The sequence below is a fragment of the Rhineura floridana genome, chromosome 3, assembly GCF_030035675.1.
Source record: "Rhineura floridana isolate rRhiFlo1 chromosome 3, rRhiFlo1.hap2, whole genome shotgun sequence".
In the NCBI taxonomy this organism is placed as follows: Eukaryota; Metazoa; Chordata; class Lepidosauria; order Squamata; family Rhineuridae; genus Rhineura; species Rhineura floridana.
In genome coordinates, this window is record NC_084482.1 from 204,430,108 (window position 1) to 204,558,669 (window position 128,562).

The following is a 128,562-nucleotide window of genomic DNA, read 5'->3' on the forward strand; positions in this document are numbered from 1 at the left end:
GATGGAGTAGATGGAACAAATCTCATTGAATCAAATGCTACCTCGTTTCATGTCTGCCACAGCTGTATATAGGCTGCTGGTGGAGCCTGACCATGTTAGCGTATATTTGTGAAAACAATAAAATCATGCCATGTCGCCATAAACACATCATGCTCATTTATAAGCGTTCATTTACAAACTTTTCCAATGATACTATCTGCCACACTTGCCGGTACCATGCCTCTAAACATGGCTCCTGATAGCTCTTTCTGTATCCTGGCTACAATTAGCCTAGCTGCACTGAGCAAATACCTTACTGGATCCTTATTCACATCAGCTAACCCTGAAGCAAGCACTTTGTTGGACCCCTGAGGAATATTTCAGCTAAAAGGCAGCTTTTTAAACCATGGGGGGATCCTTAGAAGTTTATTGGAGGGGACATTCTGTTAGCTCATTATGCTTAGTCATTCCCCATGTTGGGAATGGGTTAACTACTGCACAGTGATTATGTGAAGGTCACACAGCTGTACCAGATCAAAGGGGCTGACCATAAAATACAAGCCCAGGGACCCAGGCTGTGTGGGGGAAGATAGGAGTATAGCTTATGTTGGTGATTGTATTCTGTCTGCACGTTGATAAAGTTTGTTTCGCTTGCACAAAGCTTAACAGTGTCAGAGTGGTCTATTCCTAAGTGCTGGTCCAGGAACGCTGTTACTCATGCACCTCTGTGTCCTGTGCAACAAGTTCAGTCTGCATTGTTGGTTCGGGGCACAAAGGAGCTCAACACATTCTCTGTGATAACAGTATTTGACAGTTCTGTAGGTGTGAGAGGCACAGGAACCCTGAGAGAGCAATATGCTGGCAACTCCAGTAGACAGAGGGGAGGCAACCCAGATTCTTCGTCTGTGTCTCCATCTTGCCTTTTCTAGGTCCCCTGAGCCTCCTCCCGGGGCTCCCCTGTCGGTGCGTGCGTATTGGTATCATACAAGTACGAAGTTCTAGAGTCGAATAGATCAGTAAATGAGCCAGGCCAGGCAAGTTTCTTGTAAGAGTCTTTACTGACAAACATAAAACACAGTTCTCTCACTCAAACGACTTTCCCCCACACCAGAGCCTCTGCAAGTTCCCTCTTATCTACTTGCCAACCAGCTGCTGACCTTGGCAAACCTGGCGCTCTGTTCTGCTCTGCTTAACCCGTTTATTGCAGGTTTCCTTCTCTCTGCTAAAAACCCTGTCTGTGAGTCTCATAGCATGCTTCACTGAACAACAGCCCCCACCTGAGACTCACAGATTACAACACTACATGTTCATTTATAACGGTTATACAATATTACCTTTTCATTTCAATACACATCAGTACATGGTTTTGTTTCCTTACAGTATCTATTTACAGTTCCATTTTAGTTTTTTTTCTTTCTTTATTCACACAAGTTTTACAGCATTTTGTTCACTTTATTTGATAACACTCATTTATATTTCATTCTTCAATACAGAATTTCCACATTAGATCCATTGTTTCTTTGTCTATTGGCCCTTCTTTTCCCCATTCTACAGGATATTCATCTGTCATTCTTTTGTGTAACATTAAATGTGAATCTATGAGGTGGTTTTCCTTTCGTTTTCCTTTCTGACCGTCTAACAGTATCTATTTCCATTTCTTCTTCACTCTCAATTTTACTTGGTCCTGCACCTGTGTCTGCACTTGTACCTGCACTAGTACCTGGCACCTCTTTATCTTGCATTGCCATGTCTTCATTCCTCAGTCTTTTCACAGTACGCTTGCCACTTTGAATTAAGTCAGTCAATGCGGTTCTTAATGGTATTTGATGCCCAAAAGGAACATCTGCTGCTTCCTGCTTGCTTGCACCATCAAGTATTACTGTTTGACTGTCTTTCCAAGGTTTATCTATCACCTTTATGCTTCTACTTAACATTACTTGTTGTTTCTCAGGCAACCAAATTCTATAATATGAATTCTGAAATCTCAAAATACGACCTGCCTGAGCTCTTGAGGCTAATTTACCATGCCTTTTCTGCTTTGAAACATGCACCCAGCATTTTGCTCCAAAACGCTCTATGTGTTTTACCCTGGGCTTTCTTCCAGTCAGTTTCTCATATGGAGACATGCCTATTATTCTGTGCACAAGACGGTTCTGAATAGGTGAATAGGTGTTATTCATATCTGCATCGGCTAGCATGGCTCTCATTGAATCCTGCAGTGACCGGTTCCTCGTCTCTGCAGTTCCGTTGGAGGATGGGCTGAAGGGAGCAGTGAGACTTTGTATTATTCCCTTCTTTTCCAAATATGTTTTAAACGAATTACTGGTAAATTCCCCACCTTGATCTGATTTGATATTTTTGATAACAACCCCATATTGTGTCTCTGTCCTCTGTATAAATGCCTTTAATTTATCTTCTGCTTCACTTTTCTTTTTCAATAAGAATACATGTGTAAATCTGGAGAAATCATCTACAATCACTAAATAAAATCTTGCCCCACCTTTTGAGCACTGGAAAGGTCCAGCCAAATCCACATGTATGAGCTGATAGGGTTTAGTGGTAGTACTTTCACAGCTCTTATTTACAGGAGTCACAGTCATTTTTGTTTTATAGCATACCTCACATTCATCCACATGCTCACAATGTGTTAGTTCCAAATCTTGACTATGCTTTGGAGTATTTTTCACTTTCTCAAAATGTGCGTGCCCTAATTTTCTGTGCCATTCATGTATACAGTTTTCGTGTTTGTTTTTATTTACTCCTATCCAGGCACACGTGGGTTTATCAAGCTTGCTCTCTACCATAAACATTTGATTCTGTAATTTCCCTTGCATACAGATTTCACCATCTTTTCTCACAAAACATCTATTCCCTTCAAATGTAATTTTACAACCTATTTGAGCTAATTTTCTTACTGATAGAATGTTATATTTTAAACCAGAAACTAATAACACATCTGTCAATATAGTTCCCAAATTACTTAACCTGAGCGTGCCTCTTGCAATTGCGTCCTGAGTCGATCCGTCAGCCAGATAAATCTTCTCCTGCACTGGCTTTGATGTGTAAAATAAACTAGAGTCTGTGATCAGGCAATTAGACGCTCTGCTGTCGAGAAGCCACTTAGAGTTAATTAGTTTATTGTCCTCCTTAGTAATAAAGTTCACACTTGTTCTCTGACGTCCAAAGTCCCTGTTATTTCTCTTCTTACTTAAACAATGTCTCTGTATATGTCCTCGGGACCCACAAAAATAACATATTTTATTCTCTTGCCTGTTTCTTTGATATTGTTGTTGTTGTACAGCCTCAGTCTCTTTTAACTCGGTCTTCTTACTCTCTTGTCTCCTATTCCACTCTTGTTGAAGTTTCTGTTCTACAAAGTCTAAAGATAAAGTTCCGTCTGGTAAAGTTTCCAGACTCTAGACCATGACATCCCATTTTCGATCCAAAGAAGATAACAGTATAGAGACCATCTGAATGTCACTATGATGTACTTCTCTATCTTGAAGTTCAGCAAATAATCTACGAAATTCAGCCAGATGCTCTGTCATAGTCACTTCATCTGTTAAACGCATCTGATAAAGCTTCCGTGCTAAGCACAGCCGACTCCCTGCAGTTTGCTGCACATGAGCGGCCCTTAGCTTCTCCCACATTTGATTAGCTGTCGGCTCATTACTCACCAGCAACAGTTGTGAATCAGACAGCCCCAGAGTAATAAAAGCCTTCGCTTTCTCATCTTTCTTCATCCACGCTGCTGAAGGAGCTGCCGGAGGGGTTTTTTCTACAACATCATTCAAATCTTCTTTAATCAGAACTGCTCTCATTCTCCATTTCCAGCTGAAGTAGTTTACAGCATTCAGTCTCTCCATCGGCATCCCGGATGATAGGTTTACAGCCATGTTGTCCACTCTTCCTTGCCTCTTTCTTGCACTTTCTTTTCTCTGCAGCAACGTCACGTCAATGTCTCTTGAACCCCTTACTTTGTATGATAAGCTGGGCCCATAACCCCTGTCGGTGCGTGCGTATTGGTATCATACAAGTACGAAGTTCTAGAGTCGAATAGATCAGTAAATGAGCCAGGCCAGGCAAGTTTCTTGTAAGAGTCTTTACTGACAAACATAAAACACAGTTCTCTCACTCAAACGACTTTCCCCCACACCAGAGCCTCTGCAAGTTCCCTCTTATCTACTTGCCAACCAGCTGCTGACCTTGGCAAACCTGGCGCTCTGTTCTGCTCTGCTTAACCCGTTTATTGCAGGTTTCCTTCTCTCTGCTAAAAACCCTGTCTGTGAGTCTCATAGCATGCTTCACTGAACAACATCCCCCCCCCTAATAACTGGCTCTTTCCTCTCAGCCGCCATGTCCTATTATGACATCAAAGGCAGTTGGTAGCCAATGGCACCTGCTGTGAAAGTATCTGTACACACTCCCAAGGCCTGACAATTAGGGGGCCTTGTTATTCAAATATTTATAGCCCACCCTTCATATATAGCCTATCCTATACTGATATGAGGGGGGCACACTATAAAACTCTGGTGTTTGATTTCCTATTATCTGTCTTTGAAGAAAAGGAATGGACACTACAGAGGGGTGTCTTTCTATGTACATTTATTTAGAAAAATAAGCTGGCTTGTTTAAGGCCTGCAGTCCACCATATCCTTTTGTGACATCACAGGCGCTCTCTGTAGTCAATGGCAACATCTGGCAACATCTGGGGAAGCATCAGCACAACCTCCCCAGCCCTGACAGTTGTAGCGGCACCTATGCAGTCATTTATTTGTTTATTATGAAGATAATTACAGTCCACCACCCTTCACGTGTACTGAACGTACTGAATGATGCACGGGGAGAGGCACACCATAACATTCTGGGATTTGATCTTCCACTGTCTATTTTTGAAGAAAAGATACAATGGACAGAACAGCAGATGTATTTAGAAAGACATTTATTTAGAAATAAAAGCTGGCTTCTTTAAGCAGTCCTCTTCATTGCTTTCACGGCTGATCTCTCCAAACCTCGCCAGCTCCAGAGACATCCCTGGAAGGAAAAAAACAAAGAGACAATGAGGGGGATGGCTACTATCCGACAGCCTCACCCAGGCACCTCCACTGGTGTCCGCCTGGCAACTTCATCCGCTAACTTCCGCCTGCCAACTTCCACTGGTTTCATCTATTCATAAATATCCACCGGTTTTCTTTCACACGTCACATTCACACACTTACACACACCACTCCCCTCGACCGCATCCGAAACCCCACTCACACACACAAACACACGGCCAGCCAACATCCATGAAGAACGCCAGCGACAACATCCGCCCCTCTCTCTCCCCCCCCATCCATTCACATTCGTGCCCCGGCTTCAACCCACAAATATCCACCGCTTCTGTCGACGGGCTTCCGAAGGTGAATTTCAACCAGCTTCCTTCACAAACATCCGCCTGCTTCAGCCTTGCGGCATCCGCCAGCTTCCAAATGCGAAATCCACCGGCTTCCAACCACCAACATCTGCCAGCTTCTGCTAGGTCCATCGCTAGACATCAGCCAGCTTCAGATTGTGGATATCAGCCACCTTCAAGCCGCGATCCTGCTCAGCAAGTAAATTTGCCTCATTGTTGCGCCATGATGGCATCCCACAGCCAGATGATTGCCTCCTTCTATTCGCCAGTTTGCCTCCACTGAGTGAAAGAAGACCAGGCAATGCTGAATGACACAGTTGTGGCCTGCTGTCTTATGCTGGGGAAGAGAAAAAGGCTTTTCTCTCAGTCCACTGGCTTTCCCAAGGCCCACCTTTATACCCACTCAGCTGCCATGTTCTTTTGTGACATCACAGGCAGTGAGCAGCCAATGGCAACATGGGTAGGCATCATCATAACCTCTTCAGGCCTCCCAATTGTGGGGCATATCAGCAGTGATTTATCTGTGTGTTTCTTTATTAAAAGGAGTTATAGTCCAGCCTTTATGTGTCCTGATAACAGGGAAGGGAACACCATAAAACTGCGGTGGGGAACATTTTTCAACATAAGGGCCACAGTTCCCTCTGGGAAACTGGGGGGGGGCAGGGAATCCAGCTTTGGATGTAGCCAGAGGCAAAAGGAACTGGATCAATTGATGTGACTCTTTTCTTTGTACAGTAACTAAAGGTCTCCCCCACACACATACACACACCCCTATTCAATTGAGAAAGAACCATGATCACAGTTCAAGAAGTTATTCCAACCAGGCAAAAGTACTTGAGGAAAGAGTGGAGTAGGGTCAGTGAGGGACATTTCCTGGAAGCATCCTGAGAGGCAGTGGCCTGGAGGGTGGAGGCTCCCCACCTTCATTAAATAAATTCATACATAAAACAAAATCCAAAGGTGATATTCAATATTAGTCATATTCAGAACAGACCTACTGAATCAAGCAACTATGCCATACTCAGAGGAGCAGATCTGTTAAAATCAATAGATTTAAGTTACTGTTGATGTCAATGGCTCTACTCTGAGTATGGCTAAGTTGACTATCATCACAGTCCTTAAAAACACCAACACAGGATATTGATTGATTTATTTTATATCCTGCCCTTCCTCCCAAAGAAGCCCAGGGTGGCACACACAAAACAATTTAACAAAAAGAAAAAAATATACTAACAGCAGTTAGAAACATTAAAAAAGCAATTACAATTAAAAATATTCTAAAACATTTAAAATATAGTAAAACACAGTTTAAAATGTTCTAACACATAGCTTAAAAACAGTCTTTCGTCAGTAAGGTTGAGGTTGTCAGGAACAGTCCTCTTCAGCCATCAAACGCCTGGGTCAACAAGAATGTTTTCAAATTCCTCCTGAAAGTTAATAGTGATGGAGACAGATGCACCACACTGGGTAGGGCAGTCCACAAATAGGGAGCCACCAGTGAAAAGGCTCTGTCACAGGTCAGCACCAACCAGGCAATGCTAAAGATACTAAAAACAGCTGAACAGAAGATCAAAACAGTCACAGATTAAAAATCTAAAATGCCTGAATCAAACCTCCACTTGGCTCCTGACACAGCTATAAGTATTCCACACATTTAAAACATATATATGCAACTTTTTAGGCAAACATCAAAAGCAATGTATATAAAAAATTGTATGCCTTTAGATTGTACACCTTTGTAGAAGGGACGTAATAAGAACAGCAGTAGTGGTAGCAGTAGTAAATATCAAAGTAATAGGCATCGATTGAACTTCCAAGACCAACTACGAGGAGGGAAAACTTTTTCAAGACTAGGGTTGCATACACGCCACACATTTAAAGCACATTTCTCTCCCCCCCCCCAAGAATCCTGGGACCTGTAGTTTGTTAAGGGTTCTAGGAACTGGAGCTCTGTGAGGGGCAAACTACACTTCACAGGATTCTTGGGGGGAAATAATGTGCTTTAGGGCAAGATGGTCCTCAGGGAAGTATAGAAAACTTGAGGTTTTGCATAGCTGGAATGGATCCTATTGTACAATGGTAAGAGTCATATTTGTTGCTCTACCCGCACTTGGATCTGGCCACACCCACATTTTCTCTTTAACTCCAAGTGCCGCTTGTATGCGGCCCCCAGAAGGTTGCTCACAAGACAATGTGGCCCTTGGGCTGAAAAATATTTGCCACCTTGGTTTTATAGTGTGCTTAACTTTGGTATCACTATGGATGAAGGGTGGGCTATAAATCTTTTTAATTAAAAAAAAGCACACAAAGAAATCACAGCCCAGGTGTACCTGCAATTGTGAGGTGTGGTGATTATGATACCTCCCCAGTTGTTACCATTGGCTGTGTACTGGCTATGTATGTGTGATGTCACAAAAGCACATGGCAGCTGAGTGTGTTTGTGTGCGTGAGTGGGGTTTCGGATGCGGATGCGGGCCAGGTCTCCAAGAGGTCTTCTGTATCTTTAAAAGTTGTGCCAGGGGAAGGGAGAATTCCACCTTGTGGTTTTCCCATTACAGAGTTGCAAGAACACCTGCACTTAGCTGACTTTCTCTTCTCCTAAAGATACAGGATCAGTCTCAGGCCATGGACCTGGCAACCCTAAACCTGATGTGTGTGTGTAGAGGTGGGTGAGTTAAAACAATGTTTGGACAATATGGGGGAGAAATTATACAGAAGTCGGGGCGGGTGGGGTGAGGGGGGACAGGAGATCCAGAGAAGCAGTGGGCAGGAGCCAAACAGCACCAGCCATCAGGTCAGGCTTTTTATTTTCCCCCCTCTCTCATAACACTAGAACTCGTGGACATCCAATGAAGTTGAATGTTAGGAGATTCAGGACAAACAAAAGAAAGGACTTCTTCACAGTGCATAGGTAAACTGTAGAATTGTCTCCCACAAGAGGCAGTGATTGCCACCAACTTGGATGGCTTTAAGAGAGGATTAGATAAATTCAAGAGAGCCAGTGTGGTGTAGTGGGAGACCAGAGTTCGAATCCCCACATAGCCATAAAACTCCCTGGGTGACCTTGGGCCAGTCACTGCCTCTCAGCCTCATGAAAACCCTATTCAGAGGGTTGCCATAAGTTGGGATCGACTTGAAGTACATTTACATTTTAGACAAATTCATGGAAGATAAGGCTACCAACAGCTACTAGCAGGGCCAGCACCAGAGGGTGACCATGTTGGGCCCTGGCCGAGGGCCCCTGAAGGGCCCCTCTTAGGGGTGGGTAGCGCTCCCATTCCGCAATCCCAACCCTGCCGTGAATCACAGAGGGGGAGCTCCTAGGCACCCCCCTAGAACCGTGCAGGCCTGCAACACCCACCTGCCCACCCCACCTACCTCTTCTGTTGGGGTGAACGCTGGCCGCACTGTGTGCATGCCTGCCATCAACCAAGATTCCTCCTGATTGCACCTCTGGTACACCTGCTTGGAGCCATGTCGCTTCACAAATTGTGAGGTTTGCAAAAGTTTGTTCAAATTAAACAGACAGTCATAGAATCATAGAATAGTAAAGTTGGAAGGGGCCTCTAAGGCCATCGAGTTCAACCCCCTGTTCAGGGCAGGAATCTAACTTAAAGCATCCCTGACAGGAGGCTGTCCAGCTGCCTCTTGAAACCCTCCAGTGTTGGAGAGCCCACTACCTCCCTAGGTCATTGGTTCCATTGTCGTACCGCTCTGACAGTTTGGAAGGTTTTCCTGATGTTCATTTGAAACCTGGCTTCCTGCAACTTGAGCCCATTATTCCGTGTCCTGCACTCTGGGATGATCGAGAAGAGATCCTGGCCCTCCTCTGTGTGGCAACCTTTCATGTACTGGAAGAGTGCTATCATATCTCCCCTCAGTCTTATCTTCTCCAGGCTAAACATGCCCAGTTCTTTCAGTCTGTCCTCATAGGGCTTTGTTTCCAGTCCCCTTATCATCCTCGTTGTCTTCCACTGCATCCTTCTTAAAGTGCGGTGTCCAGAACTGGACGCAGTACTCGAGATGAGGCCTAACCAGTGCTGAATAGAGGGGAACTAATACTTCATGCAATTTGGAAACTATACTTCAGTTAGTGCAGCCTAAAATAGCATTTGCCTTTTTTGCAGCCACATTGCACTGTTGGGGAAGGGCTATAGCAAAGCGGAAAAACATCTGCTTTGCATGCAGAAAGTCCCAGGTTCAATCTCCAGGTAAGGCTGGAAAGGACCCCTGTTTGAAACTCCAAAGAGCTGCTGCCAATCAGTGTAGACAGTACTGAGCTTGATAGGCAATGGTCTGACTTTGTGTAAGGCACCTTCCTAGTCTGTTGGGGAAGGGCCGTAGCTCTGCAGTAGCGCATCTGTTTTGCACGCAGAAGATCCCAAGTTCAATTCCGATATCTCCAGGTAAGGCTGGGAAAAGACTCCCTGCCTGAAACTCTGGCGAGCTGCTGCCAGTCAGAGTAGACCATACTGAGGTAGATGGACTCATAATAAAGCACCTTTCTGTGTTCCTATGGCATAACGTTCACAGTCACAGTAGCAAAAGAGGATCTGCACTTCAGCAATGAGCATATATTGAAAAAGGGTGGAATGGGGAGACAGACCTGGTTAGTTACTGCTCTTTAATGAACTTTGTAGGGAGTACAGCCCTATTGTACTCCCTCCCCCCCACCGCAAAGGTACAGCCACCCTATCCCCCTGGGAAGGGTTTGTTCAGCGTTTCAGAACTCAGAATCCTTTTGACCCTTAGCGAGAACTAGGGTGACTGGTGCCCCTTGGGACTGGTAGGGCAGAAGGCAGGGAACCCAACAGTAGGTGGACCCAGAACCAATGATAGGCAGGGCCAACAAAAGCTATTTTTCTCCCCATGCACCTCCTCCGTGCTGAGTTCTACAAGGGCAGCCCTGAGACTGAGGAGGACTGGTTGTGAGAAGAAAGGCAGAGGAAGTGAGTGTCAAAGACTTGTTCCCTTGGGATTCCTTGTCCTTAGTTCTCCAAGGGGGGTCTTTTCTTCCGAGATCAGTCCCAATTCTGCTGGGTCCCTGGTTCTCAGGCAAAACTCTCCCTCCTTCAGGAGTAATTACTCACGATAGTACTGCCACCACCCTTCCTCAGGGTTCCTTTCTCTGAGGGAAGGGACCTCAGAGCCCAAATGCAAATTTGAAGGGACTAACCCTCATCAATTAACAGTAACAGTAGCATCCAGCAATCAAGGACTAGATTTAGAATCCTTAGTTCCAAGTCAATCTACACAGTTTATAAAAGGTAAGTTTATTTAAAGGTAAATAGCATGGTATATACAAAGAGAACAGTGGTTTGATTCCTTAAAGCTAATCACCCTCAAGCAGGCTACATGAGGTACATTGGCATAACAAAAGGGGAGAGGTTCAAAACAGACAAAATAATAAAACAAAGGACTTTCTAGCTAGGTCCTATACTTACTTAGATCAGCCTGGTTCCCGGAAAAGGCTTTCTCTGTCACAAATCAGGCGAGTCAAATAGATGGAAAAATGGGAACTAACTTTGAAGGATCGCCCTTCCTTTTTTATGGAGTTTAACAGCCACCAAGGAGGGGGGAAAGCAAATAGTCATATTCCGCCCCTGCTGAGGATCTACTCCTTTGAAGTCTTTGAAGATAAGGGAGCTAGGCAGCATCACCCAGGGGCCCTGATCTCCAACATCCCCTCTTCCTGACTTCTAATCCCAGGAAACTGATAATTAATAACAGCTATGTCGCAAATTGCCTGTCTGACACTGAGCTGTGGATCTCCCCCAGTTGGGAGTCCTAGGTAATCATGAGCTCCCATAATTCTCTCTGGTGACCCATTTCAGCTTGATCAAAGTTAGATATTCTTGACAGTGAGGACAAACGGAGGTTGGTAGAGCAGTGCCCCATTCACCGCAATAGACTAGCCTCTATAGGAGTAAGAATCCTATCTCTATCAACAGGGAAACACGATGTTCATAAAAAAAAGAACGAAGATTCTTGTGGCATCTTAAAAGACTAACACAATAATTGCATTAAGTCCCTCAGATGTCAGAGGTGTTGTACTTGGTTGAATCTGTGTGTGTATCACACAAAGAAGGGTGGGGTACTGAAAACAGCGAGGTCAGAGGGAAATGAAATGCAAAAAGTACAGACAGGGACCACTGACTTAGAGCTTGAATGTATGCAAAATAAGCACTCAGTGACCCTTTCAGGTCATAGGGGATGCACTCAGCTTAGCAGTGGTGAGTTTATTAGCAGGACAGGAAACCGTAGTCACAATTCACGCCCAAATGAATTGAACTTCCTCGTGAATTGTAAATTCAGCCATTTCATGCTGAAGCCTCCCTTTGAAATCCCTTTGTTCAAGGATGGGCGCTTTAAAATCAGTAGCAGATTTTATCCTGGTAGATGGAAAGGTTCATATATTTCTTATTTTTTGCGGTGGGTGGAGCAGACATGTGGATAGTTCCTTGGTAGGACACATGCAGAAAATCCCAAGTTCAGTCTGGCCAGAGCAAGTTATTAGGCACCAGAAATGGGAAAGGAACCTTGACTGGAGATCATGAAGATTGCAATTCCCAGATGGACCAATGGCCTGACTCAGTTTTCGGTAGCTTTGCATATGATTATGATGTCGCTTTCCTCACAAAAGTGACCCAAAATGAATTACAACAACATCCTATGTGCTAAGGAAGTTCAGTTCAGTTCATTTGGGCCTAAACAAGGACTACATTAGAGCGGTACAACAATGGCATTAATGACCTCGGGAGGTGGCAGGCTCTCCAACACTGGAGGCCTTCAAGAGGCAGCTAGACAGCCACCTGTCAGGGATGCTTTAAGTTGGATCCCTGGGATTGGTCAATGAAAGGGTGTATAGGCCTCTTCCAACTCTACGATTCTATGGTTCTACCTTCTCCTGTCCGGCTACAGATGTTAATAACATACTACAGCTAAGGTGATTGTATCACCCATGACCTAGAAGGCTCACTGTGTGCTTATTTTGTATACATCCAATGGAATTGTCTCCGTCTACTTTTTGCAGTTCATTTCCCTGTGATCTCACTGTTTTGCATTCCATTACCCACCCACCCCGTGTAGGGTAATTTGCATGGAATTTTTTCCAGCTTGTATCAGAACATTTTCTCATGCCCTAGAGTGGGGATGTGGAATCTATAGCCTTCCAGATGTTGTTGGAGTCCAACTCCCATCAGTCTCAGTGAGCATAGTCAATGATCAGGGATGATGAGAGCTGTAGTCCAGCAACATCTGGAGGACAACAGGAACCTCATCCCTTCACTTGAGAGTGATCTAATTTAGCATGTTTATTTCCCTTGCATTTGGTAGGCTAAGCTTAAAAAAATTGAAACTGTCAAGCTTGCCTAGTATTTTATTTGCGGTTGGCATCCATTAATTGCTACTAACAAATATATTAAAGGGATTTTTTCCCGCAGACAAAGAAAGCACTGGAAAACACAAATGCTAATAATAATATGAGCCACTGGGCCACACTTAATTAACTCACTGCACTAGCAGAAGCCAGTGCAAGGATTTCCACTAGCGCAACTGGACTCCTCCACCATGCACCCTCCGCGCCCTCACCTAATCTGCTCCAAGGGGCCGGGGGAACCCCCAGAACAGCGGGCACAGGGGAGGAGAGGGGAGATAATTCCATCCGGCAAGCAGAAATACTTGCACTGACAGAATGATCTCCTTAGCACTCTTTCATGTCTGCCCAAGGGATGTGTGGGCAAAAACATTTTTGCACTGAATGCCTTTCCTGCACAATATCCCAATTTGGGTGGCATCTTTTTGTCTGATGGGCTCTTACTGGCCTTTGCTCTTGATTCCTGCAGGGGATCAGTGGCAGAGCGAGGAGAAGGGGGAGCCACGTGGTGGGTCACTGGAAGGAGCCAAGCATGACATATCGGAAGAAAATGACAGGCAACTGGATGCGACAGGCTGGCAAGAGGGAAGCAAAGCAGAGGAATGTTGCACTCTTGGTGGTGGCCCCCACAATGCCTCAATCCAGGAAACAACACATAAAGGAACCACAAGGAGTAAGTGTCCGTTGGGTGTCTCATCTCCTTATGCCAGGGTGGGGAACATTTTTCACCCCAAAGGCAGCATTCCTTTGTGGTCAACCTTATTTATTTATTAAATGTAAATCCTGCAGTTCCACACAAAGGGAGTCCAGGGCAGGAAACAACACGGATAACATTTTAAAGAGTCTTTTTAAAAAATATTAGAAACAAAACATCTTTTAAAACAATTCCATTAGAGAGGCGAATGGTAATAAAGGTCTCTTCTTAAAAGGCTTGTTGAAAGGGGAAGGTCTTCAGCAGGCACTGAAAAGATAACAGAGATGACACCTGTCTAATATTTAAAGGGAGGGAATTCCAAAGGGTAGGTACCGCAACACTAAAGGTCTGCTTCCTGTTTTCTGCGGAACGGACCTCCTGATGCGATGGTATCCGCAGGAGGCCCTCACCTGCAGAGCGCAGTGAGCGACTGGGTATATAAGGGAGGGTTGAGATTATCATTACTCTTTTTCTGGGGAGCCACATGCCAGTGGTAAGTGCAGCAAAAGTGGGTGTGGACAGAGACACATGACTCTCCATCCTCCAAGAGGTATTATAACAGTTCAAGGACAGGTCAAATGACTCGAAGAGAGTGCAGAGCAGGCTGTGGCCTGTGCAGAGTCACAGGGGTTGGGCAAGGGATGTCTCTTGGGCCACAATTGGCCCTGCAGAGCTTACATTCCTCATGCCTGCCTTATACCAAGAATGGGAACATGGTGCCCTCTAGGTGTTTGTTTATTTATTTGAATATTTTTAAACACACTTTCATGTTAAATATCTCAGGGCAGTATACACCCTAAAAACACAATACTGCAATAGAAACAAGAAGAGTTGTTAGACACATCAGTTAAAGCTAGCTGGCAAATAATATGTTGTTGGACTGCAGTACCCTCACCCCGATCTCGAGGACAAGGGTATTGATTGCTGGAAGACAAGGCTTTCAGTGGTACCAGCTATGTTCCATCTCCACTGTTGGGGGCAGTACATTCTTCTGAAGAGCAGTTGCTGCGAATCATAAGTAGAGGAGAGTGTTGCTGTTGCGCTCAGATCCTGTTTGTGGGCTTTCCTTTGGGGCATCTGCTTAGCCACTGTCCAGGATCCTAGACTGGATGGGCTTTCGGCTCTTCCTGTGTGTGTGGCTGCAGTGTGCACACGTGCCCATGTTTTCCAGCATCTTATTTTGAAAGAGGCCCACTAGAAGCCTCTGGGAAGCCAACAATCTGAACCTAACTGCAACAGCACTCCCCTGAAGTTTGCCCCCGAGCAACTGGTATTCAGAGATATGCTTCGTCTGAACATGGAGGTTCTCTTGAGGCATCATGGCCAACAGCTGTTCAGACCTATCTTCTTTGATTTTTGTGTAATGCCTTCTTTGTTTTCTATTGCAAAAAGTTGACGGACAGCAGAACGAGGAGGAACTATGTGGGGTTTTACCGGAAGAAGCCACACTGCTCAGGGGGGAAGAAAATGGCATGGATCCAGATGAACCAAGATGACGGGAAGGAAATGGAATGGAGGGGTGGGCAAAGAAATCCTCTGGTTGTCATGCTGACAATTCCCATGAGACTTCCAACCCAGAAAGAATCCACGAAGATAAAAGATGGAATAAATGCATCATGTGTGGGAAAACGTTCAGATATTACTCCAGTCTTAGTAAACATTGGACAATCCACACAAGAGAGAAGCCATTTGAATGCTCAGTATGTGGGAAAAGCCTCTATCAGAAGCAGCATCTTAAAAGTCATCAAGGAACCCACACAGGAGAGAAACCTTACGAATGCTGCATAAGTGGGAAGAACTTCTATCAGAGGCAGCACATGAAGAACCATCAGGGAATCCGCACAGGAGAAAAACCATACGAATGTTCTGATTGTGGGGAAAGATTCTGTAGGCAGTCGGAATGCCTGCGCTGCAGGAAGAACTTCAATCGGAACACCAACCTCATTTCACATCAAAGAATCCAGACAGGAGAGAAGCTGTATAAATACACAGTCTGTGGCAAAAAGCTTTTGTGTCAAATCGGGCCTCAATATGCATCGAAAGATTCATATGGGAGAAAAACCATGTAAATGCTCCGTCTGTGGGAAAAGCTTCTGCCAGAGACTAAATCTTATTAAACACCAGAGAACCCACAAGAGCAAAAGTGAATAGTGCTTGGAGAATACTCCTATTGCACCACATAATATAGTGAATGTTAGGGAATAAGTACTCAGAGGGTGGCAAAAGCTTTTGTCACACAGGAGGGAACTCAGACTGTGGGAGAAAAACCTCACTCAGGGCCCATAACAGAGAGAGATATCCAACATCCATTGCAGAGCTTGGAAAAGTTACTTTTTTAAACTACAACTCCCATCAGCCCCAGCCAGCATAGCCACTGGATTGGGCTGATGGGAGTTGTAGTTCAAAAAAGTAACTTTTCCAAGCTTTGATCCATTGTGGAATGAACAGAGAGATGCATTCACACTTGAGGAAAATTTCATTTGCTTTCACACTGGAAGACAAACCAATTAATAAACTGTGAATATGCTAGAACCAGAGGAGCAGCATCATGCCTCTTTAAACAGTCATGGCTTCTCCCAAAGAATCCTGGGAAGTGTAGTTTGTTAAGGGTGCTGAGAGGGTGTTAGGAGAGCTGTATTCCCATCACAGAGCTGCAATTCTCAGAGTGGTTTAACAGTCAGTTCCTTCTCATGGAACTCTGGAAATTGTAGCTCTGTGAGGGGAATTGGGGGGGGGGTCTCTCCTAACAACAAACTACTGTTCCCAGGATTCTTAGGGGGAACCATGATTTTTAAAGTGGTATGATACTGCTTTAATTGTATAGTGTAGATGGGACCAAAGGTTTTTTAGACATAAAGGGTGTGTGTTCAGAAGCAATTTTACACAAGTGTGGGGTGGACTGAATGAACAGCATACGTTGGCAAACCACGCTGCTGTTCTCAGTACACTATCTCTCAAGACATTGCGATCTGACCAGTGGAAAAACAGGATGTGGTTAACTTTATGGCTGTAAACGATACTGACATCTGTAGTGGTTAAATAACTGCCTGCATATTGCCACGTAGATAATGCTGTTGTACTATGTATGTACGTGATGTTATACAATAGTTAAAGGTCATAGGCTGTTTATGGAGAAAAAATAATCCACGCCTCCAGGCGGAGGTAAAATAAAAGCGGAGACCAGAATTACGAGGGGGGCTCCGAAATTGAACTCTGGTCTCACCGTGTCTCACTGTGTCGTGATATCTACATCTGGTGACCCCGACGTGATTCAGAACAAACACCCTCGTACCCACTGGCAGGATCAGCCAACGGTGCACCTCAGCGTACAGCTCCCATTCGTGAGTATGGGGGGGGAATTGTCAGCTCAGCAGAAGGTTCATGCACAAGAGCTACAAAAAATTTTAAAACAGGATACCTCAGCTTTTGTAAGTCGTTCTCACATTGAATCATTGTTAAAAACAATTCAATGTCAATGTCCATGGTATCCAGAGCAAGGATCGCTACGTCAGTCAGATTGGATAAAGATAGGGAGAAAATTACATGAAGAACCAAGAGCACCTATTCACCATCTCTTATTATGGCAAAAGTGTGCTGAGGCCATTAGTCATTTAGGGATAAAAGAGACATCGCTGTTTGCCAATTCTGACCAGAAAACTCCTCTTTATCCCCAACTTTCTTTACCTACACCTGAAAAGGATATTGAGAAATTTGTAAATGCTCCTCCATATAGCCCTCCAGTCCAACAAGAACAGGTTACTGGGAAGGTTAAAGCAGCCATAGCTCAGGCTGCAGCCTCAGGATTATTATCTATGGAAGAAATGGGAGACTGGGAGGGTACAATTTCAGCTTTTCCCGTTACATATCAGCCAGATCCTAATAATGCTAATAATCGCATAGCAACTTGGACAGCTCTTCCGTTTTCTGTTATTAGAGAAATAAATAAGGCAGTAAGAGAATATGGGATTACGGCTAATTATGTACAAGGGATGTTGGAAGGAGTAGCTACTGGATATAACATGATCCCTCAAGATTGGAAGGATCTCTTTAGGATGATTTTGACTCCTTCGCAATATGTAGTTTGGGACCAAGAATTTAGACATGCTGCTATAGCAGCTGGGGATGCTAATATCATTCCCGAGCAAATTTATGGGTCAGGTAATTTTGCTACCATAGCACAACAAGGGGTATTGCCTGAAGCCGCATTTCATCGAACTGCTGAGTGTATACAGAAAGCATTTAAAAAGGTGCCTGCTGGGAAAGAACCCTTACGTTCTTTTACGAATGTACGGCAGCAAGCAACAGAGCCCTATTTTCAGTTTGTTGACCGTTTGAAAGAGGCTCTGACACGGCAGGTTGATAACCCTCAGGCACAAGGGGAATTATTGTTAAAATTAGCTTACGAGAATTCTAACACAGACTGTAAAAAGATTTTGAAAAACATTATTCATAGACCGCAATATGAATTGGGAGACATGATTCAAGCTTGTGCAGAGGTAGGTACACATGTTCATGCCATGACATTGTTAGCTGGGGCATTAAGACAGGGTAACAAACCTACAGGCAATTGTTTTAATTGTCAAAAGCCTGGTCATTTCAGAAGGGAATGTCGGGCTCCTGGCGGAGGAGCATTTAAAGGTGGGGGCACTGTTACAAACCGGCCAAAGAAAATCTGTCCGAAATGTAAAAAGGGTTATCATTGGGCTAATCAGTGTCGTTCAGCTCCCATTACCAATACCAATGTGTCTTCCCGTCCTATTGAGGGAAACTGAACTTGGGGCAGGCTTCCAGCCCCGAATCTCAAGGAAGTGTACCCACCCCTGCTACTCAAGGAAGCGCTGGAATTGATTTAATACATGCAGAGTCAAAAGATGTTCCTTTGCCTGGAGCAGTTCTTTTAATGCCTACCACACTCACTGGCCCTTTACCAGAAGGCACCGTAGGCCTTGTACTACCGCGATCCTCTGCTTCCAAGAATAATATAATGGTGGTACCTGGTGTTATTGATTCTGATTATCAGGGAATTATTTATATTCAGTATTGGAGTCACCTTCCCCTTCAGTTGAAGAAGGGAGATTCTTTTGCGCAACTATTGTTATTGCCATATCGTCTTTTCACATCGAACACTTCCTCCCAAAAACGTACTGGTGGATTCGGATCTACAAGGACGAAATCGCCGAGTGTGAGTATTTCAGGTAATCCTTTCCATCCACAGGTAGCTGCAGTACTGGCAGAAGTGACCAGGGAGAAACCGGTTCGTAAGTATTGTTTAAACAATGTTATTTTTGAAGGTATTATAGATTCTGGGGCAGATGTCACAGTAATTGCTGAACATAACTGGCCATCCTCTTGGCCAGTAGAAGTGGCCCCTTCTGTGTGGGGAGTGGGCGGAGCTCAGGATTCAAAACGGAGTAAGGATTGGATACAAGTTGTTGCTCTTGATGGTGATCGTATAGCCCACATTCGCCCTTGTATTTTGGACATTTCAGTAAATCTGTGGGGAAGGGATTTACTGGAGCAATTCCAGACCACCATTGTTATTAATGATTAGCCAACAAAAGGCAGCTCTTCCTTTACAATGGAAGACAGACATACCCATTTGGGTAGAACAATGGCCCTTACCCAAAGAAAAATTAGAAGCTCTGCACCAACTGGTAAAGGAGCAACTGGAAGCTGATCATATAGCAGAAAGTAATAGCCCTTATAACACCCCAGTGTTTGTGATTAAAAAGAAATCTGGAAAGTGGAGGCTCTTACATGATTTACGAGAAATAAATAAATTAATTGTGCCCATGGGTCCGCTACAATGTGGGACGCCTAATCCAAATTTAATTCCATATGACTATTCCTTAGCTATTATAGACCTGAAAGATTGCTTTTTCACAATACCGTTACAAGCGCAAGACGCACCGAAATTTGCGTTTACTGTTCCCGTATATAATAACTCTGGCCCTGCGCAACGATATCAATGGAAAGTGCTACCTCAGGGCATGTTAAATAGTCCAACCCTATGTCAACAGTTTGTAGACATGGCCCTGCGACCCTTTCGGGCTCAATACCCTACATTATTGGTCTACCATTATATGGATGACATCTTGGTGGCTGGGAGAACCCTCCCATCTATGTGGCAACAACACCTTACTGATCATTTGTCACAGTCAGGGTTGCAGATTGCCCCTGAAAAGGTACAACTCAAAGAACCATTTCTGTATTTAGGACATAAATTAATGCAATCCTACTCCACTCCTGTATTGCCCTGTCTTACTTTGTCAATGAAGCCAACTTATGTAGAACTACAACAATTCTTGGGTTCTATTAATTGGATTCGACCATATTGTAAACTTACCACTCAAGACATGGGGCCTTTATTTGAATGTTTAAAACAAGGACGTCAACCTGCAGATATTATTACTTTAACGGAACAGGCAAGGCAATCCCTAGAATTAGTTTCTACAACGTTAAAAGCTATTTGGGTGGATCGACAAATATTGAATAAACCACTGATTTTATTTGTTTTATTTGATGGAAGCCAACTTTTTGCTGCACTCACTCAGGAGTCAGGCTCCAATGCTACACATATAATAGAGTGGCTTTACTTAGCCCATACACCAAAGTCATCTATCACAACTTTGCCAATGCAAGCCGCAGAAATAATCCAAAAAGCACGATTACGATCAAGGCAATTATTAGGTATCGATCCGGTTGAAATTTCGTTGCCTCTTAAACTTTACACATGGGAAAATGCTGTTGCACTTTCTGATGACCTTCAATGGGCTTTAGTCTCTTATTTGGGCACAATTTCATGTCGTTCCTCATCAGATCCACGGCTTCAAATTACACAAAAAATTCCTATCCAGTTTCAATCTGTAATCAGTTTACAACCCTTACCTGCGGTCACGGTCTATACTGATGGCAGTCCAACTAGAGGGGTTGTTGCATGGCACGAGCAGGGGGTTTGGAAGACAATTTTCACCTTACCCCAAACTTCCGCTCAGAGATCTGAGTTGGCCGCTGTTAGTATGGCGCTGTTGACTTTTGCAAATCAGGAGGTTAACATTATTACCGATAGTCTTTATGTTAAGAATGTTGTACTTGCATTACCCGGTAGTTATGTCTCTCCCATGCTGGACACTAATCTACTTGCTCTTATGCTTACACTTCAAAAACTCATACATACTCGGTCTTGTCGATTTGCTATATTTCATATTCGCAGTCATCAACCTTTCCCAGGATTGTTAACAGAAGGTAATCAATATGCTGATCAGGCTCTTCGTGCCCTCCTTTGCACACCCATAGAAAGTCATGCCCTTCATCATCAAAATGCTAAAGCACTCCAGAAGCAATTCCATCTTACTGCCCAGGAAGCCTCTGCCATTATTCAACAATGTCCCCAATGCACACAGTTAACTCTATCCCCAGAACCAGGAGTGAACCCACGAGGTCTCATAGTTAACCAGTTGTGGCAAATGGATGTTACACATTTTCCTACTTTCTCCCCATGGAAGTATTTGCATGTTACAGTAGATACATATTCCGGATACATATGGGTAACTCCTCAGAAAGGGGAAAAAACTAAGAATGTTATTAATCATGTCATTCGTTCTATTGCCATCATGGGCCAACCTCAGACGATAAAAACTGATAATGGCCCTGCATATGTTTCACAGCAATTTGCACAGTTTTGCACTAAGTGGTCCATTACACATTTGTTTGGTATTCCTTATAATTCTACAGGTCAAGCTGTCGTCGAACGTACCAATCGTACCCTTAAAGAGCATTTGCTTAAACAAAAACAAAAAGGAGGAGTACCACTGGGATTGGCCACCAAAGAGGAGTGGCTGGCACAAGTGTTGTTTACCATTAATCATTTAAATTTGTCTCAATCTCCCAATACTCATTTTTCCTTTTCTACTCGAGCGCAGCGGCATTTTCAGCAGTCGGAGTCTCTACCTGCCCCGCGGGTGCAGTTTCGGCAACTACCAAATCCAGAGTGGAAAGGCCCAGTTCCGCTTATAACGTGGGGTCGAGGTTACGCGGCTGTGTCTACGCCTGACGGTCCTGTGTGGGTACCTGCTAGGTGTATCCGGCCCTGGAAAGACGATGTCCTGGCACGATAATCTTAAGAATCCCATCCCTAATTTTTCTCTGCAACTTCAGGATACTGGGATGTCTTCCAGGAAGCGTGGTCGGAATGTTCCGCAACCTCCCGTGACTTGGGGCCAAATAAAGAACTTAGCAACACAAGCAGAAAAAGCAATGGAACAAGCCGGGGTGGACAAGACAACTGAGAATACCATTCTTGCTTTAATTGCGTCTTTAAATACAAATTCTATTTTTGTACTTTGCATTTGTTGGATTTTAGGAAGCGCCGGGGCTGACAGGTTGGGGCAGGAGTTGGGGATGCGGTTTCAACACAATATCTGGGTTCAGTTAGCAAGAATGACAAATGTGAGTGACTTTTGCATGACTGAACATGTACAGGAAATGGGTATGTTGGGAACATGTTTAATACCCGTATGCAAAGCACCTGGGGATATTGGGAACATTACAGGACTTGGGCGGTTCATGAATACTTCAGAGATTAAATATCATACTGTTTCGAATTGGGGAACTCCAACCTTCCAGCTGCCTGTTAATGCTTTTCAATTATTTACATCACATGTTGCAAATTCCATTAATAATACGTGTGCTCGGATGGTTAATTGTAGTCGACATAAGGTGCAGAAGGGATGTCTAAAGGTTGGGAGACCCACATGGAATTGTACACAGCACATTAACATATCCAGTATGTACGGACACATTCCTTTACCAGGTGGATGGTTTTGGACATGTGGAGAAACCACTTTTAATTATGTTCCCGCTAATATTTCTGATACCATCTGTTGCCTGAGTCGACTGGTTCCCATTTTCCTTCATAAAAGGGAGTTGCTAGCCCAACGTAGGAAAAGAGAAGCTGTTGCCATGCCGGCTGATTGTAATGACAAGGTGGAATTGCTTAATAAAGCAGAAAGTGTATCACTAGCCATCTCCCTTGTTGGACTTCCTGCATTGGCAGTAAGTAACAGCAATCAATTACATAAATTAGCCTGTAATTATGTTAAGATGATAAATGCCACCTCTCGAGCCATTGCTTTGTTAAATGAAGAGCAGGGTATATTAAGACAAGCTATCTTGGATAATCGTGCAGCTATAGATTACCTGCTATTACAACATCAGTTGGGGTGCGAAACTATAAAGAATATGTGCTGTTTTAATTTAACTGACAACAGTTTTGAAATCAGAGCACAGGTAAAAAACTTGAAGGATCTAGCTAATAACATTTTGCAGGACGCCCCTACAACTTGGTGGCAGTGGCTTTGGAGTTGGCTGCCCACTGGATGGCTAAGTCAGATTCTTAGATATGCTATTCTTTTACTCATTTTAAGTATAGGCTTATGCTGTTTTTTACAATACCTTTTCCAAACGTGTACACCTGTTGCTCCGCGACCATTACGTAGTAATTACTTTTTGCTAAAAAATAAAAAAGGGGGAGATGTGGGGTGGACTGAATGAACAGCATACGTTGGCAAACCACGCTGCTGTTCTCAGTACACTATCTCTCAAGACATTGCGATCTGACCAGTGGAAAAACAGGATGTGGTTAACTTTATGGCTGTAAACGATACTGACATCTGTAGTGGTTAAATAACTGCCTGCATATTGCCACGTAGATAATGCTGTTGTACTATGTATGTACGTGATGTTATACAATAGTTAAAGGTCATAGGCTGTTTATGGAGAAAAAATAATCCACGCCTCCAGGCGGAGGTAAAATAAAAGCGGAGACCAGAATTACGAGGGGGGCTCCGAAATTGAACTCTGGTCTCACCGTGTCTCACTGTGTCGTGATATCTACACACAAGAATGAAGCCATATAAATCAATCTATAGACTTCAGGTAGCATGAGAAAAATTATGTGTTATTTTCATATCTGGGGTTTGTGTTGGGGGCTTTGGGGGGTTGTATTTGGCAAGAGCAAAAGAGTGAAGTCATTTTCACACTAGGGGTAGAGAAGAAATTTGATTCAGTTTGCATTTAAAGACTAACCTACTCAATTTGCAGTTTCTGAAGCAATACACAAACTGAAATGGAGCCATCCTTTGAAATTCACACTTTTTGGAATTTTGCAATGCAGTTCCTCAGCCAAGTAATGTGTACAAAAATGCATTTGCTGGGGTAAAGTGTGCATCAAATGCCTGTAGTAGTGAAAATAACATGCAAAAATGCATTATATTATGGGAAACGGCTTTGCAAAAATTTGTATATTATTTATTTATTATTTGATTTATATCCCGCCCTTCCTCCCAGCAGGAGCCCAGGGCGGCAAACAGAAGCGCTAAAAAAAACTTTAAAACATCATAAAAACAGACCTTAAAATACATGAAAACAAAACAACATTAGAAACATTTTTTTAAAAAAGCTTTAAAAACATATTTTAAAAAAGGGTTAAAAACATTACCAAAAAAACATATTAACAAGCAATTCTAACACACAGACTGGGATAGGTCTCAACTTAAAAGGCTTGTTGAAAGAGGAAATTACAGCATGCAAAATTGCGTAGAAAGACTAGTATATTAACAGAAATTTGCACTAAAATGCTGATGAATGTTCATGAGGACTTTTTATAAAATCATTTGCAAACTGATGTGGAAATGTGGGGGACTGAATTTAAGATTAGAAAAACAAGAAACAGAGAGAAGCCCAAATTGACAGATTCTCCCACGTTCTGTCTCATGCTGTTGGAGTGCCTGTTACATGTTAAATGTAAATGTACTGCCTTGAAGTCGATTCCGACTTATGGCGACACTTTCATGGTAAGCGGTATTCAGAGGGGATTTACCATTGTCTGAGGCTGAGGCAGTGACTGGCCCAAGGTCACCCTGTGGGCTTCATGGCTGTGTGGGGATTCGAACCCTGGTCTCCCAGGTCACAGTCCAACACTCCAACCACTATGCCACACTGGCTCTCTCTGTTGCATATGATGCTACTTTTTATATTTTTATTCGATTTTAAAGGAGTTCAAATTTGCTTACCGAGGCTGAGCCATGGAATGCACAGAAGTCTACCAGATTATACTCTCTAGGGACCGTGAGAACATCAGAAGAGGCCTGCAGGATCAGGCCAGTGGCTCATCTAGTCCAACATCCTGTTCTCACAAGGGCCAAACCAGCTGCCCCAATGGAAAGCCCGCAAGCAGCAACTGGTATCCAGAGGCAGGCTTGGTTGGCTTTCAGAGAGGATGAGACAAATTCATGGAGGATAAGGCTATCAGTGCTATGGCTGTGTTCTCCCTCCACAGTTGGAGGCAGTATGATTCTGGATACCAGTTGCTGGAGGGGAGAGTGCTCTTGTGCTCGGGTCCTGCTTGCTGCTTTCCATTGGGGCATCTGGCTGGCTGCTGTGAGAACAGGATGCTGGACTAGATGGGCCACTGGCTTGATCTAGTAGGCACTTCTTATACTGCCTCGCTCCGCCTGGGGAGATAGGAACATAGTTATTGTGGCTAGTAGTCATTGACAGCCTTATCCCCCTGGAATTGATACCCTTTATCCCCTTTTAAAGCCATCCAAGTTGTTGGCCATCGCTGCCTCTTGTGGGAGGGAGTTCCATAGTTTAACCATGTGCTGTGTGATGAAGTACTGTCTTGAATCTCCCAACTTCAACTTAATCAAATGTCCACAAGTTCTAGTGTAGAAAAACTGTTCGCCTATTTTCTCCACACCCTTCTCTTGAGAGGAGACATTGTTTGATCTCCAGAAATGAATAACAATACAGAATTGGGTTTGTATGTCTAAGTCTAGAAAATATAAATAGAAAAAGAATATGCAACTTTAATCTCCTCAGACAAATAGTATGTATATAAAAATACAGAAAACAACAATATATATATATATGTGAATAAAATGTTGCAACCGGCACACATTTGTTCGGGAGTCCACCCTACTGGACACTAAGTAAACATGCCTAAGAATTGGGCCGGCATTTAGAATGGGGATGGGCTGCAGCTCAGCCTTAGTGTATGTGCTTTGCATGCAGAAGGTCCGAAGTTCAATCCGTGGCATTTTCAGGTAGGGCTTGGAATATCACCCACCTTAAACCCTGAAGAGCAGCTGCCAGTCCGTGTAGGCAGTACTGAGCTAGACAGACCGATAGTCAGACTCAGTATAAGGCAGCTTCCTGTGTTGCAATGTCTGACAACTGCAAGTATGAATCAAAGCCTCCTCTTTTGAATACCCAAATAGCAGCAACCATGAATTGTTTTTGACTCCTTCCAACCCCCCGCTTTCCTTTTTTGAATAAAAAAAATCCAAAATCCACAGTCGATAAATACCTTTTATTAGGCTCACCCAACACATCACAAAACGGCGAGCAAGCTTTCGAGTGCTCCAGAATCCTTCATCACGTTAGATGAGCCAATGATGAAGAGTCCTGGAGAACTCTGAAACTTTGTTGCTTTATTTTATTTTGTGATATTTTGGAATCTTTCTCCCTAAGAATCAGTTCGGCTACCTGTACCTTTCTAACGAGTCACTCATAAGGATAAATCTGACAATTCACAATTCCTAGAGAGACCCATTTTTTAAAAAAAGAGGGGGACGATAAACAGGGACGGCCGCTTCCTGTTCCTTTCTCTCCTGCCCCCTTCCTCTGATGCTGTCTTTTTAATTGCTGAAGCAAAACCTTGCCCTTCGGTAATTTGCAATTGCTGCAGATCTCCAGCTAAGAAGCTTTCTTTGTTGCAGCATCTTTCAGGTGGCGGTGAGTCGGGGGAGTCCTTTCTTAAAATTTGCTTATTTCTTTTCTAGTGGGAAAGGAGGGGAAGACAAAAGGAATACGAGAGGCAGGACAAGGAGGGACAATGTCGGGGGAGGGAGACAGGAGAAAACTCCCGTCTGGCATCTGTGGATGGAGAGCCCGAACTGCAATTTTCTTTTTCTTTTCCCTTTAGCTCTCTTTCGATCAAGGGAAAAGGTGGGGAAAGAGGAGCTTTTACTCCCGACCCATCCTTTATAACGCAAAATTGTTGCAAATGGGGCCTTTAAGGTTGCTACTGGACGTGTGTGTGTGTGTGTGTGTGTATTGCTCATTTTGATCTTCCGATCCGAACAGCACAGACCAAACATCATCAGCTGCCTTATGTCTGCAGACTGGGTTGCTTTCAAAAGGCACAGTTGCAGACTGTTGTTGAAAAGTTGGCAACCCCCCTGTCATACCCCCCCCCTTTTAAAGGGTATTCTCAGTCAGATCTTGCTAGATTGTGTGAAGGCGTGTAGGACTGGTGAAAGCATCTCTTTTCTCCTTCATACACTGTTGTTGCCCTCCAAAGGTTGCCACATGACCAGAACAAAGGCTCTTGTGCCTTTAATAACGGCTTGATGTTAAGGCAGGGATGGGGAACCTGTGGCTTTCTAGATGTTGTTGGATTCCAGCTCCTATCAGGTGCAGCCAGTGGGCAGGGATGATGGGAGTTGTAGTCTAGGAACATGTAAACAGCAAAATATTAGGTGTTTCTGGGGGGGGGGGATCACGTGCTAATTCCCTGTGTAACAGGCGGCTGTCAAAAGGCACAGGAGCAAAAGGAGCAAGAGCAGGTTTTTAATTTTATTTTAAAGGAGCATCTCTAATTTACATCGGATTAGAACTAGGGTGGAACCAATTGGATAATCTGCTCCTTCATCTACTTTCTACAGCAGGGCTGGGGAACCTGTGGGGCCCTCCAAATGTTGTTAGACTACAACTCCCATCATCCCTGACCTCATTGGCCATGCTAGCTGGGGCTGATGGGAGTTGCAGTCCACAGCATCTGGAGGGCCACAGCCTCCCTATCCCTGTTCTAATGGTTTTGTATATGCAACACTGAAATTGCCATGACATTGTGATGACAAAGGCCCATAAGAACATAAGAACATAAGAAGAGCCTGCTGGATCAGGCCAGTGGCCCATCTAGTCCAGCATCCTGTTCTCACAGTGGCCAACCAGGTGCCTGGGGGAAGCCCGCAAGCAGGACCCGAGTGCAAGAACACTCTCCCCTCCTGAGGCTTCCGGCAACTGGTTTTCAGAAGCATGCTGCCTCTGACTAGGGTGGCAGAGCACAGCCATCATGGCTAGTAGCCATTGATAGCCCTGTCCTCCATGAATTTGTCTAATCTTCTTTTAAAGCCATCCAAGCTGGTGGCCATTACTGCATCTTGTGGGAGCAGATTCCATAGTTTAACTATGCGCTGAGTAAAGAAGTACTTCCTTTTGTCTGTCCTGAATCTTCCAACATTCAGCTTCTTTGAATGTCCACGAGTTCTAGTATTATGAGAGAGGGAGAAGAACTTTTCTCTATCCACTTTCTCAATGCCATGCATAATTTTATACACTTCTATCATGTCTCCTCTGACCCGCCTTTTCTCTAAACTAAAAAGCCCCAAATGCTGCAACCTTTCCTCGTAAGGGAGTCGCTCCATCCCCTTGATCATTCTGGTTGCCCTCTTCTGAACCTTTTCCAACTCTATAATATCCTTTTTGAGATGAGGCGACCAGAACTGTACACAGTATTCCAAATGCGGCTGCACCATAGATTTATACAATGGCATTATGATATCGGCTGTTTTATTTTCAATACCTTTCCTAATTATCGCTAGCATGGAATTTGCCTTTTTCACAGCTGCCGCACACTGGGTCGACATTTTCATCGTGCTGTCCACTACAACCCCGAGGTCTCTCTCCTGGTTGGTCACCGCCAGTTCAGACCCCATGAGCGTATATGTGAAATTAAGATTTTTTGCTCCAATATGCATAATTTTACACTTGTTTATATTGAATTGCATTTGCCATTTTTCTGCCCATTCACTCAGTTTGGAGAGGTCTTTTTGGAGCTCTTCGCAATCCCTTTTTGTTTTAACAACCCTGAACAATTTAGTGTCATCAGCAAACTTGGCCACTTCACTGCTCACTCCTAATTCTAGGTCATTAATGAACAAGTTGAAAAGTACAGGTCCCAATACCGATCCTTGAGGGACTCCACTTTCTACAGCCCTCCATTGGGAGAACTGTCCGTTTATTCCTACTCTCTGCTTTCTGCTTCTTAACCAATTTCTTATCCACAAGAGGACCTCTCCTCTTATTCCATGACTGCTAAGCTTCCTCAGAAGCCTTTGGTGAGGTACCTTGTCAAACGCTTTTTGAAAGTCTAAGTACACTATGTCCACTGGATCACCTCTATCTATATGCTTGTTGACACTCTCAAAGAATTCTAATAGGTTACTGAGACAGGACTTTCCTTTGCAGAAGCCATGCTGGCTCTGCTTCAGCAAGGCTTGTTCTTCTATGTGCTTAGTTAATCTAGCTTTAATCATACTTTCTACCAGTTTTCCAGGGACAGAAGTTAAGCTAACTGGCCTGTAATTTCCGGGATCCCCTCTGGATCCCTTTTTGAAGATTGGCGTTACATTTGCCACTTTCCAGTCCTCAGGCACGGAGGAGGACCCAAGGGACAAGTTACATATTTTAGTTAGCAGATCAGCAATTTCACATTTGAGTTGTTTGAGAACTCTCGGGTGGATGCCATCCGGGCCCGGTGATTTGTCAGTTTTTATATTGTCCATTAAGCTTAGAACTTCCTCTCTCGTTACCACTATTTGTCTCAGTTCCTCAGAATCCCTTCCTGCAAATGTTAGTTCAGGTTCAGGGATCTGCCCTATATCTTCCACTGTGAAGACAGATGCAAAGAATTCATTTAGCTTCTCTGCAATCTCCTTATCGTTCTTTAGTACACCTTTGACTCCCTTATCATCCAAGGGTCCAATCGTCTCCCTAGATGGTCTCCTGCTTTGAATGTATTTATAGAATTTTTTGTTGTTGGTTTTTATGTTCTTAGCAATGTGCTCCTCAAATTCTTTTTTAGCATCCCTTATTGTCTTCTTGCATTTCTTTTGCCAGAGTTTGTGTTCTTTTTTATTTTCTTCATTTGGACAAGACTTCCATTTTTTGAAGGAAGACTTTTTGCCTCTAAGAGCTTCCTTGACTTTGCTCGTTAACCATGCTGGCATCTTCTTGGCCCTGGTGGTACCTTTTCTGGTCTGCGGTATGCACTCCAGTTGAGCTTCTAATATAGTGTTTTTAAACAACTTCCAAGCATTTTCGAGTGATGTGACCCTCTGGACTTTGTTTTTCAGCTTTCTTTTTACCAATCCCCTCATTTTTGTGAAGTTTCCTCTTTTGAAGTCAAATGTGACCGTGTTGGATTTTCTTGGCAATTGGCCAGTTACATGTATGTTTAATTTAATAGCACTGTGGTCACTGCTCCCAATCGGTTCAACAACACTTACATCTCGCACCAGGTCCCGTTCCCCACTGAGGATTAAGTCCAGGGTTGCTGTCCCTCTGGTCGGTTCCATGACCAACTGGTCTAGGGAATAGTCATTTAGAATATCTAGAAACTTTGCTTCTTTGTCATGACTGGAACACATATGCAGCCAGTCTATGTCCGGGTAGTTGAAGTCACCCATTACTACCACATTTCCTAGTTTGGATGCTTCCTCAATTTCATATCTCATCTCCAGGTCTCCCTGAGCATTTTGATCAGGGGGACGATAGATCGTTCCCAGTATTAAGTCCCTCCTGGGGCATGGTATCACCACCCACAACGATTCTGTGGAGGAGTCTGCCTCTTTTGGGGTTTCGAGCTTGCTGGATTCAATGCCTTCTTTCACGTATAGAGCGACTCCGCCACCAATATGTCCTTCCCTGTCCTTCCGATATAGTTTATATCCAGGGATAACCGTATCCCACTGGTTTTCTCCATTCCACCAGGTCTCCGTTATGCTCACTATATCAATGCTCTCTTCTAAGACCAAGCGCTCCAGTTCTCCCATCTTGGTTCGCAGGCTGCTAGCATTAGCGTACAGGCACTTGTAAGCAGTGTCTCTCTTCAAGTGTCTTTGGCACTTATGGTTAGGCCTGTGGTAATTTTGCTCTTCTGAATTTATATCCTGTGCCCCTGCTCTCACAATGCCTACTTCTAGGCCTACCCCTTTTAAAATTTCATCATTTCTTTGGTTTTTATCCCAGGGGGGAGGTTTATTCCGAACCGGACCTTTCTCAGCTCCTGTCGGGTTTCCCCCCTCAGTCAGTTTAAAAGCTGCTCTGCCACCTTTTTAATTTTAAGTGCCAGCAGTCTGGTTCCATTCTGGTTCAAGTGGAGCCCGTCCCTTTTGTACAGGCCCGGCTTGTCCCAAAAAGTTCCCCAGTGCCTAACAAATCCAAACCCTTCCACCCGACACCATCGTCTCATCCACGCATTGAGACTGCGAAGCTGGGCCTGTCTGTCTGGTCCTGCGCGTGGAACCGGTAGCATTTCAGAGAAAGCCACCTTGGAGGTCCTGGCTTTCAGCATCCTACCTAGCAACCTAAATTTTGCTTCCAGGACCTCACGGCTGCATTTCCCCATGTCGTTGGTGCCAACGTGCACCACGACCGCTGACTCCTTCCCAGCACTGTCTACCAAACTATCTAAACGACGGGCGATATCCGCAACCTTCGCACCAGGCAGGCAAAACACCTTGCGGTCTACACGCCCATCACACACCCCACTGTCTATGTTCCTAATGATCGAATCACCCACTACAAGGATCCCTCCAGCCCCTGGAGATATATCCTCGGCACGAGAGGATAGCTGCTCATCCCCCAAGGAATGGGTCCCTTCTAAGGGATCGTTTCCCTCTTCCTCAGCTGGATGCTCTCCTTCCCCGAGACCATCGTTCTCCATGATAGCAGGAGAGTTATCATCGTTGGAGTGGGACACAGCTATAACGTCCCTGAAGGCCTCCTCCACACACCTCTCTGCCTCTCTCAGCTTTTCCAGGTCCGCCACCTTGGCCTCAAGGAAATGAAGTCGTTCCCGGAGAGCCAGGAGCTCATTGCACCGAGAGCACACCCACGACTTCTGTCCAACAGGCAGATAGTCGTACATGCTGCAGGCGGTGCAAAACACTGGAAAGCCCCCACACCCCTGCTGGCTTCTTACCTGCATAGTTTTGTTTAAGGTTTATTACGTCAATGGGTTGGAGACTGCGGTTTAGTTGAGGTCAGGGAACAGACGGGCAGAGTGGGGGGCCCTGGCCTCCTCGCCCTGCTGCCGAACTCGCTCTGCTGCTTAACTCGCCTTGACGCTTTGTCAGCTGGGGCTCCCTCTAGCTCATGGAGCAACCTGGCTCCAGAAGGCTTCCTCTCTTTCCCCACCCCTTAACAAAGCCTCCCCATACATTGACTACCCAAGGGAAGAGCCATAGCTCAATGGTAGAGCCCTGCTGTGCATGCCAAGGATCCCAGGTGCAAACCCTGGTGGCATCTCCAAGTAGCACTGGGAGAGACCCGTCTGAAATCCTGGAGAAGCTGCCGCTGGTCAGTGTGGAGAACTTGCGGCAAACTCCCATCATTCTTGACCATTGGCCATCCTGGCTGTGGCTGAGTCCAACAACATCTAGAGGGTGACATGTCCACCACCCTGGTGTAGACAATACTGAGCTAGATGGACCAGTTGCAGCTTGCAGCCCAACCACCTTCTCCTGTTGTGACAAAGAAATAAGATAGGAAGCTGCCTTATTTTGAGTCAGATGATTGGTCCATCTAGCTTAATATTGTCTGCCCTGACTGGTAGCATCTCTCCAGGGTTTCTGGGAGGAGGTTTTCCCAACCCTACCTAGAGACATCTGGGACATTCTACATGCAAGGCAGATGCTATGTCACTGAGCTAAAGCCCTTCCTCAAAACATTAGCTACTCCCGGTTTAAAGAGCCCTTTGCAAGCGTCACAACTTGGGAGAAGCTTGCACAGATGAACTGGATGTATGGGGAGGCTTTGATGTTGGGGGCCTAACTGTGCAGAGGTGTTGTGAGGATCAGACCAAAAGCACAGCTAGTATGAAATAAAGGTAGGTTAGAGGTGGAGCCAAGACAGAATCTGGCAGGGATTACTAGCTGTGATGGCTGTGCTCTGCCACTTTAGTCAGAGGCAGCATGCTTCTGAAAACCAGTTGCTGGAAGCCTCAGGAGGGGAGAGTGTTCTTGCACTCGGGTCCTGCTTGCGGGCTTCCCCCAGGCACCTGGTTTGCCACTGTGAGAACAGGATGCTGGACTAGATGGGCCACTGGCCTGATCCAGCAGGCTCTTCTTATGTTCTTATGTTCAGGGAAGGGGTGGAGCCAGTAGGAATATGGTGATTAGGGGTGGAGTCAGGGCAGGGTGTGTCAGGCAAGGGTTGGAGCCAGTATGAATATGGTAATTGGAGTGGAGCCAGGGCAGGAAAGGGGCGGAGCCAGTATGGAACTTCTACTCTGCCATGAAGCTCACTTCATTATTTAAGGACAGTCATGCTCTCTCTGTCCATCCTACCTTGCAGGGTTGTTGTGTGGTGATAAAATAGTTGGGGTGAGCCCTCTACGCCACCTTATGGAGGAAGAAGCAGACTATTAGTGTAATAAACAAATTTTTAAGTTGAAATAAGACTGCAGATGAAAGATTATGTGTTGATCCCATACATACATGTTTTGCCCTGGGTTCTTCCAGGGATGTGTGTGTGTGTATTTGTTCATTTATATTCATTTACATACCACGTTTCCTCCAAGAAGCTCAAGGTGGTGTACACAGGTCTTTCCCTCCCCGTTTTATCCTCACAACAACTGTGTGAGGTAGGTTAGGCTGAGAGACAGTGACTGGCCCAAAGTCAACCCCAGCGAGCTTCACGGCTCAGTGAGGATTTGAACCTTGGTTTCTCCCAGGTCCTAGTCCGACGCTCTTAACCACTAGACCACACTGGCTACTATGGCTGCAGTCCAAAACCCTGGCCAGCAACAGCAGGGCTGGATGGAGAGACATAGTCACCATCACATCTACACCTCTGCCACTTGTAGTGCCGCTAGCCATGATGGCTGTGCTCTGCCACCATAGTCAGAGGCAGTAGGCTTCTGAAAACCAGTCACCAGTAGCCACTCAGGTCCTGCTTGCAGGCTCCCCATTGGGGCATCTGGTTGGCCACTCTGAGAAGGGGATGCTGGACTAGATGGGCCACTGGCCTGACCCAGCAGGCTCTTCTTACGTTCTTACATAGGGGACCGGGGGAGGGGAGCAGGGAAAAAAACTATTCTGCACCATTTCCCACACTGATGCAGCAAAGAGACTTGCATTAGGCCCACTGGCATCATGTGACAGCAGCAGGACTCATTCGGGATCCAGCGGACCCTGTGCTACCCCCACAATGCCTTGTTTCAGGGTCTTCTGCTGATTACCTCAGGGAATCCAGAGGCAGGGCATCTCCAAGAGATGGCTGTCCAGCCCCAGAGTAATTGTTCCATTCCTGAATGGCCCTATAAGGCAGTGGTTCTCAAACTTTTTTGGTTCGCGGCGCATTGTAAAATATATACAAATTTTCTGGCACATTAAAAATATATTAATATATTTTAAACTATGAATAAAAATAAACTATAGAAAACTGTTACTTACCGTATACAAATGGGTTTCTTCTCATTTTCAAAATATACTTTCATAATATTTGAGGCACACCTAGCCACCTCTTAGGGCACACCAGTGTGCCTGGGCGCACCGTTTGAGAATCACTGCTATAAGGAATGGCTACGGCAGGAGGGGCAGGATAGTTTAGAGAAAAGGTGAGTAAAGGGGACGTGAGACATGATAGACGTGTAAAAGATTAGGCATGGTGTGGAGAAAGTGGATAAGCCTCTCGTAACACTAGAGGTTGTGGACATCTAATGAAGCTGAATATTGGAGGATTCAGGGCATACCAAAGAAGGGACTCCTTCACACAGCGCAGACTTGCACTGTGGCATTCCCTCCCACAAGGGGCAGTGATGGCCGCCAGCATGGATGGCTTTAAAAAAGAATTAGATGAATTCATGGAGGATAAAGGCTCCCAGTGGCTACTAGCCATCGTGGCCACGTTCTCCCTCTGCTGCTGGAGGCAGCATGTCTCTGACCGCCGGTTACTGGGAATCACAAGTGGGGAGAGGACAGTTGCACTCCGGCCCTGCTTGGGGCTTTCACATGGAGGCATCTGGTTGGCCGCTGTGGTGTGTATCCAAAGTAGCGTTTAACGAGTCCTCTCAGCACAAAAAGTTCTGCTTGTGCAACAGGACTTCCCCCCTCTTTCATCCCCCCAAATCTTTTCTAAGATTTCTCCTAACCTTCCGGAACAGATCTGGGGAGGGTGGGGGGCACGCATGAGTGGAGAAGAGGGGGAAGGAGGCCTACTGCACAAGCGAAAATGCTTATGCTGACAAGATGTGTTTGTTGGATACCATCCTGTGAGGACAGGATGCTGGCCTATACAGCAGCTAGGCTCTACTTACGAACTGTTCTTACCGTCAAGGTTCACGTTCATTCAAAATCTACCCTTCTGTAACTCCTGCCCTGCCTTTTGGAGATAATCTGTTGAGGGCCACATGCCAGCAGTGGGTGGTGCCAGAACCCAAAGTGGGCAGGGCCAGAACAAAAAGTGGGAGGGCCACCTCTTTTTCATTACCCTCTGTTGCGCTCCCCACTTCTGTCTGCCACCCCTCTCCCTCTCGATTCCCCCCTCCCCTAAATTAGGTCGAGGGACACATGTAGCCCGTGAGTCCTTAGCATAGATGTTGATTCATATTTAGGTTCTTGCTCTCATATTTTTTCTTTCTTGGCTTTTAAAATGACTTTTATACAGCTGTTGGTAGACTAATGAGCGAAAACGAGGATATAACCGAACTAAAGAAGGAACCATGTGGGTCCTTGTTGGAAACGCCCGAAGGCCTTTCCGGGTTTCATGAAGTGGAAGGAATCTGTGAGATTAAGCACAGACTGGACGGCCCTCCGAGCATCATTCCAGGCTTAGATGAAGGCAGCTCTGTTGAAGGGACGTCCTATATATGCTCCGAATGCGGCAAGAGCTTCTGCAGCATATCGAGCCTCATTGGCCATCAGAAAAGAAACCATTCAGGAGAGAAGCCGTATAAATGCTCCGACTGTGGAAGGAGCTTCCACCAGAGCTCTGATCTTGTTAAACATGAGCGGATACATACAGGGGAGAAGCCGTATCAGTGCTCTGTTTGCGAGAAGCGGTTCAATCAACGGTCTTACCTGATCGTACATGAACGGTTTCACACAAAAGAGAAGCCATATAAATGCTTCTTGTGTGGGAAGAGCTTCTGTTCCAACGCGCATCTCATGACACACCAAAGAACCCACACTGGAGAGAGACCTTATCAATGTCCTGACTGCGGGAAAAGATTCACGACCAGTTCAAACTTCGTGAACCATAAGAAAACTCACACAGAGGAAAAACCTTTCAACTGCTCCCTCTGTGAGAAAAGTTTCAAGCGGAGCTCAAATCTGATCCAACATGAGAGAACTCACACAGGCGAGAAGCCCTACACCTGTCTAACCTGTGGGGAAAGCTTTGCTTCTAACTCGGGTCTCGTAAAACATCAGAGAAGCCACACGGGAGAGAGACCTTACAAATGCTCCTACTGTGGCAAAAGCTTCAGTCAGAGCATGATACTCACTCAGCATGAGAGAACCCACACAGGAGAGAAACCGTGCAAATGCCTCGTCTGTGGGAAAAGTTTCCGTTCCAGCTCAGACCTTGTAAAACACAAGAGAATCCACACAGGAGAGAAACCGTATAAATGCTCGCTGTGCGGGAAAAGCTTCACGACCAGTTCGGATGTGGTGAAGCACGAACGAACCCACACAGGTGAGAAGCCGTACAAGTGTGGCACCTGTGGGAAAAGTTTCAGCCAGAGTGCACACCTTATGCAACACCAGAGAATCCACACAGGAGAGAAACCGTACATGTGCCTCACCTGTGGGAGATGCTTCACTTGCAGCGCACACCTCGTGGTGCATAAAAGAACCCACAAAGAGGGGGAGGCCTTACAAACATAAATTGTTCTGGTGGGTGTTTTTTGATGGGAGGAATGGAAACAACTTTACTACCAGGTCTGATGTAGTTAAGCATCAAATATTCCATGCAAAAAGGAACCTTAAGAGTGAACTTTGCAGTGGTTAAAGCAGACCTTTATGAAACAATTTAGAACCTGATTTAGAGAGGTGTGTAAAAAATAAAAAAAAGTAACCGTTTTAATCTTACAATGCATGAAAAAAACAATGCCCAGCTAGGAGAGAAGCCATAACATTTTCAGACTGTGAGAATACAGGCATGTTCCTATACCTCACTGAGTAACACAGGTGGTAAAGCCAAAGTGACCCTAACCAGCGTTCCTAATTATTTCGTTACAGCGGTGCATTTGTGTAAGAGATCAGACCATCATTTTTGCAAAGGCACTGCAGGCCATAGGAATTTTGGGTGTGAAGGAGAGAAGCCACTTCAAAGGCAAATGCAGGCAGGAAACAAGTAGAAAATAACAATCATTGGTGCAAAAATAAACGGGCTATTCATGCATTGCTGTATGTATGTAGTTCCTTGGTAATAAATAGATGGCTGTTTTCTGTGCATTGTTGTACAGGCCTTCTTAGTCAAGAACACAAACCGATGGATCAATCCCTTGGGTCTTGTGGATTTTGTAGTGTCCTGGCTCAGAGTGCTGAACTTCCAAAAATTAGGACTGCACTTACATTTTTGCTCATTGACATTTTCAGCAAGGTGGGTGGGGAGGAAATTTCATGTCCTTTACAGTGGTGACTGGTGCCCATTGGGACTGGTAGGGCAGAAAGCAGGGAGCCCAACAGCTGGAGCCAGAGCCAATCACGAGCAAAGCCAGCTTCTTGTCATTTCGTCTTCATTTTCTTCCCTGCTGAGTTCTATAAAGGCATAACTTGATATTAAAGAGGATAAGGCCAGCGGGGGGTGGGGGGGCTGACTAAGGACAGGCTGCAGTTGGTGGGGCAGAGCCCCATTTGCCCTACTGGACCAGCTTCCACCACCCCTTTGCTTCTTTCCTACACACAGATAATATTCACTGTCAGTGGAGTCTGGTCCACTGGGGCACAGTCCTGCCAGTGAGAATGTCAAGCACTCCGCTATGCTCTGGCCAATCAGATTCTTGTTCTCTGGCCAATCAGCTCTTTGTACCTAATCCAGAAGTTTTTTTGGATTTTTTTTTATTTTGCTATGTCCTTCCCCTTGGGCTTTCTGCTTGTCAGCCCTTAAACGGCCACTATGGCAAATTAGAGAGGAATCTCAGCTACTTCAGGAACAGCCCCGTTCTTACATCCTTGCTTCATTGCTTCGGCTATGGGGCGGTATACAAACGCAATAAATAAATAGCTGGTAATTTCTAATGATGCTTTGCAATGTTATCATACCATGAATGTTCCCATCCCTATAATGGGCAGCCAATCAAGGTGGGTTAGGGAAATGCAGATTGCAATTATAACACTATGTGGATTTGATTTTCAGATGTCAGCAGATGAGGGGAGGGGAAGAGGAGGAGATTTGGGAGATGTTTGCTGATATTCATGCAAGCTGTAAAAAAGGGAAAGGTGTCCCCGGACTTGTAGTGCGAGTCGTTTCCGACTCTTAGAGTGACGTCTTGTGATGTTTACAAGGCAGACCGTATATATGGGGTGGGCTTGCCAGTTCCTTCCCCGGCCTTTCTTTACCCCCCAGCATATGCCGGGTACTCGTTTTACCGACCACGGATGGATGGAAGGCTGAGTGGACCTCGACCCTTTTTACCGGAGATTCGACTTCCTCCTTCTGTTGGAATCGAACTCCGGCCGTGAGCAGAGCTTCGGCTGCATTACCGCCGCTTTACCACTCTGCACCACGGAGGGTCTTATGCAAGCTGTACTCCTGTTTATAACAATTAGTTTCAGCCTTGGAAATCCTTGGCCTGTAAGACCTGCCTGTGACTCCTCTCTAGTGAAGGGAAGGAGCTCTGTACAGGTTCAGAGGTACCCTTTGCTTCTTTATTTTAACAAAATGTATATAGGCCTTGGCAAACGTTAAGCCATACTGCCCCATACACAAATCTAAGGTTTTAGTTCTGATTCAAATGCTTCTTTCGCCTGCCATTACTCCAAAACCTGCCTGAAAAGCTGAGTGGAACGGCAGTTGCACGACTGTTTCAAATGGACTAACAGCGCTTTAAATGTATGGTGTGAATCTGACCCTGGTGTACCTAGGCCTTGCCACTGCTCAGTCAGCAGACATACCAGAAATGGTGGCCCTCTTTTTGTTGGACCTTGGTTGCAGTGAAGTGCGAAATAAATAGTCTGGTAAGACTGTTGGTTGAAAGAATAAAGAAACGTAAGGTTTATTACTACTGGGAAATAATGTCGTTCTGACTGCAGACGTACATGTGGCCATCTGAATGACTAGAAAGGAAGAAGGAAGTCAAACCTGAGGGAAAGGAAACAAGTAGGTACTGTAGAAGGAATCAGCAAGGGAAGAATGAGTTGTCTTTCTATCACTCCCCCCGCCCCTGGTGATTATACCTGTAATAATTTTTACAAGTATTGGTGCTTTACTCCCACAGTTTGCTGATGCTTAAATATGGTCATTCTGTATTTATGTGGAGCATTTAGTTGGCTCCCCTTGAGAAAAATTCCAGTGGATGCCCCTGGGTGGACAATGCTCACACATACCCTTGAAGAGTAATCTGGAGAACATAGGACAACTTTGGTCTATCTAGGTCATTATTGTCCGCACTGACTGGCAGTGGCTCTCCAGGGCTTCAGGCAGGAATCTGCCCCAGCCCTACCTGGAGATGGTGGGGATTGAACCTGGGACCTTCTGCATGCAAAGCAGATGCTGTACCCTTGAGCTGCGGCCCGTCCCACAACATTTACTTACTTAGCAAACAGGAATCCTCTTTGTCCTCTGGCTTGATCTCAGCACAAACCTTCACCTCTGTGGCTTCCAGTGGAGCTACCTCTTTGCCTGGAAAATTCACGGCCCCATCCTGGAGGAGCCACCCCAGCACCTGGAAGAGTGACAAGCATTTTCAGTCAAGGCAGGATGAAACAGTGAGAGGGTGAACTCTACGCAAGGAAGACCTTCACCTCCCGAGATAAAAGTCATGTTCATTCATCATTATTCACTCTTGCCAAAGTTCAGAGGTGAGTGCCGACCCTTAGGGTGCCAAACCAGCACTAACACCACAAGAGGAAGGTAACAAATAGCAGGTTTGGGGGAACCCCAGTGTTTGCATGATTCCCAAAAAAGGGACTCCCGAAGGCACCCCAATGAGGACTGAGCATGCTCAGTGGGCACAGAATGCTGGCTGATTGTTGGGGGGGAAATAAGAGAAAGTAAAGGGGGTATGGAATATCCTGAAAAAGGTCACGGCTGGCTGATATCCTGAGTGGCAGTCCTCCATACTGCAACATTTTGTTACAGGTCCCACATGTTTATTCCAAATATGCATCTCCTAGGATAGGACATCCAAGGCAGTTGAGGACCAAAACAAATTCGTAAAAGAAAACAGCTGGCAGATTAAACAATTCACACACACACAAAAAGTCCAGAGCTGGGTAAGTATCAGATATGATATACAGTAGGGCCCCAGTCATACAGCAGGTTATGTTCTGGACCCCCGCTGTAAAGCGAAAACCGCTGTAAAGTGGAACACATTGACTAACATTGACCAAAACGGCGCCGAACGGCCAAAAAACGCCATAAAAGCAGAACGAGCGCCGTAGGAGTGAGGCCTTTCTGCAATTGACAACCGCTGTATTTGTGGAACACTGTAAAGCGAAGCGCTGTAAAGCGGGGCCCTACTGTACCATAAGCCTGCCAGATAAGAAGAGGCTCAGTTTAGATGTTATGCCAAATCATGATTTAACCATAGCTTACATATTTATTGATTACATTTAAGGTGCTCAAGGTGGTTCTCCCGCTCCCTCTTTTATCCACACAACAACCCTGTGAGGTAGGTTAGGCTAAGAGACAGTGACTGGCTCAAAGTCACCCAGCGAACTTCATGGCTGAGTAGGGACTGGAACCTTGGGCTCCCAAGTCCTAGTCCGACACTCTCACCACTACACCATACTGGCTCACCTGTGGTTTATTTGTTTATTAGATTTATATTCCACCCTTCCAGTAGGAGCCCAGGGCGGCAAACAAACAAAAGCACTAAAAACACTCTAAAACAATAAAAACAGACTTTAAAATATATTAAAATAAAACATCCTTAAAAACATATTAAAATAAAATATCTTTAAAAACATCTTAACAAAAAAAAGCTTATTTAAAAAGCTTTAAAAATGCATTAAAAAGCAATTTCAACACAGATGCAGACTGGGATAAGATCTCTGCTTAAAAGGCCTGTTGAAAGAGGAAGGTCTTCAGTGCCAAAAAGATTACAGAGATGGTTCCTGTTTAGTATTTAAAGGGGAGGGAATTCCACAGGGTAGGTGCCACCACACTAAAGGCCCATTTCCTATGTTGTGTGGAACAGACCTCCTGATGAGATGGTATCTGCAGGAGGCCCTCACCTGCAGGGCACAGTGATCGACTGGGTATATAAGGGATAAGACCGTCTTTCAGGTATCCTGGTCCCAAGCTGTATAGGGCTTTGTATACCAGAACCAGCACCTTGAACGTAGCCCGGTTGCTAATAGGTAGGCAGGTGGTTTGCATATCCAAATATGTCATCATGGCTAAGAGATGCTTGCCTGCTTTCAGTTTCCATCTGCTCAATGCTCAGCTTCGTATGCTCACTCCTGTCTCCCTTTGGGTTTGTGAATTCAGACATAACAGCAGGCCACTTGGCACTGCAGTTTATAAGCTGCCACAGGTTTAAACCATGGTTTGGTGTGATGTCCAAATGGAGCTGCAGATCTCAGACAGAAGTCGGCATGTAATCAGGAAAGGGGTCTAATGAACTCTTCCTAGGCCTCCAGAGTCTTGGTACCAGCTCTGGCACACTCACCAACCGCATGGCTGATGCCAGGACACAGAGCAGGGTCTCCACTGATCACCAGAGAGTGGGCAGGAGGGGATGGGCCTTTTCGCATCCAGGCTGCAAACCATGCAGGGATTTAAAGGGAACAACATGGCTTTGAACTGGACCCAGAAGCAGAGTGAACGCCTGTGCTCAGGGGTAGAGAAAGCCAGTTTTGTCATCTGGCAGAAGGATGCCCCTCTCTCACAAGCGGACAAGGAAAGCTTGGTATCGCCATCCACTAGTGGCAGGTTCATGTTGTCGTCAGTGGAAGCCTCCACAAGAGGGGGATGATGGGGCTGTCCCAGTGACTTCATATCGTCTGAGGCTCTGGAGAAATGCAGGGCTGTGGAGGAAGAGACAGTCGACCAAGAAGTGGCCTCTCCAGCTCTCTTTTTCTGTCCATTGGAAAGAGGCATCAATTGTGTATCGGGGAAAATGCGCAGAACTAAAACCCTCCTGCTAGCCGGGTAACGGCACATAATTGGGGGCCACAGCACAAGACTGGATGACCCTAATATGGCAAATAGCTTTATTAGGAGCCACTGCCGGTCAGTGCAGACAACACTGAGCCAGACGGACCAAACGTCTCGACTCAGTATTAGGCAGCTTCCTGCGTTGTATATAGGAAGGGCCATAGATCAGGGGTAGAACATCTGTTTTGCATGTGGAAGGACCCAGGCTCAATCCCTGGCCTCTCCAGGTGGGGCTGAGAATATCCCCTGCCTGAAACCCTGGAGAGCCACTGCCAGTCAGAGTGGACTGTATGGGGCAAGAATGGAACAGGAGCGGTCCCATCCCTGGCATCTCCAGGTAGGGCTTCTTTTCATTTCCCTCTTTCTCTGCTCCAACCACCGTTGACATTCACAGGAGTTTGGCAGACTCACAACTCCTGTTCCATTCTCGCCCCTTGCAAACCAGGCCTTTTGAGTGCAAGAGGGATCATCCCTTGCAAGAGCTGCGCTGTTTGGACAGGCCCTCTGCAGCTGCAGTGTTGCGCTGCAGCCAACTCAGAAGGGACAGGAAGGGGGGAGGCATGAGTTTCGGGCGCCTCCGCAGCCAGAAGAAGCAGAGTTGGGGATTGTTGTGTCTGAGCAGGATCGTGCGGGAGGGGGGCAGCCTGCTCTCCAGCCAGTTCCCACGAGTAACGCCCTTTCCGAGGAGCCGAGCACACCGCCCCCAGTTGAGGCAGAGGACTTGTGGGGGGAAGCTTCAGAGTCAGTGCCAGCTCCTCCTTTACCAAGCAGTTCCCAGGAGGATTCCAGTGTGGCACCACCCCCTGACCTCGAGCCCGTTGCTCGGGAGCAGGTGTCTTCAGATGAGCTGTTGGATGCGCGTCCCCTGTCTCCTCCTTCCCACCACTGCGAGAAACGGACAGGGCAAAGACAGGAATTATGAAGGAGTCAGAGATTACGTTCGAAAACATTTCCTATATAAGCCTGCCGCTCCCAGTGGGGGGTCATTGAGTCAGCTTCCTTCACATGCTGCAGAGCATGTCTAGAGTATTGTTAGGGACTCTAGTGAGTTAGCATAGGGTTTCCTATGAAGCGCAATGCCTTTGATGTATCCATTACTCTAATAAAACGAGATTTACTTGCACACACACTCCAGCCTCATTCTTTCGGCTCTGGACGGGACATGCAGAGAGAAAGCACATTTCTCTCTCTCTCTCTTTTGGGGCAAGACCTTGAAATAAGCGGTTCTGCAGGGATTTGGAACAATTCTGCTTGAACCAGGAGGGGGCCAGCTGTGTAGGGCGCTCCCGGATACACTGGCCTCCTTGCAGTCTCTGGGGGAATTCCGCAACCGATTTCTTTTAGTGCTTGTTAATCACACACACACACTTTGGAAAGATGAAGAACAAATAGAGGAAGCTGCTTTATACCCTATCAGTTCACTGGTCCATCTACCTTAGTACTGTCCACACTGACTGGCAGCAGCTGTACAGGGTTTCAGACGGAGGATGTTCCCAGGGCTGTAACTCACTGGAAGAGCACTTGCTTTGCATGCTGAAAGTCCAAGGGTCAAACCCAGACATCTCCAGGAAAGGCTGGGAGAGAATCCTGCCTGAAACCTGCATATGCTTCTGGAACACCCGCAAGCAGACATGAGGTCAACAGCCCTCTCTGTTGTTTGCCCCACGGCAACTGCTGTTCCGAGATACACTGCCTCTGAATCTGGAGGTTCTATTTAAGTCTCATGACTTCTAACCATCATCCAAGAGTTTTATCACATCCCCTTTGAAAAGCATCTGCAAACGTAAGAAGAGCTGGCTCAAATGATGAAACCCCCATCTAGCTTATGGTAGTTGTGAGGACAGTTCTCATATAATATATATATTTTAAAAATTATAAATCGCCTTTTACACACATCAAGACAATTTTCAAGCATATGAAACCCCCTGCTAAAAATAGTTTTAGAAACAGCACAAAACATATCTGAAGACAGGTTTTAAAAACAATACTCCTGCTGGGAGGAAGGGTGGGATATAAATCAAATAATAAATAAATACAAAATTTCCAAAATGCTCACATTTCCATTGCTCAAAAACGGAAGACATTACATGATTTACAGTAGTCTTTGCGGTATAATAAAGTCTGGAATATGGTGATATCTGAGAAAATAACACACAATTTGGACGTCTCAAAAGGATCGGAAGACCTGGAGCATTTCTACACCATTTGGTGAGAATTTATAGCTTCTGCTGCTGCAAAAGATCGGCAAAGTTCTTTGTCTGTATCAACATGCGAAATCTGGACCTCATAACCGGGATTTATAAAAATTGTTCTATATTGATCTCATTCAACTGTTAATATTAGATGAGCGGCTCTGCAATGTGACAGGGAAAACAATTATTCTTTGATGTACATCCCCTAATTGTATTTCTATGTTCTTTTATCTAAAGTGGGGGGGGGAACAATGTGAAATGAACATCTAAGCCAGAGACCTTTGCATCCAACTGGAAAAGGTGAAGGGCTGTCCAGTCCAAGTCTAGTATAAAGATTAAAAAAAAAAACTATGAAGAAACAGCAGGGACTTTGAAGGTGCCCGTCAAACAGTATCTGGGCAGCCGAGTGAACGGGCACACAGGTCATCTGGTCACTATGGTGCACTTTTATTAAAATTATTTAAAATCTTCTAAATTGGCATCTATACATATGCATTAGCGTATGCAGATTTTATCCAAGTCCTCTTTTTTTCAGGGACACACACACATACACACACACCTCTCACTCCCAGCATATAACAACCTGTCCCTCATAAATCTGCATTAAGGCTTTCTTAATTTATTGCCCTTGGATCCCACTAAAGGGGTCTGAAAATACTCTTGCATGACCACAACAATTTTGCAAAGACACTCAGATTCAACCATGTGGAGAAGTGGGAGGCGGAGAAGCTTCCTCCTCCCACCTCCCTAATCTCTATTTCTCCTTTTCATTTCCCCCCCCTCCACTGAAATCTTGCAAAAGTTAAGAAATAAACCTTTTTTTTAAAAAAGGCACCTTTCCACCTGAGAGCTGCAACAGGATGCCTCTGTCCTGCAGTCCCCCCCTCCCGAAAAAACAAGGCCACAAATTATTCCCACGGCTGGGCAGAAACCTGCATGGGAAATTCAAAAGGCAGGTTTCGGCATTGGGCAGGGAAGAGAAGCAGGAAGGGACTTTTTCACATGCTGTGGAACAGGAACCGCTTTGGGAATCCGCCCTCCATCACTTTAACTCCTTTCAAGAGTGCTTTCAAGGTCACGCAACACAAAGTAGCAAGCCATCTTTCATTTCTGCTGCCTTTGGGGCCAACAGGCAGAAATTCAAAAGGTGCAGCTGTCCCACGGCTGCCAGGAATTTTAAACAATTTGTAATAGCACATTAATACTAAATATGAATAGTAATATAATATTAATACTACTACTGATTGATAAATGTATGTCTAAATTGTATGATTTTTAAAAACGGAAATAAATTTTAATCATTTAAATGTGTAATACAATTATTGTTACAGGGGCCATGCAGTGAAGACTGGTGGCTCTGATGTCGGTGGGGCGGTGAATCTGCTCTGGGTTTCAGTCCAAACTTTCAAGGAGCTGCCTGAGGTGCTGAAGCACCTTGCACAGCTCCTTCAAGTTCGGACTAAAACCTGGAGCAGATTCACCGCCACACCGACATCAGAGCCACCAGTCTCCACTGGGCCCACAGGAAGCCCACAAGCAGAACCAGAGCGCAACAGCAATTCTCCCCTCCTATATCGTCGGAATCCTTTGCCCTCCAGCCCGTAATCAAGGCCGCCTTCTAACAAACCTGGCTTTGATTTCCTAGGGAGCCCCAGAAGTACCTCTTCTTAGGCTGCATACATACCATGTATTTAAAGTACATGGTTCCCCCCCCAAGGATCCTGGGAAGTGTAGTTTGTTAAAGATGCTGGGAATTGAAGCTCTATGAGGAGTAAACTACAATTCTCATGATTATTTGGGGGAAGTCATGGTCTTTCAGTGTAAGGTGTGTATGCGGCCTTAGTCTCATCATCCTGGAATCATAGGGTTGGAGAGAATCCCTTGCAGGCCACCTAGGCCACGTTCTGTTCAAAGCAGGAAATCTAGAGCTGGAGCATCCCTGACAGATGGCTGGCCATCCTCTGCTGGAAGACCTCCGGCAAGAGAGAGCCCACCAGTCCTCTAGGGGACTGGTTCCATTAGGACTGGTTCCATTAAACTGCACCTACTGAAAAGCTTTTCCTGCTATTCAGCCAAAATCTACCCTCTGTAGATTGGTCAGAAATGATGGAAGATGGCGTCCATTCTTGTCCTCGGGGTGGGGAGCAAAAATCAAAGTCACAACCACACCAGTGCAGTATTATATCACTTTTAACAGTCATGGCTTCCCTCAAAGAATCCTGGGGGAAATTCCCAGAGTTCCCTGGGACATCAGATTGATTGTTCAACCACTCTGAGAATTGTAGCTCTGCGAGGTGAAGTCAGGGGAGGCATTTATTTATTTATTTTGTATCCCGCCCTTCCTCCCAGCAGGAGCCCAGGGCGGCAAACTAAACTAAAAACACTTTAAAACATCATAAAAACAAATCTTAAAATACATTAAGAAAAAACAGCATTAAAAACATTTAAAAAACTTTTTAAAAAGGTTAAAAACATTATTAAAAGCATCTCCCAAGAGCCCTCAACAACCCTTAACAAATTCCAGTTCCCAAGATTCTTTGGAGGAAACCATGACTGTTAAAGTGGTATAAGAGTGCTCTAAATGTATGGTGTGGGTGTGGCCCAGGTCTTTCCCTCTTCTATGTCACAGCCTTTCAGGTATTGGGAGACTGCTGTCATGCCCCCATTTTTTTCTCTAGGAGAAACATACCCCCCAACCTTTCCTTATAGGGCTTGTTTTCCATTTCCCTGAGCATCTTCCTTGCCTACCTCTGAGCTTTTTCCAAGCTTCATCATCCTTAAAGTGTGGTAGCCAAAACTGGACATAGGACTGACTCCAGATGAGATCTGGGTACTGCAGAAGAAGGTCCTCTAGAGCTACATTGGCATTATACATTTAAATCAGTATTATATTACTTTAACAGCCATGGCTCCCTCCCACAAAGAATCCTGGGAACTATAGTTTTAAAAGGGTGGTGAGCAGAGACCCCTATTCCCCTCATAGAGTGACAATTCCCAGAAATTACTTGGGAAAGAGGGACTGACTGTTAAATCCCTCTGGTTATTGTAGCTCCTGGAGCGGAATAGAGATCTTCCCTCAGCACCCTTAACAAACTACAGTTCCCAGGATTCTTTGGGGGAAGCCATGACTCTTTAAAAGTGGTATGACACTGCTTTAAGTGTATAGCGTGGATGTGCCTTTGGTTGTGGTTGTTGCTATGTGGCTCCAAGTCGACTGCGACTTATGGCAACCCAATGAATCAGTGACCTCTAAGAGTATCTCTCATGAACCACCGTGTTCAGATCTTGTAAGTTCAGGTCTGTGGCTTCTGTTATGGAATCAATCCATCTCTTGTTTGGCCTTCCTCTTTTTCTACTCCCTTCTGTTTCTCCCAGCATTATTACCTTTTCTAATGAATCATGTCTTCTTGTTATGTATCCAAAGTATGATAACCTCAGTTTCATAATTTGAACTTCTAGTGATAGTTCAGGTTTAATTTGTTCTAACACCCAATTATTGGTCTTTCTCGCAGTCCATGGTATGCGCAAAGCTCTCCTCCAACACCACATTTCAAATGAGTTTATTTTTCTCTTACCCGCTTTTTTCACTGTCCAACTTTCACATCCATGCATAGAGATCGGGAATACCATGGTCTGAATGATCCTGACATTGGTGTTCAGTTATACATCTTTGCATTTGAGGACCTTTTCTAGTTCTCTCATAGCTGCCCTCCCCAGTCCTAGCCTCTGCCCTGTTCCAAAACTGGCCAATTTACCTTTATTCCCCCAACCCTTTAAACTACACAAGTGTGTTTCTGAATGAGGACGTTTATTTAAGTGAGAAGTCACAGTTGTACACCCTGAAGACAAATCAAAAGCTTCTAGACAGTACAAAGTTGTTTCTAGTTGACAGCAAAGGATGGCTAACCTGTGGCCCTCTAGATGTCGTTCGGACTCCAGCACCCATCAGCCCTGCCCAGCATGGCCAATGGTCAGGGATGATAGGAGTTGGAGTCCAGCAGCATTGGGGTGGGGGAGGGACACCCTGGTCTACACTGTAGACTCTACAGGAGCAGTGGTTATCTCAAAGTGCCAGGCCATTGTCTGAGGGAGGCAGACCAGAAGATATCATCTTTGCACAAACTGTGCACCAGTCCAGATGGAAAACAAAATACTCAAACCTGATACATCTGACTCTCTTTCTCTCTCTCTGTGAGACGTGGACTGTTGTCCCCATTTATTTTATTTATTATTTCTTACATTTATATCCTGCCTTTCCTCCAAGGAGCTCAAGGTAGTGTACATAGTTCTCCCTTTCCACATTTTATCCTCACAACAACACTGTGAGGCAGGTTAGGCTGAGAGACAGTGACTGGTCCAAGGTCACCCCCCAGTAAATTTCATGGCTGAGTGGGGATTCGAAGCCTGGTCTCCTAGGGCATAGTCCAGAAACCCTAACCATTACACCACACTGGCTCTCTTCCTGGATATACCAAGTTGATGCATGGAACGGATGGAGCAAGCCCCGATTCCATCTCCCAGTTCCAAAAATTCATTTAAAATGGATTAGCATGTGTTTTATACTGTTTAAATTTTTAAATTGTGTTTTAAATTGTTTTTATAAGATCTGTTTTAAATTGTATTTGTTTTAATGTTTTTAGTTACTGTAAACCGCCCAGAGAGCTTCGGCTATGGGGCAGTATACAAGTATAATTAAATAAATAAATAAATAAAATCCCTGTATGTTTCTGCTGCCAAGATGGCTAATTCAGCATTGAAGTGTCCCATTTCTTTCCCACCTGCACTCAAGTGGAGGACTGGGGAAGCTGTGACCCGCGGACCACATACTGCCTTCAGCCTAATTTCATGTTGGTGGAGGGAGAGGAAAAGGATGAAACTGGCAGAAGGGGAACTGAAACAGATGGAGTGATGGGAGGAGGGCGGAACCCATGCAAGTGATCAGCTCAGACACCTGATGAGAGTGGTGTTCTCCTCCCCATAGCTTACTGGGGTGGGAGGGAGAAAGAGAAAAAGGGTGGCACCGAGAGAGAGAGAGAGAGAGAGAGAGAGTGAGGGAATGGGCCGACCCAGTTTTGGATCCAGCCCCATCCACAGCTGGCATGTGGCCTCTGACAAAAAGTAAATACATTTCTCCACCCTGGCTTAGTGGATAGTTTTTGCCAATCTACCTTTTAGTCCTTAGCTCTTTCCGTAGGCATTTGGTTGGGAAACAGGGTGCTGGACTAGACAGGCCTTCTGGAAAAAACTCCATATACAACAGAAAGGGCCCTGCATCTAGTGAGTATTGGCCTGAACTTCAGTTGGTGCAGGGGTGTGGTGCCAGGCCTCCAAGGCTGATCTTAATGACCAGGCAGGATTGAGCAGGAGCAGGCGGTCCTTTGGGTACCTATTTAGGTAAGTCATTAAGGGCTTGACAAGTTAAGATCAGCAACCGGTGTTGTGAGAGCAGCTCACCTATGGAGCATAGGAAGCTGCCCTCTATTGAGTCAAACCCTTGATCTATTCAGCGCAATATTGTTCACACTGACTGGCAGTGGCTGTCCAGGGTTTCAAGCAGAAGACAGTCCCATCCCTACCTGGAGGTACCCGGGACCTTCTGCATGCAAAGCAGATGCTCTGCCGCTGAGCTATGGCCCTTCCAAGCCACTCAGGCTAGCTAAATTCCTGTAGAAGGAGCCACAACACCTTAAGGACCAGGGTCAGCTCTAGGTTTGAGGGCGCCCCAGGCAAAGCACCCTCTTATGGCCCCCCTCTCCCATCAGTGGATCCTGGCAGGCTTATATGGAAATGGGAGCAGGCGGCAGCAAGTGGCAAGGCCACTCCAAGCAACACTAGAGTGATGCTACATCAGGGGCACTTGAGGAAATTAAAAATGATGGCTAGACCAGCTGATAAGGGTACTGGGGAAGGGAAAACAATTAAAGGGGGCACAGGGTGAGAATTAGTGATGGCCCCCTCATAGGTACTGGGGTCCTGACATCTGCCTGAAGATGCCGAACGCCGACGCCAGCCTTCTTAAGGATCCATATGCTCCATTCAGCATCTGAGGTCCTGTTTGGTGTTCCAGCCACGTCACTGACTGATGTAAAATGGGCTTCTAAGAAGCAGTCCTACCCCCCCCAGTGCTGGCACCAACTCCCCAGGGAAGCCTGCCTGTGCCTAGCCCTGAGCACTTTTTAAACTTGCCTTTTTAGGGAAACCTTTGGAACTGGAGGGTTGCTTCTCCTGCCGCTGGAATGGGCCTTAATGGAATTGTTGCCGCAGTCCTTTTGACTGGGCTCCACCTCTTCATATGACAGTTTTGACTTTTCTCCCCTCGTCGGGCTGATTGTTGATCCATTATCGTTTTAATGGACTTTTTTGCCGTTAGCCACTATTGGAGTTCTATCGAAAGAGAAAAGCGGAATGTACAATTTCAAAATAGGGGCCGAGAATATCCGGCCCCAGGGCCAAATGCAGCCCTCTAGGCCAGCTTTCCCAACCTTTGGGTCCCCAGATGTTGCTGGACTACAACTCCCATCAGCCCCAGTCCAACATGGCCAATGGTTAGGAATTATGGGAACTGTAGTCCAGCAACATCTGGGGACCCAAAGGTTGGCAAAGTTTGCACTAGACCTCTCCGTTTGGCCATCAGGACTCTCCCCAGGCCACACCCCTCAAGATCCCTGCATTGCAGTCTCCTCAAGAGCTTTTGCATGGCTGGAATGTATCCTTGAACTGCGATAATTCTTCTTGCATGCCTGGATGGAGATTTATCTATCTCTCTGTGCCAGCGTGTGCCCACGGAGGCATACATGGTATAGATACCTCTGATCTCTGTGTGGATGGAATGCAGCCTATTGTAGAAAGCAGAACTTGGAAAAGTTACTTTTTTGAACTACAACTCCCATCAGCCCCAGCCAGCATGGCCACTGGATTGGGCTGATGGGAGTTGTAGTTCAAAAAAGTAACTTTTCCAAGCTCTGGTAGAAAGGTAAGAGTCCCATCTCTTGCTCCGCCTACTTTTGCCTCCGGCCCCACCCATCACTGATACATGATCCCTAGAAGATTGCACAGCAGGAAATGTGGCCCTTGGACTGAAAAAAAACCCCTATCCCTGGTTTAAAATAGTGCCCCCTCCTCTTATTTTACTATTTCCTACAAGTACCCTGTGAGGCGTCCTTCCCTGGCTCTCCCTGTCAGGTTCCTACCTGCTCGTGGTTACTGCCTGTCACTAGGCACCACCAGGGACTCCACCAGTCCGGACCGCTCTCCCTTATGGTTTCTCTCCCCGCTCTAGCACAGATCTCAACAGATCCCCCTGCTAGGCAGCACCACCAGTCACGTCTTATAACCCGTATTCCCAGAGACTCTGCCTGAGTCTCCCTCAATCTGGTTACCTCTGTGACTGAGTGCTACAGCTGTCTCCAATCCCTTTGATTTACTCAGACTGCTTATAATTCTGGTTTGCTCTGAATACTTGTGGTGTTATACTTCCCTTCCCCGCTGCCACCATATTATCCTTCAGCCTTGGTATTTACCTCACCCTCCCTTCTGGTCTGTGAAACCCCAGCCAAGGATCAGGCCTTTGGTAAACCAAATTAAGTATTTATTAAATAACACAGATAACAAGCTAACAAGATTTCTTCATAAGGCACATAAGCATATGGTTTTATCTAATACTAATCCGAACTCCACCCCCCTCCTTCTCCACGCTCTCCTGACAAACCACTCTCTCAAACCCACCAAACAACCCACTCTTTCTCTTCTCTCCCCCAGATTCCACTGTCACTCTTCCTTTTATACTGTCAGCCATTTTAAACATTCAGCCAATCATCCAGCATTCTACTGCCCATTCACTCCCCCTTCCTCTTACATTCCACTTACCATGTATCTCCTATACAAACAGCACTTACCATATATACAATAATAGAGGATCATCACATACCCCCACAGCGTTGTGGGATTACTCCATGGGAAAGTCACTCTGCCCGTTTAGGACTACTAGTAAGTTGGGTCTGTTATTCATGCTAGACTTCAATACAGCTACTTTTAACAAAACCCAAACCTTGTAATCTGTGATTTTCTTTATTTAATCGGATTTTTCTTTTAACACGCCCGTTGCTGGGGAATCTTTTTTCTGATGAAGGGTTGTTGATCAATGGGAAAGGTCAATCAGCGGCAGCGGAGAATGATGTGCAAAGCCAGAGCCAAAAGTGGGCAGAGTTTGCAAAACTTCAGGAATTTGTGATGCTTTTTCACTCTTCCTCTCTCTGCTTGGTGGACCACATGGAATAAGATCAAGGGCCACAGGCATTCCCACCCCAGGCAAGTTTCTTCTCCAGTCAAACCTTTAATGGAACCTTAAAATATCTTAGAATGTATGCTGTGCGAGTCCTGGGGTCCTTTCAGGCAGAGATGGGGGAGTCTGTGGAACCTTCTGATGTTGCTGGACTACAACTCCCATCATCCCTGATCCATCAGCCATGCTGCCTGGACCGAATGGGAGATGGAGTCCAGCAGCAGCTGGAGGGCTGCAGCAAGTTCCTCATCCCCGCTTTAAGAGAGCAACTGCTAAAGGATGAACCTAAGCTCTATGTTCTTTCCATGACAGATTTTCCAGTATCCAGTGAAACAAATGGGCTACGTGATACACGAACCATGAGGACAGCAACCTGCACTGCTTCTGTAAAACCTTATGTTTTGCTTTAACTAGTTGTACATAAAAGTCTGGAGAAGCCTAAAAGCTGAGAATTCCCAAGCAGGGAAAGTATGTTCCATGGAAAGAGAAGAAAAACGTGTACCCTGGGTATCAAGAGTTTTTGGATACACCGATTTATATGGTTCCAATTCTGTGTTTTGATAACTTTTAAGGTTTGTGTTCAGATTTAATCTCTTCCTACAATTCAAGCATCTGCAAAGTTTCCATCTTGTAACATCTGTGTTATGGCTGTTAAGGTGCAAACTCCAGGAGAATAGCTCATGTGCTTTTTCTCCTGTGTGAATGTTTTTGATGCCGAATAAGATACTGGCTCTGGGTGAACTTTTTCCCACAGTCTGAGCACTCATACAGTTTCTCTGTTGTATGTCTCCTCTGGTGCCTGGTCAGATACTGGCACACACTGAAGCTTTTCCCACAGTCTAAACATTCATACGGTTTCTCTCCCGAGTGGATTCTCTGGTGGCTAAGAAGGTTGGATTTATTGGAAAAGGTTTTGGTACAGTCTGAGCATGTATATGGTTTCTGTCCTGTGTGTATCCTCAGGTGGCTAAGAAGGTTGGATCGATCAGAAAAGGTTTTGGAACAATCCGAGCACTTATACGGTTTGTGTCCTGTGTGGATTCTCTTGTGGGTATTAAGGTGCGAGCTTCGACGGAAACATTTCTCACAGTCAGGGCATTCATATGGCTTCTCTCCAGTGTGGGTTCTCTTGTGGCTAATAAGGTTTGAGCTCAGCCGAAAGCTCTTTCCACAGTCCGAACATTCGTATGGTTTCTCTCCAGTGTGGGTTCGCCTGTGGCTAATCAGGCTCGAGCTGCAACGGAAACTTTTCCTGCATTCTGAACATTCATACAATTTCTCTCCTGTGTGGGTTCTCCGGTGTCGGTGCAGGTTTGAGCTCCGACGAAAACTTTTCCCACAATCAGAGCATTTATACGGTTTTTCTCCTGTGTGGGTTCTCTGATGCCTATGAAGGTCTGAGCTCCAACGGAAGCTCTTTCCACAGTCCAAGCATTCGTAGGGTTTCTCCCCTGTGTGGGTTCTCTGGTGCTTATTCAGGTATGCTTCGTCTCTGAAAACTTTCCCACACACAGCGCATTTATTCCTTCTTTTCCTATTGTGGATTCTATGATGCACTGTGATTTCATGGACATGGCCATTTTCATAAACAATGGACTTATTCTGCCATTCCTCCACTTCATTCCTCTCCTGCCACTTTGATCCATCCACATTCCCATCGTTTTCTTCTGTCGTCTGATGCTCAGCAACTTCCAATGACATGCAGCGTGGCTCCTTTTCAGTCTCATCCCACCACTCATTTGCTCCTGAAATTGAGAAATAAGGCTGATGAATGTATATGGAGAAACAGATCTCAACAAATCAACAGTGGTGGAAGAGGACTGGATAGAAAAAGCATTTGCGTTGCATATTATTTCGAAGCTTGTAGTGGGATCTGTTTTTCTACAGTCGTGTCTCAGCAGCCGCCAGTAACCTGGCATGTGGCAGCAGTGAAGGCAAATTCCATGAATTGTTAGGAAAAGGGACTGAACATCATAATGCTTTTATAACAAACATTATTATTTATTAAATTTATATTGTGGCTTTCCTCCCCAAAAAGACCAAGGCAGCAAACAACAAGAAACATCTTTAAAATGTCTTAAAAACAGTTCCACTACAGATGCAGACTGGGAGAGATCTCCTATTTAAAAGGCTTGTTGGAGGAAGATAGTCTTCAGCAGGCACCAAAAAGGCAACAGAGATGGCAACAGTCTAACGTTTAACAGGAGGGAATTCCAATGTGTCAGTGCCACAACACTAAACACCCAATTCCTATGTTGTGTGGAACCAACCTCTTGATAAGCCTTTTAAGTAGAGACCTTATCCCAGTCTGTGTTCGAATTGCTTTTTAATAAGTTTTTAAAGCTTTTTTAAAGATGTTTTTAAAGCTTGTTTTAAAAAATATGTTGTTACATATGTTGTTTTAATATGGTTTTTAAGGATGTTTTGTTACGTAAAACAGACTTTAAAATGTTTTTATGATGTTTTAGAGTGTTTCTAGTGCTTTTGTTTGCTGCCCTGGGCTCCTATTGGGAGGAAGGGCGGGATATAAATCTAACAAATAAATAAGATGGTATCTGCAGGAGCCCTCTCCTGCAGAGGGCAGTGATAGACTGGGTATATAAGGGGTGCAATCACATTTGGAATACTGGGTACAGTTCTGATCGCCCCATAGAATCCTAGAATTGGGACTGCAATACTTGTTGGAACGCCTCTCCCGATAGGAACCTACCCGTACATTGCGCTCAACATCAAAGGCCCTCCTCCAGGTGCCTACTCAGAAAGAAGCCCGGAAGGTGACAATGAGAAAAAGGGCCTTCTCAGTGGTGGCCCCAGAACTGTGGAATACTCTTCCTGATGAGGTACGCCTGGCGCCAACATTATTATCTTTTCAGCGCCAGGTAAAAACCTTCCTCTTCTCCCAGGCATTTTAGTATTTTAATACCTTTAATATTCAATGTTGTAATTTTTAACACCTTAACATCTTCACATCCTAATATCTTAACTAATTTAATTTTAATATTTATTATCATGTACTGAGCTTTTTAGTTACTTCTGTGTTTAATTATGTTTGATTTATGGTATAATGAATCTATTTTAAAGTTGTTTAACATATGGTTTTAATTGTATATTGGGTGTTTGTCTGTTGTGCACCGCCCAGAGAGCTTCGGCTATGGGGCGGTATATAAATTTAATAAACAAATAAATAAATAAATAATAAAGGTCATCTAGTCTAACCCTCTGCAGATGTAAGAAATCTGCTGTTACAGCTTCCTTGCTAGGTGCCCATACAGCCTCTGCCTACAAAACCTCTAATGAAGAAGTCCCCCACAATCTAAGGCAGCCTGCTGCACTCTCAAACAGCTTCCTCACGTTTACTCAAAATCCCCTTCCTTGTCACTTGAACCCATTGGTTTGGGTCATACAAAAAAAAAAAAAAGATTTTGCTCCATCTTCTACATGACAACCCTTAAAATGTTTGAAGATGGCGATCAAATCGCCCCTTCTCCAGGATGAACATACCTAACTGCATTTGCCTTGCGTGCAGAAGACACAGGTTCAGTCCCTGGCAATCTCCAGGTAGGGCTGGGACAGAATCCTGCCTGAAATCCTGGAGAGCAGCTCTCAGTCAGTGTAGACATAGGGCAGCTTCCTCTGCTCCTGTGTAACTGCAGCCTTTGCTTGATCCTCAGGGGACTTGATCTCTGGCTCCTCACCATCTTTGTCACTCTCTTCTCAACACATTTCCAACTTGCTGATTTTCTTCCCCAGAAGTGGGCACAGTATTCCTGGTAAGGTCTGACCAAAGCAGAATAGGACAGCTTTTCGCATCACTTGCTCGCCCCCCCCCTCCACACACACTTTGTAGCCCCTTGTGTGGATTGCCTCTGAGGTCAGGCGTAAGAACAGATGTCATTCAGAGCCCCTCCGGCCTGGTGGCTTTTTGTGGGTGTCTTCAGCAGCATGTAGTTGATGCAATGATAGTCTATTAGTGGTGGATGTATACTGGACCGTCCATACATTGCTCCGCTTTATTAGTTGTTCTGCGATGCTTCCCCAGTGGTACAGCATTTCTGCCATCTGGAGGGGCACTCTTGGGCAACAAAAGCAGGGCAAAAACCAACAAGCCACAACCCAGGACACTTGTGGTATTGAAAAAAATAACAGGATTTCCGGATTTTGGAAACAAAGCAGTCTGATTCCCCCCAAAATGTTTGTAGGCACAAACAGTATTGACAGCGGGATCCGATATAACTGCCCCAATACCACAGGCGGAGGCGTTACAGGCTTCTGAACACCTGTAGCTGGAAACTGCAGGAGGGTAGAGTGCTCTTGCACTCAGGTCCTGCTTGCAAGCTTCCCACAGGCATCTGTGTGAACCAGATGCTGGACTAGATGGGCCACTGGCCGATCTAATAGGCTCTTCTTATGTTACCTTATAGAATAGCAGTGTTGGAAGGGGCCTATAAGGCCATTGAATCCAACCCCCCTGCTCAATGCAGGAATCCAAATTAAAGAATCCCCGACAGGTCCAGCTGCCTCTTGAATGCCTCCAGTACTGAAGAGCCCACCACCTCCCGAGGTCATGGGTTCCACTGTCGTACTGCTCTAACAGTTAAGAAGTTTTTCCTGATGTTCAGTCAAAATCTGGCTTCCTGCAGCTTGAGCCCATTATTCCGTGTCCTGCACTCTGGGACGATCGAGAAGAGATCCTGGCCCTTCTCTGTGTGACAACCTTTCAAGTACTTGAAGAGCGTTCTATCTCCCCTCAGTTTTCTCTTCTCCAGGCTTCAAGAGCACAAAATTATCATCACCAATGCACAATAAAAAGGACATCTGGAGCAGCCCTGACTCTGAAGCTCCAACCTCACCGAGTATCCCAAAACTACGAATAAGATCCAGGCACCATTTAACCTTACCAAGCAAGCTGACATCATCTTTGACCTCTTGCTTGACCTCTCTGCACTGCTGCCTCTGTGTGATTTCCAGCACAGCACCATCTTCTACTGGGAGATTTACAGCCACCTCCTGGCATAGCTTTTCCATCCCCTGAAAACAGGAGTGAACATTTTAGTCAATGCGGCACAAAACTATAGAGCTCCGTGGTGAAGCGTATCCTGTTGGATGCAGAAGTTTCCTGGTTCAATCCTCACCATCAAGTGGGATGGTGATGGGAAAGACTTAACGGAGGGGCCATAGGTCAGCGGTAGAGCATCTGCTTTGCATGCAGAAGGTCCCAGGTTCAATCACTGGCATCACCAGGTAGGGCTGGGAGGATCCCTGCCAGAAACCCTGGAGAGCTGCTGCCAGTCCGTGTAGACAACAGTGAGCTAAATGGACCTATGCACAGTGGGGAGGAGAGCCTGGCTGGGAGTCCAGAGTCTGTGAGTTCAAATCCCTGCTCGTGTCTCCTGGGTGTCAAGGGCCAGCTAAAGATCACCCCCAGTGAGTGGCTCAGGGGTTACATGCCCTGCCCCCTGTGCAGCCGTGGGCAAGCTGCAGAGCCCCAAGGAGCCCAGTTGCCCCCCAACTGGCAGTTGCGGACAAAGAAGGGCCTGGCTTATGCAGCTGTGGCAAGCTGAGCAAACCCTAGCCAGCTGGGGAGGACCAGCCTCAGGTAAGCCCCCTCTGAACACCGCTTACCATGAAATCCCTATTCATAGGGTAGCCATAAGTCAGGATCAACTCAAAGGCAGTCCATGACCTGACTCTGCACAAAGCAGCTTTCTATGCTGCTGTCAGTGCTCTGGATGAAGTCCTCCTGAATACAAGGAAGGGCTGCAGCAGAGCAGGGGCTCTCAAACTGTGGTGCATGCGTTTCGCTCGGGCGGCCACGGAACGTCTGTGGATTTGTGGCCGAAGATGGGAAACTGCACATTCATCGCATCAGATATTCGCATTGATTTTTAATACAGCTTCTTTTAGCTCTTCTGTTGTGTGTTACTGTATTACAATTTGAATTCTATGGAATTACAGTTGCTACAACAGTCAGGAAAGAGGTCTGCCAAGACCCTCAGCAGTTTTCAAGTCTGCTGCTGTGAAAAATGTTTTGGGAACCCCTGTGGCAGAACAATCTGCTTTGCACACAGAAGGACTGAGGTTCAGTCCCCAATATCTCCAGGCAGGACTGGGAATCGTCCCCTGCCTGAAATCCTGGAGAACCATCGCCAGTTCATGCAGACAATACTAAGCTAGATGGACTAATGGTCTTATGCAGTAGAAGGCAGCTCCCTACATTCCTATCAACCTCTCTCTCTCTCTGCCCGAGACCATGGGGAGCAAATGCCAGTCAGAGGAAACCAGGGAAGGGGCACATTGGTGGCCTTCCAGATGTTGCAAGACTCCAACTCCCATCAGCTGCCCTCCCCATCCACAGCCAGGTGGCCAATGGTCAGAGATAATGGTAGTTGTAGTCCAACAACACCTGAGAAGGAGAGAGGTTTAGTTGCACACTGCACCATTTCCATTTAACTTTCCACCCACCACTTCTCATCCTGCCCCCTAGAGTGACACAGGGACAAGCTGCCTCATCTTCCTGGTGGAAGCCCTTCAGATATTTGAAGGTCAGATATCTTCCCTCCCTTTGATCTTCAACTGGCCGTCTGGGAGAAGGTGATACTTCAGATCTTTTTCAGGACTTCAGAGGCCAAAAGCCAGCATCTTACATTGAGTCTGGCAACAAACTGGAAGCCAGGGCAGATGGAACGAAAGATGTGGCCCTCCAAGGCTCTCTATTTGGCCCTCAAGATGTTCCCCCCAGGCCACACACACCTTCAGCCTTCTGAGTGCTTCTGGCCAGCTGGAATCTGTCCTTCAGCTGTGATAAATGCCTCCAGCATGCTTAGATTTATTATTGACTGATTGATTGATTGATTGATTGCACTTGTATACTGCCCCATAGCCGAAGCTCTCTGGGCGGTTTACAGCAATCAAAGAACATTAAAACAAATATACAATTTAAAACATATATTTTAAAAACAATTTAAAACACAATTTTAAAATTGAAAACAATATAAAAACAATTTAAAATACATGCTAAAATGCCTGGGAGAAGAGGAAAGTATTGACCTGGCGCTGAAAAGATAACAGTGTTGGCGCCACGCGCACCTCGTCGGCGTCGTTATTCCATAATTTGGGGGCCACCACTGAGAAGGCCCTCTCCCTTGTTGCCACCCTCCAAGCTTCCCTCGGAGTAGGCACCCGGAGGAGGGCCTTTGATCTTGAACGTAGTATACAGGTGGGTTCGTATCGGGAGAGGCGTTCCATCAGGTATTGTGCTCCCAAGCCATGTAAGGCTTTATAGGTCAAAACCATCACCCTGAATTGAGCTTGGAAACATACAGGCCGCCAATGCAAGTGGGCCAGAATCGTTTTTATATGTTCGGACCGTCTGGTCCCTGTTGCCAATCTGGCTGCTGCATTTTGCACAAGCTGCAGTTTCCGAACCGTCTTCAAAGGCAGCCCCACATAGAGTGCATTGCAGTAATCTAACTTGGAGGTTACCAGAGCATGGACAACTGAAGCCAGGTTATCCCTGTCCAGATAGGGACGTAGTTGGGCCACCAACTGAAGTTGGTAGAAGGCACTCCGGGCCACTGAGGCTACCTGGGCCTCAAGTGACAGAGATGGTTCTAGGAGAACCCCCAAGCTACGAACCTGCTCCTTCAGGGGGAGTGCAACCCCATCCAGAACAGGTTGGACATCCACCATCTGGTCAGAAGAACCACCCACTAACAGCATCTCAGTCTTGTCTGGATTGAGCCTCAGTTTATTAGCCCCCATCCAGTCCATTGTTGCAGCCAGGCACTGGTTCAGCACATTGACAGCCTTACCTGAAGAGGATGAAAAGGAGAAATAGAGCTGCGTGTCATCAGCATACTGATGGCAACACACTCCAAAGCTCCGGATGACTGCACCCAACGGTTTCATGTAGATGTTGAACAGCATGGGGGACAGAACTGACCCCTGCGGAACCCCATACTGGAGAGTGCAGGGTGCCGAGCAATGTTCCCCAAGCACCACCTTCTGGAGGCGACCTGCCAAGTAGGAGTGGAACCACCGCCATGCAGTACCTCCCACTCCCAACTCAGCCAGTCTCCCCAGAAAGATACCATGGTCAATGGTATCGAAAGCTGCTGAGAGATCAAGGAGAATCAACAGAGTCACACTCCCCGTCTCTCTTCCGACAAAGGTCATCATACAGGGCGACCAAGTCTGTTTCCATGCCAAAAACCAGGCCTGAAACTCGACTGAAATGGATCCAGATAATCGGTCTCATCCAAGAGTGTCTGGAGCTGGATGGCGGATGGAGGATGAAGAGATGTGGATGAGTGGTGGAGAACCCTCTGGCTTTTTCCGCGGCTGGAATGCACCCTATGTCACAAAGGTTAAGAGTCAGATCCGCAGCTCTGTTCAAAACCTGCCCACCACTGGAATTTGGCCACCAAAAGGTTCCCCATGGGGGAATGAGGACCTCGGTCTGAAAAAGGTTCTCCGCCTTGGGCTGACAGGGTCAAGAGGAATGCTATGGGTCACACATTCATCTTGCTAATTAAGGGACACATGCCATCACCGGGGCTAAGAGGATAGAAGGTACTTGCCTGCTCTCCTGGCCTCTCTGCTTCTTGCTGTCTCTGCAGGAAACTCTCTGCCAAGGCCACTGCCTTGATACAGGTCTCTGGGCCTTGTTCCATCACCCAGCTCTGGATTTCCTGGGGCAGAATGGAGAGGAACTGCTCCAGGATCACCAGCTCCAGGATCTGCTCCTTGGTGTGCCTCTCCGGCTTCAGCCACTGGCGGCAAAGGTCCCGGAGTTGGCTGTACACCTCACGTGGGCCCACAGCTTCCTTGTAGCAGAACTGCCTGAAGTTCTGGCGCTCTCCCTCCCAGCTGACGGCACTCGCAGTGGGGACCAGAGAAGCTGGAGTGTTGGCCAATGCTGTCGGTGTCGGAAGAGGTAGGTTTCCCCATCCAGAACAAGGGGATTGCACTGCTTTGAGGAACTCTTGCCATTGGGCTTCCCAGCGCTGGGATGACAGGCCCTCTTCAGGCTCCTGTTTAACATGTTGTAGAGGCGCCGTCTCTCTCGAACTCTGCTTGAGGATCCCCACTTGAAGGACACAAGAGCTTTCTCCTGCTGTCCCTGATCTTGACTCCAACTTGGGGTCTGTCAACTCCTGCTCCTCCATTTTCCTCTCAGGATCTGCCGCCCCCTTTCCTCCAGCGCAGCCTCGACCTGCAGGAGAAAGAGAGGGCAAAGAATTCTACCTTCTGTGGGAGAGGATTTTGGCTTGCACAAACTATTTCTGCAAACGCTGGAGAAATATATTCCACTGCCAAGTTTTGGTGCGTAGGGGTATGTCGCCAAAGGGTCACCAAAGAACTACTCCAAAGGGCCAGGGGGCTCTTTGAAATAGACATCTTTTATCAAATGCCTGGACGCATGGTTTTCTACCTGTTAGAAAAAGAAAGAAACTAAGATTTCAACTGCTGATGAAGTCCTTCCTTTCTGATGGTTCCAACCTTGTGGACAGAACTGTACTCAATAAGTCTGTGGAGTCCAGCCTTGTCCACCCTTTGGGTCCCCAGATGTTGATTGATTACAGTTCTCATAATTCCTAGCCATTGGCCATGCTGGCTGTGGCTGATGGGAATTGTAGTTCAGCAACATCTGAGAATCCAAAGGTTGGGCAAGGCTGCTATCAATAATTTAAGATATGCAGACAATACCATACTATTAGCAGAAACCAGGAATGATTTGAAAAGAATGCTGATGAAAGTTAAAGAGGAAAGCACAAAAGCAGGACTACAGCTGAACATCAAAAAGACTAAAGTAATGACAACAGAAGATTTATGTAACTTTACAGTTGACAATGAGGATATTGAAGTCAAGAATTATCAATACCTTGGCACAGTTATTAACCAAAATGGAGACAATAGTCAAGAAATCAGAAGAAGGCTAGGACTGGGAAGGGCAGCTATGAGAGAACTAGAAGAGGTCCTCAAATTCAAAGATACATCACTGAACACTAAAGTCAGGATCATTCAGACCATGGTATTCCCAATTTCTATGTGTGGATGTGAAAGTTGGACAGTGAAAAAAGTGGGTAAGAGAAAAATCCATTCATTTGAAATGTGGTGTTGGAGGAGAGCTTTGCGCATACCATGGACTGCGAAAAAGACAAATAATTGGGTGTTAGAACCAATTAAACAAGAACTGTCACTAGAAGCTAAAATGATGAAACTGAGATTATCATACTTTTGACACATCATGAGAAGACCTGATTCCCTAGAAAAGACAATAATGCTGGGGAAAACAGGAGTAGAAAAAGAGGAAGGCCAAACAAGAGATAGATTGATTCCATAAAGGAATCCACAAACCTGAACTTACAAGATCTGAACAGGGTGGTTCATGACAGGTGCTGTTGGAGGTCACTGATTCATAGGGTCGCCATAGGTCATAATCGACTTGAAGGCACATAACAACAGCAACAACAAAACAAAAACCTTAGAATAAAATTAAGTTAAATATCCTAAGCCTTACATCAACCAGTCAACCATTTTATTGTATTAACATATGGTGATGTATGGTTAACCATAGCTATCCACTGCTGGAAACAGTATACTGGTCTAGATGATGGACTTTTTGGTCTTATTCAACAGAGCAGTTCTTGCAGTCTTAAGAATGGCGAAAAGCTGGATATTCCTTCAATTCTCAGTGCATGATTAAGGATGATGCAAAGGTTCTGGTCTGAATTAGTGACTGTCAAGTGTGGCAAAATAGTAACAGAGGGTGCTTCCAGGCTGTCACTATTTCTTAGTGAGATCCAATCACATACCGGCAAATTCCGGTTGCACAATTATAGCAGAATGGGAAGTCTTGTGTGACAAAATCCACTTCTCCAACCGATGGAGCTTTGGAGGATAAGGAAAATGATAGGAAAATGCACTGGAAAGTATGGGATAAAATGTTTGCTTTGACACATCATGTAACCTCCCTGCAAACAAATCGGTGTTAATGCTCAATAAATAGATCACCTGGAAGCATCCACCCTGAAGGCATCCTAAGAGACACTAAGCAATGAATCCTGAAGTCCCCAGTTAGACTTTTGCCTTTGGCCCGAATTGCTTAACAGCCTCAAATCCTCTCTCCTCATCATCCTTGATCTGAGAAGGTCTTCCCCTTAGTCCCAGACTTGTTTGGGGTGTCTCTGTTTTTTCTTCTGTCTCTTTGCAACAATCCTGTGTGCACCCGTTCAGCCATTCTTGCTTTCGCCTTGCAAAAACTTGAAAGTCAATTAGAGCCGATCTGTCTGAGCTGAGGTAGGGCTGGGGTCCACAATTACCTCCCCTTATCTTCCCCCCAACGGACAGGGTCCTCCCTCCTCAGACCTCCTGTTGAGAAAGACTACCATTAAAAATACAAAAAAACAACAACTCGCCTGCACTTGAGCTCTGCAGCAGAGATTTCTTACGGTTGCACCACAATAACTCCGGAGCAGAAAGCAGAGAAATTCAAAAGAGAGATGCTCCCGGGCTTGACGACGGAGGGACGATAGGTGGAAGAAGGAAAGAGAACAGGAAGGGACTGTTCACTATTTACGTTCCCCCCTTTTCAGCCCTCTCTGGCAATTAGAGCTTCTTATTGCTTTTAACTCTTTCCGAGGCAGGTGAACGAGGACTAGCATGGATTTTATGCATTGTAATTCCCTGAATTACTCTTTTTGTTTTTATTATGCTTTTGTACTATTTATATGGTCTTTATACTATTTTATATGCTCTTATACTATTTATGCTGTATCTTTGTTTTATTTAGGCCTTCGTCGGGGTTAGTTCAAAGTGAAAGCACAAATGAGATTTTTGGCAATACATTACGTCTTTGATAGATAATAATGCGTCCTGCACATCTAACGGACTTGTGTTTTCACTTGGAACTAACCTTGCCCTGATGAAGGCCAAGAGTGCATGTACGCTGAAACGCGTTGGGTTTTCACAAATAAAATCACAACATCTTGTGATTTTTTTCTCTTTTATTGGTTTTGCTTGTATGCTCACCGTTTTTGGCATTTCATTCTCTGCTCAGGGCCTCAAGTTTAATCCTCAGCATTGGCTGCTGAAAATATGCCAGGCCATGTTGTGATACGTGAGGTAGAAGGGAGAGGGGGAGTCTGAAGGAAAAACCTCTCCTTCTCCCTCCCTGCAAACAAGGCCTTTTTTTTTTGAGTTTGGGAAGAGATGTGAGATCTGAATCTTCTTGGCTCGTCACAGCTCACACGCTGTGCCCCTACATTGCACTGGGATACTTTCTTCTAAAAGGTCACATGGATTGATCCTGAAGTAAACACCTTACCAGACCCAGCAGGCATATTTCAGCTAAAAGAGAGCTTTTCAAACCCTTGCCTTCTTTTGAGTTTGGGAGTAGAGGTGAGATTTCAGATTCGAACCCAGGTCCTCATGACTCATAATAAGTCAAACACTGGGTCCTTACATTGCCCTGGGGCTCTTCTTGTAAAGACTTTGTTGCTGTTGTTGAATCTTTGCCTGATCTGTAAGATCCTGTTTTCGTTTGATTTCTCTGAACTCCTGTTTTTATTGGTGAGGATGTTACACAAAGGGGTCCGGTTTTCGTCTGGTGGAAGCGCCCAATAATTCACCAAACGGGAGACCAGCTTGATCCAAATCACCTTTATTGATCACCATCAGCTTTTGCAAAAGGAGACCCAACCCTCGGCTCACGTCACGCCTGAAGGCTCAAGTCTGGCGTCTGGTTACATTTCTGCAGGTTATATAGTTTTCTTAATACTCTCTTCGCTCCCCCCTCCCATCGACAGCACTTCCCATTTCTTTGCCATTAAACTGCATAGAGCCATCGCTCTTTGGATGCTTGCCAATCGCATATGTGTCATCCACTCGTACCCCCTCCCTCCTTGTGCATTCGGTACTTTCCACATGCTCAGGGTAACTTTGCATCCTTATCACAAGATATGCTTGCCCAAGCCCAAATCTCCTCGTGGCTGGGTCAGCTACCTTTCCTGTTGCTACACATCAGAGCGGTCCTATTGATTTATGATGGTCAGGCAATGCCTGGTGCTGTGTTCCACCCTTGTTATTTCCTGCTGCCTGCCTAAGGAAAGGGGAAGTAACTGGGGCCCGTGAGTGGGGCTTTTTCTACTGCATCTTTTAAGCAAGTAGCTGTAAGCAAGAAGAAAATTTCCAGTTTCTTAGCACCCCTTGATTTGTGTTATATGTTCCCCTTTAATCACACCTATACTGATTGATTTTCCTCTCCTCTTGTACCACAAGGAGAATAGGGGTCTCTCCTAGGTAGTGGTTGAGATGTTGGACTATGACCTGGAAGACCAGGGTTTGAATCCCCACATAGCCATGAAGCTCACTGGGTGACCTTGGGCCAGTCATTGCCTCTCAGCCTTGTGAAAGCCCTATTCATAGGGTCGCCATAAGTCGGAATTGACTTGAAGGCAGTACATTTATTTTTATTTTTTTATTTTTATTTTATTATGAAATTTGTTAGTCGCCCATCTGGCTGGTTGTCCAGCCACTCTGGGCGACGTACAAGATAAAACAGTACAGAAAACAATTAAAAATTTAAAAAACAGTAAAAACTAACCCGTCCCAAAAGCCTGCCTAAAAAGCCATGTCTTCAGGGTCCGGCGGAAGCTCATTATAGATGGGGCATGGCGTAGATCATTTGGGAGAAGATTCCATAGGGTGAAGGCCACTATTGAGAAGGCCCTCTCTAGAGTCTCACCAGTCTTGCTGTTTTGACTGGTGGGATCCAGAGAAGGTCTTCTGAGGCTGATCTTGTTGAGCGGCATCCCTGTCGATGCTGGAGGCGCTCCTTCAGATAAGCTGGGCCACAACCGTATAGGGTTTTAAAGGTTAAGACCAACACCTTGAATTGGGCTCGGTACACAACCGGTAACCAATGCAACTCCTTCAACACAGGAGTGATGTGATCTCTACGGCAGCTGCCTGCAATCAGACGCGCCGCTGCATTCTGTACCAGCTGTAACTTCCGAACCGTTTTCAAGGGTAACCCCACATAGAGTGCATTACAGTAGTCTAGGCGAGTGGTGATCAGGGCATGCACCACTGGTGGGAGCAGATGATTGGGAAGGTAGGGGCGTAGCCTCCGTATCAGATGGAGTTGATACAGAGCTGCCTGGCTCACAGCCGAAACTTGAGCCTCCATGGACAGCTGGGAGTCAAGAATGACCCCCAGGCTACAGACCTGGTCTTTCAGGGGCAATCGTACCCCGTTAAGCACCAGGTCTATATCTCCCAGCCTTCCCTTGTCTCCCACAAACAGCACCTCGGTTTTGTCAGGATTCAGCTTCAGCTTATTCCTTCCCATCCAGCCACTCACCAACTCCAGACACTTGGACAGGGTTTCCACAGCCAACCTTGGTGAAGATTTAAATGAGAGATAGAGCTGTGTGTCATCTGCATACTGATGACACTGCAGCCCAAATCTCCTAATGATTGCTCCCAGCGGCTTTATATAGATGTTAAAAACCATTGGAAAAAGGATAGAACCCTGTGGCACCCCACAAGTGAGGGGCCAGGGATCTGAAACCTCCTCCTCCAGTGCTACTCTTTGGTATCTCCCAGAGAGGAAGAAATGGAACCACTGCAATACAGTGCCCCCAATACCTAACCTCTGTAGGCGGTCCAAGAGGATAGTGTGGTCAACGGTATCAAAAGCCTCAAAAGCCGCTGAGAGATCGAGGAGGACAAGGAAGGTGCCTTCGCCTCTATCCCACGCCCTTCTCATATCATCTACCAAGGCGACCAAGGCTGTTTCAGTCCCATGTCCTGGTCTGAAGCCCGACTGAAATGGATCCAGATAATCCGCATTTAATATGCATTTATACGAGTGTTTTACTGGTTTTAATATTGTATTTTTGTTTTAATGATATCATTTATTGTTTGCACATTGTACACCACTTTGAGATTTTAAAAAAATTCAGCAGTTTATAAATGCTTTTAAATTTAAATAAAAAAAACCCCATGTACATGGATTCATGTTGATTGATCCTGAAGCAAACATCTTTATAGTAAACACAAACAGCAGGCATATTTTGACTAAAATAATTATTTCCAACCCCTGGAGATTCTCAGAAGTTTTTTGGGTTGGGGGGATTATTTGCGACTAAACAAGGTATTTATTTTACAGCTATGCAGGTGTGATAGGCAGAGGAGCCCTGAGAGAGCAAAAAGTTGGCAATTGAAGTAGACAGGAGGGAGCCAACTCAGATTTCCCATTTGTGGTTCCAGCTGGCCTTCCCCTGAGCCTCTTCCTCCTGGGGATCTTCCCCTTCCCCCTAATGGCTGCCTCCATCCCCTCAGCCACCATGCCCTTTTGTGACATCACAGGCAGTCCTCTGCCAACTGCAACAGCACAACCTCCCTAAGGCCTGACGATTGTGGGGACACCTCAGCAGTGGTTTATTCATTTACTAAAATATTTCTAGCCCTCCCTTCCTGTATACTGATACCAAGGAGGCACACCATAACACTCAGAGATTTGATCTACCATTATCAGTTTTTGAATAAAACAAGGGGCTCCAGATGAATACAGGAAAAGTTTTATTTAGAAAAATAAGCTGACTTCTTTAAGCTTTGCAGTCCTCTTCGTTGCTTTCACAGGTGGTCTCTCCAAACCTCGCCAGCTTCAGAGACATCCCTGGAAGGAAAAAAACACAGAGACAATGAGGGGAATGGCTGCTATCCGACAGCCTCTGTGAAGAATAATCATACTAAACACCAGCCTTTGCTTTGTATCTTTATGTATTTTTAAGCATCTTTGTTGTAATTTTGGGGATTTTTTTCATTTTTATTCACCTTATTTTATTGTATTTTGTAGCCTTTAAAACAAAACAAAATTAATAAAAATTGCATTAAAAAGAACCCTGCCCCTTGATGCAGAGAGACTTAACGTGTGGGGGTTTTTTTGCATTTTTAATGCATTTTTTTTGTATGCCTGCAACAACGGTAGTTCATCCTTTGTAATGGAGGGATCTGTTAGGGATCCAGCCCTGTATTACTTCAGAATTTAAATAATCTAGAAATGCAGTGATAAAAAAAAACTTGAATCATTTAATACAGTACTTTATTTACATAATAGGACAATCAGTTCTCTTTAACAAAAATAGTAAAGACATGGCTGCAGGATATATAGTTACTGAATGGGATGAATACATTATTTTGATTTTTTTTAATCACTGGGAAAAACAGAAGGGAGTAGAAAAAGAGGAAGGCCAAACAAGAGATGGATTGATTCCATAAAGGAAGCCACAGACCTGAACTTACAAGATCTGAACAGGGTGGTTCATGACAGATGCTGTTGGAGGTTGCTGATTTATAGAGTCGCCATAAGTCATAATCCACTTGAAGGCACACAACGACAACAGTGCTTGGAATGAACTAATATAGCTTAACAAATTCACTGAATTGATTCAAAAATATCTGAATTACACTTGGAAGCAGTTCCTATCATTTCCAGGTGAACGGAGCATGAATTAATCTCCTTTTGCCTCCGGTCTCCTGTGCAGAAATCAGTAGATTAATTTCATAATTATGCACAGAAAAAGCCCCTGGTGAGGACATGGTTCCTCCAGACTTATACCAAATGGACCCTGTATGGTGGAGCCTCATCTTGGCAGCGCTGTTTACGAAAATTAATGACACGGGGAACATTCCCCAGGGTTGGCGAATAAGCATAGTCGTGCTGATACTAAAAAGATCCTTCAATTCCTACCAACTATAGGCCAATTAGCCTATTAGATGTGGCTGCCAAGATATATGGACGCTATTTAGTACACAAACTCCATGATTGGAAAAGGATCAATCTATAATAGCCGAAGTACAGGCTGGATTTAGAGAGGGGAAAAGCACGTTGGACCAAGTGTTTATCCTAAAACATTTCATCAAGAAAGTTAAAACGAAGTCAATCCAATCATTATATCTGGCCTTTATTGACTTTGCGGCTGCTTTCGACTCCATCGACAGAACTTTACTGTGGAAGAAACTGGAAAAAGCAGGTATTGACAAAAGATTACTGTGGCTACTACAAATACTGCACCATGATACTTATGTAAGAATTCGATTATGCCTCAATGGACTTCTTTCCCACAAAATTCCAGCGAAAAGAGGAGTGAAACAAGGATGTATTCTGGCTCCATTTTTATTTAATTTTTTTATTAATGATATTGTTGAAGTAATGGCCTCCCCTTCCTTTTTTCCCCCCTCGATCAAGGGAAAAAAAGTCCCGTCCCTTCTTTACGCTGATGATTTAGTCCTGCTGTCACTGAATAAAGTCGGCCTAAGACGTATGTTACTATGTCTCCAGGAATACAGTGACAATCAACGTCTCCAGATTAATTATTCCAAATCAAAAATTATGGTTTGTGGGAAGAGCAGTAGATCCCTATCCTCCTGGTTCCTAAAAGGCCAGTGTATTGAACAAGTAAAATCTTTTAAGTATTTGGATATCCATATTAATAATAACTTGTCTTGGTCCCTCCATCTGGAGCATATTAAGTTACAAGCAAACAGGGCTTTAGGCCAGATGAAGAAATTTTTTTACTCTTGGGGTGGCCAATTAGTAAGACCCCAGATTAAGCTGTATGTTGCAAAAATCCTCCCTTCAATTATATATGGAGCAGAAATCTGGGGGCTTTCCTCCCGTTCCTCTCTTGAGTCTTTACAAAACTCCCTTCTTAGGCAAATTTTAGGACTACCTAAAGGAACTCCTTCTGTCCACCTTAGAGGAGAACTAAATCTTCCCTCCATGGCAGCTAGGATGGATCTTGCGTTTATACGCTATTGGAAGAAGCTATTATTAGCCCACCCCGAAGCTCTACCAAAGCTGTATTGGGAAGACCAACTAGAGAAGGGGGGTTGGGCCACTAAATTTCATGACTTAGCATCTATTTACGATCTATCTGACAATTTGCTTAAGAGTCTTAGCCCAATTGAATTGCGTAATAGAATATATAACTACGATGCACAACAAGATAGAGCGACTATAGCTACGTCGTCTTTTTCTATTTGGTACCCTCTTATTAAAGTCAATCATGCATGGCCTTCATATCTAGACATTTTGACATCTGCTCCCTTACAAAGAGCATACACTGAACTAAGGTTTCAGACCATGCCTTCAATGATCTTACAGGGTAGATACTGTGGCATTCCTTATGTTGACCGCCTGTGTATCAAGGGCTGTAAGGCCCTTGAAAATTTAGTACACTATATGCTCCACTGTCTTTTATATCATGCCCCAAGAGCAAGATTTATAATTCCCCTTTTATTAAAAAGCAATATGGCAACTGAGACTCAGACAGTAGTCACATTACTATCAACTCCCCAGGTCCACATAATAATATCCGTGGCAAACTTTGCTCTTGCCGCAAAGAAGCTTAGAGCTAATTTTGTCAAGAAATTTCCCGATAATTAGTTGTTGGGTTTAATATTACTTCTTCGGATTTAATTTCTATTGTTAATTCATTATGTATGTACTCTGTATTTTATGTATTATATTTTGTAACAGCCTATGGCTATATACAATTTAATAAATCAATCAATAAAAATTGCATTAAAAAGAACCCTGCCCCTTGATGCAGAGAGACTTAAAGTGTGGGGGTTTTTTTGCATTTTTATGCCTGCAACAACAGTAGTTCATCCTTTGTAATGGAGGGATCTGTTAGGGATCCAACCCTGTATTACTTCAGAATTTAAATAATCTAGAAATGCAGTGATAAAACTTGAATCATTTAATACAGTACTTTCTTTACATAATAGGACAATTAGTTCTCTTTAACAAAAATAGTAAAGACATGGCTGCAGGATGTATATATAGTTACTGAATGGAATACATTATTTTGATTTTTTTTAATCACTGGGAAAAACAGAAGGGAGTAGAAAAAGAGGAAGGCCAAACAAGAGATGGATTGATTCCATCAAGGAAGCCACAGACCTGAACTTACAAGATCTGAACAGGGTGGTTCATGACAGATGCTGTTGGAGGTCGCTGATTCACAGGGTCGCCATAAGTCATAATCCACTTGAAGGCACACAACAACAACAGTGCTTGGAATGAACTAATATAGCTTAACAAATTCACTGAATTGATTCAAAAATATCTGAATTACACTTGGAAGCAGTTCCTATCATTTTCAGGTGAACGGAGCATGAATTAATTTCCTTTTGCAGTGGAACTCTGGGTGATCTCCACCTTTCCTCCTGCTAATAGCTGCCTCCTTCCCCTCTGCCAACATGTCCTTTTGTGACATCACACGCAGTACGCAACCAACAGCAATAGCACAACCTCTCTCAGCAGTAGCACAACCTCCCTTGGCCCGACAATTGTGGGGACACCTCAGCAGTTATTGATTTGTTTATTATTAAAATAGCCCGCCCTTCATGTATACTCTGACACCAGGGAAGGGCACACCATAACAGGGATTTCATTTCCTGTTATCTGTTTTTGAAGAAAACAATGGACACCAAAGGTAGATGAATACAGGAAAAGTTTTATTTAGAAAAATAAGTCCTGCAGTTGTCTTCATTGCTTTCATGGTTGGTCTTGAGAAAACCTCCCCTAGAAGGAAAAAACACACAGAGACAATGAGGGGGATGGCTACTATCCGACAGCCTCACCCAGACACCTCCACCAGAGTCCGCCTGGCAACTTCATCCGCTAACTTCCACCTGCCAACTTCCACTGGTTTCATCTATTCATGAATATCCACCGGTTTTCTTTCACACATCACATTCACACACTTACACACACCACTCCCCTCGACTGCATCCGAAACCCCACTCTCATACACAAACACACGGCCAGCCGACATCCATGAAGAACGCCAGCGACAACATCCGCCCCTCTCTCGCTCCCCCATCCATTCACATTCGTGCCCCGGCTTCAACCCACAAATATCCACTGCTTCTGTCGACGGGCTTCTGAAGGTGAATTTCAACCAGCTTCCTCCACAAACATCCGCCTGCTTCAGCCTTGCGGCATCCACCAGCTTCTGAATGCGAAATCCACCGGCTTCCACCCACCAACATCTGCCAGCTTCTGCTAGGCCCATCGCTAAACATCAGCCACCTTCAGATTGTGGATATCAGCCACCTTCAAGCCACGATCCCGCTCAGCAAGTAAACTTGCCTCATTATTGCTCTGTAGTATCCTACAGCCGGATCCATTCGCCAGTTTGCCTCCTCCAAGTGAAAGAAGACCTGGTAATGCTGAATGTCTCAGCCATTGCCTGCTGTGTTTGGCTGGGGGACAGAAAAAGGCTTTTCCCTGAGTCCACTGGCTGTCCCCATGGCCCACCTTTATATCCACTCAGTGGCCATCTCCTTCTGTGACATCACAGGAAGTACACAGCCAATGGCAACAGCTAGGGAGGCCTCATCATAATCTCTTCAGGCCTCACAATTGTGGGTACACCTCAGCAGTGATTTATTGGTTTGCTTAATATTAAAATGATGATTTATAGCCTACCCTTCTGAATTGATACCAGGAAGGAGTGCACCATAAGCAGGGTAGGGGACATTTGTATGCCCAAGGACCACATTCCTCTGTCAGCATCCTTCCAGGGACCACATGCCAGTGATGGGCACGGCCAGAGATAAAAGAAAGTGGAACTAATAAGCTCTAACCCTCCCTAGCTACACAAAAATCAGACATTTCTACAACACCCCTTCCCTCCATTTAGGCCACATCTGCACAATACATTTAAATGTACTGTACACTTTCAATAGTCATGGCTTCCACGAAAGAATCCTGGGAGCTGTCGTTTGTGAAGGGTACTGAGAGTTAAGAGACCCCAATTCCCTTCACAGCCAGAGACCTGAACTTACAAGATCTGAACAGGGTGGTTCACAACAGATGCTGTTGGAGGTCGCTGATTCATAGGGTCGCCATAAGTCGAAATCGACTTGAAGGTACCTAACAAATTCCCCTCTCAAAACTGCAATTCTGAAAGTGGTTTAACACAGAGGTCCCTAAACTGGTCCACAAGCTTCACTCAGGTGGTCCGTGGCATCTCCACATGAAATATCCATAGAATCATAGAATAGTAGAGTTGGAAGAGGCCTACAAGGCCATCAAGTCCAACCCCCTGCGCAATGCAGGAATCAAAATTAAAGCATTCCCGACAGATGGCTGTCCAGCTGCCTCTTGAATGCCTCCAGTGTTGGAGAGCCCATTACCTCTCTGGGTAATTGGTTCCATTGTCATATGGCTCGAACAGTTAGGAAGCTTTTCCTGATGTCCAGCCAAAATCTGGCTTCCTGCAACTTGAGCCCATTATTCCGTGTCCTGAACTCTGGGACAATCGAGAAGAGATCCCAGCCCTCCTCTATGTGACAACCTTTCATGTACTTGAAGAGTGCTATCATATCTCCTCTCAGTCTTCTCTTCTCCAGGCTAAACATGCCCAGTTCTTTCAGTCTCTCCTCATAGGGCTTGGTTTCCAGTCCCCTGATCATCTTTGTTGCCCTCCTCTGAACCTGTTCCAGTTTGTCTGCATCCTTCTTGAAGTGCGGAGACCAGAACTGGACGCAGTATTCAAGATGAGGCCTAACCAGTGCTGAATAGAGGGGAACTAGTACTTCACGCGATTTGGAAACTATACTTCTGTTAATGCAGCCTAATATAGCATTTGCCTTTTTTGCAGCCACATCACACTGTTGGCTCATATTCAGCTTGTGATCAATGACAATTCCAAGATCCTTCTCACATGTCATACTGCTGAGCCAAGTATTCCCCATCTTATAATGTGGATTTGGTTTCTTTTTCCTAAGTGTAGAACTTTGCATTGATCCCTGTTGAATTTCATTCTGTTGTTTCAGCCCAATGCTCCAGGCTATCAAGGTCCTTTTGAATTTAGTTTCTGTCTTCCATGGTATTAGCTATGCCCCCCAACTTTGTATCATCTACAAATTTGATAAGCATGCTTTGTACCTCCTCATCCAAGTCGTTAATAAAAATGTTAAAGAGCACAGGCCCCAGGACCGAGCCCTGTGGTACCCCACTCATTACTTCTGCCCAGTTTGAGAAGAAACCATTGATAAGCACTCTTTGAGTACGATTCTGGAGCCAACTGTGGATCCATCTAATAGTTGTTACGACATGTGCTCTTGGGAACCTGAGTGTGTGAACTTGCCACCCCCATGTCCCATGAAACACACCTTTCTTTTTCAACTGCTTACGAGCCATCTCAGCCTGGACTAATGCCTCATCTCTCTCCCTCTCCATTTGTCTTAAAGAAAAAGCCCACCTGATTTTTTCTGCTACCATATTCATTCGTTCATGACCAAAATTGTCACAATAATTTCTCCAACCTTCATTCAAATCTCTGCACAGTTGAGTAAGTTGTGAGTGCAGGGAAAGGGCCGCTGCGGCATTCGCCTTGCATGCAGAAGGTCCCTCAGGTTCAGTCCCCAACAGAATCTCCAGGGAGGAAAGGTGCCATCCGGGACTGAACCTGAGAGACCTTCTGCGAAAGACTCCTGCCTGAAACTCTAGAGCTGCTGCCAGTCAGTGTAGACAGTACTGGGCCAGATGGACCAATAATCTGACTCCGTATAAGGCAGCTTCCTATGTGAGTAGAAAATCCTGGTGCAGAATTGAAAACTTCATTTGACGTGCTTTTTTCTTTGCAAATGGCAGGAAAGGATGTCTTCAAACCTCCCCCCGCACACATACTTTTTTGTCTGTGAAAACATTAAAGTACAGAAGCCAACAGAATCAGAAAAAAAATAGAATTATTTCTCAGTACGTTTTATGGAAGATCCAAGGCTGTGATACTATTCATATAATCTGTCTACAATTTACATGGTAAACCAGAAAACATCCTTTGCTGAGGCCTACATAATAAGCAAATTTACCCGCCAAAATTAAAATGAACCAAAACTTTGTATTTTTATTTTACAAGAAAAAAAGGAAATGGACTGCTGAGAGGCAGTGACTGGCCCAAGGTCACCCAGTGAGCTTCGTGGCTGGGTGGTCCAACACCTTCACCACTACACCCCACTGGCTCTCATTTTACAAAAGGGGGTTGCAATGTTGGCACACATCTGCTTTCTTTGAAAGGGTTGGGACCACAAGGGAAGAGGAATGTTTGAGGAGGAAAGGGAAGGCAGAAGGGCACACAGTGGGCAGGTTCACATTGAGATTTAATCTGAGAACTGCAGAAAAGTACAGGGAGTGTGTTTGCCAGTGAGGTAAGTCTTCTAGCACGCTCCCTGTACTTTCCTGCTATTGGAGCCAAGTGAAAGGAGTTAATTCTGCCAATGAGAAGTCTCTTCTAAGCAGCTAACATTATCCTTTTTCATGCATATTGACTCCTAAGAACGTCTGTTGTTGTTGGAGAAGGTATTAAAAAGCATCTCATTCTCATCAAAATGAATTTCGGAAACTGGAAATTTAAGCAAGCCTTATGAATGTATGTAGTGAGGTGGGTTAGGCTGAGAATCACCCAGCAAAATTGCATGTTGGATTTATAGCCCCATCTTTCCTCAAAGGAACACAAGGAAATGTGCATGTGTCTTTCCCCCAACTTTAATCCTAACAACCACCCTGTGAGTGGGAGCCAATCAGAATGAAAGGGGAGTGTGTTTGCCAGTGGGATACATCTTCTAGCATGCTCCCTGTACTTTCCTGCTATTGGAGCCAAGGTGAAAGGAGTTAATTCTGCCACTGAGAAGACTCTTCTAAGCAGCTAACATCCTCTTTCATGCTTATTGACTCCGAGGAACGTCTGTTGTTGTTGGAGAAAGTATTAAAAAGCATCTCATTCTCAACCCAGCAACAAAAAAAGGCAAGGGGGCCATGGCTGTGACTATCATTAATATACCCTGCACTTCTGTAGTTTTTAGACTTTTAATACGGGAATGTGTGTATAAGGTAAACTGCTGGTTTTATTTTGAAAATGTTTTGGCTACCTTGCTTTGCACATCTGACTTTGTGGGTGACTTTAATGCATATTTTTTAAGATTTACACTTGAACTGGGGACTTCCCCATGTCAGTGTGGATTTGAAGCCGCTTGTGTCTATTTTGTGTGTGTGGCATCAACACAATCTCCTCCTCCTCCGAGTACACCCCCCCCCGCTTAATAAAGATTCTGCCAAGACGCAAATAATTTGATAGGGGAAGAAACCCCATGGAAAATCGCACGTTAACCTATTATGCAGGGAATGTGCTTGTAGGTTACTCGGCAAACATGATGGCACTTCGCTGGGTGCCATCTATTGCCACATCCCCTAATTCCATTCTGTTTCCATCAACCCAAAGGAAAGGATGCACCCTGCCTGCTTCCACCAGTTGTTGTGGAAGGCACATTTGTGGTAATGTTTCTTAATCTTTTAAATAGCTCTTTTGTGGAGAACTGCTCTTGCACAAAACAGCTGTATTAAAATTAAAAATAAAATGTGCCCTTGCAGGTACAGGAAGCAGGAAAGGAAGCAGCAGCCTTGTATGCAAGTGACTCCAAATCTTTGCCTGGCTTCGAGTGACACATATAGTTTAAAAATGTTTTGAATGCTGTTTTGTTCAAATCTGGTACGTCAAAAAAACATGCATTTGAAAAATGTGCCTTTTTAAAAAGGCACATGGGAATAAGTCAACAAATACCTGTGTGCATGCCGGCAACGGATATAAGGTTTCCTGGCTTAGAGCAGGACACACGTTTGTTTGTCTTTTTAAAAAACATTTGAGTGCTCTTTTGTGTGAATCTGGTATATCTAAAACGTTGTACGTGTATAGGTAAACAAATACGTGCACGCGTGTGCGCCATGGACTTCAGGTTTCAAGAACTGAGGGTGGGTGGTGGAAGTAGAAACTGAAGGGAGGGGACAAAAACACACAGCACAAAATATATTCCACAGAACAGGAAACAGCGAGACAGATTGTGGAGGCATGAAATGAAAGCGCTCATGTGTGCATGAAGGAAGGTGCAGAAAAGCACTTACAGAAATAGGGACCGCCCTACGAATTAACACAGCCTGGAAAATGAATACATCTCCTAAACTGTTATGCTACACATGTTTTCAAACAGCATTCAGGCATAAGAGACTAAAAGCAGGTACTACATAATCAGCCCAGACTCCATGAAAACACAGAAACAATATGCTGCTTCAACCCCCAAACTATTGCAAGAGCTTAAAAGAGCTATAAAATATCCAGAACATTTTTTTACCAGTTGTAAACCAAGTTTAAGTCCCAATTTAAGCTGTACATATGCATCAGTTCCAGCAAAGGTAGAGCCCTGTGTCCCTCCAGATGTAGCTGGAATATCCCTTCCATCATCCCTGACCACTGGCCATACCGACAGGGGCTGCCGGGAGTCGGGAGACCAGAAATATCTGTAGGGCTGCAGGTTCCAGAATTAGAGTCGTAAAATTGTGGTACCAAGGCTGACTAGGCCCTACTCCTCACATCCTGGCTGTGACAGTAGCTCGACCACGTTTTGTGCTTTTGTCCAGAGGCAGGCTATCCCAACAGAAAGAACTTGAAGATATCTGAAGATTCCCTCGCCTGGAGCAGTGATATAGTTCAGCTCCTGTCCTCTTGGAGTCCTTTCCTCAGTGAAGAGGAGTGATCTGAAAGACTGATCGCTGTCAGTTGGAGCACAGCAGCTGGAGCTCCCTGCGCTACAGCTGATTGCTGTCAGCTGGAATAATGTAGGGCCCCACTTTCCAGCGGTTTTTGCTTTTCGGCCGGGGCCTGGAATGTAACCCGCCGTATGAGTGGGGTCCTACTGTATTTGGTTTGGAAAGATTTCCTTTAAATACCAGAGAACGGTACCAGGCTATGAAAGACAGAAGTATGATAATATCGAAGAGAAATCCCCAGCACATTACTGTATCTTGAGGAAGGGAGAAATAAGGATCAGTATATGAAAATAATTATTACTTGAAAAACAAAACAGAATATGGATATGTAAACTTAACTTTATTCAGAAGAACAATGTGCAATTCAGTTGTTATAAACAATAATGATGGCATCCAAGACTAGTAACAATTTTAACTATTATGTAACTCTACTTTCCTATACCCCTTCCACCAGTCCAAACTAGTTAAAACTCTGCTACATTACAGCTATACAGTCATTTATCCTAAATATTAAGAAAAAAAGACAAGAAAGAATATGATAACTTCCTATGCCAGCAGGGATTCAAAGGAACCAGTTGAATGTAGGGTCCTAGGATCCAGAAGAACAGAGATGAAGGGAAAAGGTTGGAAGAATAAAATATTGAAATTTAAACCTCACCTGAGAATAAGAAAAAATATTAAAACAAGAAATGTATGTAAATAAAACGGAGAAAAACAAACCTGTTCAAATATGAGCGAAAGCTCCAGCCCCAAGGACCGGCTTAGAGGACAATGGCCACAAAGAGCCTCAAACCTGAAGAAGGGAGAGCTTCAAAGCAAGAAGAGAAGAGATGCCTGGAAGAGAAGGCAACAAACAAAGTTGGGCTGCAAAGGCCCCAGAACAAGCAAAACGCAAGTAGGAAAACCTGGAGTTTAGCAAAGAAGCAGTAAACAGTTCCCAATTCAAATCATTTATATGACTCTTCCCTTGTATGGATTATTTGATGTCCCTTAAGCATTTATAAGGTTTGTCCCCTGTGTGACTCCTGTGATGTGAAGTAAGGCTGCCACTCTGACTGAAGGTCTTTCCACACTCCAGGCATTCATAATGTTTTTCCCCTCTGTGAGTTCTGTGATGCAAAGTAAGGTTGCTACTGACACTGAAGCTTTTTCCACACTCCAAGCATTTATAAGGTTTGTCCCGTGTGAGTCCTTTGATGTATAGAAAGGTTGCCTCTTTCACTGAAACACTTTCCACACTCCAAGCATTTATGAGGTTTGATCCCAGTATGAGTTGTTTGATGAGGTGGCTACTCTCACTGAAGCTCTTTCCACACTCCAAGCATTTATAAGGTTTGTCCCGTGTGTGTTCTGTGATGCGAAGTAAGGTTGCTACTCCGCGTGAAGCTCTTTCCACACTCCAAGCATTTATAAGGTTTGTCCCCTGTGTGAGTTCTGTGATGCGAAGTAAGGTGGCCACTCTGACTGAAGCTCTTTCCACACTCCAAGCATTTATAAGGTTTGTCCCGTGTGAGTTCTTTGATGCTTAGTAAGGCTGCTACTCTCACTGAAGCTCTTTCCACACTCCAAGCATTTATAAGGTTTGTCCCCTGTGTGAGTTCTTTGATGCTTAGTAAGGCTGCTACTCTTACTGAAGCTCTTTCCACACTCCAAGCATTTATAAGGTTTGTCACATGTGTGCGTTCTGTGATGCGAAGTAAGGCTGCTACTCTTACTGAAGCTCTTTCCACACTCCAAGCATTTATAAGGTTTGTCCCCTGTGTGAGTTCTTTGATGCTTAGTAAGGCTGCTACTCTCACTGAAGCTCTTTCCACACTCCAAGCATTTATAAGGTTTGTCCCCTGTGTGAGTTCTTTGATGCTTAGTAAGGCTGCTACTCTTACTGAAGCTCTTTCCACACTCCAAGCATTTATAAGGTTTGTCCCCTGTGTGAGTCCTGTGATGTATAGAAAGGTTTCCTGTTTGACTGAAACACTTTCCACACTCCAAGCATTTATAAGGTTTATTTTATTTATTTATTTATTTCGTTTCATTTCTAGACCGCCCATAGCTAGTAGCTCTCTGGGCGGTGTACAAAACTTTGATCCCAGTATGAGTTGTTGGATGCTTAGTAAGGTTGCTACTCTCACTGAAGCTCTTTCCACACTCCAAGCATTTATAAGGTTTGTCCCCTGTGTGAGTTCTTTGATGCTTAGTAAGGCTGCTACTCTCACTGAAGCTCTTTCCACACTCCAAGCATTTATAAGGTTTGTCACATGTGTGCGTTCTGTGATGCGAAGTAAGGCTGCCACTCTTACTGAAGCTCTTTCCACACTCCAAGCATTTATAAGGTTTGTCCCCTGTGTGAGTCCTGTGATGTATAGAAAGGTTTCCTGTTTGACTGAAACACTTTCCACACTCCAAGCATTTATGAGGTTTATTTTATTTATTTATTTATTTCGTTTCATTTCTAGACCGCCCATAGCTAGTAGCTCTCTGGGCGGTGTACAAAACTTTGATCCCAGTATGAGTTGTTGGATGCTTAGTAAGGTTGCTACTCTCACTGAAGCTCTTTCCACACTCCAAGCATTTATAAGGTTTGTCCCCTGTGTGAACATAAGAACATAAGAAGAGCCTGCTGGATCAGGCCAGTGGCCCATCTAGTCCAGCATCCTGTTCTCACAGTGGCCAACCAGGTGCCTGGGGGAAGCCCGCAAGCAGGACCCGAGTGCAAGAACACTCTCCCCTCCTGAGGCTTCCGGCAACTGGTTTTCAGAAGCATGCTGCCTCTGACTAGGGTGGCACAGCACAGCCATCATCGCTAGTAGCCATTGATAGCCCTGTCCTCCATGAATTTGTCTAATCTTCTCTTAAAGCCATCCAAGCTGGTGGCCATTACTGCATCTTGTGGGAGCAAATTCCATAGTTTAACTATGCGCTGAGTAAAGAAGTACTTCCGTTTGTCTGTCCTGAATCTTCCAACATTCAGCTTCTTTGAATGTCCACGAGTTCTAGTATTATGAGAGAGGGAGAAGAACTTTTCTCTATCCACTTTCTCAATGTCATGCATAATTTTATACACTTCTATCATGTCTCCTCTGACCCGCCTTTTCTCTAAACTAAAAAGCCGCAAATGCTGCAACCTTTCCTCATAAGGGAGTCGCTCCATCCCCTTGATCATTCTGGTTGCCCTCTTTTGAACCTTTTCCAACTCTATAATATCCTTTTTGAGATGAGGCGACCAGAACTGTACACAGTATTCCAAATGCGGCCGTACCATAGATTTATACAACGGCATTATGATATCGGCTGTTTTATTTTCAATACCTTTCCTAATTATCGCTAGCATGGAATTTGCCTTTTTCACAGCTGCCGCACACTGGGTCGACATTTTCATCGTGCTGTCCACTACAACCCCGAGGTCTCTCTCCTGGTCGGTCACCGCCAGTTCAGACCCCATGAGCGTATATGTGAAATTAAGATTTTTTGCTCCAATATGCATAATTTTACACTTGTTTATATTGAATTGCATATGCCATTTTTCCGCCCATTCACTTAGTTTGGAGAGATCTTTTTGGAGCTCTTTACAATCCCTTTTTGTTTTAACAACCCTGAACAATTTAGTGTCGTCAGCAAACTTGGCCACTTCACTGCTCAGTCCTAATTCTAGGTCATTAATGAACAAGTTGAAAAGTACAGGTCCCAATACCGATCCTTGAGGGACTCCACTTTCTACAGCCCTCCATTGGGAGAACTGTCTGTTTATTCCTACTCTCTGCTTTCTGCTTCTTAACCAATTCCTTATCCACAAGAGGACCTCTCCTCTTATTCCATGACTGCTAAGCTTCCTCAGAAGTCTTTGGTGAGGTACCTTGTCAAACGCTTTTTGAAAGTCTAAGTACACTATGTCCACTGGATCACCTCTATCTATATGCTTGTTGACACTCTCAAAGAATTCTAATAGGTTACTGAGACAGGACTTTCCCTTGCAGAAGCCATGCTGGCTCTGCTTCAGCAAGGCTTGTTCTTCTATGTGCTTAGTTAATCTAGCTTTAATAATACTTTCTACCAGTTTTCCAGGGACAGAAGTTAAGCTAACTGGCCTGTAATTTCCGGGATCCCCTCTGGATCCCTTTTTGAATATTGGCGTTACATTTGCCACTTTCCAGTCCTCAGGCACGGAGGAGGACCCGAGGGACAAGTTACATATTTTAGTTAGCAGATCACCAATTTCACATTTCAGTTCTTTGAGAACTCTCGGGTGGATGCCATCCGGGCCCAGTGATTTGTCAGTTTTTATATTGTCCATTAAGCCTAGAACTTCCTCTCTCGTTACCACTATTTGTCTCAGTTCCTCAGAATCCCTTCCTGCAAATGTTAGTTCAGGTTCAGGGATCTGCCCTATATCTTCCACTGTGAAGACAGATGCTTAGTAAGGCTGCTACTCTCACTGAAGCTCTTTCCACACTCCAAGCATTTATAAGGTTTGTCCCCTGTGTGAGTTCTTTGATGCTTAGTAAGGCTGCTACTCTCACTGAAGCTCTTTCCACACTCCAAGCATTTATAAGGTTTGTCACATGTGTGCGTTCTGTGATGCGAAGTAAGGCTGCCACTCTTACTGAAGCTCTTTCCACACTCCAAGCATTTATAAGGTTTGTCCCCTGTGTGAGTCCTGTGATGTATAGAAAGGTTTCCTGTTTGACTGAAACACTTTCCACACTCCAAGCATTTATAAGGTTTATTTTATTTATTTATTTATTTCGTTTCATTTCTAGACCGCCCATAGCTAGTAGCTCTCTGGGCGGTGTACAAAACTTTGATCCCAGTATGAGTTGTTGGATGCTTAGTAAGGTTGCTACTCTCACTGAAGCTCTTTCCACACTCCAAGCATTTATAAGGTTTGTCCCCTGTGTGAGTTCTTTGATGCTTAGTAAGGCTGCTACTCTCACTGAAGCTCTTTCCACACTCCAAGCATTTATAAGGTTTGTCACATGTGTGCGTTCTGTGATGCGAAGTAAGGCTGCCACTCTTACTGAAGCTCTTTCCACACTCCAAGCATTTATAAGGTTTGTCCCCTGTGTGAGTCCTGTGATGTATAGAAAGGTTTCCTGTTTGACTGAAACACTTTCCACACTCCAAGCATTTATGAGGTTTATTTTATTTATTTATTTATTTATTTCGTTTCATTTCTAGACCGCCCATAGCTAGTAGCTCTCTGGGCGGTGTACAAAACTTTGATCCCAGTATGAGTTGTTGGATGCTTAGTAAGGTTGCTACTCTCACTGAAGCTCTTTCCACACTCCAAGCATTTATAAGGTTTGTCCCCTGTGTGAACATAAGAACATAAGAAGAGCCTGCTGGATCAGGCCAGTGGCCCATCTAGTCCAGCATCCTGTTCTCACAGTGGCCAACCAGGTGCCTGGGGGAAGCCCGCAAGCAGGACCCGAGTGCAAGAACACTCTCCCCTCCTGAGGCTTCCGGCAACTGGTTTTCAGAAGCATGCTGCCTCTGACTAGGGTGGCACAGCACAGCCATCATGGCTAGTAGCCATTGATAGCCCTGTCCTCCATGAATTTGTCTAATCTTCTCTTAAAGCCATCCAAGCTGGTGGCCATTACTGCATCTTGTGGGAGCAAATTCCATAGTTTAACTATGCGCTGAGTAAAGAAGTACTTCCGTTTGTCTGTCCTGAATCTTCCAACATTCAGCTTCTTTGAATGTCCACGAGTTCTAGTATTATGAGAGAGGGAGAAGAACTTTTCTCTATCCACTTTCTCAATGTCATGCATAATTTTATACACTTCTATCATGTCTCCTCTGACCCGCCTTTTCTCTAAACTAAAAAGCCGCAAATGCTGCAACCTTTCCTCATAAGGGAGTCGCTCCATCCCCTTGATCATTCTGGTTGCCCTCTTTTGAACCTTTTCCAACTCTATAATATCCTTTTTGAGATGAGGCGACCAGAACTGTACACAGTATTCCAAATGCGGCCGCACCATAGATTTATACAACGGCATTATGATATCGGCTGTTTTATTTTCAATACCTTTCCTAATTATCGCTAGCATGGAATTTGCCTTTTTCACAGCTGCCGCACACTGGGTCGACATTTTCATCGTGCTGTCCACTACAACCCCGAGGTCTCTCTCCTGGTCGGTCACCGCCAGTTCAGACCCCATGAGCGTATATGTGAAATTAAGATTTTTTGCTCCAATATGCATAATTTTACACTTGTTTATATTGAATTGCATATGCCATTTTTCCGCCCATTCACTTAGTTTGGAGAGATCTTTTTGGAGCTCTTTACAATCCCTTTTTGTTTTAACAACCCTGAACAATTTAGTGTCGTCAGCAAACTTGGCCACTTCACTGCTCAGTCCTAATTCTAGGTCATTAATGAACAAGTTGAAAAGTACAGGTCCCAATACCGATCCTTGAGGGACTCCACTTTCTACAGCCCTCCATTGGGAGAACTGTCTGTTTATTCCTACTCTCTGCTTTCTGCTTCTTAACCAATTCCTTATCCACAAGAGGACCTCTCCTCTTATTCCATGACTGCTAAGCTTCCTCAGAAGTCTTTGGTGAGGTACCTTGTCAAACGCTTTTTGAAAGTCTAAGTACACTATGTCCACTGGATCACCTCTATCTATATGCTTGTTGACACTCTCAAAGAATTCTAATAGGTTACTGAGACAGGACTTTCCCTTGCAGAAGCCATGCTGGCTCTGCTTCAGCAAGGCTTGTTCTTCTATGTGCTTAGTTAATCTAGCTTTAATAATACTTTCTACCAGTTTTCCAGGGACAGAAGTTAAGCTAACTGGCCTGTAATTTCCGGGATCCCCTCTGGATCCCTTTTTGAATATTGGCGTTACATTTGCCACTTTCCAGTCCTCAGGCACGGAGGAGGACCCGAGGGACAAGTTACATATTTTAGTTAGCAGATCACCAATTTCACATTTCAGTTCTTTGAGAACTCTCGGGTGGATGCCATCCGGGCCCAGTGATTTGTCAGTTTTTATATTGTCCATTAAGCCTAGAACTTCCTCTCTCGTTACCACTATTTGTCTCAGTTCCTCAGAATCCCTTCCTGCAAATGTTAGTTCAGGTTCAGGGATCTGCCCTATATCTTCCACTGTGAAGACAGATGCTTAGTAAGGCTGCTACTCTCACTGAAGCTCTTTCCACACTCCAAGCATTTATAAGGTTTGTCCCCTGTGTGAGTTCTTTGATGCTTAGTAAGGCTGCTACTCTCACTGAAGCTCTTTCCACACTCCAAGCATTTATAAGGTTTGTCACATGTGTGCGTTCTGTGATGCGAAGTAAGGCTGCCACTCTTACTGAAGCTCTTTCCACACTCCAAGCATTTATAAGGTTTGTCCCCTGTGTGAGTCCTGTGATGTATAGAAAGGTTTCCTGTTTGACTGAAACACTTTCCACACTCCAAGCATTTATAAGGTTTATTTTATTTATTTATTTATTTCGTTTCATTTCTAGACCGCCCATAGCTAGTAGCTCTCTGGGCGGTGTACAAAACTTTGATCCCAGTATGAGTTGTTGGATGCTTAGTAAGGTTGCTACTCTCACTGAAGCTCTTTCCACACTCCAAGCATTTATAAGGTTTGTCCCCTGTGTGAGTTCTTTGATGCTTAGTAAGGCTGCTACTCTCACTGAAGCTCTTTCCACACTCCAAGCATTTATAAGGTTTGTCACATGTGTGCGTTCTGTGATGCGAAGTAAGGCTGCCACTCTTACTGAAGCTCTTTCCACACTCCAAGCATTTATAAGGTTTGTCCCCTGTGTGAGTCCTGTGATGTATAGAAAGGTTTCCTGTTTGACTGAAACACTTTCCACACTCCAAGCATTTATGAGGTTTATTTTATTTATTTATTTATTTATTTCGTTTCATTTCTAGACCGCCCATAGCTAGTAGCTCTCTGGGCGGTGTACAAAACTTTGATCCCAGTATGAGTTGTTGGATGCTTAGTAAGGTTGCTACTCTCACTGAAGCTCTTTCCACACTCCAAGCATTTATAAGGTTTGTCCCCTGTGTGAACATAAGAACATAAGAAGAGCCTGCTGGATCAGGCCAGTGGCCCATCTAGTCCAGCATCCTGTTCTCACAGTGGCCAACCAGGTGCCTGGGGGAAGCCCGCAAGCAGGACCCGAGTGCAAGAACACTCTCCCCTCCTGAGGCTTCCGGCAACTGGTTTTCAGAAGCATGCTGCCTCTGACTAGGGTGGCACAGCACAGCCATCATGGCTAGTAGCCATTGATAGCCCTGTCCTCCATGAATTTGTCTAATCTTCTCTTAAAGCCATCCAAGCTGGTGGCCATTACTGCATCTTGTGGGAGCAAATTCCATAGTTTAACTATGCGCTGAGTAAAGAAGTACTTCCGTTTGTCTGTCCTGAATCTTCCAACATTCAGCTTCTTTGAATGTCCACGAGTTCTAGTATTATGAGAGAGGGAGAAGAACTTTTCTCTATCCACTTTCTCAATGTCATGCATAATTTTATACACTTCTATCATGTCTCCTCTGACCCGCCTTTTCTCTAAACTAAAAAGCCGCAAATGCTGCAACCTTTCCTCATAAGGGAGTCGCTCCATCCCCTTGATCATTCTGGTTGCCCTCTTTTGAACCTTTTCCAACTCTATAATATCCTTTTTGAGATGAGGCGACCAGAACTGTACACAGTATTCCAAATGCGGCCGCACCATAGATTTATACAACGGCATTATGATATCGGCTGTTTTATTTTCAATACCTTTCCTAATTATCGCTAGCATGGAATTTGCCTTTTTCACAGCTGCCGCACACTGGGTCGACATTTTCATCGTGCTGTCCACTACAACCCCGAGGTCTCTCTCCTGGTCGGTCACCGCCAGTTCAGACCCCATGAGCGTATATGTGAAATTAAGATTTTTTGCTCCAATATGCATAATTTTACACTTGTTTATATTGAATTGCATATGCCATTTTTCCGCCCATTCACTTAGTTTGGAGAGATCTTTTTGGAGCTCTTTACAATCCCTTTTTGTTTTAACAACCCTGAACAATTTAGTGTCGTCAGCAAACTTGGCCACTTCACTGCTCAGTCCTAATTCTAGGTCATTAATGAACAAGTTGAAAAGTACAGGTCCCAATACCGATCCTTGAGGGACTCCACTTTCTACAGCCCTCCATTGGGAGAACTGTCTGTTTATTCCTACTCTCTGCTTTCTGCTTCTTAACCAATTCCTTATCCACAAGAGGACCTCTCCTCTTATTCCATGACTGCTAAGCTTCCTCAGAAGTCTTTGGTGAGGTACCTTGTCAAACGCTTTTTGAAAGTCTAAGTACACTATGTCCACTGGATCACCTCTATCTATATGCTTGTTGACACTCTCAAAGAATTCTAATAGGTTACTGAGACAGGACTTTCCCTTGCAGAAGCCATGCTGGCTCTGCTTCAGCAAGGCTTGTTCTTCTATGTGCTTAGTTAATCTAGCTTTAATAATACTTTCTACCAGTTTTCCAGGGACAGAAGTTAAGCTAACTGGCCTGTAATTTCCGGGATCCCCTCTGGATCCCTTTTTGAATATTGGCGTTACATTTGCCACTTTCCAGTCCTCAGGCACGGAGGAGGACCCGAGGGACAAGTTACATATTTTAGTTAGCAGATCACCAATTTCACATTTCAGTTCTTTGAGAACTCTCGGGTGGATGCCATCCGGGCCCAGTGATTTGTCAGTTTTTATATTGTCCATTAAGCCTAGAACTTCCTCTCTCGTTACCACTATTTGTCTCAGTTCCTCAGAATCCCTTCCTGCAAATGTTAGTTCAGGTTCAGGGATCTGCCCTATATCTTCCACTGTGAAGACAGATGCTTAGTAAGGCTGCTACTCTCACTGAAGCTCTTTCCACACTCCAAGCATTTATAAGGTTTGTCCCCTGTGTGTGTTCTGTGATGCGAAGTAAGGTTGCTACTCTCACTGAAGCTCTTTCCACACTCCAAGCATTTATAAGGTTTGTCCCCTGTGTGTGTTCTCTGATGCGAAGAAAGGTGGCCACACTGACTGAAGCTCTTTCCACAATCTAAGCATTTATAAGGTTTGTCCCCTGTGTGAGTTCTTTGATGCTTAGTAAGGTTGCTACTCTCACTGAAGCTCTTTCCACACTCCAAGCATTTATAAGGTTTGTCCCCTGTGTGAGTTCTTTGATGCTTAGTAAGGCTGCTACTCTCACTGAAGCTCTTTCCACACTCCAAGCATTTATAAGGTTTGTCCCCTGTGTGTGTTCTGTGATGTGAAGTAAGGCTGCTTCTCTGCATGAAGCTCTTTCCACACTCCAAGCATTTATAAGGTTTGTCCCCTGTGTGAGTTCTTTGATGCTTAGTAAGGCTGCTACTCACACTGAAGCTCTTTCCACACTCCAAGCATTTATAAGGTTTGTCCCCTGTGTGAGTTCTTTGATGCTTAGTAAGGCTGCTACTCACACTGAAGCTCTTTCCACACTCCAAGCATTTATAAGGTTTGTCCCCTGTGTGAGTTCTTTGATGCTTAGTAAGGCTGCTACTCTCACTGAAGCTCTTTCCACACTCCAAGCATTTATAAGGTTTGTCCCCTGTGTGAGTCCTGTGATGCGAAGTAAGGTTGCTACTCTGACTGAAGCTCTTTCCACACTCCAAGCATTTATAAGGTTTGTCCCCTGTGTGAGTTATTTGATGCGAAGTAAGGTTGCTACTCCTACTGAAGCTCTTTCCACACTCCAAGCATTGATAAGGTTTGTCTTCTGTGTGCGTTCTGTGATGCGAAGTAAGTTGGCCACTCCTACTGAAGCTCTTTCCACACTCCAAGCATTTATAAGGTTTGTCCCCTGTGTGAGTTCTTTGATGCTTAGTAAGGCTGCTACTCTCACTGAAGCTCTTTCCACACTCCAAGCATTTATAAGGTTTGTCCCCTGTGTGAGTTCTTTGATGCTTAGTAAGGCTGCTACTCACACTGAAGCTCTTTCCACACTCCAAGCATTTATAAGGTTTGTCCCCTGTGTGTGTTCTGTGATGCAAAGTAAGGATGCCACTCCTACTGAAGCTCTTTCCACACTCCAAGCATTTATAAGGTTTGTCCCCTGTGTGAGTTCTTTGATGCTTAGTAAGGCTGCTACTCTCACTGAAGCTCTTTCCACACTCCAAGCATTTATAAGGTTTGTCCCCTGTGTGTGTTCTGTGATGCTTAGCAAGGCTGCTACTCTCACTGAAGCTCTTTCCACACTCCAAGCATTTATAAGGTTTGTCCCCTGTGTGAGTTCTTTGATGCTTAGTAAGGCTGCTACTCTGACTGAAGCTCTTTCCACACTCCAAGCATTTGTAAGGTTTGTCCCCTGTGTGAGTTCTGTGATGCGAAGTAAGGCTGCTACTCTGACTGAAGCTCTTTCCACACTCTAAGCATTTATAAGGTTTCCCTCCTGTATGCAATCTTTGATGTGAAGTAAGATCTGAGCTGTACTGAAATCTCTTTTCGCATTCCAAGCATTCGTACTTTAATTCAGTTTCCTGTTGAATTTTATATGCAGCATCCTGAGAGGTTTCTGGATTCATATCCTGGGGTGTGTGTTTGTCTCCCCTCTTGTCTCTTTGCTCCATCTTGACTCCTCATTTCTGTTCCTGCATCTGCTCCTCAGCTTTTTCCAGTGATACTTCTGATGGCTCTCCCTCAGTCTTGACCCCCGTCTCCTGATGGAATGAAAAAGAAGGGTGATGAAATCCTGTGAATATATTATGATTTGTACTTTGAAAACATATTTTTGGGACATCTGTTGATATCAGAGTTTAACTGCGAAAGCTCAAGGCCTTGTACACAGCTATTTCAGCAGTAACTGCTAGGTAATAGGCTGTGAAAAGAGATGGTGCGAGATGATTGTGACAAAAATTTGCTCTCTTGTTCCTCTGTTTAAGGTGGGCAGCCCAGTGCTTATGCACAGCTGGAATTTACAAACCTAAAATGGATCCTGTCTGACAGGAATATGGCCCTTTCCTCTGCCCAGAGGGCATCTCACAATCCCTCTCTCCCTTCATCCCATAATGTTAGACCCCTGTTACATGCACTACATGAGTTGAGCTTTAATTCATCCAAGGGAGGCCAGTGCCCCTCAAACCTATATGGGAGGAAATATCCTTAAAAGGTGGGCTGTGATAACCAGCCTTTGTTCCCCATCCACCATAAGGAAAAAGCCTGCAGTTGACCGGTCAAACAGCTTTACACCTGAGAGGCCCAATATTCTGGAGGTAAGCAGCGACTTGATACTAGAGCTAAAGAGCTTCTTTTGTTTCAAGATTCGGCTTTGAGCAATTTGCTCCTTTTCCTTTCTCTGTTGTTCTTGACGATCATTTTATAATTGGACATCTGGTCTCTGTGGGTCTGGTGGCCAAACTCTCAGGATATTCAGACATCCCATGTGCCTTGGACACTTGGGTTCCCCACTACTGAGTAAAAGGATTTTCAGGTGCTAAAGAAAAGCTGACTCTTCAGATTGTTGCCAGCGACAGAGGGAGCGTGCTGGCTTTGGGCCTTACAGTAAGTTAAAGGCAGCTCTGGCTGGGAAGTGCAGGGTGTGCTGTCCCTAGGATCCCAGAATTCTGAGTACTAAATTGGGGCCCTGAGAGTCTTCCTGTCTGGGAAAAAGGGGTGTAGGAAATGGTGGCAGCTCTACTGGATAATTTGAAATGCATAGTGGGTCAGATTTGCGAAGCAGGTGTGCCACAAAGGGAATACAGTAGGGCCCCGCTTTACCGCGTTCCACTCCAAGGCATTCTGCTGATGCGGCGGCTTTCGTTTTTAATTTAAAAGCTATTTTTTTCTCTTTTGCGCCGTTTTGCAACGTTTTCGCGCAATGCAGCCCATTAAAGTCAATGGGGTTCCACTTTATGGTGTTTTCCGCTTTACAGCGGGGGTCCAGAACGGAACCCGCTGTATAAGCAGGGCCCTACTGTAAGAAGACTATCCTGAACCTCACCTTCTGTCCGAACAATCATTTTTAATATTTGTAGACAGGGCCTGGATCGTGGAAATTCATTTTGATTGGTCTGGGATACAATAGGTTCTGATTGGCTGGTTGCTCCAGAAAGTGAAGGATGGGCAGTTAAATGGGAAAGGCAATTGGCAAAGGCAGCTGATGAGGGAGTTGTTAGGTAGAGGCCAGAGACAGCTGACCCAAAAGTGGCGAGCAGAGGCCTGAACATTAAGCTATTTGTCCCCAATGTGCAAACAATCTTTGGCTGATGAAGATCGGAAGCCATGGCTGTTTGAGGCTGAGAGGCTTACCACAGGAAGGTTACAGGTGGGTTGTTCAGACCAACTGAAGTGTCCAAGCCACCAGAAGTTCAACTAGAGGAGATCTGGAGTTAAAGGAAGGTTGTTCCCAGCAGCTGGACCAGGTTGTCGTTGAATTTGGCTGGGGTGGAGATTTAGGGAATTTGTCCCTAAGGGAAAAGACACTTATTAGCAGGGGTCAGCAGCAGTATCTCCTGAGTCTTTAGAGACTGTCATCAAGCACCTTTAAGACCCCAATCAGTATTCCCTTATGAACATAAAATCCCTGTACTTCAACCTATTTCCAGGGTGTCCATCTCATGCCTAACCCTCTTCTATGAAGCTACTCTGAGGTTTTAAAGACCTTCTATGGGAATGGTGGCAGTGGAAAAGGGTCATATTGAGAACTCTTGAGTTATTGTGGTAGGGAGTTCCATAGACCCTAAACATAAAAATTAAAGAAACACAAATACCTTAACTAGGGTCATACAAAGTGAGGCTGAGGAAACTATTACTTGATAGGTAGTGAGACCTGATTCTCTACAAGCAACAAGGAAGAAAAGAAACATTTGAGCAGCAAATAAAACTGAATTTGTTACTACAGGGAATTCCAGTACTTTAAAATGATACTGACAATTTCTTTTGTTTTAAAGCACCTTTAAAAGAGGGAGAGAAGAGACACACCCGAGCGAGAGAGATATCAATGAGACCTGCTTTAGTTACGGAAGTTGGAATTCTGGTTAGATAGAAAGGTTGTTAGCAGTCATTTACAAACTGTGTGCCAAGGGGAAATTAATTAATAACCTGATTGCGAGTTTTATTTTATTTTTAAACATTTACGCTGCCTTTTAAGGTAAAGCACCCTCCCAAGTGGTCTCACATAAACATAAAAGGTATTAAACATTGTTTCAATAAAATACCATAATTTCAAACAGTACTTAAGCGAATTTGAAAAATCCCAATTAAGAAGTCCCTAAGATTAACTAAGCTATTAATAACACAGTTCAAAGCAGCAGAAGACAGAAATCAATAATCCAGCATCTCAAATAAGAGCAATTTGAAACAACTGGATCTTCAATGCCTGTTAAAAAACTGAAACAAAGCCAGCCACATACATAGATTGAGAAGGATACCCAAGTATTCTACAAGTGAAGGGCCTGCACGGAAAAAGCCCAATCTCTAGTATCTGCCAATCTTATTATCATTTATAATTGCATTTACATCCTGCCCGTCCTCCCAGAAGGAGTCTAGAATGGGAGGGCTATCGTACCATATTCATAACAAATGTCAGCTTGAGGAAAGCTAAGCTATGGAGCTCCTTGCCCAAGGTAAATGCAATTGCAAAGAAACCAGCAATTTTCACAAATGGATTGGTAGAAAATGTCACTAATTGCCAGCAGATTATTTATTTATTTATTTATTTATTGAATTTATATCCCGCCCCATAGCCGAAGATCTCTGGGCGGTTCACAACAGATAAACATCTAATACACAATTAAAACATATATTAAACAAGTTAAAAACTAAACCTAATCAACACATAAACAACTATAAATCTCAATACTAGATGTTAAATGTTAAAAAAGTATTAAATTGATTGAAATATTAAGATGTTAACAAGTTAAGATATCAATATCAAAATGTTAAAATGTTAAATATTAAAATGTTAAAATGATTATGCCATTGTTTACTTCCTTCTGCCAACATTTTCTGACTAACTCTGCCCCTGCACCAGCATTTTGTGATTGGTGGGCCTCAGTAATATTTAGGTGTCTCAAGTGAGCCCTGGGGATAGGAAAGTTTGGGAACCCCTGTGCTAGCTAATGTTGATGGGGAAACACCTCTTATTCTACAATATAGTCCTGAACACAGAGCAGTCCGATCATACTTCTGAGCATATTTCTCCTCTTTTGCAAAACCCTGGACAAAGAGGTCTTCTCCATCTCCTTCCAGGCAGGAGATGAGGTTAGGTTTAAAATTCAGATGTCCTCTTTCAAGCAAAATACATATAGATATGACTCTGCCTTAAACAGTGAAAATCTACTGGCCTACCCAGGAGTAGCCAACTGGGAGGGGTGCCGGCCATCAGCCCTCCTGGCAATGACATCGCTGCCACCTACGGTAAGTGAGACAGGCAAGGCGATGGGGAAGTCAGGGCTCTGTGGGCACACTGGGGGAGCCAATCCAGTACTCCTCCTGGTGTGCCCACACAGCCCCAACTACCTGCTGCCTTGCCCCTTCCCCTCCTTGATAGCTACTCCTGGGTCTACCCACCTTAATTCAGTATCCTTAGCTCCCGCCACCTGCATCCCAACAAGAGACCTGCCTGACAACAAAAAACAGAATCAAGATAAATAACTCAGGGCAGATGCGTCCGTTTCCTAAGATGGCTACCACTATCAGAGGCAGTATGGGGAAAACAAGCGGGGAGAGTGCTGTTGCACTCATGTTCTGCTTATGGGCTTCCCATGGGCACCTGGCTGGCCACTGTGAAAACAGAATCCCGGACTACACAAGCCTTTGGTTATATCCAGCTGGTCTCTTCTTATGTTCTTATGCGCAGGGTAAGTCCATCAGCACCCTTCTAATGACCTCATTGGTAACACCACCAAGAAGAATTCATACCTTCCATAGCTATTGATTAAGGGCAAAAAAATCTTTGTCCAGCGAGGTTGCCATCTCATGAATCTCCTGCATGACCTCCTTGTATAGAGTTCTCTGGCCTGGATCTCACTGAGCCTATTCCTCCTTAGTAAAATGCAAGGACATCTCCTCAAAGGTCACAAGTGCCTGGAAGAAGAAAATAATTGCTTTCCTCATAAACTCTCCCAGGCAGGGCATGGACATCATCTGCCCTCCTCTCACACTCTGAAGAGAGACGGGGCAAACAGGATATTTCCCTTCAATGTTCAAATATAATCTAAAGTCCAGATGGCATCTACATGGGAGGTCTTAAAACAACCCAGATGTGTCATTGCTGATCTTCTAACAAAAATATGTACTTTCTCCCAGAGACCTGCTACCATATGGACTGGCAAATGTATTACAATTTAAAAGTAAAAGCACACAGCAGGTATCCTGGAAATCAGAGGCCTCTAAGCTTAGTATCTGTTTCGGGAAAAGTAGTGGAAAATATTCTTAAAGACAGAATTACCAAACATGGAGCAGAGCTTAGCAATCGTGGGATAAGAGGGAATATGCTCTTACCGATCAGTAAGTGTTTAAAGATCAGGAAGGAGAGAGCAGGAATAAATGAATAGTTCTCCCAGTGGAGGGATATAAGCGGGGGCCCCAATCACCAGTATTAGGACCTGACCTCTTAAACTTGTTCCTAAAGGATACAGATTTGGGGTGAGAGGTGAGGTAACCAAGTTTACTGTGGATATCAAATTGTTCAGGCTCAGTGAGATCCAGGCCAGAGAACTCTATACAAGGAGGTCATGCAGGAGATTCATGAGATGGCAACCTCGCTGGACAAAGATTAAAACTAGGCTTGCCAGGTCGCCGGCAATCTGCCGGAGAGTCCGGCAAAAGGGGGCCATGTCCGGCCTCCGGCTATACTTCAATTTAAAAGGTGGATCTCCGGCTTTTTATTGGCCCCCTCAGCCACGCATGCGCGATTGACCACGCATACGTTGGGCTGCGGCTGGCCGACTTCCGCTCTTTACAATTTCAGGCAGGCAGGCCGCAGGCAGGACTTGAGCAGCCAACACAGTGAGGGAGGGACTCCTCCAGCAGCAGCCCCTGCCCGCTCCCGCCACCACCCACAGAGAGAACATACAGGTGGCCGGGGCCCGGGCATGTGAGGGTGATCTGATGGCCCATGGGTGGGTGGAGGCGAGCGGTGGCAGCAGCAGAGACTAGGCTGGGCCAGCCTGGCTCCGTCTTTCTTAGCCCCGGCCGGCCCGGAGCCAGTTCCCCGCCCTGGGGCTCAGGCTGCTGAAGTCTCTGGTGGGGGGGGATCGCGACCGTGGCCGCAGCCGCTGCCATGGGTGGACTGAGGTGAGTGGTGGGGTGGCAGTGGAGCCCAGGCTGGGCCGGCTCCCTCTTAGCCCCGGCCAAGACGGGGGCCGGGGCCCATCCCATGCAGCTTGCGGCCTGCCTGGCAGCCTCAGCGCAGGAGCCGTGGAGGGCAGGCCGGGGTGGCTCCTCCTCCTTAGTCCTGCTGTTGGCGCTGCTGGGGGGGCCCATCGCAGCCGCTGCCGCCCAGGGGTGCCCACAGCAGGAGGGGTGAAGCCAGCGGCCGTCCTTTCCGGAGCAGAGGAACCGGCTCCGGGGCTAAAAAGGAGCCCTCCACGGCTCCTGCTGAGGCTGACAAACCGCGACGCCCGTCTCCTAGCAACCGCTGCCGAGACAGGGCCGACACGGAGGCCTGCAGGCTCAGCCTCAGCAGGAGCTGTGGAGGGCAGGCTGGGCCGGCTCCTCCTCCTTAGTCTAGCCGGTTCGGAGGTAGGCTGACCGGCCCACTTCTGGTACATCTGTTAAGGAAGCATGCTGAAAGGCTTTGAGGGCCTGTTTGGATGTCACACTCTCGCACCTGCAACTCTTTAACTTAATCTCAGGTGCTTGAAGCGCTGTTTATTGAAATAACTTTGCACATGCTCGGCGATACTGTCTTTACTTCTTCATTTCTGGGCTGAGCCGTGGTGGTGAAAGCATGTTTCTTGGGGTATTACTGTGCTTGACCCTTGCCTTAAACTAAAATTGGGGATTTGTTAGCTCGGGGCCGCCTCCATACAAATACATGGGCCATAAGAAGAGTAGAGTTAAGGGCAGAAAGGATTTGTTTCTGCAGGACTCCTGTGTTCTTCTCTCCTCTTTGTGTTACTGTGTGTTTTGAAGTGCTTCCATCCTCCAGGGACTTAATTATTTCTTGCCAGGTTAGATTTAAATCTGGCTGTAGAATTCCCCACTTTAGCTTCATATCTGAATTCATGTATTAAACTTTGCAAGACAGTCTATAGTCTGTGTTTTCTTCTCCCCTTCTTTTTTTTAAAAAAAGCTTTCTGTTATCTGTTGCTGTCTGCAAACCCTGAATGATGACAGCATGTGTACTACCAGCTGTCAGATGTTCAATATTATCAAAACAGAAAGAAACTGGCCTGTTTGAAAGCTGCATTTTTATAGAGCCATAATTTTATTAGAGCAATATGGCTTTGGCAACATTCCCCCACCCCTTTTTTTCTTATTTTTTAATTGCGGTTTCTACATACTTTAACCATAAAAAAGTAAATTGAACGATCTTTTTCTGGTCTAAAGTTAATTGTTGGCGAGTTAAAAGTACATCTTTAAGTCTGCAGGCTAGCACATAGGATGACATACACCTCAATCCTCTCCACTTTTATTCAAAAGTAGTTGTTACATATGGTTACAACCTTAGTATTGGGCATTGTAATAAAACATCCCAAAACATGATGATACACTGCTTCTTGAACAATTTGTTCATTGACCAGGGAAGGAAGGAGTCAGTTTACTTACCTGCCATGTGATCCCACTGAGTTTCACCATACTCCAAACTAGGTGGAATCCATGTTAAATGAAAAGTAATGTTGAGTTCAACTTCAGCATCCCCCACCATGGTCAATGTATGTGCCCTACTTTTGTCTCTTGCATGATGTAGTTCCAAAAGTCTCAGAAGGTAGACTTGTTTAGACCACTATACTGGTTAATTGTGAGACTGACACTACTATAAAAGCTGTCAAATGCTCATTGTTGATAAACCATATTCAATTTCTTTAGTAATTTTTGTCTAATAATAACTTTTGCTTATAAATTGTTTTAAATTTTTTAAATTGTGTTTTAAATTGTTTTTAAAAGATGTGTTTTAAATTTGTATATTTGTTTTTAATGTTTTTAGTTACTGTAAACCTCCCAGAGAGCTTCGGCTGTTGATGGACTTTTTGATGAACTTTGCCTGGTTAAAAAGTTTGTGCCTGAGGTCAGAACACCTGATCTTCCTCTGGATGAGAAATGGGTGCAGTTGCTAAAGAGCATCAGATCAAGAATTCTGGTGAAGGTTGTCAGTGCAGTGTTTGCCATCCCAGTAAGCAATGCTTTCGTGGAGAGAGCGTTTTCACTAATGGGCAATGTATGGACTGACAACAGGAACCGTATGTTACCTTCCCTTGTTAAAGCAGAGCTTTGTGTCAAATTAAACTTTGGCATGAACTGTGCTGAGTTTTTTAAATATGTGAAGGAAGAACAAAGGTTGCTTAAAGCTTGTGTTTCAAATGAGAAGTACAAATTCTAAACTCAGCCTGTTTAGTTATTTAACACCAGTTCCTACAGTGAAAGCACCTTGTTCATTCTTTCTGTTTTTCTTTTATAAAGAGTAATACTGTTTATAATGTTTATAATGGTTGAAAACATCCCTTGGATGTCATCCACTTCTCTTTTGTAAGAGAGATAAATGTCTAAAACCAGCTGCAATTTCATTGCTTCAGTGGGTCTCTACTCTAGTTGGGACTAGCAATTGGATTATGATTAGCAGATTGATTGGTGATGTAACCTGCCTTTGTTCTCTTAAAGATAGTGTTTGTTAATAAAAAAATTGTTTGTAACCTGGTGCTATTGGTTTTATTTCTGTCACATTTTTACCTTTACCTTAATACTAGAGGTAATTGTATAATTGTATAATTGTGATTGCCAACTGCTTGCCTAGAATGCCCTCCCTTGTCCTTAATATGGCTGCAACCGTATCTACTCAGAAGTAAGTCCTATTTAGTTCAGATCTTGTAAGTTCAGGTCTGTGGCTTCCTTTATGGAATCAATCCATCTCTTGTTTGGCCTTCCTCTTTTTGTACTCCCTTCTGTTTTTCCCAGCATTATTGTCTTTTCTAGTGAATCGTGTCTTCTCATGATGTGTCCAAAGTATGATAACCTCAGTTTCATCATTTTAGCTTCTAGTGATAGTTCTGGTTTAATTTGTTCGGACACCCAATTATTTGTCTGTTTTGCCTAGAATGTCCTCCCTTGTCCTTAACATGGCTGCAACCGTATCTACTCAGAAGTAAGTCCTATTGAGTTCTATGGGGCTTAGTTCCTTAATAAGCATGTTTACAGTTGCTGCCTTCAGGGGCATCTATCTGTGCTCCCATCTAACATCTCTGCAACACTAAACTCCTTTCTTCCAATAATGGCCAAGTCTGAGGGCACGTAAACCCTTCTTGCCAGAAGCAAGTAAACTAGAAGGCATCAGAACTGCACCTCCCAAGAAATGTCCCTAATGTCCTAGTAAGAGTTCTACCTAGAAGTTGAAGGGTTACGCTGACCCTTTGGTATGTGTTGCTGTGGTTGGTATGGTATTGCATTTAGGGAAGCATCACTGTCTTTTTTCATTTTCTGTTTGCATTTCATGTACCTTTGACCCTCCTCCCTTACATCCATAGAAGCAACAACAGTGGTTCCATGTGGTCAACTAAACCCCTAAAACCCATTGATGATGTGCCTTGTTGGTTCCATGATGGTTTGTTTTTTGCCCACTAATGGTAAAAGAGAATTCACATATTTGAAAGTGTGGCTGCAGTTGTTGTTCCCAAGCTGCTGCCTGTGAAGGTAGACCCAAACCATGGGTGTTTTTTCTCTGTCAATTATTACTCACTGGAATTGGATTGGCTGTCCAAGTGAGTTTATAGCACCCCACAGAGTAGACAGAAAGGGTAGAGAATCTTCTTTCTCTTACACATTTCTCAGACCTCTTTCTGGAGTGAAGGGTCAAATCTGTAAAGAAGTTTGGAGCAGCCACATTAAAAGATAAGGGCAGGGCATTCCAGGCAGGGGGTTGTCAACCCTGCTTGGATATGGATGTCTTTGCAGAGGATCCCTAGTCAAGCATTACTAACAGCACAATCCAAACTATCTACTCAGAAGTAAGTCCTGTTGAGTTCTATGGGGCTTAGTTCCTTAATAAGCATGTTTATAATTGCTGCCTTCAGGAGCATCCATCTGTGCTCCCATCTAACATCTCTGCAACACTAGGCTCCTTTCTTCCAATAATGGCCTGGCCTGAGGGCACGTAAACCCTTCTTGCCAGAAGCAAGGAAGCTAGATTAAATGTTCCCTAAAGGTGTTGAACTGTGACTTGGGAGACCAGGGTTCAAATCCCCACACAGCCATGAAGCTCACTGGGTGACCTTGGGCCAGTCACTGCCTGTCAGACTCAGAGGAAGGCAATAGTAAACCACCTCTGTCTGAATACTGCTTACCATGAAGACCCTATCTGGGATCAACTTGAAGGCAGTCCATTTCCATTTTGCATCACCCTAAGCTTGTGAGAAAGAATGACCTTATTTTACACCCTATTTTAGGTAAGATTTCTATTTTAATCTCCAGAGAATTTTTTTTGAATGGCATGCTCCAAGCAACTGTGGTTGATACAATGTATCGTGCTTAATGATATCACTAGGGCCCGCCCCATGACATCACTAGGGCCCGCCCCATGACGTCACTAGGGCCTGCCCCCATTTTCTCAGGTTTTTGGATGGCTCCGACCTGGCAACCCTAATTAAAACAAATAGGGATTGTGAGGAACTCCAAAAGGAAGTCTCCGAACAGACTTGGGGCCTGTCCAAACTCACCTGGATAATCCTCATTTTCCCTAATCGCCATGTGATTGGATAGTCCACACTTCGCCTGTTTATTCTCTGTTTTCGCTGTTTTCAAATGTTAAAAAAACGGCTGGTTTTGCAACCACACATCCAACACATTTCCGGGTTTTCCCAAAGTCCAACCTCTAACTCCGCCCCTAAGAGCCAATTGGTCCACAGATTATAATTTGTGTTCTCCCGCCCCCTCCCCCCCCCCCGCACCAACGCACACTAACGCAGGGGCTTGTACGCAAGAGCGGGAAATTTGAATTTGGTTCAAGTTTCAGTTCCTGTAATGGAGGACGAGCGAGGGAACTAGCGGAGGGTAAGCGAGCAAACGGGCGTGAGCCAAAAGAAATCCCCGGCCAGGCAGGGTGGGAGTTGCAATGGAAGCAACATGCCATCCACAGTCCCCTCGCTTACCCGGGATGGGAGGGGAGGGGAGGGGATGGGATGGGATGGGGGGTGGAGAAAAAAGCCTGCTTTGGTTGATGCCACCTTTCACTTACGACGCTGCAGTTGGTTCCTAGTTCCCAGTTCCTTATTTGCTGTAAAGTTCAAAACACTAAAAAAGAAGAAAAGTTGACACCTACAGCAGCTTCAAGCAAAACTGAACATGTGTCTGGACCCCAAAATATATGGTGGGGTTCCCTGTATGACATATCCCTGTGATCGGAGGACTCTCCCTGTCAAGAATAACAATACATTTATGCAATCAAAACCCTCAGGCTCTGATATTATCATAAATACATAATGATGTCATAACATCATAAAAAATAACTAACTGGGGGTGCCCACCCCAAAATCTGCTCTGGCCCAGGACAAATCATATACCCCAGGAAAGAGGAAGGTTTGCTCTACGAGATGCCATTGTGTTCCAGCTGGCCCAGAGCTTCTGCTGGGCACAGGGCACCCAAGGGAGCATCTATGCAACATCAAAATAGACAAAAACAACCAGAAAATAATAATAAATGTGGGTGCACAGCCCAAAATCTGCTCTGGGCCAGGACTGCACAGGCTTCTCATAGCGGACACCCTCCCCTTTTCTGGGGTATATGATTTGTCCTGGCCCAGAGCAGATTTTGGGGTTTGGGATCCCCAGTTACTTAGTTTTCCCTGTATGTTTTTGTCTGCTTTGGTTTTGCATAGATACCCTCCTACGTGTGCTGCGACCAACATGAGCTCTGGCCCAGCGGGACGCAGTGGCATCTCTTAGAGGACACCCTGCCCTTTCCTGGGATGTATGATTTGGCTTGGCCCAGAGCAGAGTTTGGGTGGGCACCCCCAGTTCTTTATGTTTTCCTGCACATTTTTGTCCGCTTTGTTTTTTCATAGATGCACTCCTCCGTGCCCAGTGCCCAGCAGAAGCTCTGGGTCAGGTTGGACGCACTGGCATCTCCAAGAAGACACCCTCCCCTTTCCTGCGTTGTATGATTTGTCCTGGGCCAGAGCAGATTTTGGGGTTCAGAGACATGTTTGAAGATGCTAAGGATCAAAGAACGATAGAAAAATGTCTGAGCCACCATGAAGAGTCTTCAACCATGCTCCCCCTTTCTTGCTGATTGGATCTCATTGTAGTGCAAGGCGGCCAGTCAGCCACTGAGAAAACTCTTCTCAGTGGAAAACACACTCCACTTTCACGATGATTGCCTCCAAGGGATGTCTGTTGTTCTGATCGCCATGTGAGAGAATAACGAAGATAATGTGAAAGTGTCAAGGGATAAGCCCCCTTCCCAGCCTTAGTTGTCGTGGGCCATCCCTACAGTATATTAAAGTATCATATTGTTGCAACAATGCCGAAAGACAACAGTAATAATGTGATTTCTTTTGGTTTTCCCAGATCTGCCAGAGACCACACCCACTATCAGCAAATTGGTCCGGAACATATGACGGACGCTCTTCACCACCTTTGCACCCTACCACAAAAACCATGCATGAAAACAGTCTCCTATTACTGCTAGGTGACAAGAAAGGTGGAGGGCAGCAGCTGAAGGAACAAGCGTGAAGAGGCTATAGTCAAAGAAAGGGTGTAAGAACAATAGGAAAATGTCTTAGCCACTGGGAAGAGTCTTCTAGCATGCTTCCCCTTTTTTGCTGATTGCATCTCGGTGTAGTGCAAGGAGGCCAGGCAGCCTCTGAGACGACTCTTCTTAGTAGTAAACACACTCCTCTTTCCTGTATACCCACCACGGTTTACATCTCTCCCTCTGATACAAGGAAAATGCAAAGCACTTCTATGCCAATAATTCCTCTACTTATGTTTGCTTCAATTCCAGCTATTTCGCTCAATTGACTGTATGTGTCTTTCCTTTCCTGCATAATAAACTTCCTAGATATACACACAGCTGGTCTTTCAACTTTTTTTGGCATAATGAGGGGGCCTGGCGTTGGAGGTGATGCATTGTCATGTGATGTCATGGTAAACAGTTCTGCATGTCAACGTTTTTATTCTGTGCATCCTCCTGCTGCGCTCAACTGCCCAGTCGAGGCTCCAGCGTTCTGCCAGCCCTGTGCAACCACGAAGACAAGAGACCCAGCCTTGGGTCTGTTGGGGAGAGGATGAAGTCCGGGATCACAACTCCCTTGGAGGCGGCTCTGCGGTGCTGTGTCAGTGGCCCTCGGCCTTTATCAAGTTATCCCAGCACAGGGCAACAGCATCCGGCCTGGGCCAGATGCTCATGTCGAGAAAAAAAGGCCAACAAATTCCTAGCAGCAAGAAGTGGGAGCTCGCCTGCCTGGCGGGATGAAAAGTGCCTGCAACCTCTGCTGGGCCTGGCTGCTAACTCTCACAGCTCCTCCTGCCTTAGACCCTTTTCTGAGGGTGGCAGGATGGGACCTCCTCTCACTCTCACAAAAGGCCCAAAGTGTACAACAGGGCAGTGCGCAGGCAAAAGAGCTGCAATATACAGCTCTTAGCAGAGATATTTTTCGAAAGTAGCTTCATTGCCCAGAATAAGTTTCACAGTCCAGGGAGCCTACAAGTGTCTTTGCTTATAGTCGTATATAATTTCCCCCCTCAATTTGCTCCTAAGGGTGCCCAAGTGGAGAGGTTTGTTTATTTATTTATTGTCATATTTTATCTATTTATTTACTATTTGATTTATATCCCGCCCTTCCCCCCAGCAGGAGCCCAGGGTGGCCAAAAAAAGCAACAACACTTTAAAACATTATAAAAACAGACTTTCAAATACATTAAAACAAAACATCTTTAAAAACATTTTAAAAAAAAATGGAAATGGAAATGGACTGCCTTCAAGTCGATTCCGATTTATGGCAACCCTGTGAATAGGGTTTTCATGGTAAGCGTTACTCAGAGGTAGTTTACCATTGCCTTCCTCTAAAAAAAGCTTTAATAACATCTTTTAAAAAAAGGTTTAAGGACGATTTACAAAACGGAAAGGTTTAACAATATATTAAAAAGCAATTCCAACACAGAAGTAGAGTGGAATAAGGTCTCAACTTAAAAGGCTTGTTGAAAGAGGACCTTGTTATTCCATCCACCCCATATTAGCAGGCTGCGTAAAAAGGCAACACCTGGTGCCTCCGCTTCATGCGAATGCATCTCTGAACAGCAGACCGCTCCGAAAGGCTGCAAGCTGCGTGTGAAGAAAGTATGCAGATGATATAATTCCTTTTTTGGGCACGTACAGGGATGCTGGCAAGAACAATCCACATGAAAGGGGAATGTGTTAGCTACTGAGAAGAATCTTCTCAGTGGCTATCTTACTGCCTTTCACTCTGATTGGCTTCAATCAGCAGGAAAGGACAAGAAACCATGTCAGAGGTTCATCTCAGTGCCTAACACTCTCATGCAGATTGCCTTGTAGAACTATGGAGACACACGGACCCTGCTCCAAAAAAAGTAAGCAGTCTAATACCCCCTGACACCCTGGGCAACTACACCCCTGGCTGGGTCCTCTGGGGCCTGCACCCTTGGCAAGAACAATCCACATGAAAGGGGAATGTGTTAGCTACTGAGAAGAATCTTCTCAGTGGCTATCTTACTGCCTTTCACTCTGATTGGCTTCAATCAGCAGGAAAGGACAAGAAACCATGTCAGAGGTTCATCTCAGTGCCTAACACTCTCATGCAGATTGCCTTGTAGAACTATGGAGACACACGGACCCTGCTCCAAAAAAAGTAAGCAGTCTAATACCCCCTGACACCCTGGGCAACTACACCCCTGGCTGGGTCCTCTGGGGCCTGCACCCTTGGCCGCCCAGGAGCACTCTCTCAGTGGGAGAGGGGCAAAGCACCTGGGCGGTCAACCAAGATAACCCCCTTTCCAGAAAAGAAGCTGAGCAAAGCTGGCGGCCAGGGAAAGGGCACATTTCCCCAAAATGGCAACAGTGACAAAAACCCGCTGAAGGTTCCGAAGCAGAGCCTGCTGCGTGTGGCTGACTGGCGCCAGCATGTCTGGCAACAGGGAACTGGGTGGCCACAGCCCATCTCCCCCGATCCCTGGCACCTGGTTTTCCAGAAAGCTTCCCCGATGGTTTTTCACACAAAATAATGTTTTATTGCATTGATGTTTACATGTTGTCATAGCAGATAACCAGTATTTTCCAATGTACTGTCATTGTACAGCCAAACTTTTGCATGGCTGAAATACAGACACTAGCACTCTTACTTTTCTTATAATGCCGCAAAGTCGCTGTTATATCCTTATTGGGGGTGGGGGCTATGAAGGCCATATTTCTTTTTTGTCTGGTGGTATATCTGTTAACTACCAAAGGAGTAATTTAACTATGTCCATCTCTTTTTTTTCAGTGTTTCTGTTACTGTCTTTACTGCAATAATTGATGTAGTGCATTTTTGTTAAGCATTAAGACTAAAACATTGTTGGAAAGAATGCCCGCTTTATTTCTTACATTCAGATTAAGACATTGTCTTCAAACAACCAATAAACATGTGCAGAAATCAATCCCATGTTTTGCTGCACCTATTGCAAATAAATGCAATTCAAAAACATCATTCCAGAAAGTGACTTGTGCCAATACAGTCATAACCAGAATTCGTTGTTTTGCTAAGTAATGCATCATGTAAACTTTAAACACAGCGAAACAGTACAAGAACCCTTCATTAATAACACCAACTTCCACAGGAAAAAACGTTTCAATACACGAACACACACAAAAAAACAAGGTTGGCCATAGGTTGCAATCATCTTTGAGGATATATCTCACCAACCATACAAAATGCAAGGTGTAGTATTTTATGTCTTCTCATTTGGTCTAACATGAAATGCATCCTTGGGTATGATCGCTTTGTGTTTTGGTTGATTTTGCACGGTCCAAATGACGTTGGTCATTTTCACGGATTTTATCTCACTAAAATCTACAGTGGGCTGAAATAATTCCCACCCCACCCCCTCCCTTTTCACTGATTTCATTCCATTTTGTAACTGCTGTGAAAGGATATTTACAGAGCTTTGTCAGTTTCAACATGATGGTCTGGGCTGCTCTACAAACTGAAAAATAAACACACTCCCTGTCCTCAAAAAGGTGCGGGCTGTGCGGTGCGAGTTGGGGGTGGAGAGTCAGGGGAATGTGTGTTCAGTGTCATCTATGCAACCCCAAACCTGCATATGTAAGCATTCCAATTGGGGAATAAGTTCGACGGGACTTCTGAGAAAACATGTTTAGGACCCCGCTGGGATCCTAAACACGCTGGCAGCCTGGCTTCTTTTAATTGTTAATTTTAAATGTTAATTTTAATTTTTTTTGTTGCAATCTTGTTTTCACTTATGTTTTATAGGGCATTTTATTTATACTCACTTGTATTTTAACCTGTTTTTACTGCTGTACACCGCTCTGAGAGCTTATTGCTAAAGGGTGGTATAAAAGCATAATTAATAAAATAAATAAATAAATAAATTGTGATCAGTCCGAAGTAAATCGCACGGTTTTTGTAGGGATCGCTTACAAGTATATGTGCTGGGGGAAGAGCAGTGTAGCACTGTCAAATCCTCTGCATGTCCATTGTCTAACCGCTGTTTGTGAGCATGGGATTGCCTCCTTAAGTCCACCTCCAGCCTAGGAAGCCGGGGTGCCCTGCCCCCCTTGGGTCCCCATCCCCACATAAAGCAAGCCCCACTCAGCGATGAAGACCTCCCCCCAAGCAAGATCGCTGAGAGTGAGGTGGGGGGGTTGTGTCTTTTTTAAGGGAGATCTGTCACAAGCGAGTCAGAAAACTCACTAAGGTCATTTCTATGCCAAGAGGTTGTGCCTGCAAAAAACAAAAAAGGCAGTTCTGCCTGTGGAGCCTCCATTAATTTTCTGATTAAACAATATGTCGCAGTTTTGCATCCAGCTTTAAAAAAGATGGACGCTTTTGATGCTTCCGGGGCTCACTTGGCTATACATCAACAAATAAATACAACAGAGAAATCCTGCCATGCCTCCAACTCTCAAGACATGTTGATACTGAGAACCACAAATAGTCCTTTGCTGTTGTTATTTAATACTGAAAGAGGTAATATACATGTCATGAACCACCCTGTTCAGATCTTGTAAGTTCAGGTCTGTGGCTTCCTTTATGGAATCAATCTACCTCTTGTTTGGCCTTCCTCTTTTTCTACTTCCTTCTGTTTGTCCAAGCATTATTATCTTTTCTAATGAATCATGTCTTCTCATTATGTGTCCAAAGTATGATAACCTCAGTTTCATCATTTGAGTTTCTAGTGATTCTGGTTTAATTTGTTCTAACACCCAATTATTTGTCTTTTTTGCAGTCCATGGTATCCACAAAGCTCTTCTCCAGGACCACATTTCAAATGAGTTGATTTTTCTCTTATCCGCTTTTTTCACTGTCCAACTTTCACATCCATACATAGAGATCAGAAATACCATGGTCTGAATGATCCTGACTTTAGTGTTCAGTGATACATCTTTACATTTGAGGACCTTTTCTAGTTCTCTCACAGCTGCCCTCCCTAGTCCTAGACTTCTTCTGATTTCTTGACTATTGTCTCCATTTTAGTTAATGATTGTGCCAAGGTATTGATAATCCTTGACAAGTTCAATGTCCCCATTGTCAACTATAAAGTTGCATAAATCTTCTGTTATTACTTTAGTCTTTTTTACGTTCAGCTGCTTTCGTCTTTAACTTTCATCAGCATTCGTTTCAAATCATCACTGGTTTCTGCTAAGAGTATGGTATCGTCTGCATATCTTAAATTATTGATATTTCTCCCTCCAATTTTCACACCTTCATCTTGGTCCAATCCTGCTTTCCGTATGATATATTCTGCGTACAGATTAAATAAATAGGGTGATAAAATACACCCGTCTCACACCCTTTCTGATTGGGAACCAATCAATTTCTCCATATTCTGTCCTGACAGTAGACTCTTGTGCAGAGCATTTTATTGTATTATAATTTGAATCCTATGGGATGCGGTTTCGGCCCAGTTTACCTGAGGGAGCACCTCCAGTACCACCAACGTAGCCGCCTGACTAGATCAGCCACGCAGGGCCTTCTCTCAGTACCACCAACGAAAACAGCTAGGTTGGTGGGAACTAGGGAGAGGGCATTTTCAGTGGCGGCCCCCACTCTCTGGAACTCCCTCCCGTTCGATCTTCGACATGCCCCTTCCCTGGATGCATTCCGCCGAGCATTAAAAACCTGGCTCTTTGGACAGGCCTTCGGGACCTCCGGGGTGGGCTAAGCTTTTATCACTATTACTGAACGCCCGTTGTTTACATACTGTTTTATGCTGTAATTTAATCCTTTATTGTCGACTGTATTGTATTGCTATGTATTTTACATCGTATTTTAAATTGTATTTTACTGGAATTTAATTGTGTACGTCGCCTAGAGTGGCCTTGGCCAGATAGGCGACACAAAAATTAAATTATTATTATTATTATTATTATTATTATTATACAATATAAGTATTCAATAAAAATACAATTAAAAATCATACAGCATCTAGCACAGCGCATTGCAATTGCTACAACAGGCAGAAAAATCATTTAGTGGGGTCCCCCAAGACCCTCAGGAACTTTCAAGTGGTCCATGGGGAGAAAGGTTTGGGAACCACCGGTTTAACAATCAGCCCCTCTTCCTAAGGAACTCTGGGAATTGTCGATCTGTGATGGGGATGCGGGGTCTTCTAAGAATTCTCAGCAACTCTTTGATATCCAAATAAGCCATACTCAGGAGAGTAGATTGATTTATATCAATAGATTTACATTACTACGTCTATTGACTCAATGCGTCTATTCTGAATACAACAAGTGTAGGATACAACCCTTGGTTTTAAGATGGGGGTGGGGAACATCTAGCCCACAAGTCAAATGTGGCCCACAGGATTTTCTCCAGGTCCTACCCCTTACTAGAGCCATGTTCACATCATAGATTTATTCCACTATTACCCCACTTTAAACAGAAATGGTTTCCCCCAAAGAATCCTGGAAAGGGTAGTTTGTGAAGGGTACTGAGGGTTGTGAGGAGACCCCTCTTCCCCTCATAAGAACTACGGTTCCCAAGGTTCTCTGGGAAGAAGGACTGACTGTGAAACCACTCTGACAAGTTGTAGCTCTGTGAGGAGAATAGGAGTCTCAACAGCTCTCAGCACTCTTCACAAACTACACTTCCTAGGATTCTCTGGGGGAAGCCAGGACTGATGAAAGTGCAGTAATAATGGAGTAAATCTATATGGTGTGAATGTGTTCCACACTCTCAAGTGCTTTTGCCTAGTTGGAATGCTTCCCTGAACTATGTTAATGCTTGTTGTTTAACTGGACAGAGAGATGGGGTGGGACAGAAACAAAGATCTGTACAAATATCAGAGTCACATTAGTCGCTCCCCTTCTTTTTGTCTCTAGCTGGCTCTGCCCACCACTGACATGTGGTCAGTGGAAGGTTTCCCACAAGGGAATGTAGCCATTTTAGCTGAATAATGGCCCTCACACCAGTTTTGTAAAATGCATAGGATTGCACTATAAATATCTTTACAGGCTGTATCAATAATAAACATCTTGATTTCTTCATATCATGTCTCGATATGTATCTGATGTCACATTATGGTTGTAAATTACTATTTTCCTCTACATTTTAAGTGTGCACTTCTTGCTTGGGGTGGTCATGGTTCCCCTCTGTTGTGTTCACCCTGAGGGGCAGATTAGGCTGAGAGACAGTGAGTAGCCCATGGTCATCAAATAAACGTTGTGGTTGATTTCCATTTTTTAAAATTAATTAAATCAATTTATATGCAGGCAAAGCCTATGAAGTAATGCAGATCCACACAATACATTTAAAGCGCATAGCTTCTCCAAAGAATTCTGGGAAATGTAGTTTCTCCCTCACAGTTATAGGGCCCACCACCCGTAATGAACGACAGTTCCCATGATTCTGTAGTGGGATTTATGTGCTTCAAATGTGTGTTGAACATGCTTTAAATGAATGGTGTGGTATGCTGTGCATTCATTAGTTAATTAAAAAGAATAATTTAAAAGGATAATTTTTAAATGGGAAGGGCTGTACCTCAGTGGTGGGGCACATGCTTTGCATGCAAAGGTCCAAAATTCAATCTCTGAAAAAGACTATTGCCTAGAATCCTGGAGAGCTAATGCTAGTCTGTGTCATCAATACTGATCTAGATGGTACCAAATGGCCTGTGTCAGAATAAGGCAGATTATTTTGTTCCTAAAACAGGAAAGAGACCCAAGGGCCACAGTGACTCCAAAATTTATTTACATATTTTATTTGTAACATTTATATACCACTTTATTGTAAAAAAAAACTCAAAGCAGTTTACAGAAGGAATTAAATCAATAAAATTATTGGCAAAACAGTTAAAGACCGGTATTTAAAAACATTCAAAATAATAAAAACAACAATGGGTTAAAAACAGATAAAAAAAGTAAGAGCTTCTACATGCCTGGCTAGGTTTGCCTAAAGAAAATGCTTTTAGCAGGTGCTGAAAAGAGTACAATGAGTGCACCTATCTAATGTCAATAGGCAGGGAGTTCCAAAGCACTGGTGCGGCCACACTAAACGATCGATTTCTTACAAGAGCAGAACAAGTACTGTGTGGCACCCATAACATGGAAAGCACACCTTGAACGTGGCCTGATAGCAAATGGGCAACTAGTGCAGATTTCAGAGCATAGGTATTATGTGCTGACTGGGTCTCAACTCATGTCAGCAATCATGCCATAGCATTCTGCACTAACTGCAGCCTCCAGGTCAGGTTGTTCTGCATGGGGATTTCTGTGACCTTGGCTGACTGGCTGCCAGGATTCTTTTAGTTTTGGTTTCTGGTTAGGAACCTTGTCTGGTTGTGGGATGCTGGTTTTTTTGCCTCACTCATAGGAATCTTGTTGTGGTTGGTATGGTATTGCATTTAGGGAATCATAATGGTTTTTGGTTTTTCTATTTGCATTTTATTTACCTCTGACCTCACTCCCTACCTCCATAGAAGCAGCAACAGTGGTTCCATGTGCTCAGCTCAACCCCCTTAACCCCACTGATGATGCACCTTGTTGGTTGCATGACGGTTTGTTTCTTCTACACAGTGGTAAAAGAAAATTCACATACGGGGAAGTATCACTCCAACGGCTGTTGTTCCCAATCTACTGCCTGTGAAGGTAAACCAAACCATGTGTGTTTTCGCTCTATCAATTGCTCATTGGAATTGGGTTAGCTATCAAAGCCCACAGGGCAAGGCAGGAAAGGGGAGAGAATCTTCTGTTACTCATTTCCCAAACCTCTCTCTGCAGTGAAGGGTCAAGTCTGTAAAGACATTTGGAGCAGGCACATTAAAAGGCAGGCGCAGGACATTCAAGGCAGTGGGTTGCCAACCCTGCTTTGATATGGATATCTTTGCAAAGAATCGCTAGACAAGCGTTACCAACAAACAGCACAATCCTAACCATATCTACTCAGCAAAAAGTTCTATGGGGCTTACTAAAAGTGTGTTTAGAATTGCAACCTTCAAGGTCATCCATCTTTACTCTTGAGTGCTTTCATTTAACATCTCCACAACACAAGGCTCCTTTCTTCCTACAATGGCCTTCTGGTGACTGGCTTCGCCTGTGGGCACTTAAACCCTTCTTGCCAGAAGCAGGTAGGCTAGGTTAAATGATCCCTATCCAGGCTCTCTAAGAAGGTGAGAAGGTATTCCCCCATCACTTTGTCTGGACATGAGAATACCCTGTTTTAGCTAAGATTTCTATCAATTTCCAATTGGACAATTTTTTTTATTTGAATTGTATGCTCCAAGCAACTGTGGTTGATGCTTAATGTACCATGGTTAATGACATCACTAGGGCCCACCCCCCCACAACATCACTGGGACCCAGGGTTTGGGATGCTCTGACCTCAGTGGCAGACTGGCCAGGCTGTCAGCTTGCCCGATGGCAAGTGGACCCTGTGGGCCCCTGATGAAGTGGGCCCCCTTAAACATTAGACAATATGTTAAAAATGTTAATGACCTTTTAGTAGCTTGAAAATATAATAGAAGTTCCAATATTATTACTGTATGCAACTAAAATTTACGTTGCATTACTATTTTAATAATTTTTTTTAATAAAATCATTTTTCGAGGATACTTTATATTTAAGAATATAATAAAAACTCTGAAAAAATAATTCTGATTCGGGTTATGTGAGGCCGACGCATACGTTATATAGGCTCGGATCTTTACTATTGCGACTGCGCAATGAAGCTTAGCTGGGAATCCCAGCCTGGGGTCGTGACGTGCAGCCGGAATCAACTTTGTATCGAGCTATTGCATACATTGCAAAGACAGCAAATATTTTTCATTGCGTCTGCCTCAGTTTGAGTGTGCTTTGTCAGCTCTTCACCTCGTGCTTGCTGTGTTTTATGTGTTTTATAAAAGGTATGTATTTAATTAATATTTTTTATAAACTGTGGCCCTATGCCCTTTAATTTAAATATAATGTATTTTCTTTCATTCATTTCTTTTATTTTTATCAATAAATTACGAGAAAACCAAGATAATGATTTTTTCTAACAAAAGGGTTAGACATGTGTGGAGAATCAACGGTCACACCACTGATCAGGTTAAAGCATTTAAATATTTAGGGCTGACTTTTCAAACTAGCGGTTCATGGTCGTTACATATGAAGTAAGCCATCCTAAACGCAAAAAGAACCACTAAAGCGTTACTATCTTTTTATTATAACAAAGGGGGTCAACTTCCTACTCCAGCCATTACTATTTTTAGAGTTAAAATCATCCCTCAACTACTCTATGGCTCTCAAGTTACAACCTGTACGAATTTTGAACGACTGGAAGCTGTTCAAAATGCTTTTCTCAGAGCAATCTTTGCAGTTCCTACCTGTGTGCCTAGTTTTATTTTGCATATGGAAGCGGGTTTATCCTCCCTGGAGGCGCAAATCTGGTGCCTTAGAATTAGTACTTGGCTTAAGTTGATATTCAGTACTATAGGCCTTGCACCTTATATCTTGCAGGATCGATTCCACCCATCATGGGAATTGATGATTAATAACAAAATAACATCTTTAGGATTTTCAATCCCGGCTATACTAGTTATGGGCTTCTCAAAAGCCAAAGAACTAATTCTCCAGAGAATCAAAGATGTGGATCTTCAACAGCACTTTGCTTTGATTAGGAAACATATTTTTAACATCAACCCCCAGTTTCCAATGCCGTACCTTTCTAACCTAAACATACCTAAATACAGGAAGGCATTTGGGTGGGCAAGGTTAAACTGCCTACCAAACGCTTTTTTGATGGGCAGATTCAATAGAATACCTTATAGTGATCGAATATGCCCTTGTAATGCTGGGAAACCTGAAACGTTAATCCATGTCTTTCTGCACTGTCCCTTTTATCATAAGTCCAGAAATAGTTTGATTAAGTCTTTAATTACCTCTCTACCAGGAAGAAGTGAGAATTTTTATGTTAAATACCTCCTTGCTGACAAATCTGCAAACATCACTCAATCTGTAGCAAAATTTTGTGCTACATTGATTTCTATTAGGAAAAATTTAACCATGTCCTCCTAAAAGGGATGAAATCTGAATAGTTGTTCTTTAACAGTAATGGAGTATAATATACTAAATATCAGATATTTTGTTCCATATTCATATGGCCTTTGTATATGGTAATTACAGTTTGCGATTTTATTATATTATATAAATTTTAACCCTTTATTTTAATAATGTTTTAATTGTCTTTTATGTATGTATGTTTCGTAATTGTATTATTGGTCTAAGACTGTAATAAATTACTACTACTACTACTACTTTCATTGTATAAAATTAGTATAAAAATACTAGGTAGTAAATATATTTAAGCTGCAGTCTCAAATAATATATATGCATAATGCAAGTTCAATAAATAATGATACCTTTTATTTACTCTACAGTTAAAATTTCTGTGATTGTTAAAATTGTTGTTAATAATAGATGCATCTATAACATATTTCCATTGATGTGTTCTTGCGGCGAGTTCCATTACGTATTTCTAGTTGAAATACATAATGGACCTCGCTACCGTACTGTAGAAATTTTCTACAATACGCTACAACAGTTTACAAACAAAATGCAGAATACAGCAACACAATAATAATAACAACTTATTATTATTGGAAGAGGTGACACTGTCGGATCCAAGATGGCCGTGAGAAAGTGAGTACAGTGAAAACCGCTGTTCCGTAGCTCAAAGTAAATTTACAAAGGAAAGGATAACAGGATAAGAGTTACTATATCTGTCACCGGTATCATTTTTATATCTTTTTATTTTACTACTCTGTTATCACCCTCAAAATTACCCGATACATGAAAGCCGAGAGATACTTGGCAGAAGTAGAATGCTCTGACCGTAAAATAAACAAGATAAGGAGACCTTGTACTTTGAAAGCTACGACAAATAGATAATAGTAACCGAAAACAAGTAGAATTATTAAAGTTTTTAACATTTTAAATGCACCAGAGTCGGACTAATTAAAAGACGACAATCCTTGCACCTGACTGGGTTAAATCATATACCCAACAATATGGTCCTCACCAGACAGAAATGCAAAGACTTAGGCATTATACCGGGTAATGAGGATGTGCAAATGATTCCTGGAGGAAAGCAAGCTAAAATCACTTACTACTACCAGCCGAATGAGAATGTAACCAAGACAAAAGATAAGGCAGAGTCGCAAGAAAATTTGATTCATGAAAATTTAGCCACTGATTGGGATGTAAATAACTTACCAATATGGCTTCCAAGCAATGAAGAGAACAACAGCTTTTTGAATTTAGCACAAGAAATCGAGGTAGCAGAGGGACAGGGAGCTTCCCAGGAATTGTCGTGGTATATGAATGACACTACGTCAGTAGTAGACGAAGAGGGCTCAATGCCACCATTAGAATCCTCAGGCTGCTATGAGGAGTCTAAAATCAGCCCGCAACTTATTGCAACGTATACAGAGAAGACAAAAGAATCTGAACTATTCAACTTACAAGCAGCAACAATAAAGGATGATTGGTGTCAGATGGTGTCTCAATCACTCACACAAATCGCCAAATTTGTGGCTGAAGCAAATTCGTTGCTAACAACGCTAACAGAATTCATTGTAAAAAGGGAGCTCCATACTGATACAGAGACAAAGACTGTAAACACAGGCACGCAGGCCTCTCAGACAACCCAAAGGATAGACCTCCATCTAGTGGCTAGAAAACAGAAGAGCTCCAAGCTTAGACACCTCACGACGCTGAAGTTGGTTCCTAGTTCCTGGTTCCCAGTTCCTTATTTGTGTGAAATTTCAGTCACTAACAAAGAAGAAAAGTTGACAGCTACAGCAACGTCAAGCCAAATTTAAAATGCCCCTGAACCCCAAAATAAATAATGGGGAACCCTGTATGATATATCGCTGTAATCAAGAGACTCTCCCCGTCAAGCCCGACAATAAATTTATACAATCAAAATCATCAGGATTCCGATATTATCATAAATACATAATGATGTCATAAAATCATAAATCATAAGTAACTGGGGGTACACACCCCAAAATCTGCTCTGGGCCAGGACAAATCATATACTCCAGGAAAGGGGAGGGAGTCCCCTACGAGATGCAACTGCGTCCCGCCCGGCCCAGAGCCTCTACTGGGCACCAGGCACTCATGAGGGCATCTATGCAAAATCAAACTGGACAAAAACTTACAGGAAAAAATAAGTAACTGGGGGTACACACCCCAAATTCTGCTCTGGACCAGGACAAATCATATACTCCAGGAAAGGGGCGGGTGTCCCCTACGAGATGCCACTGCATCCCGCCCGGCCCAGAGCCTCTGCTGGGCACATGGCGCATGGCAGAGCATCTATCCAAAACCAAAGCAGACAAAACATACAGGAAAAAATAAGTAACTGGGGGTACACGCCCCAAAATCTGTTCTGGGCCAGGACAAATCATATACCCCAGGAAAGGGGAGGGTGTCCCCTACGAGATGCCACTGAGTCCCATCCGGCCCAGAGCCTCTGCTGGGTGCAGGGCACATGGGAGGGCATCTATCCAAAATCAAACTGGACAAAAACTTACAGGAAAAAATAAGTAACTGGGGGTACACGCCCCAAAATCTGCTCTGGGCCAGGACAAATCGTATACCCCAGGAAAGGGGAGGGTGTCCCCTACAGGATTCCACTCCATCCCGCCTGGCCCAGAGCCTCTGCTGGGTGCAGGGCACATGGGAGGGCATCTATCCAAAATCAAACTGGACAAAAACTTTCAGGAAAAAATAAGTAACTGGGGGTACACGCTCCAAAATCTGCTCTGGGCCAGGACAAATCATACACTCCAGGAAATGGGAGGGTGTCCCCTACGAGGTGCCACTGAGTCCTGTCCGGCCCAGAGCTTCTGCTGGGCACCAGGCACTCACGAGGGCATCTATGCAAAATCGAACTGGACAAAAACACGCAGAAAAAAATAAGTAACTGGGGGTACATGCCCCAAAATCTGCTCTGGGCCAGGACAAATCATATACTCCAGGAAAGGGGAGGGTGTCCCCTACAAGATGCCACTGTGTCCCGCCTGGTCCAGAGCTTCTGCTGGGTGCAGGGTACATGGGAGGGCATCTATCCAAAATCAAACTGGACAAAAACATACAGGAAAAAATAAGTAACTGGGGGTACACGCCCCAAAATCTGCTCTGGGCCAGGACAAATCATATACCCCAGGAAAGGGGAGGGTGTCCCCTACGAGATGCCACTGTCCCGCCTGGCCCAGAGCTTCTGCTGGGCACCAGACACTCACGAGGGCATCTATGCAAAATCGAACTGGACAAAAACATGCAGGAAAAAATAAGTAACTGGGGGTACACGCCCCAAAATCTGTTCTGGGCCAGGACAAATCATATACCCCAGGAAAGTGGAGGGTGTCCCCTACGAGATGCCACTGAGTCCTGTCCGGCCCAGAGCTTCTGCTGGGCACCAGACACTCACGAGGGCATCTATGCAAAATCGAACTGGACAAAAACATACAGGAAAAAATAAGTAACTGGGGGTACACGCCCCAAAATCTGCTCTGGGCCAGGACAAATCATATATCCCCGGAAAGGGGAGGGTGTCCCCTACGAGATGCCAGTGCGTCCCGCCTGGCCCAGAGGTTCTGCTGGGCGTAGGGTACATGAGAGGGCATCTATCCAAAACCAAAGCAGACAAAAACATACAGGAAAAAATAAGTATCTGGGGGTACATGCCCCCAAATCTGCTCTGGGCCAGGACAAATCATACACTCCAGGAAAGGGGAGGGTGTCCCCTACAAGATGCCACTGTGTCCCGCCTGGTCCAGAGCCTCTGCTGGGTGCAGGGCACATGGGAGGGCATCTATCCAAAATCAAACTGGACAAAAACATACTGGAAAAAATAAGTAACTGGGGGTACACGCCCCAAAATCTGCTCTGGGCCAGGACAAATTATATATCCCCAGAAAGGGGAGGGTGTCCCCTACAAGATTCCACTGCGTCCCGCCTGGCCCAGAGCCTCTGCTGGGTGCAGCGCACATGGGAGGGCATCTATCCAAAATCAAACTGGACAAAAACTTACAGGAAAAAATAAGTAACTGGGGGTACATGCCCCAAAATCTGCTCTGGGCCAGGACAAATCATACACCCCAGGAAAGGGGAGGGTGTCCCCTACAAGATGCCACTGCGTCCCACCCGGCCCAGAGCCTCTGCTGGGCACCAGGCACTCATGAGGGCATCTATGCAAAATCAAACTGGACAAAAACATACAGGAAAAAATAAGTAACTGGGGGTACACGCCCCAAAATCTGCTCTGGGCCAGGACAAATCATACACCCCAGGAAAGGGGAGGGTGTCCCCTACGAGATGCCACTGTGTCCCGCCTGTCCCAGAGGTTCTGCTGGGCGCAGAGCGCATGGCAGGGCATCTATCCAAAACCAAAGCACACAAAAACATACAGGAAAAAATAAGTAACTGGGGGTACACGCCCCAAAATCTGTTCTGGGCCAGGACAAATCATATACCCCAGGAAAGGGGAGGGTGTCCCCTACAAGATGCCACTGCGTCCCACCCGGCCCAGAGCCTCTGCTGGGCACCAGGCACTCATGAGGGCATCTATGCAAAATCGAACTGGACAAAAACATACAGGAAAAAATAAGTAACTGGGGGTACACGCCCCAAAATCTGCTCTGGGCCAGGACAAATCATACACCCCAGGAAAGGGGAGGGTGTCCCCTACAAGATGCCACTGCGTCCCACCCGGCCCAGAGCCTCTACTGGGCACCAGGCACTCATGAGGGCATCTATGCAAAATCAAACTGGACAAAAACACACAGAAAAAAATGAGTAACTGGGGGTACATGCCCCAAAATCTGCTCTGGGCCAGGACAAATCATATACTCCAGGAAAGGGGAGGGTGTCCCCTACAAGATGCCACTGTGTCCCGCCTGGCCCAGAGCCTCTGCTGGGCGCAGAGCGCATGGCAGGGCATCTATCCAAAACCAAAGCACACAAAAACATACAGGAAAAAATAAGTAACTGGGGGTACACGCCCCAAAATCTGTTCTGGGCCAGGACAAATCATATACCCCAGGAAAGGGGAGGGTGTCCCCTACGAGATGCCACTGAGTCCCGTCTGGCCCAGAGCTTCTGCTGGGCACCAGACACTCACGAGGGCATCTATGCAAAATCGAACTGGACAAAAACATACAGGAAAAAATAAGTAACTGGGGGTACACGCCCCAAAATCTGTTCTGGGCCAGGACAAATCGTATATCCCCGGAAAGGGGAGGGTGTCCCCTAAGAGATGCCACTGCGTCCCGCCTGGCCCAGAGGTTCTGCTGGGTGCAGGGTACATGAGAGGGCATCTATCCAAAACCAAAGCAGACAAAAACATACAGGAAAAAATAAGTATCTGGGGGTACACGCCCCAAAATCTGCTCTGGGCCAGGACAAATCATACACTCCAGGAAAGGGGAGGGTGTCCCAGAGCTTGGAAACGTTACTTTTTTGAACTACAACTCCCATCAGCCCCAGCCAGCATGGCCACTGGATTGGGCTGATGGGAGTTGTAGTTCAAAAAAGTAACTTTTCCAAGCTCTGCCCCTCTATAACATTCCAGTGCGTCCTGCTTAGCCCAGAGGTTGTGGAGGCTGCAGGGCGTGTATGATGGCATGTACTCACAACTAAAATGGACAAAAACATTCTCTACAAGAATCCATGGCTTCCTGACTTGCCCAGAATTTCTTGTTTATTTATTTATTTATTTATTAAATTTATATACCGCCCGACTAGCAATAGCTCACTGGGCGGTGAACATAAAATAGCATAAAAATACAATGAATAACAAAATAATACTAAAATACAATCAACAATCCAATACAATAAACATTTGCACACCCTTTGATCTTTCACTGGACTAAGTGAAACCCTGCATAGTTTTCTATAAATGCTCAGATGAACTGGTCTAAAGTAGTGGGAGAGAAACAGTCTCCAAACACAGCAGATGTACTACAGCATGAAACACCATAGTGTAACAGTCAAGTGCATCTGTCACAATTAGTCTATGCTTAGTACTCTTCCTTTAGCAGTCTTACTAGCAAGAAACCGCATCCACACAATATGTTTCTAAGCAGTTACTGCACATTATACATGTTCAAAGCGCAGCACATTCAAGATACAGCAGACACAACTCCACCCACAACTTCTAAAATGACTTATGTGTAGACCTTGGACTGGTAACAGAAATCTGAAAAAACACTTATTTCCTGTGTGCCCAAAAATATTTACTAAGCCCAGTGAAACTTATTCCGTGATAAGTGTGTTTAGGACTGTAACCTTCATTTTTTAAAAAAGTTTTTACTATTAAAGTAGAACGGTGTTTTTAAAGTTTTATACCTTCAAAGAAGGTAGTCCATGATCATGAGTCCATAATGACTCCTCAGGCAAAGAACCTTTGCAATTTCTGCACATGACTGCAGAGGATTGAGGAGTGTGTTTTAGGATGTGCACATGGCACAAGCCAGGCTTGTTAAGGGTCTACATTGCCCCACCTAAATCAAGAGTATGCCCTAGAGCATCCTACAGTTGCCCACTGCAGTGAAAATAAAATGATTAAAAACTTAAATTTTAAGTAAACTTACAAAGTACTCTATAAAAGTGTATTTCTTTTTTTAAAAAAAGGACAACCCTTCCCACAGGATTACAATCTTTGTTCTGGGAGAAGTTTATGCAGGGAGTCAGAGAAGGCCATAAGCCTATCTGTTGCCCTAGCATGATCACCAGCTATCAGAATGCAGAATAGGGCAGCAGGGGCAGTGTGAAGGGGGGCTAATCCTGTGAGCTACGCGCTGGAATTCCCTCGGATTCAATGGGTTACATTGCCCCCAGCATGCTCGCCAGCTTCCAGAAACAGGTATTCAGGAATTCTGGGCCGGCAAGGGCTATATGCCAGAGTGGCCTTTCCGGTGACTCACCTGCTGATATTCCTGATAGACGGCACGGCAGGAGAAGGGGCATGGCAGTGGGAACACTTAGAGGTAAGCTTTCTTAGCCAGGCTGGCGGTTTTTTCCCTATCCCCATCGACCCTTCTCGCTGGACATTTTATGGGTGTAGTGGACCAGTGGGAAATGGTCTGTTCCTTCATTGAAGACCCAAGCTATTCCAGGCAGTGGCTCATACACTGTTTTGAGGCTTTCAGGAGAAAAGAGGTGGTGGCTGGCTCTACGTGAGACCTCTCTCGACATGCCCTCCAGTTTTGATGTTTCCAGGGAGGGGGGGTTATGCTTGCTCAACGTGGAAGGTCTAGAACAGACCAGAGGTGTAAGGGAAGGCACGTACGGTTGACCTTGCCTCAGCACCCAACCTCTGCCGAAGGATATTTATTCACCCAGGCTAATCTGGACCCCCTAGCTATAGGCCATATATGCCTGTCTGGGTCAACAATACCAGTTTTGGCGTTAACAAAACAAGCATTGCAGGGGCTGGGGTATGACCCCTTCCAGTCTGGAACCTATTCAATTAAAATGGGAGCTGCTTCTATGGCAGCAGGTTTTTGGTTTCCTCCCGGCACTGGTACAGGACGTGGGACTTTGGGCCTCTGATGCATATAATGGCTATATTCCCCCCTTTTAGAGGTCAGGGGGATGCGGCAGCCTCACAAACGAGCATTGTAGGGGCTGGGGTACGACACCTTACAGTTGGAACCTATTCATCTCGAATTGGGGCTGCTTTTATGGCAGCAGGTTTTAGTTTCCCACAGGCACTGGTACAGGGCGTGGGACTTTGGTCCTCTGATGCGTACAAGGGCTATATTCCCCACTTTTAGAGGGCAAGGGAATGTAGGGGCCTCACAAGCTTCATTGTTTTGACAGGTTGCTGGACAGGGATAGAGCAGATGCACATCCTAATATGCGGCCACAGCATGGTCTTCCAGGCACCCTGGAGGGCAGCGAATTTGAGCATGGGCTCGCAGTTGGGCCTCAGTAGAGGGGCTGTTGTGCAGTGGCTGGACCGGCAAGGAATGCACGGGGAGTGGCTCCTACCCGCTCTGTTCCAGCAAGGTGTGGTGGAGATATTTCTGCAGGCAATGGTCATCCACCTCGGTGGTAATGACCGCGGCGTGAAGCAGGGCAAGGCCCTCAGCGCACAGGCATGTAAGGACATGCAAGTGATAAGGCAGCGTTGGCCTTTGGCGCGTCTGATGTGGTCAGACATGGCGCTGCATATGGGATCCAGCTGGAATTGATCATGCATGGAAGAAGGTCAACTGGCAAATTCGGTGGGCTCTTCTTGGGCAGGGGGGGTTGGCCATTCCGCATCCCCGCATTCAGCACTGGAAGGGTGAACCGTACAGGGCCGATGGCGTTTACCTGCCTCTTGCAGGTAACGACTTATTTTGGGCGACCTGCAGGGGTGTCTGCGAGAGATGTTTCTCGGCAGTGGGGTAAAGGGGGACTAAATAGAGATTTGTCCCCCTTTTGTGGCGGGAAGGTGCGGGAAGGGAAATAGGTAAGGACAGCTAGGTGGCCCCCTTAGGCACATTTGGAGGTGATTGGCGGTTCCAGAGGCCTGTCTCTCAGGGCTTTACGGCTCGAGGGCAGGATATGGGCTGCTTCTGGGGCCAACTTATCCTCATCTACCCAGGGGTTATACGGCCCTGGGTGGGGATGATGTGGGAAGGCCCCCCTACTCACCTGCAGGGTGTGGCTGGGGTAAAGGGTAAGCAGATGGGCTTGCCCTTGCCCCAGCAGGGGCTGGTCACCCAAGAGCTGTATGGCAAGCTACTTGCTTATAGACAGTTCCCGCACCTAGGTTTCCCTCTGCAGGTCACTTTAAATTGGGTTTTGTTCTATAATTTACATAAAGTGGCCCTTGTTCAACCCAAGCTGACGTCTCTGTGTTTTATTTCACCCCTCAACTGCAAACGAAGCTCCGCTCGCCGCGCAGCTGACGAGCGGGGCATGATTGCAGGTGGGGGTGAAGACGCTGCCCCCATCTGTTAATGGGGCAATGTCGCGCGTCGCGCCCGTGACGTTAGCGCGACGTGCAGTGTAAGGGGCAGGGTCTATAGGACTATTTGAGTCCAGCCGCCCCTTCCACCTTCCTCTTCTGCTGCTCGATCTGAGCAACTATACACATCCAAATGTTTAAATTAGGTAGGGAAAAAAAGGATCTGGTGGTGCCCACCCCAAAACTTTATTTGAAGTATTATCTATCATTCATTCATTCATTTCATTCATTCATTCATTGGCGATCACTCGTGGCCGAGTAAGACTGTAAGGTCTTTAGCGGTGGGTCCATAAGTGACTGTAGAGGCCAATTCTGGATCCACACAGCCTCCCACAGTGAGGACATGGGTTTCCAGATGGAAGATGGTCACGATGAGGATTTGCTTGGCGTGCCTTCCGCTTAGCTCGCTTGTCCCTTTTGCCCTCTACTCGTGCTTCTTCAAAGTCCATAGCACCTTTGATAATGGCCGACCTCCATTTGGGACGTTCATGGGCCAAGGCTTCCCAGTTCTTAATGCATGTTACATCTTTTAAGATTAGCTTTGTTAACATCTTTAAACCTCTTTTGCTGTCCACTGATATTCCTTTTTCCATCCTGAAGTTGGGAGCAAAGTACCTGCTTTGGAAGACAGCGATCAGGCGTTCGAACCACATGGCTGGTCCAGCAAAGTTGGGGTTGAAGGATCATTGCTTCAACACTGGTGGTCTTTGCTTCTTCCAATACGCTAACATTAGTCCGCCTATCTTCCCAAGTAATTTGCAGAATTTTCTGGAGGCAGCGTTGGTGGAATCTTTCAAGAAGTTGGGAGTGGCGTTTATAGATGGTCCATGTTTCACAGGCGTACAGTAAGATCGGTAGTACAATGGCTTTGTAAATAAGCATTTTGGTCTCCCTGCGAATATCCCAATCCTCATACACTCTATGTTTCATTCGGGAGAATGCGGCACTTGCAGAACTCAGATGATGCTGAATTTCAGCATCAATGTCAGCTTTTACAGAGACATGGCTGCCAAGATAAGAAAATTGATCGACATTCTCCAGCATTGCACCATTAAACTAGGGCTGAAAGAAATATGCCATCGCCTTACTTATGCTTCCAAGTTAAAAAATTCATCTTTGTTTTGGAAATTAATAGCGAATAATTGGCCAAAATCTTACACCAACCTGGATTGTTACATCTCTCCACAAGCATGGGAAAACCACTTTGCAAACCTATATAGGAACGATTTAGATTGCCATCTTCAATATAATGGAATTAAGATGAATGTACCTGAATGGGAACCTGTCACCGTAAATGAAATCTTAGAACTGATATCTAATTTGAAATCAAATAAAGCTCCTGGACCAGATAACATCCCTGCAGAAATTTTTAAAACTAACGTGGTATGGTGGGCTCCAGTACTTGCGACCCTTTTTTCTCATATAGACCATACTATGCAAATACCTAGTGATTGGGGTATGGCCATAATTGTACCAATATATAAAAAAGGCTCACTCTTTGATCCAGCCAATTTTAGACCTATAAGTCTATTAAATATAATTAGCAAATTATATGCTGCCCATCTATATAGCAAATTAACTACATGGATTGAAACCGAACATATTTTGGCACAAGAGCAAGCAGGATTTCGGGCGAGCCGTTCAACTATTGACCATGCTCTGGACCTACAACATCTGGCAGAGAAATATACTGAAAAAACTAAGAGCTCTCTATACACTGCCTTTATCGATTTAAAGACAGCTTTCGACTCAATATCCAGAGCCAAACTATGGGAAAAACTAGGCAATACTAATATTGATACTCATTTGCTGCTATTAATACGAGGGCTTTATGAGAATACTTATCTACAGGTCAGATGTAACAACAAAGGTCACCTAACAAACCCTATACCCACATATAAAGGAGTAAAACAAGGCTGTATATTGGCGCCGCTTTTATTTAACATCTATATAAATGCAGTAGTTAGCAGTTTAGCAGCAGTTCCCTCACATCCCCCAAGACTAGCGGAAACACCAAGGCATATATTATTATATGCAGACGATTTAGTACTATTATCGAGAACTCCCATTGGCATAAAGCGCTTGCTATCGGCTTTGGCGGGATACTGCTCAAAAGAGCATCTTATAATAAATCATGACAAAACAAAAGTTATGATTTTTACAAAAAATAAAAGAAGGTCGAACCATCTTTGGCGCTTGAATGGCCATTTAATAGAACAAGTAGTAGCCTTCAAGTACTTGGGGATAACTTTCCAATCATCTAATTCCTGGCAATTACACACGAAAATGGCAATCTTAAATGTGAAAAGAACATCGAAAGCTTTGTTATCCTTTCATAATAAAGGGGGACAGGTTATACCTGCAGCTATCAAAGTGTTTGTGGCAAAAGTAATACCGCAGTTGACCTATGGTACACAAGCCAATACTTGCTTGAAATTTACATCACTTGAGGCAGTGCAAAACTCTTTTCTTAGGTCTATTTTAGCAGTTCCCCCCTGTGTCCCAAATTTCATTCTAAGATTAGAAACAGGATTACCATCTATAGAATCCCGTATTTGGTGTCATAGAATTACCTTTTGGTTGAAATTAATATATAACCCGGTAGGATTGGCTCCCCACACTTTCAGTGATAGTTTCCAATCTACATGGAAAAAGATGGTATCAGACAAAATATGAACCTTAGGCTTCTCTATCTCAATGATTTTAGCTATGGGCTATATAAAGGCCAAGGTAAACATCCTACAGCGGGTCAGAGATATTGACTACCAACAACATCTGATGTTAGTAGGAAGCATAGATATAATATCAAACCCTTGGCTCCTATGGCATATCTATCTAATCTCACGTTACCTAAATGGCGCAGAGGAGCATTCACATTGGCAAGATTCAATATCTTACCATCGGCGCTGTTAGAGGGCAGATTTTAAAAAGTTCCATATAATGAAAGAAAATGCCCATGTGGTAACGATGAAGTAGAAACAGTCATGCACATTCTATTATATTGCCCCTTCTATTATGTCCTTAGAGACCAGTTAATTACTCCCATCTTAAACTCATTTCCCGGTAAAAGTGATATATGCTATGTGGACCTCCTATTGTCTGACCAATCTATCGCAATAACGGAGAAAATTGCCAAATTTTGTGCCACAGCCATTCAATGTAGGAAAATTTTGGTATCTTGAACGTGATAACAACTTTTTAACTCGATTTGAATTGTTTTTAAATAGCCCATGTTGATGTAAATATTTATATGTTGGAATATTTTGATATTTTTGGTCTATGACCGCAATAAACCTACTTGACTTGACTTATTATTATCAAATGCAAACGTACAAATAGCCAACCTATGGCAAATGTTGGATTCGACATTTAATTGTAGATGTTCATTTTTCCAAACGTGGAGTATTTTTAATTAAGTTTTAATTTCAGGAATATTACCCCTACCAGCATGGAAAAGAAAAAGCATAATAAATCTGGATCACTGAAACGCAAAGAGCGACAAGAAGCAGAAAGGCAGGAATCAGCCAAGCGATGCAGGTCTATTACAAATTTTATAATACCACAACCACCATCTACATCAATGTACAGTTCCGCAACAAATAATCAAGAAGCAAGAAACAATGATGATGGAATGACTTGTGAGTTACAAGAACAGGAAAGAGCTGTTTTGAATGTAGAGACAAATACAATAGCATCCTTTACTCACCAACCCAGGCCCAGTACTTCTTCTGGCTTCATTGTTCCGGTATCTGTACTACCTGTAGTTGCAACATCTGAACACATAGCTTCAACTAGTTACAGGGAATCAGATATACCTTCAGGCATAAATGACTTGGTTTCTGAAGCACATCCTATAAATGAACCTACACAAGAAAATGAAAGATCAACTGCTGGAATCTTCCAATATCCATCACGAGCAAATCTGAAACAGTTTTTTGCTGAACATCCATTTCAGCCACTTGATGATCTGCCATTTGATGCTCGTTTGTATGAGAGGAAAATTATGAATGACTCAGTCCCAAGAAAATGGCTAACATATAACAAAGAAAATAGGTGCTTATATTGTTCATACTGCTTGGCTTTTGAGTCTCCCAACACTTGTAATCCATCACCCTTTGTACGTGGCTTTAGTGACTACAGGCGTATTAGCCAGAGCTAGGCTTTACAGGAATCGACAACAACACATGTCAGAAACGTTCAGCAATTTATCAGTGTGGTTAATGATGGCACCTTATATAATTTTTTTGCATCTTCACTAATTAAAAAAGAGAATGGCTGTATGGATAGAAGTTGTTGGAAAACATCTAGGACAAGAAAAAATGAAACGATTAAAGCTAATTGGTGAGACAAGATGGTCAGGAAAATCCAATGCAGCAACAACTATATTTGGACGTTTTGATGATGCAGCCCCGTTATCAAGTTATTTACAGACAAGTGTTTTAGATATGTTTACTGCATGGAGTTTAGTAGATTCAGCTACAACAAAGTTGAAGGAACAGACAAGAACATTTGATAATGTTCACAGCAAGGCACTGGAATTTGTAAATAAATGTAATGACAAGATTTCACAGTTGAATATGGATGAAAATCAAACATTGGAAATTGACTCTTTGGAAACAGCATTGCCAGTTAAGAGGCAGAGGAAGAAGAAAAGAATGGCAGATGAGCTTATAGATGATGAAGGAAATTCCTCAGATTCTCTAGCTGATTTTCGAGTAAATGTGTTTAACCTAATAATGGACCGCATTGTCCAGTCACTAGATTCACGCTTTGTACAACACAAACAGTTGTATAAAGATTTATCCTGCTTGGATTCAGCAAAGTTTAAAACTATTGCAGAGAAGGGCCTTGAAGACGAAGCATTGGAAGGTATTATTAAGCTGTCTCCACAAATCAGCAAAGATCAAGTAATATTGGAATTGTTTTCTTTTGCTTCGAACTTTGATGTATTAAAGCTATTGCTTAATGATGGTGAGAATATGTATTTCAGTTGCAACAAGTGTAAAATTTGTAGCACTTGCCCATCGTGTGTACTAAAAATTCTGGCATCCAACAGACTTCATGACAAGGCATATGATAACCTTTATGAACTTTATAAAGTCATCTGCACACTATCAGTTACTCAAAGTCCAATGTGAGAGGACATTTTCAAAGCTAAAGATCATAAAGACGAGGCTAAGAAATTCACTGTCTGAGGAGAACTTGGCATGATACATGTTGCTATCCAGTGAAAAGGAATTGTTAGATGAATTGGATGCAGAAGCAATTATTGACAGATTCGCACAGTCATCTAGTGAATTCAAACGATTGCTCTTAATATAGTGGACTACATGAAATATGCTTTTGAACTACCTGTTAATGTGTAAAATGTTCAGTACAAGCAAACTATTTAAAAATATCCACCATTTATTTAAAATTAAAAAAAATAATTTAAAAATTCAATTATAACAATCTGTATTTACATTTAGTATCTACTGTATAGTGCCAGTAATATGTACAATATATGTACACTGTAATTACTAAAAATATACATTTATTTTGCAAAAATTTTAATTGTGTCTTTTTTCCACTTATGTATTTTTTGAAATTTTTATTTATTTCCTATAAAAAATAAATGATAGCCTTATAGTTGTTGGTGGGCCCCCTTTGTCACCTGGCAACCAATATTTTTAGACCCAGTCCGCCACTGCCTGACCTGGCAACCCTGGTGAGGTTATTATGAGGCCTCCCCAGATGTTCCCATTGGCTGATGACCTGTGATGTCACCAAAGCATATGGCAGTTGAGAGGATATAAAGGTGGTCCTTGGGGAAAGCCAGTGGGCACAGGGAAAAGGATTTTTCTTCCCCAGCTGAAGACAGCAGGCAACAGCTGTGACATTCAGCATTGTCCAGTCTTCCTCCACTTCGAGGAGATGAATTGGTGAATGGATGGAACGAGGCGATCATATGGCCATGGGATGCTATAGAGCAATAATGAGGCAAGTTTACTTGCTGAGCAGGATGAATAGTGGCTGATGAATAGGCTGAAGGTGGCTGATATCCACAATCTGAAGGTGGCTGATGTTTAGCGATGGACCTAGCAGAAGCTGGCAGATGTTGGTGGGTGGAAGCCGGTGGATTTCGCATTCAGAAGCTGGTGGATGCCGCAAGGCTGAAGTAGGCGGATGTTTGTGGAGGAAGCTGGTTGAAATTCACCTTTGGAAGCCTGTCGACAGAAGCGGTGGATATTTGTGGGTTGAAGCCGGGGCACGAATGTGAATGGATGGGGAGCGTGAGAGAGGGGCGGATGCCGCTGGCGTTCTTCATGGATGTCGGCTGGCCATGTGTTTGTGTATGGGAGTGGGGTTTCGGATGCAGTCGAGGGTGTGTGTGTGTGTAAGTGTGTGAACGTGACGTGTGAAAGAAAACCGGTGGATATTCATGAATAGATGAAACCAGTGGAAGTTGGCAGGTGGAAGCTAGCGGATGAAGTTGCCAGGCGGACTCCGGTGGAGGTGCCTGGGTGAGGCTGTCGGATAGTAGCCATCCCCCTCATTGTCTCTGTGTGTTTTTTCCTTCTAGGGGAGGTTTTCTCAAGACCAACCATGAAAGCAATGAAGAGAACTGCAGGACTTATTTTTCTAAATAAAACTTTTCCTGTATTCATCTACCTTTGGTGTCCATTGTTTTCTTCAAAAACAGATAACAGGAAATGAAATCCCTGTTATGGTGTGCCCTTCCCTGGTGTCAGAGTATACATGAAGGGCGGGCTATTTTAATAATAAACAAATCAATAACTGCTGAGGTGTCCCCACAATTATCGGGCCAAGGGAGGTTGT

The 128,562-nt window shown here is 44.5% G+C and overlaps 5 protein-coding genes and 1 long non-coding RNA gene across 15 annotated transcripts; 2 read left to right on the top strand and 4 right to left on the bottom strand.

Moving 5' to 3' along the window:
• The first annotated feature begins 26,096 nt into the window (after nt 1–26,096).
• LOC133381258 (zinc finger protein 501-like) lies at nt 26,097–36,969 on the top strand. The gene is made up of 2 exons (XM_061620139.1): nt 26,097–26,241; nt 35,182–36,969. Exon 2 carries the CDS (start codon nt 35,196–35,198, stop codon nt 36,399–36,401), a length of 1,206 nt encoding a protein of 401 aa, XP_061476123.1. The 5' UTR covers nt 26,097–26,241; nt 35,182–35,195; the 3' UTR covers nt 36,402–36,969.
• Nucleotides 36,970–52,081: 15,112 nt separating this feature from the next.
• LOC133381233 (zinc finger protein 586-like) lies at nt 52,082–64,427 on the bottom strand. Of its 3 annotated transcripts, none has more exons than XM_061620041.1 (4): nt 64,348–64,427; nt 60,894–61,528; nt 57,213–57,342; nt 52,082–54,059 (listed from the first exon to the last, which is right to left on the bottom strand). In XM_061620041.1, the coding sequence occupies exons 2-4, from the start codon at nt 61,479–61,481 to the stop codon at nt 52,993–52,995; spliced, it is 1,785 nt and encodes a 594-aa protein (XP_061476025.1). In that variant the 5' UTR covers nt 61,482–61,528; nt 64,348–64,427; the 3' UTR covers nt 52,082–52,992. The 3 variants fall into 3 exon arrangements, with proteins under 3 accessions (XP_061476025.1, XP_061476023.1, XP_061476026.1); XM_061620039.1 differs by lacking the exon at nt 64,348–64,427 and adding an exon at nt 63,735–63,916; XM_061620042.1 differs by lacking the exon at nt 64,348–64,427 and adding an exon at nt 62,684–62,776.
• Nucleotides 63,868–68,153, top strand: LOC133381270 (uncharacterized). Its single transcript, XR_009761651.1, has 3 exons — nt 63,868–63,994; nt 64,893–65,074; nt 67,963–68,153. It is a non-coding gene; the product is annotated as an uncharacterized LOC133381270 (long non-coding RNA).
• Nucleotides 68,154–78,300: 10,147 nt separating this feature from the next.
• On the bottom strand, nt 78,301–80,344 carry LOC133378883 (zinc finger protein 708-like; the record flags this gene model as incomplete). Its single annotated transcript, XM_061613497.1, is given in 4 exon segments — nt 78,301–79,111; nt 79,269–79,441; nt 79,443–79,946; nt 80,025–80,344. Coding segments are annotated over 4 exon segments (1,194 nt in total), but the record flags the coding sequence as incomplete, so codon positions are not given.
• A 2,343-nt stretch (nt 80,345–82,687) lies between these two features.
• LOC133378884 (zinc finger protein ZFP2-like) lies at nt 82,688–83,059 on the bottom strand (the record flags this gene model as incomplete). Its single annotated transcript, XM_061613498.1, has 1 exon — nt 82,688–83,059. A coding segment is annotated over one exon (372 nt), but the record flags the coding sequence as incomplete, so codon positions are not given.
• Nucleotides 83,060–84,799: 1,740 nt separating this feature from the next.
• Nucleotides 84,800–114,384, bottom strand: LOC133381234 (zinc finger protein 91-like). Of its 8 annotated transcripts, XM_061620051.1 has the most exons (5): nt 99,781–99,938; nt 91,217–91,374; nt 87,798–89,628; nt 85,478–85,744; nt 84,800–85,315 (listed from the first exon to the last, which is right to left on the bottom strand). In XM_061620051.1, the coding sequence occupies exons 3-5, from the start codon at nt 89,536–89,538 to the stop codon at nt 85,038–85,040; spliced, it is 2,286 nt and encodes a 761-aa protein (XP_061476035.1). In that variant the 5' UTR covers nt 89,539–89,628; nt 91,217–91,374; nt 99,781–99,938; the 3' UTR covers nt 84,800–85,037. The 8 variants fall into 8 exon arrangements, with proteins under 8 accessions (XP_061476035.1, XP_061476029.1, XP_061476030.1 ...); XM_061620045.1 differs by lacking the exons at nt 84,800–85,315; nt 85,478–85,744; nt 99,781–99,938 and adding exons at nt 93,830–93,994; nt 114,237–114,384 and having other exon boundaries at nt 87,514–89,628; XM_061620046.1 differs by lacking the exons at nt 84,800–85,315; nt 85,478–85,744; nt 99,781–99,938 and adding exons at nt 93,830–93,994; nt 113,988–114,226 and having other exon boundaries at nt 87,514–89,628.
• Nucleotides 114,385–128,562: the final 14,178 nt, after the last annotated feature.

Bases quoted from the DNA above. Each gene is read 5' to 3' on its own strand.
- LOC133381258 (XM_061620139.1), top strand. From the start codon at position 35,196: ATGAGCGAAAACGAGGATATAACCGAACTAAAGAAGGAACCATGTGGG.
- LOC133381233 (XM_061620041.1), bottom strand. From the start codon at position 61,481: ATGGAGGAGCAGGAGTTGACAGACCCCAAGTTGGAGTCAAGATCAGGG. The intron at 57,343-60,893 runs GCAAGTACCTTC...TCCTGTTTTCAG, and splicing joins CAGAGAGGCCAGGAGAGCAG to GGGATGGAAAAGCTATGCCA. The intron at 54,060-57,212 runs GTAAGGTTAAAT...TCTCAATTTCAG, and splicing joins AGATGATGTCAGCTTGCTTG to GAGCAAATGAGTGGTGGGAT.
- LOC133381234 (XM_061620051.1), bottom strand. From the start codon at position 89,538: ATGGAGCAAAGAGACAAGAGGGGAGACAAACACACACCCCAGGATATG. The intron at 85,745-87,797 runs GCAGCCTTACTA...TCAGTCAAACAG, and splicing joins AAAGAGCTTCAGTGAGAGTA to GAAACCTTTCTATACATCAC. The intron at 85,316-85,477 runs ATCCAACAACTC...ACCTTTCTATAC, and splicing joins GAGTAGCAACCTTACTAAGC to ATCACAGGACTCACACAGGG.